The 144,179-nt window shown below is 29.9% G+C and overlaps 1 protein-coding gene across 1 annotated transcript; it reads right to left on the bottom strand.

The window, feature by feature from the left end:
- Positions 1–49,806: 49,806 nt before the first annotated feature.
- LOC129971907 (zinc finger protein Gfi-1-like) lies at positions 49,807–125,162 on the bottom strand. Its single transcript, XM_056085885.1, has 6 exons — positions 124,743–125,162; positions 86,280–86,528; positions 78,064–78,286; positions 74,134–74,315; positions 69,261–69,653; positions 49,807–51,084 (listed from the first exon to the last, which is right to left on the bottom strand). Exons 1-6 carry the CDS (start codon positions 124,885–124,887, stop codon positions 50,894–50,896), a joined length of 1,383 nt encoding a protein of 460 aa, XP_055941860.1. The 5' UTR covers positions 124,888–125,162; the 3' UTR covers positions 49,807–50,893.
- Positions 125,163–144,179: the final 19,017 nt, after the last annotated feature.

Raw genomic sequence — 144,179 nt, 5'->3', positions numbered from 1 at the left:
GAAAATTTCCACAAAAGAGTGCGCATGTGCCAGCAAAGCCATGGAGACCATTTGCCCTATGTGTTATTCCATATGTAACTCTATCCTGTGTACGTTACGATATTCTGTGTACTTACGGTTCAATAAAATATAACTATTTAAAGAAAAAAACTTTTTTTTTTATTTAATTCAATTCTTGCGTTAACACGTTGTTCTCACACTCATTTTTCACTCGTAACACTAATTTTTTACTAACCCTAAACTATCAGCTATCAAATGAATTTTTAATAGGATTGCCAACATTTTATTGCAAGAATGGTGGCAAAATCCAATCATGCGTTAATTCTGGGACACCTTTTAAATTATGCCATGTCCGAGAAAAAATGTTTTTGCTATCTTCCTAGTTTGTTTTGGAAAAAATCTGTTGTCCTTTAGTTTGTGCCTACTTTTAAAATTATGCTTATATATGTATATTATTCGATTACTAAACTATATTATTTACTAATGTTAACAATATATACTGGTATATCTGACGGATACAGCACGACCATATAGGTTAAAAAAACACGTGGTCAACAAAGTGTTAAATAGCGAATCTCGATATTCCGAGTGATTTGGAATGAAGCGTTTATTCATATAATGTTGCAGTAGAATTTTTTTTGTGTATATCGATTTTACTTTTTAAATAAATCCAAGAAAGAATCGATTAAAGACCGAAAGGAACTTTTTTTTATAATGTTAACAAAATTTGAAGATGAACTTTTATTGAAAGTGTGTATTTTTTTTAAATGTATGGATTGCTTTATCTGCGTCACATACAGCTGGAAGCTTCAAACAGGTAGAATTTTCAAAAGAGAATTATTTGGAAGAGGTGCAACATATTTTGTCTCAAATTTTCCTTTCTAGAATATACAGATATTGAAAAAATTTGATACCATGGAATGAAGAGAGAGATGATAGTTAAAAGGGACTCAATAGAAGAAAAAATTGCATTCCCCCAAAATGAAAGTGACATCAAATTTTCCTAAATATCAACTCTTGTTGTTCCTTGAACTACCCATAAAATTTCAGGAACCTGTGAATGTGAGTGTAGTTAAAGATAGATGTACTGAGTTAGCCTAAAAAGAATCTTGCAACTGCAAGAGATTTGCAATTTTGTGTCAACCGCATAATGCTGTAGATAATTTGTTTTTGTTTACAAAGATTTATTTGTTAAAAAAGTTGGGAAAAAGAATCGATGAGAAACCCTAAAGGAAGCATTTGTTACAGATGGCTCTTGTTTATAACGAGTTTACTCGTTAAATAAGTTCAAAAAAGAATCGATGAGAAATCCTAAAGGAAGCATTTGTTACAGATGGTTCTTGTTTATAACGAGTTTACTCGTTAAATAAGTTCGAAAAAGAATCGATGAGAAATCCTAAAGGAAGCATTTGTTACAGATGGTTCTTGTTTATAACGAGTTTACTCGTTAAATAAGTTCGAAAAAGAATCGATGAGAAATCCTAAAGGAAGCATTTGTTACAGATGGTTCTTGTTTATAACGAGTTTACTCGTTAAATAAGTTCAAAAAAGAATCGATGAGAAATACTAAAGGAACCATTTGTTACAGATGGTTCTTGTTTATAACGAGTTTACTCGTTAAATAAGTTCAAAAAAGAATCGATGAGAAATCCTAAAGGAAGCATTTGTTACAGATGGTTCTTGTTTATAACGAGTTTACTCGTTAAATAAGTTCGAAAAAGAATCGATGAGAAATCCTAAAGGAAGCATTTGTTACAGATGGTTCTTGTTTATAACGAGTTTACTCGTTAAATAAGTTCAAAAAAGAATCGATGAGAAATCCTAAAGGAAGCATTTGTTACAGATGGTTCTTGTTTATAACGAGTTTACTCGTTAAATAAGTTCAAAAAAGAATCGATGAGAAATACTAAAGGAAGCATTTGTTGCAGATGGTTCTTGTTTATAACGAGTTTACTCGTTAAATAAGTTCGAAAAAGAATCGATGAGAAATCCTAAAGGAAGCATTTGTTACAGATGGTTCTTGTTTATAACGAGTTTACTCGCTAAATAAGTTCGAAAAAGAATCGATGAGAAATCCTAAAGGAAGCATTTGTTACAGATGGTTCTTGTTTATAACGAGTTTACTCGTTAAATAAGTTCGAAAAAGAATCGATGAGAAATCCTAAAGGAAGCATTTGTTACAGATGGTTCTTGTTTATAACGAGTTTACTCGTTAAATAAGTTCAAAAAAGAATCGATGAGAAATCCTAAAGGAAGTATTTTTTACAGATGGTTCTTGTTTATAACGAGTTTACTCGTTAAATAAGTTCGGAAAAGAATCGAGCTAAGACTCTAAAAGAAGCATTTTGCTGTAGATGAAATATTTTTTTGTCTATAGCGATTTTACTTGTTAAATAAATTTGAGAAAAAGACCTTAAAGGAAGATTATGCTATAATGTTGACAAAATATTGAAGTGAAATATTATTGCAAGTATAATGTTTTTATTTGCATGGATTATTCCCTATGTCACATATAGAGATATGCTTAAAATAATCAGATTTTTCAAAAGAATTACGAATTTGGGGAAAGTCTGACAGATTTGACTTAAATTTTCTTTTCTAGAATATTAATAAAAATGTGATAACCATCGAACGAAGAGGCAATGTTGATATTGTTAAACTTGTCAAAGAAGATTCAATGGCTGAAAAATATGTGCCTAAATTTACATTTCGTTCTGAAGGAATGCGAGCATTATATTAAGATGAATTTCGTAATCCTGAACCATGCTCAGATGGCGAGGACCATACTTGAGTCGGAACCCTCTTCTCCAAGCTTTAGCACATACTAACAAGAAAATCTTTGATCCCCACTTATTAACGCGCACCCGGACCATTTGAGGGTGAGGGCAACTGAGGTCTGAAAATATATGGAAGATGAAATAAATGAAGGTACGTGGCATCTTTTCAGCAAAGAAATTCATTAAAAGAATTGGATATGATGCAATTGTTTTAGTGCTTCTAGTATTTCACTGCCAATTACCGTTGAATTCTCTAATGTACAAAATTATGTTTCAACAATATGTAAGTGCAATCACTCTGCTGTCGATATATATTGTTACGGAAATTAATTCCACTAAACTCGAACGAGTTCGCTTGTAATGGGTGTACTGTGACGCGGTCAGCAGGCCTAAATAACAAATAACGATATTTATTAACACGAAGACACAAATACATAACCGTGACGTATATAAGCAATACACAACAGCACTTACAACAAATAGCAGTCCACAAGTAGTAATTGGTAGTAAGCAGCAACCACAGCATACAATGCGGCGAAACTTAACTCAACAGGAGAAGAGAATCTACGTCGCTATTCACTGAGCTCTCACCAATTGTCTGCTATTCACCACTGACTCCTCGCTTTAGCTGTACCCAACTGCCGACTCAATACTATAAGACAGGCTCCTCAACACATGACTCACTCGATGCTGCTTCAATAGTTGTCTCCAAGAATCGCAGCACAGTTCAGTTCTCAATCCACTAATCGCTTGAGCTACACTTAACGCCTGTACTTCGCTGGATTGATCCATCTACACGTTGCTGACAAACTATACGATTGACTTCGTCTTGGACTTGCTTTTTATAGCTTCCGGATCAAAACACAGAAGGTTTTCGAACATTCAAGCATAACTCGCCTCCTATTGGTCTATTCGCCAAAATTCCTGTTTATTCCGCTATAATCCATTTTGTTATCAAATTTGCCGCCAAGTCGCCAAATGGTTGCCAAACCCTGGGTCATTGATCTGACATTCAATAGAACTGTCCGCAAAACTATATTTCCTTCGATGGAACTAACTGTACTGAGAAGCAACATAACAGATTCATAACAATATTTTGATGAAACCCTTCTAAATAAAAAGAAAAAAAAAACGGGGGGGGGGGGGGGTAAATGTGTTTCGTTTATTTTTACCATTCTTTATTGTACTTTACTCTATTAGGATTAACTTATAACGAGATGTCAATATAACGACAATATTCTTTGCAAATGTTGATTGTCATATTATAACGGAATTTTACTGTATGATAATATAATAAATGCAGAATTGGCATGAGTGAATTTAAAAATGGTTTCTGAATCCGAATTGATAGATATATATAAATCAATTTCGGATTCAGAAACTATTTTTAAATTCACTCATGCCAATTCTGCATTTAGCATTGGCATGAAGATTTAGAAGAGCATTAGCTAAAAAAGATTTACGAGTCCCCATATGAAAAAAAGTGATCACTTTGATTAAATAGCAGCAAAGGGTGTTGAATATTAGAATTTAACTTTAAAGAGAAACAGACTGCTTAATTCAACCCTCCAAAGAAGGAAATGTTGTCCATCCCACGCTACACTAAATGATGCTGAGTATCTTGCAGGGAAAAAAAAAGGAAAGAAAGAAAAGAGATTGGCTGTTGCCATACCCAAAAACAAAACGATAAAAAAAAAAGTACAGACCCTTTTAGAAATTACGAACAGCAAATCAAGAAGAAGGCTTGATGACATAGTTCAGGGAAAATACAAAAGGAATGTCTCTTTTGAAATAATAACAAAAAAAAAAGTTGCTATGGAAAAAAAAGGAAAAACAGGAACGTTCAAAAGAAATGCAAAGCAGTAATAAAAAAAAAATGGCTCCGCTGAAGTTATGAAGAAATGAATAAACAGTTTCATTAGGACGAGCTGTAAGGCAAACGTCATCAAGGGAAATTTCGAGCGGATAATGAAAATAAGAAAGACAAAAACAATCTTCCGCGTTCTAATTAATGCCTCTATGCAAATGGCGTCGTGAATTACCCCCATCATAATCTGCGAACCGACACAACCAAATCAAAGAGTTCCCTTTTTCTCTTGGGGGTTTAGAGCGCCATCTCTCTTCGAGGGTTGCCGCTGAGGCTAGAAAGTCTCGCCAATATGGAGTTTGATTTTTCAGAAATATCGCCAGGTTTTCAATGGCCTTAAAGGGATATCGCCTTGAATGAGATAATATAATAAATATTTTTTTAAAGATTACTTTAATAATTTTTTAATTATGTTCGTAACGGGCATAATCTTGTTTTGATAGGTTTGAATGTGCGTTATATATATATATATATATATATGTGTGTGTGTGTGTGTGTGTGTGTGTGTGTGTTTTGAATATATATATTTATGCGTGTGTGTGTGTGTATGTGTGTGTGTTTTGAATAGCTATATATAATTCAAGAAAATTATTTTAAAAAATGTAAAGTATTTTTTTCTCGTGAAATGAAAAAAAAAAAAAATTAAAATGTGACTAATGGTTACATTATAAATTAAACAGTATACCAATGACACAAATCACATGACAACAATTCTGCAATAAAAAATAAAAGTCAATTTTTACTATTTTTTACGAAGCAAAAAAAAAAAATGTCTTTTGATTGTATTTTTAATGCTAGAACTATTCGTGAAACAGCAGCCCTGCATTTTCCCAAGTTTCCAGTTTTAATCTAATTCTAGTATGATATAATCTATCGATCATTTTTTTTTGTTCAAACTTTTATCAAAAAATATTTTTAAAAAAGATGTTCAAACATTCATTGTTACCTTTGGAAAAGTCATGTGGAATTTAAAAATGGAAATAAAATCATCTAATCCAATGGCGATATGACGCATTAAAGAGTTGATTCTCTTCAAACACAAAATTAAAAATTAAACATAGAATTTTTTTTAATGTTTTGTGTTATTTTGTGTGATGTTTTGTATGTATTTTCTGTGCTATTATTTCTAAAGATAGTAAAAAAAAAAAAAAAAAAAAAAAAATCTAAGCAACCTCGTGGAGAATAAATAATTGTCATTCTAAATATATTTGTTTTTCATTTTTAATGTAATTTATTAACAGCGAGAAACTTTTTAAAAATTAGTCATTTTTTTCTCGAAAAATTTAAGATATTGATATTAAAATTTCTACACCCGACAATTAAATTATGTTATCTTTTTCAATTTTTGCTTGTTTATTTAGGCATTTCCTTCTCATTTAAGACAAGATCGAAATATTTTGATTCATTTTCTTTTAATTCATTGTTTTCCTAATGAATTCAAAGATTTTCTTCACAGATTCGTGGATGATTCACTGAGAAACTTTTACTTCTTCTCTGGATTGACAAAAAACCAAATTATGAATGCAGCGAAAAAATACGTCATGATTAGTTTGACATGTTGGCCAAGTATCCAATTTTGCAGTCTCTCGATAGTATCATATTGATAATGTCAGATTCAATGTGCATGAATTTCAAATGCAATAGAAAATTGTCTCGACTTCGGATCATCATATTACAGTAAGTAACAATAAGACTGTAAGTCATAAATTCAAAATTCATACCATTATAAAATTCTAGGCATATCTTCATTATCGATCATTCTTTTGATTTTATCCGTATTTGATATCATTGAAGTGAAGAAAAATGAACATGCACAATCAAGATTATATTTCACATCGTTTTCGTAACTTTATTTAATACTAACTTCTTTGTTTTCACAACTTTACAAGTGGCTACGGTTTCTCTAACATTAATTGTGTAACAAGCTTTCCAGTGAATAATTTAAACTCTTTGAACATAATTTCCAATATTCACGTAAAGCATTAATTATATGGTGGAAAATATTATAAATGTTTTTATCAAGAAAGATTATATCATATGTATAATTCATTCTTTCTTTATGTGCAGTGCTAATATTATACCATTTAATTTTGTTTTTAAAATCTGCATTAAAGTGGAAGCATTTATTTTCTGTGATGCAGAGAGTAAGTTTGAATATTTTTACAAAAGTCATCTCATGTTATTACCATGGGTGTGCTATTGAGTTTTGTAACTCATGTTTACTTATATCTTTTTCAAATGAAATATTCTTTCGATGCTTATAAAGAATAGACATAATTGTTTACAATTATGTATCGAATACAATATCGAGTACAATATCGAATGCAATATAGAGTACAATGTATCGCATACAAAATTGAGTACAATGTATCGAATACAACATAGAGTACAATGTATCGAATACAAAATCGAGTACAATGTATCAAATACAAAATCGAGTACAATGTATCGAATACAACATAGAGTACAATGTATCGAATACAAAATTGAGTACAGTTTATCGAGTACAATATCGAGTACAATGTATCGAATATAATGTATCGAATACAATATAGAGCACAATGTATCGAGTATAATGCATCGAATACAATATCGAGTACAATGTATCGAATACAATATAGAGCACAATGTATCGAATATAATGTAACGAATACAATATCGAGTACAATGTATCGAATACAATATAGAGTACAATGTATCGAATGCAATATAGAGTACAATGTATCGAGTATAATGTATCGAATATAATGTATCGAATACAATATCGAGTACAATATCGATTACAATATAGAATACAATGCATCGAATGCAATATAGAGTACAATGTATCGAGTATAATGCATCGAATACAATATCGAATATAATGTATCGAATACAATATCGAGTACAATGTATCGAATACAATATAGAGTACAATGTATCGCATACAATATCGAGTACAATGTATCGAATACAATATCGAGTACAATGTATCGAATACAATATAGAGTACAATGTATCGAATACAATATCGAGTACAATGTATCGAATACAATATCGAGTACAATGTATCGAATACAATATCGAGTACAATGTATCGAGTACAATGTATCGAATACAATATCGAGTACAATGTATCGAATACAATATAGAGTACAATGTATCGAATACAATATCGAGTACAATGTATCGAATACAATATCGAGTACAATGTATCGAATACAATATCGAGTACAATGTATCGAATACAATATCAAGTACAAAGTTGTACTCGATAGAAGAGCACAATTTTTCATTGTTTAATTTGAATCACTAGATGACTTCATTTATTTTACATTTTAAAAAATAATTATAGATATAAGAAAAATTTACTGGAAAATTGGATTGAATGTCAGATTTATTGCTGCTATATATGATGCTTGAAATGATTAGTGCATGGGAAAATGCAACAAAAGCCGCCTTCCGCTATTTCCCGAAGATTCGTAACTAGGAGACACCAAAAGATTTGAGAGATTGCAAGGAATCCCAAATATAGGAATTACTGTCTGTGAGTTTAACAAAAATTATTTTGAGTGAAATATAATCATGAAGTTGAGGTATGGTGTGATCAAAGGAAGCTTCTGTAGTTAGAGTTCTTTGCGAAATTATACTATATGGTCAATATCATTGGGGTTGTTGCACTCATGGCAGAGAGAATCAATATATAAATTGAAGGGGTTAAAAGTCCAGGTGTTATTATTATTATGGAGATAAGTCTGGCGGTGACGACATCTTTTTTTTTTTTTTTTTTTTTGCTTCTTGACTAGTGAGTATTGTATATGATCGATGATCTTGGAAACGTTTTGAGAAAATAGAAAAATTAGAGGGAATACATTTTTTCAGTTTTAATTTCTTTGCTGGTTTAATTATATTGAAAATTTTAAAATTACTTAAGCAAGTTAAGATTATTAGATGTTATGCGTACTTCCCTTCAGAAATATTAGCTTAAAGGACACTATTTTCTGACAGAGCACAGATTTAAAAGGTTTCGGTTAATTTTTATCAAAAAAGAAAAACAATCGCTCTAACAGTAATAACTAAATGCGTCCGCCAAAGGAAATATTGTTAATTGGGTATTCAAAGGATATTCCTGCTAGAATTTTAAGGAATAAACATTAAAAAAATTTTTAAAAATTCCTCTTTTAATCATAATATATTCATGCTTTAAATAATATTTTCAAAACTTTAGCTTAAATTATTTGGGAAGAAAATTAACTATAATCAAATAATATTATTACCTTTTAATCAATTGCGCGCTTCATCAATAATAAAACAATTTCGCGTGGATGCAGTTTTCAGTCATCAGTTTTCGAGTTTTAATATGATTTTATAAGTTTGGAACACAATTGTTGAATTATACTCCATTTCTGAAAATGTGAAGAACTGCTATGTTGTTGTGTTGTGACTTATGGCACTTTACAAGCCCGCTGAAATTTATCTGTCAGCGATTTAGGCCGAGTGAGCGTCTCTCTCTCTCTTTTTTTTTTTTTTTTTTTTTTTTTTTGTAGCGCCAACTAGGGTCAAGAGTACGACTTAGCTACTTCATGCTTCACATTCGCTTGCACAAACCCTTTATACAGGAGGGCACATTCACACACCTCACAGATAGAATACTGAAGAAGAACAACCATGTCCGAACAGGGACGCCTAGATCACGAGGAAGACGCGCTACCTCTATTCCAGGACCCTGGCTACCGCATTCATACAAAAATGAATAAACAGACAATAGGCATATCTTAAGAAAAATTTGGTACAACTTTCCCAATTTTGTTAGTAAAATTTTAAGTTTAATTATATCCATTTGGTCTTTTCTTTTTATGCTCTAATGCATGTATGAATGATCACATAGAACATTATTTGACGAATTTAATTCAAAATGCAGTACAAATTTATAGTTTTGGAATGTAGATTAGATATGAAATTTTATTTTTTTAAATCAGAATACTTAACATTTATTGCGCAGATATAATTTTAATTAGTACGTTCATTCGGTGCGATATGATGTAGTTAATTAAAGTCAGGTGATATTATTAAATGATTACTATTAACATCAGTTGAAACCCCCGGGGGACATCTCGAAATGAGGATGAGATGCTTCCGGTATTGTGGATGGATTTCACCACCCTGGTGGATATATAGATTGGTGGGGGATCTGGCACCTCCCATCGATGACGGGACGTACTTCCTTCAGGAAGGGTTGTGCCGTGGCCGGTGGTGGCCCTTAGGACTCAACCACAGTTCCCACCAATGTTGCTGTTCATTCAGTTTTCTTTATCCGTGTGCTTTCGAGCGGGTCGGAGATTCAGTGATACGACTAAACATCAGTTGATCACTACAGGTGGCTAGTTATAAAATTTACTTCTAATAAAATAAGTCTAATCTGGGATATTTATACTACTTTTATATAATCTTATCTAATATACTAATTATATATTATACTACTTTTACTAATACTACTTTACTTACTACTTTAGACTAATCTTATATATTATACTACTTTCCAAGAAATTTTACAATTTAAAAAAGTTGCGAACTGCGATAAAGTTTTAAGAATAATTTTTACAATAAAAGATGTGATTCGAAATTGAAACTAACATAATGTAGATGTTTCTAACAATTTTTAATATTTTAGATTTGAAACAAAATCAGTATTTTATATATTTTTTCTTTAAGGTTTAACTATCTAAGCATCATTAATTAATTAATTAACTAAATTAGTTAATTCCATCACTTAGTAAACATTTACCTTCAACAAGATGAAAAAAAAGCCAAAATTAAAAAAAAAAATTTTAATCAAAGACCAATTTGTCGTCTTAGTTCAAAAATAATGTAAGTCGAAAATAAATTTTTTTGTAGTTTCTTGAATATGAAATTTAGAGAAATGTTATAATCCAAAAAGATTCAAACTTGAGATTTTGTGAATCTTCAGGATTCTGAGCTTTTTTAATTAAAAAAAAACACATTTTTTGGCATTAGGTGATTCTGTTTGTTTGTAAACACAACTCAAAAACGCTTTGAGATGAGCGAATGAAATGTGATATTTTGACTTTAGACCAAATTCGTAATATTTTTTAAATCACATTTTGAACGAAACCCATTAAAAGGAAGTCTGTCGGTTTAGCGGTTTGAGTACAAGTGAATTTAATAATTTTTAAACTCAAATGATAAATAAAATTTTGTATATTAAATTAGCGTCTAAAATGTAGATTCCTACAAAATTTTGAACCAAATCTTATCTGTCTGTCGTTCTGTATTTTCGTATATATGTAAACTCGATAACCTAGACACAACGACTTAAAGGAATGAAATTAGATATGTGATCTTATGACAGCAACTGTAGTTCTGTCTCCAATTTTGGGTTCAATCAGTCAGAAAAAAATGCTTTCAAAATCCATATTAGCACGATATGCATTCAGTAGAAAGGCCATATTAAGGCAAAAAATCTATATTTCGTAACTAATGTTCGACAATACCATGCAAGACATTCATGACTACAATGTTATATTAATGAAAGAGAAGGGAGTAAATCAATCATCTGACTCTCCGACTCACTACGAAGGCACACGGATTTAAACAATAAAACTGAATGACCGGACCGACGCAACAGCAACACTGGCGGGGACTGTGGTTGAGTCCGAAGGACCATCACCGACCACGGTACAACCCTTCCCGAAGGAAGTACGTCCCGTCATCGATGGGAGGAGTCAGATCCTCCACTTATTTGTGTATCCCCCAGGGTGGCGAGATCCAACCACCGTACCGGAAGCATCTCATCCTCATTTCGAGGTGCCCCCTGGGGGTTAAAGGAGGGAGTGAGGGGAAAGTATGCAGAAATTATTTTTAAAAGTTTCCCAAATTTAGGAAAAAATTGGAAAATTAGGAACATTAAAAAAGATAATTTATTAAATTTTGAAATGATATAAAAATTATATTTGTATAATAATATTTTCAAAGCTATAGCGTAAAAACTTCAAAATTCAGTTTAATTTTTAATTGATTAAAATTCTATTTAAAATGTCAAAAAAAATCGCTCCGAAGTGTTTATTCCCCTCCTCCATGTTGTACATGGGTTAAATTTGGCAGGTCAAACGGATTAAAAAAATTTCAACAGTTTTAAAAGACAGCATTTAATTACTGTTGGTGGATATTAAATTGTTTGCTTTTATTCAATTGAAAGTGAAATAAAAATGTCTACAGAAAGCAACTTAACATGAACATTGGCAAAAGTTCGAAAATAATACATGTGGCTAAACTGCAATTAAAAGTTTAATATTTTGATAAAAAAGTATGTTTAAATTAACTTTGAAAAAATGATTAAAAATCAGTAAAATATAAAAATAAAATAAAATTAATGTCACTATAATGGTAACTTTTTGAATTTTTAAATGATGTTAACATAATGTTTGTGCAGTGATTTGTTCAGAAGTTATAGAGGGAAAGTATGTAGCCTCCTTTCACCCCCTTTAGAGGGCCGTAGAATAATTCTATGGATTAAGAAACATGTATAGCAAATGTCGTGTGTATTTCTCAAGTGGCGTAGAATTATATAAAGGTCAAACAAACAAACAAAAAAGGACTTTAGAAGGAAAATTTTAAAAATAAATAAGGTGTCTAGAATTTGATAATAAGAAATTTGGTCAACCAAATGTATAAAATTTGGTCTTATATACTATTCCGAACACAGGAATTCGATCAATACAAAAATAAAAAGTCTGATCTTTGTCAGCAAATACTGTTGGCCAAGTCATTTGTGCGAAAGTGTCACAGAAATCACGATTTCTATTTCCTATTTTGTTTTGATAATGTATATGCATGTGATTTAATAAGCTTATATTATTTACACTTAGAAAAATGAAATTTTTCTAGAGTGATTTCATTTGAAGTAGGGATTTTTAAAACCACGCAAGTCCATATTAGTATTAGAAAAATTTACTCAGTATTTTTACTTTTTGGAACAGTGAATACAAATTATTCTCACAAATGGAGCTCATAGAACTTTCATGTGTTTCAACAAATATCTGCAATCATCTTAAGTTATTTCTTTGGCTCCTTCCCACTAGGATTGTATTTCTTTGACAAAAACAGTGGAAATGGTTCAGTTACTTAATTTGTTAATGCGGAAAAATACTGAAAACTGTATTTAAATTTTGTTATTCCTTTACTTTAATCACGTAACCTAAATCTACCAGATAAGTTATTCAAGAATATTGGGTTCACCTCATATTGGGTTATATATTTAGCATATTCTGCAGAAACACATAATGAATAAACAGATAGGGAGCTGTACGCCACCACTTTCATCGGATCTCACACTCTATGAATTTTGGTTACACATTCATCTGAAAAGCGTCGTTCACAAGAGAAATATTGACAATCTCTCTGCCTTGAAATGTTATGTAATACTACATGATAAATAAACACTGAACAGTGCGCTGCAACAAAGAATGTGGTGTGTTTCATTTTGATAAAGTTATCAAGAATAAAAATCATTTTTTGCGTCAAAAGTCAGATTAATATTTTCACCTAAATTTATTATTAAATGAAAGAGAACGCTTGACGAAGTCAAGTTATGAGCATCTGAAGTCAAGTTATTGAAAATCTCCCAACGATGCTACAATAAAATAATCGCTGAAATCAATATATTGTTGATTCTCATCCTTATATTATCATTATATTATTAATTATATTGCTAATTCTTATCTAATTAATAAGATTAACTGTAACACTTTGCTGTGATTCGGTTGGTGACGAAAGTTAAAAATAAATTTTATTATCATGTGAGAACATGATGTTGTTTTGGTTAGGGAGTTTTGAAACTCGAAATCGTGTAGGCAATGAATAAAGCATAAATGGCCATTTTCTTCATCATCTTTTAATCGCATATATTTTTTTTCCTGCTTTTACCAGTATTGCATTATTATTATTATGTATGCTTCTTTGAAAGCAGATGAGTTTTTAAAAGGTTGACCTGCTTTCACCAGTATTGCTTTATTATTACGTATGCTTCTTTGACAGCAGATGCGTTTTTAAAAGGTTGACGTAGAACTATGACATCATAGCTGTTATTTCATCTCAAAACGGTCGAGCTCCAAAACTTTGTTCCAAAATTTAACTAGATATAAATTTCAGCAAGAAAAACTGAAAATGAAAGTTTAAAAAAATTATCATTTTATAATTTGAGAGAGGGGTAGAGACCGATAGAGAATTCTCGTGATTGTTTCAAATCGGTTTAATCTAGTTAATGACTTAAATTAATTAAGAAAAATAATGACTTAAAAATAAAAATGTCCTCACTTGATAACTTGAAATTTGCGATCGCAGATTTCATTTTAATTTTCCTCCAGTTTTTTTATAATTTTTTTTATAATTTAATATTTTGTTCTTATATAAATCAAAATCTCTCTGCATATTGACCAAATCTTGTAACTTTAGGCAGAATACATTCATTCTCTTACAATCAAAAGCCCAACAGCTTATGCTATTTCATGCCTCCACTTTGTTTATTTGAACATGGGTTCATGAACTCTGGGTTTCTTTCTGAAAAACAAATTCTAGAATAAGTGATTTATGATACAATTTATATTTTTCTCCTCACTTTATTCCAACAAAAATTTGGGTTTATTTCTAGAAAACCCAGAATCCTTTATGAGTTTCTATAGTAAAACGCAAATTTGAACTATTTGAAAAAAAAAACAACAGAAAATAAAGTTGCTTCTAATTTTGTGCATATCAATAATAATTACTTATCAAAACTTATATCCTTTTTTGCTTCATTAGGATATTAAGGCTTTATATTTAGGAGGACCAATACAAATATCACGTTTTTACATGATGGCATATAGCATCTTTAACTTTAGATTTATAAGTAGACGAATAAACCTAGATCTCATAAAACGATTTAAAGGCTGGCTGGCTTTATTTTTACACAAAGGCTTTCAATCCTTCTCTTCTAGAATGGCAAGGAAAATATTCATTTCATAATCTCTTACTTCTTTAATTTGCTTCTTTATTCCTGGAAGGAGCTTTATTTATTTATGGAAATTGCTTCTTTATTCCATAATTAAATGGGAGGAATATAAATTTAAACATAGATAATATTAACTGGATGATTTCTGGAAAGAGCTTTAGTTATTTCTGGAAATTGCTTCTATATTCCATAATTAAATGGAAAAAATATATATTTAAACATAGATACTATTAACTGGATGATTTCTGGAAAGAGCTTTACTTATTTATGGAAATTGCTTCGTTATTCCATAATTAAATGGAAAAAATATAAATTTAAACATAGATAATATTAACCTGATGATTTCTGGAAAGAGCTTTGCTTAATTATGGAAATTGCTTCTATATTCCATAATTAAATGGAAAAAATATAAATTTAAACATAGATAATATTAACTGGATGATTTCTGGAAAGAGCTTTAGTTATTTCTGGAAATTGCTTCTATATTCCATAATTAAATGGAAAAAATATATATTTAAACATAGATACTATTAACTGGATGATTTCTGGAAAGAGCTTTACTTATTTATGGAAATTGCTTCGTTATTCCATAATTAAATGGAAAAAATATAAATTTAAACATAGATAATATTAACCTGATGATTTCTGGAAAGAGCTTTGCTTAATTATGGAAATTGCTTCTATATTCCATAATTAAATGGAAAAAATATAAATTTAAACATAGATACTATTAACTGGATGATTTCTGGAAAGAGCTTTACTTATTCATGGAAAGTGCTTCTTTATTCCATAATTAAATGGAAAAAATATAAATTTAAACATAGATAATATTTGATGATTTCTGGAAAGAGCTTTACTTATTTACCGAAATTGCTTCTTTAATCGATAATTAAATGGAAAGAATATAAATTTAAACATAAATAATATTAACCTGATGATTTTTTTCAAGATAGATGCAGACGATAACAAATATACAATAATAAAAAAAATATTAAAATTAACAAAAAATAATTTTTTGCAAAAAAAATTTAAAAATTCAATTGAGTTTGATTGCTTTGTTCTAGGACATTTCTATTAAACTTCTCCTTCTAGTTCTTAACATTTTCTTCAAAAATCTTCAATATCTAATAACGTTTTATAATGTTTTTTTTTACAATGCTTCATTTTGACCATGATTTTCATTTTGAAAACTGTTCACTACAACCATTGTATTAATAATTTTTTTAATTTAAAAAATAAATAAATAAAATTGTACAACCTTATGACTTTTGTGTTCTTCTGTTTTAATAAAATCGAAGTATTTTGGGTTCAATAACTTCGCCAATACCGAGCGATTCGATGCCAAATATAGAGCACGGCATGCTTTTGAAAGTTTACGCAACGTAAAAGATGTCTTATTGAGGGTATGGAGCATGTCCTCATGCTAATGACGATACCCGCCGAGGGTGAGGGAAAGAGTTACACGCGTTTCGTTCTTTTTCTCGCCTTTTTTTTTGTATCATCAGCTTTAACAAAAAAAAAAAGTTTTTGTAATGATCACTGCTGTTCTTGAAGCTCGACTTGTGGGAGTAATAAATTTATATTCCTCCAAAAACGCAACCCTTCCTCCTTAATAACTTGATTAAAGTTAACCTCCTATCTGATCTGCATATGCGAAAAGAAGGTTTGCGCGCCTTTAAAAAAGGCCCACGGGAACAAAATGGCCGACTTTTGTTCTAGTATTTTTTTTTTTCATCCCCCTCATCTTGCAACTCAGTGTTGCCAACGCAACTTTTTTTAATCTTATTATTTCTTTTCATTATATTTCGCGTCATCATTATTATTATTTTTTTCTTTTGCTTTCTTTGCTCTCTTGGCGAAGAATGAGACAATTTCGAGTCGCGACAAAAGTTTTCTATTCTTTCTTTTCTTTTTTTTCTAGCTTAAAAAAAAAAAAAAAAAAAACGGAAAAAATCTTCTCGAAATGAAGAACAAAAGCAAATCCCGTGATGCTCTGCGTTCAGCTGGAAAATGGTCGAGATATATGTTCGAGAGAGTTGACAATTCTTTGGTCTTTTTGCAAAGGCGCTTTGTGGGGTCCTTGGAGGATACCAGGACAAAGGGGGGGAAGAGTAAAAAACATGGGCCAAGCGTCCTAACGGAAAAACAGTTAAGTTTTTGGCGCATATTAATCACGGTCCTCAGAAAACATTATAGAAGGGAAAAAGGAATTTAATTGCCTCAGAGAGAGGTTAAGGCGCTGGAGGACTGTATCATTTTCTCTTTCAAATGAAACTAGGAAAAAATGGCGCTAATTACCGAGGATCTAAATGAGTGGAATTATAAAACCCGCCATCTTAAATCAATTTTTGCGAGCAAGTAGGAAAAAAGTTTTGCTGTAAAAAAAAGTGCTAAGAGATGGAAAGTGGAAAAAAATTACGAAATTTTTGTCTCAGAGGGGACATTCGAGAAAACTCTTCGATATAATTAAATGAATTTGCATTTTCTACATTGGAAATTAAACGCGAATTTGTGAAAGTATTTTATGGAAGGTTGGAAAAAAAATATCGAAAGAGAGTTTCTTTAAAACGAAATTTAATAAAGAAGGCAAACAAACAAAACCTATGAAAATTCACTTGCAGTATTATTTTTAATTTCTCGAAAGAAATAAAATAAAATGTATTCAGGATTTGTTGAATAATATAAATTTGAAGGGAAAAAAAGATTGGCTGGCATGCCAGGCAATAAAACTTCGCACTTTTGCAATCTTTTCATCTTTAGAAGGTGACCGCTGCTTTTCAAACTAAAAAGAAAGAAAAGAAAATTATACCAACTGGATTGTTTGCATTTAATAAATTTTAAAAAATGTGTTTTAATTCTGTAATAGCATAGAGCTGTTATAAAAAATTAAGGACAATAATACCAAAAATATATTATAGAGCTTTTTTTTTTTAATTTTTCTGGTTACTATTCAAAATTTAAAAGAAAAATTAAACATCATTTTAAGAACATCATAACACAATTTGATTATATATTTTATTCAAGTTTTGAAAAAATGGTAGGCCGGAAGATTGCAAGCTCGAATTCAGAGGGTATTGAACATTCTTTATGACATTAGGTTAGAAGAAAGGTGATTGGAGATAACTGTTTTTAGTATTTAAATAAAAGGGAAGTAATGTGATAGGAAACGAAAAAGTTGAAAATTGTAGGTATTAAAACAACTTATAAAATGATCTGTCAATCGTCATGACAGCTTCATTAGGCCAGATGTAAATTTCAAAAAGAGCAAATTTGGATTTTGCGCTTTTTATACAGAAGAAAATAATTGGAAAAAAATTTTAGATCGATATCTGTATTATTTTTTTGAAAATTCATCATCGTGAAAAAAAATTAGAGTTGTCAAAAAACTAAAATTTGATACTGTTTGAAAAAATACTCCTATTATAAAAAGTTATTCTACGATTTAAAATGGTACCATAATAATAACTTTTTTAAAATTTACTCTTCACCTATTTCTAAATTTAATTATTTTTTGCAACATCTGGCTGCTCTTTTCTTAGGATTTTTTAAATTGCTTACAATTTTTTAATTTAAATTACTCTTAGAATGTGTACCTTATATTAAAGCATAAAAAACTATCATTTAAATTTCCGTTATTTTTCCTTTACCCGATAAAAGAATGCAAATTTAATGTCCTATTGTGGATAACTAATTCCACAATTTAAACCATTAAAATTACTCTTTTATATTTTCCCCATATTTTCATACTTTTTATAACAATTCGATTGATCTATCAACATATTTTCTATGACGATCTCGAGATGTATACTATCAACAATAAGAAGAAAAAATCTGAGAAAAGAAAGAGAGAGAAAAAAAATGAAGTTATTGTTATATCGTAGAGCACGCGCATTTCAAGACTTTTAATTTGTTCTAAAATTATGTAGAGTTTTCGATTCATTTGTTTTAAATAGTGATTAGCTAGAACAAGAGCAGTATACATGTAGAGAGTAAGAAAAATTAAGAAAGCAATTACAAAATGAGTTGCTTTTTCCTCTTTTTTGAAGAATAATGCATTCCCAATACAAATAATCGCTCTGAAATGATGACATATTCTGAAAATACTCCAGAGATATCAGAAATCGGAATTTTTCAGAAAGTTATTATCATATATATATATATATATATATATATATATATATATATATATATATATATATATATATATATATATATATATATATATATATATATATATATATATATATATATATATATATATATATATATATATATATATATGCGTGTGTGTGTGTGTGTGTGTGTGTGTGTGTGTGTGTGTGTGTGTGTGTGTATTGTTATTTTGGTTGAAGCAGAGTGCAGGTTTGAAGACATAGACGAGATGTTGTATTTTTACTTTCGTTTTATTCTCTCTTTAATATCCATCTTTTGAAAGCAAATTATTTACAAGCGGACGCAGTGCAGCACAAAAGCAAAAGTAAGAAAGAAGAAAAGAAGGGACGAACAAATGATCACTAGTCTTATATAAGATGGGATTTCCGGCCACACGTCAATTCAATACACGTGGTGACCTTTGACACTTTTTCAAGGGCATGGAAGGGATCACTTTCTCTTGAGACGTAGTTTGATTGCACAGTAATTTTTTACAAAGGAATTAATTAAACTGAAAGTGGTTCGCTTTTTATGTTTATCTATTTAGTGTATATCCTGACAAAACGTGATTTTACACAATATATATATATATATATATATATATATATATATATATATATATATATATATATATATATATATATATATATATATATATATATATATATATATATATATTTGCTTTTTAAGTTTATCTATATAGGTGTCTTTCCAGGAAAAACGCGATTTTACATAAAAAGAAACATACATATTTTTATAACTAACAATTAGAGCCTTTTTCTATCTGCTGTCATGGTGACAATGTCATATAGCGCCATCTCGGACCCGATTTCACCACGGTAAAACTGAGTGCAAGTTTAAACATATAAGTAACATATAAGTAATCATAGATAAATTGTAAAATGAATATTGTAATATAGCAAATTCTTTCAAATAACATGTCAAACTAAGTGCATTCATGTTCTTTTTTTTATTTAAATATGTAGATAAGATTGAAAAATATTCATATGTAATCAGCATGTGATTCGTATCTAAATATTTCTTACAAAAAGAACCCGATTAAAAAATAAATTGCCGAGCTAAGCTTGGTTTCCCAGATATCTTGAATTAAAGCACAATTTAAATTTGGCCTTATTTCAGGTGCAAAGTAATAATAAAATTCCCCATTTAATGATGATTTAATTGAACACATTTCAGTCGAGTATCATTTTGTTTAAGATACCATCACCACTTCACCAAATCACTACTGATTTATGGATAATCTACAGATTCCAGATGAGAAATCATTCCAAAAGCATGTTAAGAGTGATAGATATAATCTGTAGCCAAGGCTTGACACATAGTCATTCCGGAAAATTAGACAAGATTGCTTTGACCAATAACATAATGATCCTCGGATCGGGAAAGAAATGTCAGTTTCATTAACCTGCCGTTCTCCAGGAGAACCACCGATTATTAATTTACCAACTGATGGTGTCTCTAGCGAATGAAGTGCTGCGGATTGAGGGTGTAATGACGGCAGCCTTTTTTGTTCTATCTTCTGCTCCTGGTCATCACCTGGCAGGGGTGTTCCATCAGAGTGATGCCACAGGGCGTGCACCCTTCGAGCAAGGGATGGTCGTCGGCTGGCGTTTTCGGACCCTCCTTTCCCCCAGGGCTGTTGGGGAACACGCCCAAAATGACTTCCATGATACGCAGTTACTTAGATAACATGTGTAAGGTAATGAAATTGTTGGTACGAGGCATGGATTTTCTGCTCAGAGGAAAGGAGTGGATAGATTTTTGAAGTCAGTGATTATGGGTGGGTGTTGACCGTCTGTGGTTTACTAAAAGAGCTAAAAACTCCATTATCTTTAACTCCGAATATATATATATATATATATATATATATATATATATATATATATATATATATATATATATATATATATATACTTCGTGTATTTTGATATCAATGGCCACTAATGTATGAGTATTTTTTGCTGTCATCGTTTTCTTCCTTTTTAATATTTTTCAGAATGATGTAAAAATGTCATTCACCTTAATATTTGCCTTTGCAATAACAGTATCAAAATGCTGACTTCAATTTATCAGAATCTAAAAAGTTATAGTTAGCTTATGCATTTTATAGAATTAAGAAACGGCTTGGATTTGCCTTTTAGAATATTTAGTGCCCTCGAAATTGAGGCACTTCTTGACAAAAATAAATTTGTTTAAAAGCAGCGTTTGATTTTGGTATAAAATTTAAAGCATATTAAGAGAAATTAGATGCTTTTTGTGATCATTTTTTGGCTCATAAAAATTATTGATAATTATGTAATTAATATGGAAAAAATTTAAAAAAAATTCTTTTGTTACTAGATGCGACTGAAAAACATGAATTCAAGTGAATCAGTTTGCTGCAAATTTAAAAAAGAATGCATTGTGAAATAAAAGAGGAGGTGAAATTCTTACTACAGAATTAAAAATTGCATTGTTTGCGATTGCATGTTTTAGCGGTTGAATTTGAATTCCATTATAACTTATAAAACATTTTTATAAATTGAGTATAAAGTGGGTTTAAAAAGTATTAATAAAATGAAAGAAAAAAATTACTTGGAAATGGAATTATATCACTGAAAAAGAAATCTTTTTGAGTCTTAAGATAGCATAAAAACCATTCTACTAAGATAAATGTTTTGGAATTTCCATTCATAAATAAATTGTTGGTAAGGTGCAATATATATGATTGCCTGTCTGGCAACGGTTAAACCTATTTTTTCACTCGATAAAAGTTTCGGTTTGACGATTATTTCTTGATTTCTTTTATATCTTCTTTCCTGTGAGTGAATAGATTTTTTTGGTGAATCGGCGAACCTATTTCAGAACATTTCTAATAATAATTTGCTGCTCCATTAAATAGTTAAACGAAGCGCTCATTTTCAATACAGTTGTAAAACGTGTCTAATGAAGCAATCTGTAATTCCTATAATGGTTTGTTTTGATTGCTGGGACAATAAATAATAACAGTGATTTCAATGCCAAGTATTGTGTGAAAATAATGTAAAGATGAGGAAAATTTCAAAAGTACTGAAACTTCTATTATTGTTACGCTCATTTTTTTGTGCCAAAGAGTAATATCAAAGCAAATAACATATAATAATAATAATAATCTTCTTAAATAAAAACAACAGATTTATTACTTCATGAATTATCTTCCAGGAAGTGAAACAAGTAATTTAATAAATTTATGAAAATGTAGAACATGTATTTTTTAAAACGGTTGAAAATCAAATTTTTATGCAGTTTCAAGGATTTATTTATAGAATGATTTGTTGAATTGTCATATCTCTTAGGAGATATATAATGATTATTTAGATATCATAGTTAACATTTTATCGTGATTTCATAGATCCATCTATCAATATAATGTTAGAAAGGCGTTCACAGCTAATCGATAGTACATCTATCAATCTATAAAGCAGACCTGTAATAGAATTAAAAATTTGAAATGTCTTCTCTTAGAATATTAGAGATATCACTATGTCACAGTGGTCCTATTCCAGTTAGGAAGAGGCTTTATAAAATGAACTTTTCAATGGGTGGGAAGAGATCTCATATATTTCAAGTTAGTGGCAAAGAAATATGAAATCTGGTGAAATAACTACTCGACAATGGACTGTTTCCTTCCATTTTATAATAATGAGATAAAAGAATTTCCCAGAAGAAAAAAGAATTTTGAAAAAGATAAAAAAAAAATGGCTATAAAATTATTTTATTTGTTTTAGTCTAGATATACAGAGTGGCTATACAACATATTTCCTTGTTTAAAAGCCTCCGCATCTGAATTTAGAGAGCGAAATAAGGTCACAATTCACACATACATTGTGGAACGCATAAGGAGATGAATTCACCAACAGCGCAAAAATCGTTTGTAACTAGAATAACTGATAGGAGAGAATTTATCGAAATCGGTATTAAAAAGGAGTTACAATGAATGCATATAAAATGGATTATACAAAATTTATTTAATTCTGGAGTGACAAAAAAAGTCCGTACCCCAAAATGAAGGATATACAATATGAAACTATCAAAAAATAGTCTTTATTTAATCAACATTATGATCCAAAGCTAAAGTTCAATATTTTCAATGTAGATTCTTTCCCGTTTTGAAAATATTGTGTTAGAACTTTTTCGTACATTTTAAAAAATTTTATTCAATTGTTATTTTATGAAATATATGAAGAGGAAATAAATGTACGAGGATATGAAGAGAACTATCAAATATTTGAACACGAGATTTGAACGAATCCTTCATACTTCGCATCTCCCAAAGTTAAAAATACACATATTTGGATTGTGATTGCTTGTGAATTCAAATACGCTTTGAGCGAGGCCGATGAAAATTGGTACATAAACTTTAGACCAAATTTAGATGTAGTAGTAAATTCCTGTCAAATTTCTAACGTAATTTATACTGAGGAAGTCTATATACCAGTTACCTAAATACAAGTGAGTACATTAATTAAAGAACGTGAAGAATTGGATGGATAAAATTTGGTACATAGATATAGCATCTAAAATGTAGTTTCTTCTCAAATTTGAATAAAATCGGTAGAAAGTCTAATGGTTTGCCGGTCTTTATTTTCTCTTGCATGCAAATGCAATAAATTAAAAACGCAATAATTTCAATAGATGAAATTTAACTTTTGCCTACAGTTATAGTTCTATGTCACATTTTGGTTTCAGTTGGTGGGAAAAAATGTCCAAAATACATAATCAATTTTCTGATACTTGTGCATAAACCTGATGCCAGCGAGGAATCGCCTCTTCCCTTGCAAAATTCTCACCAGAGGTTGCACTTTAGATTCAGTGAAAATGTTGAATTCACGCCGAAGACAGATATTTCGTAGCTATTATTTGCCAATGCCAAGAAATGAATACATGTCAATGATGAAAAAGTCCCGATTTTCTTCACTACACTAAAAAGCATGCAATTCTCATATGTGGGACTCTGAAAATAAAACTCTAAGCACCTGTCGCATTCACGGTTTTGTCCAAGGTCCATAATTTTATGCGGGATGACATCTTTGCTGTAGGTTATAGGATAAAGTTTTGGGAATATCATTGAAACTAGCTTTTATTATCATGTGAGAACATGATGTTGTTTTGGTTAGGGGGTTTTGAAGTTCGAAATCGCGTAGGCAATGAATATTGAAGCTCGCAATCGTGTAAGCAATGAGTAAAGCACAAGTGGCAATTTTCATCATCATTTTTTAATCGCATATATTTTTTTACCTGCTTTTATCAGTATTGCATTATTATTACGTATGCTTCTTTGACAGCAAATGTGTTTTTAAAAGGTCGACGTAGAAATATGACATCATAGCTGTTATTTCATCTCAAAATGGGTCAAGCTCCAAAACTTTGTTTGCCAGTTAGAAAAATTGAAAATAAAAGTTCAAAAAAATTAAAAAATTATCATCATATCTCTCTCTCTCTCTCTCTCTCTCTCTCTCTATATATATATATATATATATATATATATATATATATATATATATATATATATATATATATATATATATATATATATATATATATATATATATATACATATACATAGAGAGAGAGAGAGAACAAGAGACTGATAGAGAAGTAGAAGTCTCGTGATTGTTTCAAACTGGTTAATGATTTTAATTAATTAAGACAAATATTGACTTAAAAAACAATAATGTTCTCACATGATAACTTGAAATTTTCCACCGCAGATTTAATTTTAATTTTTTATTATTTATTTACTTTTTCTTATACGTAGTATATAGAAAGTATAGTAATCGACAAAAATTCAGAGAATTCAGAATTCGGGATATTCTTGAATCTCCACATTTTAGATCTCTCTGAGTTCGAAAAATACATTTTTGGAAAATTTCCGCCACCTATCTGTGCAAAGGTAACTCAAAAACGCTTTAATCTAGACAGTTGAAGTTTGGCATGCAGTCTTTACACAAAATTTTCAGATTTCTATCAAAATTTGAGTAAAATATGTTCAGAGGAAGTTCGTCTGTCCGGTTGTTCGAATACAAATTAACACGATAGATACAAAACGAAGACTGCTAAATAGATGAAATTCGGTACACATATTTTACAGCTTTATTATAGACTCCAACCAAATTTTGAGAGAAATATAACGAGGGGTTGACAGTCTGTCAGTCTGTACTTTCAGAAAGAAGTAAATGCTGTAACTCTAAAACATAGCGACTTAAACATATCAAATATGTTTATATATTTTTCGAATTTAAGGGTTGTTTTATGCCAAATTTTTGAGTCATTCGGGTGAGAAGAACGCGTCTGAAACGCAACATTGATTTTTGGATACTTTTGACCGCTTGTCAGGAATTAATTGCCAAAACACTCGCCAAGGTTCACATGACACGCTCAGTTAAAATGTTAAATCAACGCCAAAGGTTAATATTTCATAACTATTGTATGCCAGGGTCATGCAAAGCGTTGAATGGGATAATATCTTTAATAAATAGTATGCAAGTCAGTTTTGTGAAGACCACTCCCACTGGTTTATTTGATGAATTTATCTTCCCATGCTTTAAACATTTTGCGTATGAAATTTAATTTTCTTCTTTGATTTAGCGTAATTACCAATTCCTAAAAACTGAGAAAGTTTTTTTTTTTTTGGCCATTTTGCATGTTGACAATTTTTGGATATTTTTAATGTATTTATTCGGTAATAATGCAGCAATTGGTTTTGAAATTTTGAATTGTCACCAGATACCCAAGACAAACATTTAATAAATTTGATATATCTTTTCATAACTGCAATATCGCAGGTTTATGTAATCGCTTCAAATTACAAGACTTCTTAAAATATTAATATCTCCCGTATTGAAATTTTTTTACATATCTGATGCTTGATACTTTTTATCCTGTATTAGAAAGTGACAGAAAATCGCCAGAATCTCAAAAGGGAAAGAATTTTAAAGCTTCAATGCAGTTACAGTTAATCACTTTCACTCAAGCTTTTCCGTTGTCTGCTCTCCGTCTGAAACGGACACGCAAGGATTTCGTTCGTTTGAGTCGCTTAATAGTCTGAAGAGTTAATAAGCTTTCGTCTCCTCCGCTAAAGAGAGGATGTTACTTTGATATTCGTGATTTCACTTCACTCTTCTGATACTGTTTACATGCCCCTCTTCAAACACAGACTGCCCGGCCCGCTTAGGGTTGCTGCGCCGTTCAAGGTTAAGCCAACTTGGCGACAATTCAGTTTTTACTTTCTCGTATATGTAGTATTTTATTTCAAATCACCTTGAGTTCAAAAAACATATTTTTGGAAGATGTCCGTATGTCTGTCTGTAATAAATATAATCTAAAAACGCTTTGATCAAGACACACAAATAGGATTTTTGGACGGGTTAATCGTCAAATAACTCAGCAAGGATGACACGACGGATTGAGTAAAAAGCGAAATTCAAAAGTTAATATTTCATAATTATTGTATGCCAAAACCCATGTAGAGTGTTTTCTGGGATATACCTTTATTAGAAAATATGCCAGAAAGTTCTGGAAAGATCACTCAAGCTATTTTTTTAAGCGTATGTGAGTAAAATTAAAGCAAATTTCAGTTTAATTTCAGTACTCTCATTATATTGGGAAGTAAAATATTAAACTTCTAAAATACTTATTAATATCGATTTATTTATAAGACCGGGGTAGTTGAATTTTTCTTTTTATTTTATGCTACATATTTAAATATTCTTATCTTGTATTAAGTTTTTACTCTCTTGTAAATTTTATTCGTTTTTTTATTTTCTTGTACACGCAGTTGATAGATTTACTTAAAAAAATTTATTAAAAACGGCCAGTTGAAATAAATAAAATAATTGGTTAGATTAATACAAATATTTATTTGTTATTATTGGAGAAGAATTATCGAAAAAAATTTGAAAATCAATATCAACAATAATATCTTATCTAATATCATTATTTTAATGGAAATATCTTCTTTCTATAAAGTCCAAAACGCTGGAGTAGCTATTATTGTAATAAAACAATTATGTATTTAATTTATATTTGGACTGTCACTAATCTTACTTTTTTTACTTACTTTTGTTTCAAAATAAAAACTTGGTATGAAGAATTTCAATTGGATCTTACTAAATAGTTTACACAAAATTAAGTAATTTATCTTTTCACTTTTAAAGTTGCGACATTTATTTTTGCCATTTAAAAAAAATTATTGCAATAATTTAAAAAATGCTCAGATAAATTAACTGTTGAAAGTTTCAACTCGATTTTTATATCACATTTTTTAAAAAGATTTTTCAAAAATTGATTTATTTCTTAAGTATATTCCACTTTAATAATTTGTAGGGAAACTGATGTAATTGTAGATTGTTTTTTTCTTGCTAATATACGCATCTTGTATTCAAATGTGAAAAACTGTAGATTTTTCGAAAGATAAAAGTTATATTTACTCCATGGTATATATTTTATTACCCCAGATTTCCTAAAGTAAAAATTATCAATCATTTCAATGGATGAGTAATTTTTCAATATAAAAAATTACGTTATGTTAATTAATAATACATTTTAATTGGTATGTAAATGGAAATGGGAATTATTATAAGAAAACACTTCACAATGAGTATTACCAAATATAAACACATTGGAAAAGACAATAAATTGAAAATAAAATAGAAAAAAAAAATCACCTTGCGAGTTTCTATCTGATATTAGAAATAATAGAAATTTATTTCATGTAAAACAGTTACAGATTCTTTTCCGTTTAATTTTCAAGTACTTAATACATAAAACATATTCGATAACTATTGTTTTGCATTCCAGATTTGTAGACAATTGTTTTCATAACTTACGAAAATAGGAAATCTCTATTAGAGTTTGATTGATTTTTTGAAATATGAGGAAAGTATTACGGTTTCTAAAATATAAATAAAACTAAGATTATAAGATTTATATCAAAAAAATTTTTGCATAACAGAAGCTATTTTTTTTAAAAAGTATTGTTTGATTCTTCTTTTTATCATAATCTTTTTGAAGTAAAAATCAAGAAAAATTCTTATTTCTTAAATCTGCACATTATTTTTAAAAAAAATCATCTGCTATTTTTTTAAAAGTATTGTTTGATTCTTCTTTTTATCATAGTCTTTCTGAAGTAAAAATCAAGAAAAATTCTTATTTCTTAAATCTGCACATTATTTTTTTAAAAAAATCATCTGCTATTTTTTTAAAAGTATTGTTTGATTCTTCTTTTTATCATAGTCTTTCTGAAGTAAAAATCCAGAAAAATTCTTATTTCTTAAATCTGCACATTATTTTTTTAAAAAAAATCATCTGCTATTTTTTTAAAAGTATTGTTTGATTCTTCTTTTTATTATAGTCTTTCTGTAGTAAAAATCAATTAAAATTCTTATTTCTTCAATCTGCATATTATTCAGATTTCTTTTATTGTTATAAAAATTAGTGTTTGAGCATGAATGCAATTACTTTTGTACAAATCTATTTCTGAAAAGCAAAAAAGTATAATTACTTTTCCATATATTGTGTATAATTTGTATGAAAATCTCAAATAAAAATGATGCTATATATATATCCTTATTATAACAGGTTGAAAATGCTATAGAATATTTATAATCTTTCTCTTTCGATTTTGTAGCTGTGGAAATTTATTAAATATATTTCTCCTTTTATGCTGTTTTCCATTTCTAAATAATAATAATAATATCGAACAAAATCTTATTAATTAAAGAACCTTCTGCTTTTTGAATTTATATATTGGGTCGAAAAGTAATTTGGAAGAATTTTCGATATTTATTTATTTAAAAAAGTTCCAAAAGGTTGAAACGCTCTTCATCAACTTTTTTTTATATATATAGCATAGAGAAAGTACAGTAATCGTCAAAAAATTCGAGTTCGAGATTCTACGTCTCAGGCATCTCTGTCTCAAAGCATATTTTTGGAAAATGTCCGCCTGTCTGTCTGTGATAAAGATGAATCAAAAACGCTTTGAATAAGATGGTTGAAATTTGGTATATGGTCATAACATTGCAAGTTTCTATCAAATATTGAGTAAAATCTGCTCAGAGGAAGTCCATCTGTCCGGTTCTTCGAATATAAATTAGCACGATAAATACAAAACGAAGAAAGGTAGATAGATAAAATTCGGTACATATATTTAATATTTATAGTGCAGAAATCTGTCAAATTTTGTGCCAAATTCAACAACATATCAAATGTCTGACGAGCTGTATTTTCTGAAACATGTAAACGCTGTAACTTAAAAACTCAATGACTTAAATACATCAAATTTGGTATGGAATTTTGTGACTATAAGTTCAGTTTTATGTCCAATTTTTGTTTCAATCGGTTAAGAATAACATTTCTAAAGTACAATGTATTCGGATATTATGAACCACATGCAAGGGATTAATCGACAAGGGTGACATGAGAGATTCAGTAAAGATGCTAAATTCATGCCAAAAGTTCATATTTCGTAACTATTGAACGCCAATGCCGTGCAGAACATTTCTGGCGACAACTTTTTTAGAGAGTATGCGAGAAAGCTTTGAGGAAACCAGTCCCTCTGGTTTTTTGAAGAGCCGAAGCAAACCGAAGGTAGATGGTGTTTAGAAGTATTGCTTCTTCTTTACACATAACACAAACAATACTGAGTAGCTTTGAAAGCCGTAACATCAAATACAAACAAAGCAAACGATATCGAAAATGCTAAGATTTGTCTCCTTGAAAATCCATTTTTATCACATGAAAAATTCAAATAAAAAAATAAAAAAAGAAACAAAACTGTAGAGACTTCTTGAGCATTATATTCTCTTTGAAAATAATATAAAATATTTTAACAGATAGTTTTATTCCTTGAGTATTTTTATATTAAAACAGAAACGTTGTGAATTATTATTTTACCTAATATATACCAAAAGTAGCAATGTAAAGTATTTATATTTATTTTTATGTGATTTATGACAATTTCATAGGATTAACAAATGAAAATTGTTCTAATTTCATACGAAAACAAAGACCTCGACATTTTCTTCATGTTAAAACATGGGGAAATAGACTTGACGGTGATAATGTTTCGCTGCTTTGTGTCTATCTATGTTGGAAAAATAGTTTTACAATGTGAAATGTTTTTGGTATTTCTACTCATAAATTATGCTAGATTTCTTACTTTTTAATTATTCACTTAGCTTAAATATTCACTACGTTTAATCACGTAGATAAACAATTTGTGAGCTAATACTAGATATGAGAATTAAAGATGATACTAATGATCAGGATAAGGATAAAGAATTTTCAAAGTAATTTTCAAAGATGAATTTCCAAAACTAAGAGAACGTGAAATATCCAATATTCAGAAACATAAATAATCAAGTTATTTAGAATTTGATGTTTTAGTAAATTATAAATCTGAACGATTTTTAACTGAGCCGCAGAGCTTCAGATATCAAAATTTTAAATTTTTATATTTTTTAATGAACTTTGGCAATAATTTTGAAGGACTCTTCAACTCTTATTCACTAAAATGATTAATAATGGATTTCAAATACTTTTCATTAAAATTAAAACAAACAAAAAGTAATTAATGAATCAAATTTTCAAGTTTTAAGTGATTTAATTTGAAACATTGATTTAAATTTTTTTTGGCGACTGCACAAACAGCATTCTTTTATTTCTTAATATATGTTAATAACTCTTATATTTAAATAAACAACATATTATAAAGTTAACATTTTTCCAAAACACTAATGAAATAAGAACAACATTAATTCGTTGCTAATTGATTTTTATTTTATATTTTTTAGGATGCGTATGTATATAAAAAAAGGAAAATGTGTCAATAAAAATAAAGACGTGATTTTTAAAATAATTCAATGGACTTTTGATTTCAAAACAGTTAATGAAAGTTTTAATTAGTAAATACTCCATTACTAGCCTTTCAAGAACTGGAAGACATGAAATTTTAATTCTCTAAATAATAATAATAACTAATAATAATTCTAATAAATAAAATTCAAAACAGTGATTTGTATGAATTTCGTCAATACCAGCATTTCTAATCAATTTTTCATACAGAAGTAGAACTTTAAAATGCTTTTAAAAACACATTTCTAAAATTTTTTTTGCTTGACTTAGTAAAAAAAAACAACATTTTATTACACTTATAATTTTTATGAATATTACAAAATTTGCCGAGTTTTATTAAATGAAAGTTCTTGTATCTGCAAACTATTTTCAAAACATAACATCACAAACTTCAGAACATTTTTCGATCAATTAAATCTTTGTGAAATATTAAACTGAATATTATTTTCCTGAAACAGAACAATGCTTGATAGCATCCTTCAAGGTAACTGAAATTTTTATTGTAGAATAAATTTAAACTACCAGCATCAGATTTTTACCATTATTTTGAGCACTTTGGCGAATAGTAGCCAATTCTGGCGATACAATTTTCGTGTTTCCCCGCCATTACGACGTACCGTAAGAAAGATACAACAAGGGGGATAAGGGGGGAAAGAACGAAAACTGTTAGGAGTAATTTCATTAAAAGCGGACCCCGGAGTGTCAACACGGGTGACCAAGGGTCACGTCACACCTCACGTGACCCTGGAGCCACGCCCACGCCGGCGCTGACGTCAGTCGCCGTTCCAATCTGTTGCGAGGTTTAGCTGTTTGCCTATCTTGATTAAAAAAGATCTTGTTTGCGGTGGAACAGGTATAACTGATTGAGAGTGGAATACACGTCATTTCTGTTCGGGGCGTAATGCTCCTTCTCGACCCCCCTTTTCAAGGGCGGATTCACTTTTTTTAAGACAGCCGGATTTTGTTCTAATACTTGGTGTGCCCGTCCAAAAGACATCTATCATCTTTTTTATCAAATTTAAAATTTCTATTAAAATGCCTTTTCTACATTGCGGTTGAGTTTGAAAAAAAATTAAGATTAATTTGTTAGAGATATATGAAGAATGTTCATTAAAGTAGCTTATTATAATAAAATACAAAGTAAAGTTTAGTCAGTAAATCCTTAATAACTTAAGATAAATTGTGGAGGCTCAGAAAGTACTACGAATTGTCTTTCTGTCTGTATATATTTAATCAAAAGGGAATTTTCCTTAGTACGTACGAACAAATAACACGAAGGGGGAAAAAAATCAATCCTGCAACTTCTGCTCGAGGAAAAAAAAAGAAAACAATAACTCAAATAGTATTGTTGTCTAGATAGATTCGATCTATTTCTTCTTTTTAAAAAATTACGCCTCTCTATAATATAAAAAAAATTGTGTAAACATTACGTTTTATTCGTTTTGTGATTGGTGGATAGCGAGTCACCTGATCCATGACATTTGTGGTATGTTTTATCACTATTGTTTGAAATATCTGGTGAAAATTATGTTACGTCGTCGTAAATATTAATATTGTACTTGATGGTGAAATAATGAGAAAGAAGGAAAAGTAAATGTTTAATTTACACCAAATTAACAGCAAATGGATTTAAGACCTTATTATATGTTAATTCTACTTTTTGACACACCGTTTGTGGCAACACTAATGAATATCTTTCTGATTTGTTTATTTTTCTCGAATAACGGAAATTTTTTGTCTTTCAGTGTAGCAAAAATCCCTAAACCCCCTCATTGAAACAAACAGTGTAGCAATTGTCTGATATACCTAAGCAATACACGTGCTAACCCTGCATTGCATTATAAATAATAATGTGGCCTCCAGCGATATCAGGTGAAGGAAAAAAGCAAAAAAAGGCTGAAGGAGATTCTGATAATTTGAAAAGAAACGCTGATCGGGAAGCTGTTACGTTTGCGGCAAAACGTGAAAAACTGAATCATTATTTAGATAGTTTCCAGCATTGAGAGAATGGCCAGTGGAGTTTAAAAACTTGCTAAACCGAGCTGACGAACATCGAGTACAGTATGTGACAGTATTGGGGTTGGTGGGTGAAAGTGAGTAGAGGTCGAAACCCTCTAATATAAACATAGATTTAAAAACATTTATATTTTTAATCAAAATATGCCTCAGGAACTTTTATAACAGAGTGCAAAACTGAAATACTTGTTAATACAATTCCAGAATTTAATTTCAGTTTCTCAACTTTGGGTAATAATGCATTTTACACCCGATACTCTTCGTTTCAGTATTCTGAGACGACCACTTTTCGATGGTTTTATCTCACTAAGGAATGACTCACGGAAGGATGGGCGCCATTCCGAGAATTTACTTTATTGTTAAATGTAAACATCTCCTCCTTTCCTCTTTCCTCTCACCCCTATTTTCTGAATTAAACCTATACCGACGCATGCGCAAAAGCGCGGAGGGTTTTAGAATTCATTGCAAACACATCGGACATAAACACGCACACGCACGCACGCACACGCACACACACACACACACAGAGAGAGAGAGAGAGAGAGAGAGAGAGAGATTCCCAATAATTATTAATACGAATCGAAATTTATTTTTCTCCTAAAAATGCAATAATATTCAAGAAACATACATTTGCAGCACCTCCTTATTCATAGCTCTTTTTAGAACATTTCTAAAATTATTGAAAATATTGTTACCATATAGGTGTTGGCACTCATAATTTTTAAATACTTTTTAAGCGTTCTAACCGACTTGTTCTTTGTAAAAATTTTATTTGATTTTATGTTTTCATATTTCGTTCAAAAGCCGGTGATGCGCCTTACATGGTTATTTTTTTTAAAAAAGAATTATAGGAACAAAGCATTTTTTATATTTCATAAATTTAATTAAATACAAAAATTTAAATTTATTCGCCTAAAAAATCTATCCGATTAAAAGAATTAACCTCATCGAGGAATAAAATAATTTGCTTTTGAGTCCAGTAATGATATCAATTAGGTAAACTTATTGATCACAAATAAAATTTTTAAAATAAATTGTTGAAAAAGTTAAATACCTCAAAATCTTTTTCAAAGTGAAACATAGCAATTTCTAGCTAAGTACGACGATCATTTTTAGCACGAGTGAGATTCAAAAGATCCTATTAAGCATTATACATGGTTCATTGCGCAACAGAATACAAGGGAAAACCTTGTCACCCGCATTGAGAAATCGATGCCGAGCTTATTTGCGAAGCAAGGCAAAACTGCAGTGTAAACAAAGTACGCCATCCCAATCGCATTCGAAGGCCACCTAATAGACATTGTGTGACCCCGCTCTCCATTCATTACGTCATCAATGACCGCCATGATCTACGGCAGACCACAGGGTTAATGGCTAGGGGACCTTGGGTCAACACTGACCAACCGCAGGCACGTGCCTCAGTCGCCATTGGGGGAGAGCTTCTGAACCCTTCGGAACAAGTGTTTTGTGATGGAGTGAATGGATTGCAGCAGAAAATTGGAGAGAATGGGGCCTAAGTTCATCACGCCACTCATTAAAGCGTCAAGTTTGGTTAAAATTTCTCAATAAGAATGATTATCTAAATGAGCTGGGCCATAGTAGAGCGTGAAAGTGGATGATTAATATCTAACTCTCGAAAGGGGTTGAGAGGCGAAATGGGGATTCTTGGATAAAAGCATCCTCAGCATTTTCCATTGCCTTTTCTTAGAGAATCAAGCCAGAAATTGGCATGCTTTAGCCAGCAAATTCATATCTTCCCTACCTCATCGATTTCCACATCTTTGCAGTTAGCTCTTTCAGTGACTTCGATGAAAGAATATCATTTAATGTAGCTCTGCGAATATGGTGTTCATTGGCAAAAGAATTTTCTGAAACATTTGACTTTTCAAAAAGTGCAGTTATATCTTTTTTTCCCTCTTAATCCTTTAAAAAGCTCTTTTTTTTTAAGTCATATTATGTTAAAATATGTCTAGGCTTGAAATTAGAATAAGAAAAAGGATTCATTTAGCTTATTAGATAAATTTAATTTGATTCATTAATTAATTTGGTTAATTAATAATTAAGTAACAAATCAAGACACATCATTTTGCCTGAGATAAAGAACTGAAGCATCTAAGTTTTTGACTTACTAAAAAAATTTGTCAGAACTTATGCCAACCTACATAATTTCCTACAAAGATTGATAAATTTGGTGGGAAGCATACTTCAGACGGCCCTAGAAAGAGTTAAAAGGAAAGCGAGGTAAGTTTCCTTTTCTCTGGCATCTAAAGACGTAATCGAAGCTAGAAATTGCAAAAGAAAAAAATCACCCTTAATTGCTATGAACTAAAGTCACACTCATGATCCATCGAGTAAAATGCCTACAACGACAGAGTTACAGCAAGAAGTGTGCTTTGAATAATTAGCAGCGATAACTATGGTACGCGTACATAGAGAAATTCCAAGAACACAAATTCCCAAAATGAGTATACAGAAAAAAAAATGCTTAACAACAATGACCTACAGATGTTTTGTTGAAGTGACAAACATGATCGAAAATTTCGCATAAAGGTTTGATTTTCTTAAATGAAGGAACAGGACTGAAAAGACAACGCGATGGCATACATATTGGAGAAGAAAGATGTTTTAGCCATTTTTGAGGGTGACGAGTTATTCGGAGTAGAATTAAATTTGGTGGCGGTTAAAGGAGGGTAATTTTATATTACTGTGTATGAGACCTTGTTTGACCTCAGGAAAACGACGACTTAAACGGAGTAACGACTCATCTGGGTGATGACTTATTGGGATTTTACTATTGTGAATTAACCCTTAACTGGAGACGTGCGGTCTGTGAGACCGCTAGCGATGGATTTTCTGTCACCCCTTTTCTATTTTTAGGTCAATTGAATGGATTGACCCTGTAGCTTCCTGTTTTGTGACCTTCAATACACGTGCACTTTTTCAACCGATTTCAGCAGATACTTTTTAAAATAATTCAGTTATTTCTTCGAGTGCGGTCTCTAAGACCGCATCTCCCTGTTAGTGTCCCAGTGATAAACAAGGCTTAGCAGATGGCGCTAAAACGTGGGCCCGAAATATCATTCAGTTTACTGATCCTATTATGAAGCAGTGCTCCAGACACTTTGAAATGAAGCAGAAAGTGGTTTTAGTGATAAGAATAATTGTACAGAAGAGTTTTTCGATGAAAGTTCGCATTCAACTGATTTTGATATGTATGTTCAAACATAATTAATTTTTCTAATGATAATGTATTTTGAAAAATTTATAAAATATATTAATATACCAAGAGATATATATACAGAATTTATAGGTTGATTTTTATACTAGTTCTTAACTTATATGTTGAAAATGCCCTAGAAAACCGCGCTATGAAAGTCACACAAGCCGATAAAAAAGAGCCAATTTTACCTATTGTCAATTTTTTAATTTTTCATATAACTGCCAATTTTTACATTATATTGTTTTCTATATACCTTCATAAACTGTAAAAATAAATATGACTTAAAAAGTAAAAAGTAATATGCCTTTTCAAGAATATTATTTATTGTAACATGTCATTTGAGAATAAAATGTATGTTCCAACGCATTTACTTTTTTCAATGATAATATATACTGAAAAATTTCTAAAACATATCTATATATCAAGAAAAATATCTGCAAAATATATTGGCAGTTTTTCATACTAATACATTCATTAAAAAATTTAATTTGAGTGTAAATGAAATGCGGTCTCGTAGACCGCACCTCCCCAGTTAAGTCCTAAAATTTCACCTCCCCAGTTAAGGGTTAAGCACAATACGATTCACTGCTACAGCTGAAAAATAAAATAAATTCATTTATTTTATTAATTAATTAATTATATTTATTTAGTACTTTATTTATTAAGTTATTTTAGTTATTAATAAATTTATTAAGTATTTGTTAATATTATTTTTTTGTTTATTTATTTGCTCCCCTTCCGTAACTAAACTTTCATCCATATTCTTTGTCTTTTAACAAGATGCTTGTTGGATTGCAAAATTCTCTACTTCATAATTTTTTATTATATATTTAAAATTTTTAATACTTCTAAATTAAGGCTTACATTGTATTTAATTAATTGTTAAACTTCATTTAATTTACTTAAAATATTTTTCTATATTCGAAGCATTCAAATTTATTAGTATTATCAAAATAAATATAATTTAAATTGTATTGCCTTTCTAAAATTTATAATGGATATAGTTAATTCTAGAATGAAGCACTTTTATATGCATAATGTATAATGCATAAGATTATTTTTAGATTATCATCAATTTTTATGTAAATTAGTAAGTAAATATGCATATCAAAACATCTTCACGTCTAAAAGAATAATATGATTTGAGTTTAAATAATTTTTTTCGAAATTTCAGAATATACCTTTTTTTATAAACCAGAAGGTTAAGTGAAAACTGAAAAACAACAACAACCTCCCTCTCTTTTATAAATGTAAATGACAACAACCTTTCTATTTTGCCTTATTTAACATTTAACATTTGTTAAATGTTAAATAATGTTAAACATTTCTATTTGCATTATTTTACATCTATTTTCAGAAAATCATAGACATTTTTTCTGCTGAAATTTTGTTCAAAATATAACCAAAGTAATCGGTGTAACATGTTATATAATAAGCACATGTGCATAATTCTATAGGTGCAATAATTTCTTCAGGTGACACGCATTGTTATTTTTGGCATGTGACTGAAGCGATATGACTTCAATAGGCTAGTTTTTCTTTTTAAATGTTTGTCCTGTTTTTCAACATTATTTTACAACAACAGGTTTGCATTGAATGTATCGAATACTACAGGCGCAATAATTTCTTTAGATGACACGCATTGTTATTTTTGGCATGTGACTGAAGCGATATGACTTCATTAAGCTAGTTTTTCTTTTTAAATGTCTCTCCTGTTTTTCAACAACGGGTTTGCATTGGCTGTATCGAATGCTACAGGCGCAATAATTTCTTCAAATGACACGCATTGTTATTTTTGGCATGTGACTGAAGCGATATGACTTCATTAAGCTAATTTTTCTTTTTAAATGTCTCTCCTATTTTTCAACATCATTTTATAGCAATGGGTTTGCATTGGATGTATCGAATACTACAGGTGTAATAATTTCTTCAGATGACACGCATTGTTATTTTTGGCATGTGACTGAAGCGATATGACTTCATTAAGCTACTTTTTCTTTTTAAATGTCTCTTCTATTTTTCAACATCATTTTACAGCAATGGGTTTGCATTGGATGTATCGAATACTACAGGTGTAATAATTTCTTCAGATGACACGCATTGTTATTTTTGGCAGTAGACTTCATTAAGCTATTTTTTCTTTTTAAATGTCTCTCCTATTTTTCAACATCATTTTACAGCAATGGATTTGCATCGGATGTATCGAATACTACAGGTGCAATAATTTCTTCAGATGACACGCATTGTTATTTTTGGCATGTGACTGAAGCGATATGACTTCATTAAGCTACTTTTTCTTTTTAAATGTCTCTTCTATTTTTCAACATCATTTTACAGCAATGGGTTTGCATTGGATGTATCGAATACTACAGGTGTAATAATTTCTTCAGATGACACGCATTGTTATTTTTGGCAGTAGACTTCATTAAGCTATTTTTTCTTTTTAAATGTCTCTCCTATTTTTCAACATCATTTTACAGCAATGGATTTGCATCGGATGTATCGAATACTACAGGTGCAATAATTTCTTCAGATGACACGCATTGTTATTTTTGGCATGTGACTGAAGCGATATGACTTCATTAAGCTACTTTTTCTTTTTAAATGTCTCTTCTATTTTTCAACATCATTTTACAGCAATGGATTTGCATCGGATGTATCGAATACTACAGGTGCAATAATTTCTTCAGATGACACGCATTGTTATTTTTGGCATGTGACTGAAGCGATATGACTTCATTAAGCTATTTTTTCTTTTTAAATGTCTCTCCTATTTTTCAACATCATTTTACAGCAATGGATTTGCATCGGATGTATCGAATACTACAGGTGCAATAATTTCTTCAGATGACACGCATTGTTATTTTTGGCATGTGACTGAAGCGATATGACTTCATTAAGCTATTTTTTCTTTTTAAATGTCTCTCCTATTTTTCAACATCATTTTACAGCAATGGATTTGCATCGGATGTATCGAATACTACAGGTGCAATAATTTCTTCAGATGACACGCATTGTTATTTTTGGCATGTGACTGAAGCGATATGACTTCATTAAGCTACTTTTTCTTTTTAAATGTCTCTCCTATTTTTCAACATCATTTTACAGCAATGGATTTGCATCGGATGTATCGAATACTACAGGTGCAATAATTTCTTCAGATGACACGCATTGTTATTTTTGGCATGTGACTGAAGCGATATGACTTCATTAAGCTACTTTTTCTTTTTAAATGTCTCTTCTATTTTTCAACATCATTTTACAGCAATGGGTTTGCATCGGATGTATCGAATACTACAGGTGCAATAATTTCTTCAGATGACACGCATTTTTATTTTTGGCATGTGACTGAAGCGATATGACTTCATTAAGCTACTTTTTCTTTTTAAATGTCTCTTCTATTTTTCAACATCATTTTACAGCAATGGATTTGCATCGGATGTATCGAATACTACAGGTGCAATAATTTCTTCAGATGACACGCATTGTTATTTTTGGCATGCGACTTCATTAAGCTAGTTTTTCTTTTTAAATGTTTGTCCTGTTTTTCAACATCATTATACAGCAACGGGTTTGCATCGGATATATCGAATTAAGCCAGGTATTAAATCTTCTTAAATGCTGACATTATATCAAACCAATAATTTCTGGATTTTTCTCGTAATATATAGAGAAAGTTTTGTACTCATCGAAAAATTCGAACTCGAGTTTTTTGAAGAATCTATACCTTTTAGACCTCCCTTGTTCGAAAAACACAATATAGGAAAATGTCAGTCCATCGGTCTGTCTGTAACAAAGAAAATTCAAAAACGCTTTGAGCTAGAAAGATTATATCTAGTAAACAGTTTTTACAACAGTTTACAAATGTCTATCAAGTTTTGATCAAAATCTGTTTGGAGGAAGTCCGTGTGTCAGGCTGTTCAAATATAAATTAACATTATAATTACAAAACGAAGAAAGCTAAATAGATAAAATTCAGCACATATTGTAGCCTTGTGTCAACAATATAGATCGCTAGATAGTTATGGTTGGATATAGATTGTTAGATATACGGTTAGATATAGATGATTTGGTTAAATTATGAACCAAATCCAAACCGGTGTTGACTGTCTGACGGTCTGTACTTTCAGAAACATGCAAACGCAATAATTCAAAAATGCAACGAATTATATACATCAAATTTGGTATAAGGTGTTGCGACTATAATTATAGTTTTGTATCAAATTTTTTCCCAATCGGTTAAGAAAAACGTGACTATAACACAAATTCAATCTCTGAATATTGTTAGCGCACGCCGGGGATTAATAACCACATAACTCGCCAAAGAAGACATGATAAATTCAGTAAAAATGCTAAATTCACGCCAAAATTTAATATTTCGTAACTATTGTGTGCCAATGCCATACAAGGTGTTCTCTGGCATGAAAAGTTTATTAGAGAGTATGCGAGAAAGTTTTAGGGGGACCAGTCCCGCTGCCTTTCCTTTTTACAAATCTCTCCTATTTCTTAACAAGTTCACATTGGAAGTTTCAAGTTAAACCTGGTTTCAAATCCTCTTTAATGTTGACATTGTTTGAAACCAATTTTTTTCTATATAGTATTTTTTTCCGAGCAAGAAATATCTATGCCAATAAAACTTCATCTAATGCCCAACAATGTAAATGAGTATGAGTAAGATGTCATCTACAGCAATCAAATGCGTAAACCCAGAGGAGGAAAATTATTCTTCGCCTCATCCATGTGTTTTAATTTCAAAACAGAAACCTACATTTCATTAACTCCAACAAAAATACTCCCGGTGACACCTATCCGGCAAAAATTCGGTTATCTCTTTCGCCAGGGGAATCTTCCGTTTCAAAACGCAGCAATTGCTTCCTCAAAAACGTCATCAGGATCGAAAATCTAATTTCCGTTTCGGGTAGGGTGATGATGATGATGATAATGCACTTATCCATTAACAAGGCACCAATGATTACATTAGGAGAGGAGGCCTCTTTCATCCTTGCATTCCACTGGGACCTGGAATAATAAGCGAAATTTTTATGGGGGCGACATACTTTGCCCGGCTCTGCGAATTCAGTAATTAAACGGTTATCGACGCTTTTCAGATTCAAAAGCAGCAATCGGAATGTGTGGGGGTGGAATGTTTTAGTTGTTCTGTTATGGAGACAGCTCTCCTTAAGAGAAAATAAACTATTTGGGGTTGAGGGCTTAAAACTTGACTAGGGATTGCTACATTTTGAAGAACCGTTGATCGCAATTAGGTTTCCACGGCAAGTGTGGATTGCATTTGAAAAGAGATGATAGTTTTATTATATTTGTTTTGGATTGTGCTTTACCTGCAGTATTCAAGATGCTCAGTGATCCAGAATACTCAACTTTTTTTTTAGCTCCATTGATCCTACAATATAATTCTGTTATTTCTTTTCTATAATTTTTTATTAACGTGTAGAAATAAGGTAGTATTTAAAAATTGTGATCGTTAATATAATGATTTTTTTTATATAATTTAATATCGTTACCATTTACATAGAAGTCATGTGCAATTCTGTTTAAAATTTATTTTGATTTTTATTTATGCCTTTTTCGAATTTATTAGGTATTGAATAAATTTTATTTAAATTATATGGGTTAGAAAAAGTAATTGGAAACTATAACTGCGGTACACACCGGTGAAGATTTAGCGAGGTGAAAAATATGTTTCTTCTTTTAAGAACTCTAAAGAAAGACAATAAACACTTCCCCCCATTTTTTTTCAGTGAAATTTTCTAATATGTGCTTACTTCAGATGTAATCATTTTAAACAAAAATGAAACCAAAATTTTTCCAAATGTCATTTTTTAATAGGTACATTGATAAGTATACATTTTGAATGTGTATAAAGGATTACGAATCAGATTTGATTTTCTTTTTTATATTTTCCCCTGCGAAACAGAATTGGGTACCCAATTACCCTGACAATTTTTATCGGAGGTAATTCGGAACAAGCTTTTAATGCAATAAAACTCCGTATTTTTTATACATTTTGAATTATTTTTATTTGCAAGAAAGTAATATCAAATCTAGAAAAATAGTAATATCCTGTCTCATCAATAATATTTATTATTTTCTGCCAAATTCACAATATATATATTTTAAAGAATCAAACATGTGATCTACGAAAGTCATAATTTTCATTTGTAAAAGTTGATTATTAATAAAGATTGATACCGACTGAGTACCGACTGAGAAAACTGACGTCAAAGAAGGGTGGAAACCAAACAAATCTACCATTATGCTGAAAATTAAATTTAAAATGAGTATTTTGGTTCTTTTCATAAAAATGGAGGCTGTGGAGATGGAAAAAATAACATCTCGAATCATCCATGTTTGGTTTTTCATGAAATATTATATTTTTGTCGATTATGTTGAAGATAGAAGAATGCGTGACCATTATCTGAGAGATTTATGGAGTAGACGGTGATTAGCTGAATATGACAGGTTTGATGAACATCAGCTTGACTGAATCAAGATTTGTTTTGATGATTAAAGATAGTTTATCATTGCCGAAGGTAGAAGTTGCACTACTAGATTCTATTTCTGACTAGAGTTTTTCAGATAGTTTAAATGTGAGAAAATTTAAAATTGAATGTTCTACTTGAAATAGGAGTTTTTTTTCATTGAATTGAACTACATGTCTACATGTCTTAACTCATTTAAAAATAAGTTTTGGAATCATATATTCCAAACTTATGTCTCAGTAGTGTTAAGCTATTTCAGTTTCTATAAATGTTCTTCTCCAATTTTTTCCGACAAAACTGAGGATAGAATGATTATAAATTACTTAATGTTGAAGGAGTTATATTATTAGAACAGTTTTTATGCTTTATTCCATGTAATGTAATATATTTTTACTGAAAAACAATAAATAAGTAGTATTTTCGGATACTCAACTGAGACTGCAATATAAATTCTAAGACAATAAATAGTAATTTCTCATCATTAAAAATGCAGTTCTTTCAAATCAATTCATTATTGTGATCAAAAACGAAAATATATGTTCTATTCGAATTTATTATTTTATTTGTAGAAAAGATGCGAGTAATTATGTTAGTAATCATCGTATGAATTTGTCCCCTTTGGAAATGGTCACTTTTTATTTTCAAGTTATATATTACACAGAAAAATAAGCACAAAATTTTGATTTAGTTACAACTCTAATTAGTTTTTTTCTTTTATAATTACTGAGGTTGGTTTTATTTTAAAGAATGTTTTTTGTATTATTCCTTTATTTTTTTTTGTAAAAATCTACATATAAAAAAATTTATATAAAAAAAGTTACGTGGCACAGAAATCTCTCTTATTACTTATTGATGAATAACAATAACCAAATATAAACAAACCACCATGCGAATTTTAGACAATTGATTGATCATTTGTACAGCCACATTTCATTCAATGCTTTGCTTAGTTAATGAATGGAACTGCAAAAATTGTTAGGAATGCTCGGGGAAAAGCTCGCCTTGTCATCTAAAACTCCATTCAATCAAAGAAAAGAAGATGTCAAAGAACAAGATAACAGAAATAGGCATTAAATAGGAAGCTTAATGGAGCCCGGAAATAGATTTGCTTATGAAAACTGACTTGCTTATGGAAATTGTTCATATCTCCTAAAAAGTATTATCTCATGGAAATAGTCTTTACATAATCTAAAAATTCACAAAAATTACATTTATAATGTCCTCAACTTTATATCAATTACATTTTCGTACAATTTTTTATCTTTAATTTTATTAAGTTATTTTTAATTTAGTTTGACACAAAATCTATTAAGACGTTTTTAATATCATGATGAAATTCAAAATCGTCCATCAAGACATTCAGTTGAGTGCTTTTAGCAATCTTAACTTAGAAGGTAGATTTTTATTTCATTTTTTAGTTCATAGCATATACATGTTTTAATTTGTGCACACAGATTGGTTCAACTGAATTCATGTTTCTCATGTAGTATCAAATAACATGGTGAAATATTTTTAAGAAAGTGAATTTTCATAATAACAGCACAACATGTTAATAATAATAAAAAGCTGCTCACCAAAAGTGGTTAGTATTAATATAATACAGAAATTATTGAAAAAAAAAGTTACTTAACTCTTATTAAAATTATTTCTCTGGGACTTTTCATCAAAGAGTGTCATTGGTACAAATCTGAGTATTTCATTATTTTCATGTACAGGAAAATTTTCACATCAAACAATAAAGCAACTTGCTTAACAATCTGATTTAATGCATGGCTCAACTTGTTCCAATGCTGATTTTTACGTCATAAAAAGAGTATTAATCAAATTACCTTAGTACAGTTTGAGAGATATATTATGATGAGAAACGATTATTTGTTTCAACATGTATAGATGCAATACCATTTAACAAATCATCGCTTCTTGTCTTTTTCATCGATATATCGAATCAGAGTGTTATCGATTCTCGCAGCCGAAAAGCAGCTGGAAAATTTCGGCAGTACCCTTTCCTGTGCCATCACTCCAATCCCGAGGGAACGCTGCCTCCCCACAAACCCAAATGATTTAATACGATCAGGTCTAAAAGCAGGGGCCTAACTGGCCCTGTAACCAGTCAAGGCTAATCACTCGTTAGCCCTTCGCTGACCATCGGATCGAGGTCCCCGAGGGTCCAGCTCCAATCAGGCCCCTCTGCCCTCTTGGGGACCCACGGAAGGTGGCTGAAAGCGAGAATGGAATTTTATTGCTATTTTTGGTGTGGATTCGGCATCAACCCCTTGGTACCGGTACCTGAGGGGATAGTTGGGGATTATCGGTTGGAGGTGGTGGTCAGCTAACGGGATTTGTTCGACGACATGTTTATTGGTTGCTTTCAGTGGTGGAACAAGGATTTCTTAGTAGACATGTTTTAGCACAGATAAGGTTTATAATAGATTCTTGATAAAAGTATATGGATACAGTAATTTCTCTGTATTAGCTGTTTGGAATACTAAGAACTTATTTGCAGCGTAGGTGGGGGAGGGAAAAACTCTGCTTATGAGGGGGAAAAAAACCGACTTATATTCGAAAAATTAATTTGTTATGGTAAATGAAAAGATATTTGAATTAGGAAGCTAAGTAGAGGCTATAAGAATATACAGATAATGATTTTTCCACTACATATTAAATTTTATAAGACAAATGTTTCAGCATGTACCGCGACGCTTTTGATATTCTATAGCAAATAAGGCGAGGACAAAAGTGGCTGAATTATTCTATCAGATGACGGAAATTATGCAAAGAAATTCTGAAGAATTATATTTTAAGAAAATAAACTAATTATTTTTCAGCAATTCTGTAGGATTTGATGGTTTAACACATATAGAATAAATATAGTAATTACATAATTTTTTTTATCTAGAAGCTATAAAAAAAGCATATTTTTTTAATGTTAAAAAATATGTTTAGTAATCATCTTTCTTTCATACTATATAACATCAATAAATCAGTTTTTTTCTTTAGTCTACTGTTAGTAAGCTAAATTTTCACTATTATTTTATATTTAAGTCTTTTTTTTTTCTTTTTTGCTTTAGTAAGAATTCTATTAATTGCAAACATTTAATTTTGTTAGTTTTCAGACGTTATTAAAACTGATTAGCGCACAATATGTAATGCATTATCTAGTGCAAAAATGCAATAAGTAAATGTATTTGACGCAAGTGTGTAATCTGGCATGATCATTAAATTATACACTCACACTTGAATGTACACTATCGATTGAATTAGTATAATTAAGTCTTTTTTTTTCTTTTTTGATTTAGTAAGAATTCTATTAATTGCAAACATTTAATTTTATTAGTTTTCAGACGTTATTAAAACTGATTAGCGCACAATATGCAATGTATTATCTAGTGCAAAAATGCAATAAGTAAATGTATTTGACGCAAGTGTGCAATCTGGCACGATCATTAAATTATACACTCACACTTGAATGTACACTATCGATTGAATTAGTATAATTAAGTCTTTTTTTTTCTTTTTTGATTTAGTAAGAATTCTATTAATTGCAAACATTTAATTTTGTTAGTTTTCAGACGTTATTAAAACTGATTAGCGCACAATATGCAATGTATTATCTAGTGCAAAAATGCAATAAGTAAATGTATTTGACGCAAGTGTGCAATCTGGCACGATCATTAAATTATACACTCACACTAGAATGTACACTATCGATTGAATCAGTATACTCCTATACCCCTACACCTTTCTATGGTCCATATTTTTCCTTTATGATTCTATGAAAACTGATCTGAATCATTTAAACCCCACATAGTCACATATAATAGAAATAATGTTCGCATAGCAATAAAAAAACAATAGCAGCTTATTTAATTGATTTTTGTAAAGATAACATTCTTTCACTCGATAACTGTTCGGAAACAAATTCTTTATTTTAGAAGTGGTTCCAAATTTCACATCTAACCAATCTGCATCAATTGATTAAATGAGATGAATCAAATTAGGTACATAGATTTAGTATCTAAAGTATAGAGCAATATTAAATTTTAAACGAAGCTCCTAAACTTATGACAGTTTCCTGCTCAAGACAAATTAATAATAATGATTAATTGATTAATTATTAAGCTCCAATTATATGATATAAATGTTTATAAATAATTTGGGGGGGGGGGGGAGTTCTGAAATTATCAAGAGATAACAACTGTAATCAGTTCCGATAAAGTATTTAATCACGGACCTCTAAAAATCGATGAACTGGATAGTGGAAAATTTTTCATTTGCTCAGAAAGAGCTAAATAAAACATTATGAACTAGTCCGTTATTTTTGGAGGTATGTGCCATTGCCATATGAAGTGGTTTGAACATCTGAAACATTAAAAATATCTTTTCTGATGGACACATTGTTTTTTCCTTAATTTGTTATTCTTTCATGAAATATTTAGCTTTGCCACAGCATGTAAATGATTCCACACCGTTTGTATCGTTGAGATTATTATTAACACTTCTACAACAATTTAAATTTCTAAAACAAATAAGATTCAATCATATAAAATGAATAAAAAAATATTTTTTTTATATTATTCGTGTTAAATAGAATTTTTATTTTATAATTTTTTATATATTTTTGTGTATAGAACATTTAATAATAAAAGATCAACACAAGCACACAAACCTTTTGACTTAAACAGTTGCGCATTTATCAAGAAAAAATAATATCCCCTTCCTTGTCTTTATTAATTATAAAGGGTGTCTCTTAGTTTATAGACCAAACTTTATGGTTAGGTAAAATACATATAAAGAAGTATTTTTTTTTTGTATAGCAATATGGAGTCGGAAATGAAGAGTGTAAATGGAAAAAATAAACAAAAAGAATGCTCAGGAAATGATAAAGAAATCTCTTTATTTACACAGTATTTTTAGAGCAGACGATTCACAAGTTTAGTGACGTAGCTTTAAAAAAAATGAATATTTTGGGGAAAAAATATTGAACAATATGGTTTATTTAGTTTGCATCATAAAATCGTCTGCAAAACAATTTTATTGAGTTTTAATGGCATTATGCGAACTTCAAACGACTCTTTGCTGTTAAAGAATTTTGCGTGATAGAGAAATTTTTGCTCTCTAAGAAAGCAAACATGCGTAAAATGTACGTGGATGCTAATCGTAACTGAAAGTAATATCATTAAAAAGAATAGGCCAATCACTTTCTAGACTCTATTAGGCCCGAATGTAAGTAAAGAACTCTCATTTCATTTTCTCGATATTTCTTATTTATTTATGCATATACTTTTCATTTTCAACGCAATATTGCTATAAAAATGCTTCTTTATATGTTTTTTATTGACTTTTAAAGCTTGTTCTGTGAATTCAGAGAAAGAATATGATCATAGCTTGAATATACTTACCTGTTACTTAACACTATATAAAAAGAAGGATTTTAAAACTAAGCAAATAATTATGTCTTTCCGAATAACATTTATTTGTATAATTTTAGAATTATTGAAACGTAAAATAAGGAAAATTCCAAAATAAGGTACTAAACAAATTAAAAAATTTTATTATATCATAAGAGTCTTGTAAATTTGCCATTGAAATGATGAAAAGAAAACCAAGCATACGTGATGTCAAAATTTTTATTGCACTCGTTTTTTTTATACTACAGACATATTTACATAAGTCAAAGTGAATAAATTTAAATACAGAATTGCTTTCTTTGATTTTTTAACCATAACTATTCTTTTATACGTCAGAGATTAGTTGAATTTCTGTTTTTAAAGACATAAAAAAATACTACCTTGCAGAATGCTTAATGCACAAATAAATATTTGATCATTAAAAGTTTTTCAATCTAATTTTAGCCAGAAATTGCTCCAAACTAATTTGTCAGTCACAGTAAAAAAGACCAAATAAAGCAAAGATATTAGGTGATAAGTTTAATTTTACGATAAAAATCATTTTTAATGAATATTTAAAAAATTTATTACTATACACAAGAATCATTTCTATTGTTTAATCAAAATTCATGCATTTTGCATGATATGCAAAAAGTTGATAACGATTAATAATTAAAAATGTCAGCTAACTATATTAATTTAACAATTAATGAACAATGTGTAAGAAAATCAGTGAATATTAATTTGGATAGAAAATTTGATTTCAATAAATTGTTATTTTTGCTGCAAATATGGTTATATATTGTTAAAACCAACTAAAAATTTATCAAGAATTATTTTTTTTTAAATTACCAATAAAAACAAAATATAACACTAAATAGTATTTTTGCTTTATATTCTCAGTCTTGCATTTTTCTATGAGTATGTCAACAAATAATGTAGCGAGATTATTTACTACAATAATTCCTGCTTCTTGACCTTATGTAGTTGTTATGAATTATTAAATTTGCTTTGCAGTATTAACAGAAATAAGTGCGGAATAATATCAGGAATTTTAGTAGTAAAATACTGTGGAACTCCAATATATCGAACTATCATAAATAGAAAATCTCTAAAATGTTCGCTTTTCAGTCGTTATAGATTATCAATAGAAGAAGGGTTTCACAATGTTGAGTAAAATTTTTATACACAGAAAAAATTTATACATAAAAATTTTGTATTTCTATTGCAGTCAAAAAGAACTAATCGATTTTGTTCATAAGAAGTTAAATAAAAATATCTGTCTATTATTATTGCAATAGAAATTATTTTGATGAACATAAATCGTTCGCTTATGAAATAAATCGTTTGTTTACAAAGTAAACCATTTGTTTGAAAAATAAATAAAAATCTGTTGGTGATTCATACATTGTTGTTACATTTTGTGATATGGAATCTTTCTCTTAACTTGAAGAGAAATTTTTATCTTTAATACAGTTTAGCTTTAGAGTTTTTAAAGCAAATATCAATCTTAAATGGAAATTTTTTTGATGCGAAAACGAAGTTAAGCTCTATATTGCCAAAAGAAGTAGAAAGATAGGTGTAAAATAAACATTATGAAATTTCAACGAGTGCAATATAACTATTTTGAAAAAATTTTGATATTTGTGCAGTTTTTACATAAACTTATTTGACTTTCATTCTTTTTAATCTTAATAAATTAACTATACATAGTTGCTTTAAAAAGGAAAGAGTGAAAGCTTTGCAGTAAAGTATTTTGGAAAATTGGAATTTTTGTTTATAGAAATTCCTATAAATTTATTTTTTCCAGGAATTTTCAAGTTTGATATATAGAAGTTCAACTACAGTTCTAAAATATATCTAATATTTCAAAGAATGACAAATATTCAAAAAAAAAAAAAAAAAAAAAAAAAGAAAAAAAAGAAGTGATTTTTCATATCACTATGATCAATGTAATTTCAAACAAAAATAACAGGAGGAGCATTTGAATTACATAGAGGACTTCCATATAATAAATTTGCATTATAAATAATTTTCTACATCCTTTTTACATGGATAGTTGACTTAGTCTAAGCATTCTTTTGAAGGAGAGAAAGAGGTAGCGAATAGAGCTACGTAAACCAGAAAAACCACTGCTGTTTTTTTTTTTTTATAAAAAACTGTACAAACATTTATTTACATTTCTTATATATTTGAGACTAGAATTAGGTTTCTATGTTTTTGCCATCAGTTCTTGAACATAAAGTCAAAAGACTTATTTCTGTACAAAATGCAATCTTTCAGCTTTCCAAACTATTTTAGAAATAATCAGATAGTTTAGATTTTTCATGACTAGCTTCGACTAGATAACTATCTTATCGTTTCGAAAATTCTTCACACAAAATTCCTGAAAAAGAAACCTCATATTGACGAAGAATAATTCATCAACAGAAAATGATGCACATTTATTCCTCAGTCAGACAGTATCCAATCAACTTTGAATTACGCAAAACATTGCATTTAATGTTTTACAATTGAATTTTCGAAAATCTTTACCATTCTTGACCACTTACCATTGGTTGCAAATTTTACCATACCGTACCATTGAATTATTTACTTCATCAATGGTATAATTATTTTCACGTTATTAAAGGCGGTAATTTTTTTGAAAATATGTAACTGCTTTAATAGTATTAATTTTCAGTTTCTTTGCCTTTAAAAGTTCAAATTCAGTATTTGACACGAAAACTTCCAAAAGTTGGAAATATTTCCTTGAATACTTGTAGGTTGTTCGAAAGGCTTCTGAAAAAAATCTATTAATTTCCAGAAGTTTAGATTGACTTTTTTCTTCAGTCATCACGCAGTCACCACGTTTGTTACTATAATATTTTTGTTTAAGAAGATGGCCACAGTATTTGAGGATAAATTCAATTATCTTCAGCTGACCTTAATTTCTAAGGAAAGCAATTTCTATTTCAAACATATGTTTTTTTTTCAATGTTTACAAATATTGCATCAGTTGCGGAAGTTACAACTTGCAAACTTCCTGAATTTACCAATTGATAGGGCTTTGAAATAGCGTTATTCACTTTAGAGGCAATCACTCCTATAGGTCAGACTAATGTAGTTGTCGAAGGTCGGAATGCTGGGTTTCTTTATGTCGTCTGAGGTCCACTTTTCTTTGGAAGGCCCTGCCACAGATGTCACAGGCGAAAGGTTTGAATCCCGTGTGTTTCCTGCTATGGGTGATGAGGTTTGAAGATTGGCTGAAAGCCTTGCCACATACTGTGCACTTGTGAGGTTTCTCTCCTAAAAATAACCGATAATGTTGCGAATTAGTTGAAATAAAAATCAAGGCACTCTCTAATGAAAAGGAATTAACATTCAGTAAACAATCATACGAGTTATTTTATGTGTACTTGTGAGGTTTCATTTCTAAAAATAACCAATAATACTGCCATTCAACTGAAATGAAAATAGAGACTTTCACAAATATAAAAAGATTCCTCTCGGGAATCTGGAAGGCAGAGATAGATTCCTTTATATTCTATGTTGGTATCTGGCAACATAAATTATTGATGTTAAAAAACAGTCAAAATTAGGGCTTGAAAATCCCTTTTCAGCCCCTAACTTCTAACATATTGCAGTTATCGAAAAACCTTAAATACAAATGTTGTTCGTCTTAATGAGGCGCTAATTTGGATCATTGGATATATTTTTCTTTCTTCAATACTAAGAAACTTACAACGAAATGAAAATTTCCACCCTCTTTGAACTAGATGGACCAATTACGAACTCATCCGTTCCATTTCCAACAAAGTATTCTACGCCAGCTAAAATCCAAATGAAATTACTCTAGTGATCCTATTCACAAGACGACATGGGCAAAGCGTTATAAGTATATACATATATATAAACTTTTGAAAGAAGAGTGGTTTTGGGTTTTAGGGACCATGATCGGTAAAGGAAATTTTCCCGAAATCTTGTCATGCGAATCATTGCAATAGGTAGTCTTCCTATAGGAAATCTAAAATTAATAAGCGGAAAATAATAACACGAGATATTTTATATTGTACTTCCTAGTTTGAATGAGATTGAATAAAAATAGGACAATATCTTCGCAACACTTGGAAATAATAGGAAATATAAACTTATTAATTCGAAATGAGTCAGTTCATTATGATTTTCAAAGAAAATAACTTTTATCTAATGTTTATGATTTTTAATTGATTTCTTTGGATATTTGACGATAATTCCTTATTAGTATTGTTACGAATAAAATTAAAGAAAATTCTGTTTATTTTTAAAAATAAAGGAGAAAAGAGAACAAAAAAGGAACGCTGACAACGTCGATTTTAGATCAAGATTAAATTTAAAAATAAAATAAATAAATAAACGTGAAGCTTCTAGAAACTTCCGACCAATCTCTGCAAGATGTTGCCAATGAATGTTATTGTTTCTTTATTTCCATTCATTCGACCATCTTTTTAGTTCTGGCTATTAAACCTCTGTCCATTTTATCATCAGCGCATTTAATCATTTTTGAGACAAGAAACTCTAGTATTCATTTCGTAGAAGTTCCATTATTTTTCTCACGATGTGGCAACATACATATGATAATTAACTTGTGACATAATGCCGGGTTTACACTCAACCAGTTATAAGACGGCAAGTAGACAGCGCATGCGTAGAAAGAGACTGATTTATGTTTGCCACAATTTTATAAGATAGATTCAGGCTTTCCATCTCGACTATAAATTACCGTTTTGGCATCCCTGAATTTTTTTTTTTTACTGCGCATCGTATTAAAATGACGATATTTATATATATATAAAAAAAACCATGGTGAAATAAAGAAAAAGGTCAACATACCTAAATTTGAAACACTGTAGAAAGAAAAATGGCAAATAAAATGAAAAAAAATAAATAAAACCATCATCAAAAAAAAAATAAATAGGAAAAAAATGTCAGAATTTATCTATGATAAGTGATCAATTTTTTCACGCCAAAAAAACCTGCCAAATTCTACAAACGCATGCGCAGTAAGTAAAAATACAATGCAGTGGCTTGTAGTTGTCCCGTTGGGACAAATCCGGCATAAAATTCGTTTATTTTTCTGCTTAACTCTTCGTTGAAAAAAATAAGTAAATTTGAGTAAAGATTGCTTCTATGTTGAAATCACTAGTCTAAAGAAACTGCTACCTGGAAGCAGATGACATTATTCTGAAGGGGGGGGGGGATACATCAGCATTTTTTTTTTTCGATATGGTCAGCTAATTTTATATTGAACAATATTAACTTAATTCTAATAATGTTATTTAGTTGATAACTTTAAACAAACACTCGAGAAGGAAATGAATTTTCTCTTATAATATTATTCGTGGATAACAATTAATTATGATTTCATACATAGAATCATAATTAATTTTTATCCACTAATAATACCTTATTTTTATTAAATACGCACATGTTTTAGGATTTTTTCTAATAATTAAAATGTATTAATTTTAAATTTTTTAAATGTTTAATTAGATTAAGTCATGGTAATTTTTAATTTTTTGCATGACTTGTTCTTTTTCAAACTTTTGCGAATATACCTGGATTGGACAGACTTAAGATGAGAAAAATTTGACTTTAAAATTTATTAAAATAGCAAGTTTTTTTTTATCTGAAACAATCGTTGAGATTAATTTTTTTTTAAATTATTGCTTAGTTAATGATAAACCAGATTAGAATCAGAATAAATAATAAATGAAAGTATTTTTTAAAAAATTGGATTCTAACTCCATATCTGAAAATTTTGGACTGATGCATCCAGAAGATCTTTTTTATCATAGCTTATTATTTGACTTCAATAAAAATCCGATTCATTTTTCAATTAAGAAATATTTTGTAAGTATAATTTTTAATATATTGAATTAAAACATTTTGAAGGTAATTTTTTAAGAAGCTACTTAAAAAATGAACTTCTCTTCTAATAAAATAAAGCTTCATTCTGTATTTTATAGCTTTTAGAAGGATTTTAATATTAGCAAAATAAAATTTCATAACTGAGAATTTTCTAAAACTAGAATTTGTATCTCATTTTGTTTTAACATATTGAATCAGTTACGAAATTAAGTCGAACATCGAGAGGCTTTTCGTCTTAATACAGGATATAGGACAAGAAATATGAATCATAGAAACGAAATAAATGCCCCATTGTAATTTTTCTGCAATTATAATAAACGATTTTTTTTTTACATAATCTCTTCTGCTGAGAAATTTGTTCATCAAGAGTATTGGTTGTTTTTAATTAATTCCTTTATACATAGTTTAGTTTTTCATGGTTGTTCTAGTAAAATGATCTTTAATTTATATTTTAGTTTATACTTAACGCTTTTCTTTAAGAAATATTACAGTTTTAGAAGGTTTCGTTGGACTTTTTATTGGTGCATATTCTTTAATATCACAGCAACTTGAAAAATGTAATTATAATTAAAATATTCGTTTGTCAATATAATTTTATCATATTGCAGAGTATCATAATTTTTATCTGTAGTTTTCCTATTACCTCTTTATGGTGAACTTGTATGCGCATATTTTTGTGCAACTAAAAGTATAATGAGCTTATAATCAAAATTAAAAAGTAAGTTATTAAACTTCCATGATATTTTTCTGCGGTTTTCTATCAGTAATTCAATGAAAATTATTTTATGAAATTTAACGGTGTTTCATTCAAAGTATAGCTTTTCGTTACACTCAAAATATAGCGAAAACTTTTTACAAATTTTGAGTTATATTATGAACGCCATTATCTGCTTCGTTTTGTTTCCAGAATAGAAAAGTTTGAGCACACTTCTATCAATTATCATTAAAGTTGTGGAACCACATTTATCTATTAGCTTAAGATGCATTATCTGTACTTTATATTTGAGAGGGAAACCATATATTTTATTTAGTTATCTCAAATTTTATTGCTCAGTATTGAGATGAATTCTAACGCCTTATTTCTTACAAAGAAACTGATACATCTAGAGCTAAATTGTTGATAGAAATGAAACATACCAGAATCGAAACAATTAGGGAGGTCTAGAAAATTAAACAATTTCAATTCAATAGGGCAACCCTCAGTGATCTTCATTACAGAAAAAAAATTATAAAAGTTGAGACATCCAAAAGATCAACGCGCAATGGATAGCAGTATCCAAAACTTTTGTATTCAACCCTAAGCAAGGATCGTTTATGCCTTTACTAAGGGAAGGGAACAAAGTCCATAACGGAGAAAGGAATTTCACATTTGTCTCAAATATTTACACCTATTCCGGAGGAAAGGAGTAAGTACTGCGCGGAACCATAAAAAAGAAAAAGATTCTTTCCAAAAAGAAGGGAAAATACGGGACGTAATGCTTCCTTAAAGTACAAAATATAATTCCCGGGCTGCGCCGTGTGCCGGACAATAAAAGAACGTTTAAGTGCCTTCGGAAAACGCTATCAATAACAGTAACAAACCGTATTCCGGAATCAAAATGGGCCGGAAATTCTCGTGTCCGGTCCATCCCAGGAGTCCCACTACTTGCTCATTGGGGGCACGGGTCCCCAGGGGAGTCTGGGAAAAAGGCGGTGCATCCGGCACTAAATCGTGGAACTGAAATCCGGCCGAGAAGTCCGAGAGCCCACGGAGTTGAGCGCAGCTTCATGAAGAATGAATGGCCAGAGGGAATTTCAAAGTCCGGACCGGTACTTGAAGGAGGTATGGTCCTGCATCACTGTCCGGGTTGCCGGACTCGGGAGAGGGAATGCCAAGGACAAAGGCAGGAAAGCGCCAAGAGCAATGCACAGAGGATGTTCGGGAAAGATACCTTTTGAGTAGATGATTTCACTTTCTTTTTCCAAATTGTTTTAGTAGTTACTAATCAGACATAAATATTTAGAAGGGAATTTCCGAAGTTTCTCAAAGTCTTGTAAAACTCCGAATACCCCTTCCCCTCAAGAATTGTAGGATTTACTTCACTGAGAAGAATAAGAGGTGTTAACTGATGAACAGCATATTAAAAACTAATTATATTATACAATTCTGTAGTTTAAAATAATTTTAAAAAGTACATATTTCAGAAAATGCAGGCCCATAAAATTCTGACTGAAGGAGTTAATCGGAAATTGGCGACTAAGCGATTTGTATTTTAGTAATATTTTCATGTTTATGGATTTAACTGATACGAATAGCCTGGCGAAATCAAAACATATTTTCAAACAGTTTCTGCTCTTATTGTTCAAGTGGTTTTCTTTTGTGATAAATTGATTCGTTGGTAATACTGGCTGTGTTTAATTTCAAATAAATTTCTTATACATAAGATAATGTTCAGAATTTTCTCAACAAAATAATTTCTGTAATGACTTACGAGAGCCATTGTAGCCTTGTTATTTACTTACATTTCTTCAGTACATTATGTATTTGAATCATCCAAATGGTATCAAGTCTAAGACATCATATTGCTATCTCTACTGATAATAAAGATGAATGCGCATACTTCGGAAAATAGGAATGCTGATATCGGGAAATATTTTTTTAAAGATTTTAATAAAAATTATATTTAATAATTAATTAAAAATTATTCGAATTTTTTTTTGGGGGGGGTGGGGTTACGATAACTTCCAAAAATATATAGCACAAATATTAATTCTAATATATATATAATGATATTTTAATTCTAATTTCAATTTAATTCATTTCCAAGATTTTATTTTAATTTAGCCCATAGTAACTTCATTCTAAAAATATTCTCTTATTTCGTGATCCAATTTTATTTTCTCTACTTAATTAATTCAAGAGTAGCTTTGTAAAATTGCTGAATCGGCTAAAAACCTCACATTACATTCCCACGCTCCGCAAGAATGGATAGAAAAATGTCCAGTAAGCACATTCTTTTTAAAAGATCCCTGTGTTTTCTCTTACTTCGTCGACGCGTGTAGCGAAAATCCCTATCGAAATCTCATTATATATTAGCACTATGAAGAAATATTTTCCCTATCAATTTCTCAGGTTATATAAGACCAGGGATAAAATGTCCAAAGACTTTTTCCTCATTCCTTCTCTGTGTCGTTGGGTGCTCTGGTTGCTTGCACATATGCCTGCTTCTCCGAAATGAAATAAAACGACGTCACGAAATAGAAAATCTTTTCACTGTCTTCAAAACTGCACCCTGCATCACATAAAATAATGCTTACATATATATATTATAAAAGATTGTTTTCTGTTAACTACTCTGGGAAATTGCATATAGATTTAGTTAAATTTTTTCTTTGGGAATATCCAAAGTTTCGGTCAATTGCTCAAAATTTATTATTTTCTTAAATGACTTTAGAGACATACTCAGACATCTATCGTCATTAAGATCTATACCACCAAGCAGAGTTTGTCATCTTTTCTTTTGAACAAATACGGTTCTTCCTTGTATTTAGTGTGACTGTACATCACCAGAAACAAGAAAAATAAACATTTCCCTCTTAATTTAATGTATATTAATATTTTTTTGTGAAATGAACGGGACTTTGAACAGCTTTATAAAGTAGAAAAGCGTTTTAAACTTTAAAATGAAAAACAATTTGAAGTTGCCGTATTTGTTTGATTCTATCAGTAAGTCAGTATCCTATTTTGCAAATGCGCTATGAATTTTTAAAGATAGATGTTTCAATTCTGAATAATTTTTAAGAAATCGGAAAATATTTTTCTCGTATATTTGCAATGTATCACATTATTTTAATGTTATGATATTCGGATCTTATTCATATTTAAATCGTAACTTTGCATACTAGAAGTTTCTATACAAAATCAAAACTCACGCGTACATACATCTGTCGGGACACTGAATGAAAAGTAATAAAAGTAAATAAAATGAATGAAATACAGGAAGAAGGATGGATTCTCTTTTTTTTAAAATTATTTCAGTCGGAAAAAAATTATAAATGGTTTGTAAGTCATTGAAGTCCAAATTGCGTAACAGACTATCTTAAAATCCTGCTGATAAATATTGTGAAGCATAAGGAAAGTTATAGTGAAAGTGCCAACACAATTAATAAAACCGTCCATTCATTATTTTAAAAAAATCATGTTTCCTTGTTAATAAAATTATTTTATTTCTGATGAGGCTATTCTATTAAAAGAAAACACTGATATTTTAACCCTATAAGCCCTGATCGTCTGATATCGCCCCGTTCGACAGGGGCCTGACTTATACACTTTGGGGCGGATAAATGAGTTTAAAGAAGAGAGAGATAATGAGTTAAAGAGAGAGAGAGAGAGAGAGAGAAAAACCTTTCACCCCTTAAACTTTTTCATCCGCTCCAAAGCGCCTGAATCAGGCCCTTGTCGAACGGGGCGATATTGGACGGTCAAGGCTCATAGGGTTAAATGGTTTTTATCTATTTCCAATTTGCCATTAGAAATGTTTAAAATAACCTTTTTCATTATTCTACAAGAAATTTAATAATTTCAAAAAAAAATTTTAGTTTTAGATGATTAAAAAAAAAAAACGTTTGGAAAAACCTGTAATATTGTGAGAAACTGGATTCGAAACTCATTTGTTGTAATTGATTTTATCGTGAACTAAAGATTAAATACCAGACGATAAAAGTATTTTGTGATTTATGATACATCGTGTGCAAGCTGTTTTATGTTAAAAATATTACATAATATGTATTTTGTGAAAACAGTTTTTTTTTTTCAATTCGCTTCTCGCACCGAGGGGGTGGGGTATCTCAGACATGAGAATGAGAAGTTTCTTGTATGATTGCGGCGGACCCTATTGAGTTCAGATATGGCGTAGTATCAGCCTATAGATGATGGAACGTCTATCCTACAGGTGGGATTGTACCGTCACCGGTACAACTTTAAATGTTATGCGCTAGAACTCAGGCTTAGTTTTCGCCAATGCTGTCAAACGTATGGTCATTTAGATTTTTCCGTACATCTTATGGCGTATCGGAGTAGCTGTCTATGGTCTACGTTTATGCATTCGCAGCTGATATTAAATACATTTTTGCTTTCTAGCGTTGATTTGCTGTTGACATGTACCCAAAACTTCTATTAACTCAGAATAAATGATATGTAAAAGATATCAAGAAATAGGCCTCAAATAGCAAGATTATTGGAGAGAGATTATAAGCTTAACCATCGCCACTTGGATAATCGGTGTGATTTATGGAAATCGATGATCATAGATTTTAAAACTATCAATCAAAAATGGTTTTTGCATTACCATAAAACTCAAAATATTACCTCTTTAATCATATCAATTTCATTTCTGTGCAATTTTTTCTTTATTTTTATTAATTTTATTAACACTCAATCTGAAGCAGTGTTTTTAATGTCATGACGGAACTCAAACTCATCTGCTAAACCACACAACTGCTGTTTTCACCAGTGTTAAAATTAAGATTTAAAAATTTTGCTTTCTTTTGGGCTTTATTTCCCAAGTAGGATTTTTATTTCCTCTTTTATTTCGTAATATAAGCATTTTTTTATTATTTATATCCACACCAATTTGTTACAGATTGATACAATTAAATCTTCAATTTTATCAAATAACAAGGAGAAAAGTTAAAAAATACTTTTCATATTAATCATTTTTTAGCCAAAAATGTCACTTATTTGGGTGCGAAAACTGGTCACCAATGATTCCTCAAAGTCTTACCTGAAAATTAAATTATTGATAATCAAATGAAACTACATGAAGTAATTTTGTTCTAGTTAGCGCTTTTGAATTCTTGCAAAAATAGGCGACATTTTTTGTAGGATCAAAGAGATTTACTTTGTCTCTCGTGTTCCGTGTGCCATCGAGGTGATCACAAGCAGACAACTCCTTTTCCGATTCCCTCGAATAAGCGATGCGCCGCCAAAATCCTACAACCCTACAACCCCATCCGACGATAGGGTGATGGCAGTGATTGGCCAGTTAATGCCGGTCCACTCTCTCTAGCTCGATTCCGAATCACTTCCCGTTATTGAGGAGGAAAAATGATTTGCTCTTTTCCAATTCGGAGGCGAACTTTCTCTCTGCCTCCCACCCCCCGCACGGCACGGCCGACACTTAACCCTACACGTGGTCTGCAGGTCAAGCGGTCAGGAATGAGCCCTAATGGGGCTAGCCCCGGAATGCGAAGTACGATTTTAAGTAGCATTTTCCGGGCACTCCTTCATAATTGCTTAAGGAGATCCCGCTATGTTTTGCGTTCTGCCAGTGCCAGAGTTACTACTTCCGCAAACGTTAATTGCACTGCTTAAAAGTTGGCAGTACTGGAAATGGTACTCTCCTGTGCTTGGGAGAGGAGATCTGTACCTTAATAGGGTTGTTGGAAGTGTTGAAGTGGTAGAGGTTTACTGTTCCTGATATGCACATTCGATTGTTATAGTTTTCCGGAGAACACCTCGTTTTTTCCAGGAAATTCGTGGGGGTGAAAGTTGAGGCTAATTTAAAGGAGTGGAGTATTGAGTATCTTAGATTACCCTTACAAATATTCTGAGCAAAAAGCCAGTACAAAATTTGTTATAATATATTTCTGTTAAAATATTTTTTGTATTTATTCAGATTGAGTTAAAATACGAAGTTCATTCAGTGTGCTTTAATAAATTTGCCCTAAATTTGTTTAAAAATATTTTTGGATTTATTCAGTTTGTTTTAAGATATGAAGTTCATTTAGGTTATTTGATAACATTAATTCGATTTATTGATTAATTGGATTAATTAAAAATTATTAAAAATTGGAGACGCTTCGTTGTGGTTTGAGATAACAAACGGAAACATATAAGATTGGGTTTCATCGAAAAATTCGTGAGGAAATATGCCAGTTTTCTTTTCGGCGTCCGCTATTTCTTTCTATAATAATAAAAATAATTAAGAGATGGTTAATTTGACAGTTAAAAATTACTTTAAGTGCAAAAGGGTTGATTAATATTTTTTGTTTTGATTGAAGTTATTAAAAGATAACAGCTCTAACCAGAGGTACTGAAATAACCTACAATGGAAATTCAGAAATTAGAATGTCCATAATAATTTACGAATATTGATATTCGTATCTATAGTGCTATCAGTATTCGTGTGGTCTTCCATTTATTTATGAATATTTATAGTCTCAGAAGACGTTGAAGTGTGTGACAAAATAGGTATCTATCACTTACAGTTGTGAATCAGAATGTGATGATTACTCATTTCGTTCAACATACAATAAAATTGCATTTCTAGATTTATTGCATTTAATAATTAGGACATTTCCTCCTTTCCTTTTCATATAACCATCTACCTAAAAACTTTTGACCAATCTCCATGTATTAGAAATATCCGAGTCCGAAATTGAACATTTTTGGTGTTAAAAACTGCTAACTATTTGCAAACTCAACAACTAAAAATGTGGGAAGCTAATAGGATGGAATCTTGTTTGTTGTTATAAAAAAAAGCAGACTGTTTTTAAATTTCAGATTAAATACCTTTAAAAGAAACAAAAATCTTTTGTATATATGAATAAGATAATTAAAAATTGTTACACAAAAGAAAGATAGTAAAAAAAAGTTAAATGCATAACATATTTATAAAATATGGTTTTTATCATCAAAATTATAAATGCGCTTCGAATTAAAAATTATAAATTCGAATTTTAGAAGAAATTTATTGATGAATCGATCGATTGTCTGCCGTACATCTATCTTTATTTTTGATTTGTCCACAATAATTTAAAATCGAAACAAAGTTGATAGAGGATTTTTAGTACATGTAACTTGGAGACCAACATCATAATTCGGGGCAAATCTGTAAAAAGATAGGTTGCATGTATCTTTTTCTGGCTGTGTTTAAGTGAATACGATAATTCAAGAACTTGTAGAATAAAATTTTTTGTGTAATATCAATTATTTTAGATCAGCGTAAAATTTTGGTGGCAACCTTTCAAAAGGAAGACGAATTATTTCAAAATGAGAATGGAATCACTTCGCCATAAAACAACGTAGAACTGAAACAGCTCCATATTGTTGAAAAATTCAAAGAAATCTGGAAAAAAAAACAATCTGAGAAATCTCTGACTTTAACATGATACATTTTAGAGTTTGATATTACCAATACGAACACATGCTCAACTGGGAAGCATGATGTTAATGTCGTTCAAAATGCTCTACAAGGCAGACCATGAGCTACCAAATTTTTCACACAAATTTTAAGTTTTCACTAACATTCGATTTTCAAGTTTTAAATTAGAGTTGAACTTAAACTGAAATATTTTCCCTCAAGTACTTCAGAGCACATAATCAGACAAAAACCATTTGTACAGCTCTTAAATATTTTTTTTATTATCAATCTGCCTTGGTTTTAGTTTTCCTATGAATTTCATATGGTTCTCAATGAAGTCATTAAATTGAAGGAATTATAGCTTTTGGTTTCATCCATAAGAAATTTATAGAATTCGTTATGGATAAAAAGGAAAATTGATAATTTGAATAAATTTTTAGTTTCAGTAGTATGGTGTAAAGGTATAAAAAGATAAATGATGTGTATTATAGCGAAATTTCTAAAATTTTCCTATTGAAAAAAAAAAAAAAAAAAAAAAAAACATTATGCAAGAGAAAAAAAATTTTATCTTAAAAGGAAAAATGTGTGTCATATTTCCATCTTTGAAGTGATTTGATTGAACAATTTAAATCCCACTAATTTTAATAATTTCACAAGTTTTTCTACAAGTGTTTTTGCTATTACAAATTTTATACGGATTTTATCTTATTAGAATACTACTGAAAAAAAAGTTCTGCACATTTTTGAAATAGAAATCTTTATCTTAATCAGTAAGTTTTTTAGTTTGACTTTTTATTAATGATTGGAAGAAATATCAGACCTGCTCTTAAAATAAAGGTTTTGACATATAAACATAAAAATGGTTTCTTGCTTTACCATTTTTTTTTAAATGAGATCAGCTAATCTCTAAACGTTTGATGAGTATTATTTTCCCTGTTGGTCATTAAATCTATTCTTCACACATGTACTTACATAAAATGTTAAAAATGTCGATATATATTATTGTTAATTAAAGACACTGCATCATTTGCATGCAGATTAAATCTTTGATGGGATTAATTCTCTGAAAACTTAATGGTATCAAATTGGCACAAAAATAATTGCAGATTTTTACTAACATACAGTTTATGTCTTTTTGTTTACATTCTCAAACATACAGTTAAGCTTTACTTTAACCTCTACCAATCATTTGGTTTATTTCATTCGACCATAGGCATCTGAGGCTTAAATTTAGTTTTAAGGAAGTTGCATAAAATTATGTTTCAAATTGTCTTGTGATAGTGTTTTTACTTTCTCGTATACGTAGTAGAGAAAAAGATTAGTAATCTTCAAAAAATTTGAACTCGAGATTTTGACGAATCTCCACGTTCTAGACCTCACTGAGTTCGAAAAACACATTTTTGGAAAACGTCCGTCTGTCTGTCTGTTCATGAGAAAGATAACTAAAAAAGATTTTAGCTAGACAAATGAAATTTGGTATACGACTTTACACCAAATTTGTAGATTTCTATCAAATTTCGAGCAAATTCTGCTCAGAGGAAGTCCGGCTGTTCGAATAGAAGCTAACACAGTAACTACAAAATGAAGAAAGCTAAATAGATAAGATTCGGTACAACACTCAAAGTGTAGACACCTGTCAAATTTTGAACCAAATCCAACAAAGGGTTCACTGTCTGCCGGTCTGTAGTTTCAGAAACATGTGAACACGATAATTCAAAAACGCAATGACTTAAATATATCAAATTTGGTATGGGAATTTGTGACTACAAGTGCAATTTAGTGACAAATCAGGTTTCAATCTATTGATAAAAACATGTCTAAAGCACAAATTAGATTTTTGGATACTATTAACCACAAATCAACAAGAAACTCGCCAAAGGTGACACGATAGATTCGGTAAAAAAATACTAAATTCACGCCAAAAGTTAATATTTCGTAAATTTTGGACGTCATTGCCATGCAAGGAGTTTTCTGGGGCAACAGTGTTATTATAAAGTGTGCAAGAAAGTTTTGGGGAGACCACTGAAACCAGTTTAAACATATATTATGTGTACATATACATGTGTACTTATGATATTGATTCACATAACTGACTTGCCAGAGCTAGTTAACAACATTTCTTCTTTCTGATTTTTCACTGAGAAATGGCAAACATTGCAGTCAATTAATTCAAATTGATGATGGTAAAATTATTACCATAACCGATTCAGATCGTCATATTTCAGTACATTAAATTAGAGAATAATTCCATATTTTAATTATCAACAGTCATTTGTTAGAAATTAGAATTTCTAAAATAGTTTGATATTTATATACCCACAATGATAAAAAGAATTTCAAAAGACACAACTGCAGTTTACACCCCAATCGAACCCATAGACTTATAAAACGAATGAAAACGTTGAAAATGATGAAAACTTTGGTTATTTGTCGTAAAAATGATTGAAAAAAAATCCTAAAAAGAATCGTGATGAGCCAGCACAAATGAAACAAACTTCTTTAAAGGAGCAATTTTCATCATTGGTGACCATACATTAATTTGGTGAAATCGCAAAAGTACTGAGTACTTTAAACTGCTTTCAATGCATATTGTTAGAAATTAATGAGGTTGGTTAAATTAAACAAAAAAAAATGCTTTGAATTGGTAGTTCATTTTAAGGGAATTATGATTTTCAATAACAATGAAATAATGTTTGCATCTGTCATGGCTCGTTGAAACCTTTTTGGACTGTAGTTGAGAAATGATATTTAACAGCCCTGATTTTTCGTCATCAAACTGTTATCAATTTACATTTTCGGAAAACTTTTTCAATGGCCAAAGTTACATGATATTGATACAATGACATTACATTTGAATCAGTTATGTGCTGATCAGAGCTGAAAATTTTATTAATGTGATATATGACGAAATTTCAAAAGAATGATGGCAAAATTTTATCTTTCAAAATAGAAATCGTATCATTAATAAAAGCTCATCAATTTTTTCAAGATTAGAGTTTGAATTCGTATTGAAAAATCGCAATTATTTCAACACTAGACTAACAACAGTGTGAAGTCAAGGTTAAAAATTTCTGTGGATACTATATTTGTGTTGGAAAAAAATAAATGTATTATGTGTGTGATAAGAATAAACATTAAAGATAATTACATAAAAGTTTTTTGCATTTATTTATTTCTGTTTATTACTGTTTTTTTTTTTATTTTAGTCGTAGGAAAGTACCAATAAGAATAAATAACGCAATAGTTTTTTTCTTAAGTATATATAAACATAATCTACTGAATGAAACAAAGGAGTAAATTTGTAAAATTTATGTAAAGAAATACATTTTGTACTAGAATATTTTTAAGTTGTCTGTTAATCTCAAATTCTAACATCGATACAAAAAGCGATATATATATATATATATATATATATATATATATATATATATATATATGGAAATGTTTTTGAAAAATAAACTTTGAACTATAAATTAATTTTTTTAACTCACGGTTCTTTAAAGTATGAAAATTAACTTCATTTTTTTATTAGCATAACACAGTCCAGTCCTGTCGCTTCCTCATTGATTTAGAAATCAAATTACGAACGCATAAATAGTCACATTTCATTTAAACTTCCGGGAACCATTTCACATTTTCATCAACTATTTCAGCACTTTTTATTCCCTTTCGCGGAAAGGGTTCGGAAGTGGTTCATTAATTCCAATTATCCGAAAAGTGGCATCGTTTCAGAAATCGCACCGAAAACGTCACATCCCATTAGAAAATCTCTCGCCAAGATCAAAAAGCTTCGCCATCTGCAAAATTAATGCGAGGCTTAAAGCGCAAGACAAAGAAAGAAAGGGTAAAAAACAAAATAAAATGAAACCTGATGTATAAAGTGGACATCTCTCCGTCTAATGGATATGCCCCCTGTCTTTGCTAATAGCTCCTCGATGCCTCTCAGCACTTTATGCTTGCCTAATGTCATTTGCAGAAGCTCAGCCTCAAGTCCTAATTGTTTTTTATCGCTCGCAGAGGCAAAACTCAATACTTTTCAACCTTTTCCTCCAGCAAAACAGATTCACCACCGGCACTGTCTCATCTGGGTTAATGAAAGATTAAATTCTCTGTAATGACCCCTCATTATCCGACAAAACTTCCCGGAGCAGCTCACCTGACTGCCGGATAAAACAAAGCAGAAGAAAAAAAGTGGCAGCAGGAATATCCGGCCCCCTTTGCTTGCCGGACTCATGGGATTTGTCGACAAGTAATACAATTTTGTCGGCCACGCTAAAACGGCCATGTATTAAATTTTACCAGGCATATAATCCAATGCGTGCGTTCATGCTTCGTTAGAAGTCCAGAGGAGGGGGAGGGGCGTGCAAGATGGGGGTGGAGGAGTGTTGGTATCGTTTGATTTTGGGCCTTTCCGTCTGGAGTCGACTGGCTAATATGACCTTGGGGACTTGGCGCGTAGAAGCACTTCAAATAATTGAATTAGGCGCCTTGCAATCTGATGTACAGGGATTGTTCTGAGAATGATGTTCCACCCTGTGGAAAAGGATCTTTTGCGGCACGACGAGCCTTAATCAGAACGGGTTTGCGCCCTCCCCTGGCGGATCGTCTACTAAGATTATGGATTGTGTTGTCGAGATGAAGAGGCTACTGGATCTTCTGTTGGAGGAAGGTTAATGAATATTCAGAACGTTTCGAATCAAGGAAAGGGCGGCGTTTTAATGTGTTGTGATTCCTCGCGCGCTCTGCGAATCGTTTGGTCTCGAGCATACAGATTGTCTAGATTGCATTTTTCGCAGTTGTCACTTTGACCTTTCATTCAAATGAGGTTGGAGGGATGCTTGTTAAAGATACGTGATTCTGGAATTCAGAACAATATTGCCGTCAAAAGCTATAATGTTTGGAGATTGATCAATTTACATAGCTTCGTATGGAATGACTCAATAACGTAATGGAATTTTTCGCATTATGCATAAGTTTTAATTTCCTTTCTACATAATAGCACTTAACTAATACTCATTATAAGTATAACTGAAACTATAATCGCTAAAATGATTTGTATAACACGTGATTTATGATAGTAATTATCGTAGCTATTGAAAATTTACATTTAACAAATGAATTAAAATTAAAAATTTAGATTATGGATCTCTGCCATTTTCAGTAATGTAATGGAATATTTTCATATTATACATAAATTTCAATTTCCCTTCTTCATAACAACACTGAGCTGAAACTGATTATACGTGTACCTGAAAGTACAATGGCTAAAATTATTTGTCTGACACGTTAACTATGATAGCATTTAATTTGGACACCAAAAATTTTACTTTTGCAAATGAATCAAAATTAAAGATCTTAGAGAATTCAGAGATTTCAATTCCATTTCGATTTACTAAATAAATAGGAGGATCAATTATTTTACACTTTTAAGATAAGGGTGCAAAACATATTTTCTATTTAAGTATTTGTATGTCTATCTGCATTTTTAGGCATATAAAAATTTGTACTTTCTTACAGATTCTTATGTTTATTTACTTGTATTCCTATGTACTTATAAATTTGCCTTCAGTTCAGAAAGCTAATTTATCGTATCAATACCAAATAATGCTTTATATTACCAAAACGCCCGACTTTTTCTAAAACACGAGGGCATTGCTTGAAATATTTGCCTAGAAACAAAATGTAATATTGTTTTTGTTGATTTAGAGTCTCCCCCCCCCCGATGTAAGCCTATATAAAAAAAATCTAGATATCTTTTCAAAATCCGTAAAATAAAATTTTGAGCAAGTATCGAAAAAATGCAAGTAAGAACATTGAACAGAAGAGGCAGATGAAAAATCAATTGCAGTTTGAGATTAAAAAAAAAGGCAATAACTTTTAAACAAGATATTAATGTCAGCTTTGCTCTTAAAAATCTAACAAAAATTTTTAAAAAATGAATTGACATATACCCTTTTATTTCTGTATTTTCACGATAAAATTTCATTATTATAGAATTATATGAAATGTAACTATATTTCAGCCAAAAAATCTAACTGATGACTAAAATGTTTTATTCTAAAATCCTGACATTCAATAATAATAATAAAAAATCTTTAATTTGATGATGTAAAGGATGGCACAAAAGTTTTATACACCCCAAAACTTCGCAGAAAGCTAAAGGCTAAAACTTTATAACTTCTTGAAAGGAAACAGTTTATATTCAAAAAAATGTCATGCTGCATAGAAAAAAAAAACATCCGGCGATCTCGATAAACAGGAGATGTGGAATTTTTTAAAAAAAATTATCACTGCATTATATTAGAGAAATAAGATTTAAAAAAATTTCAATAAGATTCCAAATCAAGAATTTTTTCTCTTTGTCACTAAGTGGTAAAGAACGATGCTATTAATTTAAAGCAATATTCCAAATTCTAATTCTAATTTTTTTCCCATTTCATTTATTTATTTAATTTTTTTGCTTTATCTTCTCGTATTCGAAGTGTATCTGCAAAGAGAAAGTACTGAAATCTTGAATTAATTCGAACTTGAGATATTTATGGATCTCTACATATTAGATTTTCCTGAATCTGAAAAATCCATTAATTATGTCTATCTATGAATACAGTAACTCAGAAACATTTTGAATTAAAAAGATAAATATTGATACGTGGCTCTAAATTTGTAAATTTCTATCACATTTTAAACAAAATTTATTCAGAGGAAGTCTGGCTGTCCGAGTACAGGTGAAACGATAACTACGAAACATAAACAGTTAGATCAATAACATTTCTTGCCCATATTTAGCATTTAGAAAGTAGACCGATATCAAATTTTGAACTAAATCAATTGATGGATTGACAATCAATCATTTGGTGCATTCTCATGCATGTAAACTCAAAAAAACAATGACTTGGATAAATGAAATTTAGTTATATGATTTACTCAACTGTGTTAAAAAGTCTCAGGAGACTCTACTGAACGCTAACACACCGTGAGTTGGATTATTTATTTATTTATTTTATTTATTTGCTATCTTGATAAAGTAATTTATCAAGTAGTATTTCGTTGTTGAAGTGGAATATTTTTGTTCGTGTTTGTATTATAAACTGCGATTGCTAAATTTTGCACTTGAATGAACCTGATATGATGATACCGGATGTTAACTCAGAGTTTTTACTTAGAATGTTGTCTTAAAATAGTGGATATCATTATTGTTGTCACTTGCCGTATTAGTAACATGGAATCTTAAAAGATTATGTAGTAGATTTAACTGTATTGACTGTAGATTTAACTGTAGTAGATTGAATTCTATTGACATGTAAACTTAAAAGATCACATATCTTGCCATAACCTTACAAGATTACATATCACTATCGGTGAAAGCAAAATTCTATGATGCGATTCGTTTGCACACATTAGATCTATTGATATACCAATGTATGCAATGAATATTCCGTAAACTCAGCTTACCTGTATGTATGTAGGTATGCTTTTTCATATCTGATTTCTGGTGGAACCTCTTGCCGCAGTACTGACAAGGATATGGCCTGGTGTCCGAGTGTATGAGCAGGTGCGTAGACAGGGTGGAGGACCTCTTGAAGGACTTCCCACACTGCTTGCATTCGAAGGTCCTTTCTGCCGTGTGGATGGCCCGGTGCTGGCTCAGGCTCACTTCGTGTCCGAATGTCTTGTTGCACAACTCACAGGCGAAAGGTCGCTTGCCGCTGTGCGAACGCCTCGAGTGAACTTCCAAGCCATGGGGCGTGCTGAACATCTTGTCGCATTTCACACACGAATATACGTCGCTGGGGTGGTGTCCAGGGGCAGGTTTACCAGAACCAGAGCTCATCAGAAGGCCATTATCTGGAAAGAAAAAAAAGTTAACATCTGAATTTATTATAACTGCTTTTTCAAAAAGTTTTTGTAGACTTTTCTGAATATCAATTGTGATTCATATTTATATATTTGTATTGCTTCTACACTATTTTTTATTGTTTTTCAGTTTATTCTTCTTCACATTAGTAGAAAAACTCTAGTTGAGAAACAATAATTTGGCGCAGAATTTGGCAGACTTCTATTATGAATATGGTGGGAAGTGATAGAGTAAAGACTTGGCAGCCAAGAAGATGAGTACTTTAGAGATATGAATGATTTCACAAACTAATAAGATCCAGAAATAATATACTATAGCTTCTTAAAATTTCTAATGTTCTTGAAGAAACGGTTTTTCGTTTAAGATATTTTATTTTTCACCTCTTGGATGAATATGGATATTCATATTTGTGTAAGCTCACGTTACTTATTGCCCTATAAAGTTCAGATACATATTGAGGCTAGACATGGCAATTGAATAAAAAAAAGGACCCTACTAAATAAGCAATTTCAGTACTTAAAATCAGTAAAAATGAATGGTTGCTTGGAAACACCGAGGTTACTCATACATTTCAATTGCGGCAGGCAGCAGTTATCTCATTAATAAAAAACGATTTCCTTCAAAGTTTAAAAACAAAGTTTTGTTGCTCTTTTCTATATATTTTTCTGGACAAAAACAGAAATTGTTTTCATTGATTTTTTTGTATTCGTACCTTAAACAAATGAGCATTGAATTTCACTTCTATATATATATATTTTATCCTTGAATTTAGAATATCCAAAATTGTTGGAGTAACGAAATAAACTATGCATTCTCACACATAAGCAAACGTACTTTACTCTTTACGTAATGTTATAAATATCTTTAATAATAACGTACGGCTAGTTTAATTTTCCTTGCAGGGTTGTAATAAATATTGTACCTTGTAGGAAGGAGCCACTTCCCTCATATAATCTGAAAAATTTAGAATCATCTTCTTATATGTGCCAAATAGGAATAAATGAAGATTAGGGAAGCCAAAGAAAGTTTAGGAGACTAATTAATAAAATACAAAATTCAGAAAAGGGAATTCACTGTTATCAAAGTGAAATTTAGTCAACACACATAACTGATTTTGTAGATCGAAAAGTACTTAGTAAAATGTTCGATTGCAAAATCGCATATTGGTAATCTTTGTGAAAATTAAAAGCTATAAAATCTTGTGTAAAAATATTTAAAAAGAATTCCTAACGGATGATTGCATCAGATTTGAGTATATTAAGATACTAATTATTTATTTAAAAAAATCGAAATATATTCATTATATCTCTTTCTGCCAAAAAAATGCACATGAAGACAAAAATTCAATATTTAAAAGGTGCGATGAGAACATCGTTTCTTTAAATCTTGTTAAACCTATAAATATTTAATAAGATTAAAATAAAAGAGATCTCTTAAGAGATATCTTAAAATTAAAGAGTAAATAGCGAATAGAAAAAGTTCTGTTGAATACACTCATGAAACTAAAATATAAAAAATGTAAATGAACTAACAACTCAATCTGGTATTCTCTATTTTTATTTCTCACATTTACGTGTTTTTAGAAATAATAAAATGTGAAGCATTCCATTCTGTCCTACTATATCTTTCATAATCAATGCTGAATTTTGCAAATATAATTCTTCGATTTTGGATCTTCTGGCCGTGTATTCTTCTTTTTGTGATTATCATAAAATGGTAAATATTGTGACTATCTATGACCGAGTTCAAGAAACTGCATCTTTTATTTATTATCGTACTTTAACATTTTCTTCCTATGTGTAAAAGAGATTTTTTTTTCCCCTAGCTGGCAACGTTTCGGCCAAAATTAAATTTTCATCGCGTATAAAAAATATCGTTTGGAACTCTGTACAATTCGTTAAAAATATTCTTACTTCAATTTTCATGTTTTACTCATATATTCTGATTATTTATATTAAATATTAAATGCTTTCATTCATTAATATTTAATATAATATTTCATTCTTTTTATTTATGTCTACAGACAACCTGAATGTGTTTACATTATGAATAAATTTAAATTTCTTCTACGTTCGTTCTCTTGCTTATGTTAAAGTAGTTGTGGTTGCAAATTTATAATACAAATGCAATTTAAATATAAATCAGTAGCATGAAGAACTTTTAGAATCACAAATATTATTATGTGTATGATCTTAAATGTAGAATATATAATGAATGACTAATCTTTGAAGAAACATTTCTGAATTCATATATACATGAGAACTAATACTGAATATTTAAATTGACAGTATCCAGTTCAAAATTAATTACGAAAACGAGGATTACAAACTTAATTTAATGTACTCTCTAATAGGTGAATTAAACTATACATCCGGTAACTTCCATTACGAGTTGCTAAAATCTAAGCTAATGCGGTTTATTCTGATTCACATTATGCAAAGCGAGATTTAATTTACATCAGAGAATCTGCTAATGCATTTCAAAGTGCAGCCTCGTTATGGTCTTCTGGGATCAATTTGATTGTCAGATTGTGAATTTGACTCTTTCCTACGTAAATGTAAACTCATTGCTCCCGATTTGATGGGAGGTGAGAAAGGCTGAATAGCACGAAATGTTTCACAATATTGTAAAATATTGGTCAAGAACAAAGGGTAATATTGGAAATACTATAAATTATCTTATTGTTACTTTAGCGTAATTTTTTCAAATTTTGTAAAAACCATGTGTGCTCTCATGAACCTAAAAATTGCATCAGATTTTTGTAAGTATTTATCCTTTTTATAAAAAGGTTTGGTTCAGTAGTTACTAATCATCATCAGTAATCTGACCACAATAATAACAGTATTATAAATTGAATTTATGCAATAGACATAGAACATTCTTCTTATGGATTATCTATTCCTGCAAAGTGTCGAAACTTATCGATAAAAATTGACAAAATCGACTTAGCTTTTGAGGCTTGGTTGTATTAAGTTTTTATTTTTCAATATATGTAGAAAATACTGAATATAGGGGTGCAGATAACCATTCATTGCATACTTAAACAATATAAGATTTCAACTGAAACAAAATTTGGTGAAATTGGTACAGTGATTGGATTGGGGGTACTTTTTGGTGACTCCTTCCCCACAGAAAATGTACAGCGAAGTAGTGTACAATCACTGAATGTGTATTTAAAAGTCATGAGCTTTCAATTAAAATAAAAGTTGATGAAATCTGTGCACAAATTGGGTAGGGATGTTCGGTTGCGTTTTTTTTTCCAGAGATAATGCATACTGAAGTATATATATATATATATATATATTTGACATTTATCTTTTAAATCTTCCGAAGGCGGAGAACAGGCAATCATCGATGATTCGTCTAAGGATGTTAAGTTTTCGTTTGAAATAAGAATTGGCGAAATCGAAATAGTGCTTGAGAATTCTGCCGTTTTTTTCTCATTGAAAATGCATAAGGAAGTAGTGTTTTTGAGATTTGTCCCAAATTTGGTGGGAGATGGAAGGGTCAAGTGACCATTGATAACATGTATAGAGGTCATGAGCTTTCATATAAAATAAAAATCGACGAAATCGGACAAATTGAGTAGAGTAACTGGTTCTTCCTAATTATTTTAAATATATAGATATTAATATATTATAGCTTTAACATTAAAATAATGTTTTAATAAATTGAATTTAAATTTAAAATCTGAGTTTGACAAAAAATCTACAGCATATTCTAAGATTTTCTATAAATTAGGCGATCCATTATTCAAGTCAATGATTTTAGAATTCAACATGTTTTTTGGTTAGTTTGAGAATAAATGATCAAAAATTGGCCCAGTTTATTCATAATTTAACCTTATAAATTCAACGTTGAAATAAATAAAATTATTATAAATATCCATAAATTTTATATTAACATAGTTCAATATTTTGATAGCTTCTTACTGCATGGATAAATTTCCCAAAATTATTATAGTTAAAATTTGCTTTAAAATCACGTACTTAAAATAATTAATATAAGAAAAAAATAGATTTCCTAAAAAAATAACGAGAAAAATCTAAATTGATTCATCTTTTTCTCAGATAAAGTAGCATGTTTTGGGGTTTTTAAACACTGATTTGATTATCCTGGTATATATACAGATTTTTTTTTGGGGGGGGGGCAATATTTCCTTCTGTTGATATAGTATGGAAAACTAAGGCCAGGTGTTGTCGTTCGTTTCAAATTTACGAACAACTGAACTAGCCATTGAACTGATCACTGTTCATGGGCACTGCACTGTGTGTATATTTCGTAACTGATACCAGTCGTGTGGATTCTACTATGCGAATCATTTCATTATATTTCTAAATTATGTTATTCAACTTCAAATAGCTAATTCTATTGTGACTTCAAAAATGCGAATCTATCAAAACCTTTTTTGTTTTATGAAATATTAAAACTATCCTGATTATAATAAAGATGAAAATGAGTCTAGCTTACCTTTAAAATGTGAATGCAGCGGATGATGCGGGTGTTTAAGATCGGAGTAAGTGGATCCAAGTCCCAGCAGAGGAAAGGAGACGCAATGGGCGAGATTCGGGAAAGGTCGGAAGATTTCTGCAGCCGTCGTGTAGTGGGCAGGCAGAACACCATTGTTTGCGCTCACAGTAGGCGATGCGGATCTTAAAGAGAAGAATTAATATTCATCTTTGGACATGAGAATGAATTTATTCCAACTCAGATAACAGGTTGAATATTAAAAGAGCATAATCGATACTTATATATAAAGCTCAATGTGTGTGTGTGTGTGTGTGTGTGTTGGCGCTCTACAGAAAAGACCATTTGACCTACAGCTACCAAATTTGGTACATGTAGACCTTTGAGGTCGGAAATGTGCACCTGGGGTCCTTTTTTTGAATTTTTAATTAGAATTTTAATTATTATTTAAAAACTAACTTTCCCGCCAAAAAAATCTTTTCATTTTCTCCATCGCCAAATGAGTAAGGCTTCAATTTTTTTTTTTCCCAACAGTAATGAGGCTAGGCTTAAGATTTTTCGGCTGATTATTTCAAACGATTCTGTTTATTTTCTTAATAAAATGTCATTCAATTCAAATGTTTGATGCATTTAAAATTAAACATTGTTAATTAATCGATCTTTCAGATTCATTTTGAAGTACTTTTGAATTAAAATAAAACAGTATAAAGGAAATTAAAAATTTCTAATCTGCATAGCGTTACCCCAAATGGCGTAGAAAAACTCACGTATGAGCATTGTGTTCTGATTGTTGACATGACAACCATTATCAATGGATGATTTAAATTATTTTTAGATTAGTTGCATGCTTTTGTAATTAAAGTGTATTTATGTTAGTTATATATTTTTTGTATATGCTTATAGTTTTAAGTACATCGTTTTTCAAGTAGTTTTTTTAACCTGTTTTCAACCGATTATTTTAAACGATTCGTTTTATTTTCTTAGTGTTCGACGCATTTAAAATTAAACATTGTTAATTAATCGATCTGGTCATGATGAATCTGAGAAAATTTTGTTGACAAATTCTTGAAATATTACGTAAATTAAGAAAGGTATTCTTTAGTGCCCATAAAGTTTAAACGCTCAGTGACTGTTTTCAGTAATCATATTACAAAAAAATACTTTGTTTCAGTAGAACTTTTTATTATATTAATTACAGATTAATCCTTTCCACTTTAATTTAAAGTATAAATTCTACGGGAGCTAACAGAAAATTAGAGAGATACATATTACGTTATGACTGAAGGCGTTTATAATATTATGAGTGAATTATATGACTATCCAAATTTGAAGTTTTAAAATATTTTGATGAATAAGCTATTAAAGTAGGAATTGCATAAAATATTTAATTATTAAAATTTTAACGAACATTAAAATTGGCGAACCGGCTGGTCGCTAAAGGCGGCTAGTATTTTATAAGTGTAACAAATATACGTGTAAATAAATCTATACTTTACAGAACAAGTCTATATATGTAAGAAAGATATTCACAAATATATCCGGATGTTTTAAATTCAGATAATCCATTGGGACCTCTTTTATGATCCAATAATGTTAAATTAATTAGCATTCATGCCGATTAAAGTATATAATTAAATATAACGAAAATTCTTATTATTAATTGCTTCAATTTACAATTGGAAAAGCTAATAATAAGAGTTTTCTATTTATGCTTATTTTTATTGAAATTTTATGTATTCAGTACAATTTTATTTCCACATATTATGAAATGAACTGACTTGTGGGAATATGAATAATATATTTATTTATAAATATTCAAAGGTCACCTTCAAAGCCTTTCAAATTTTGATATACTCAACTTATAATTAAATAATGATAATTATTATTAGTATTAGTTGATTATATTGCTTTATTTTTTTAACCGTTTTTGTGGAATAAATTGTCACTACAAATACAAAAGCAACAAAATCAAAATTCCCCATATTTTCATACATGAAGAATAAAATGTATCACCCAGTGATATCTGGTATAAAACGCATTCCATTTCTATGATAAAATTTTTAGAAAAAAAATGGCTTACAGAAATGAATATTTTATTAAAAAAATTACCTTATCATTTTAGAAAGACAGGTAAAAAAAAACTAGGTAAATGTGTTTAGGAATATGCAATATTTTTTGGCGAATATGTGAAATTAAATAAGAGATATTATTTTATTAAATAAATATTTCGATTGATTTTCTTTTTCGTATTCAGTTTTATTAAGAGAAAATGGTCTACGGTGTCGTATTTTATTTAATTATTCTGCAAATAATAACAAAGTATTTATTTAAAAGTAATCAATACTTGTCACTCGCAAAATTAATTGTAAAGATAAAGTTTATGGGTTTATCTATACTTATATAAAGCTCAATGTGTGTGTGTGTGTGTTTTTCCGCTCTACAGGCCAGACAGTTTGATCTACAGCTACCAAATTTGGTACATGTATACCTTGGAAGTCGGGAATGTGCACCTGGGGTCCCGTTTTATGAATTTTTAATTAGAATTTTAATTATTAATTAAAAACTAACTTTCCCGCCAAAAAAATCTTTTCATTTTCCCCACCGCCAAATGTGTAAGGCTTCAGTTTTTTTCCCCCACGCTAATGAGGCCAGGCTTAAAATTTTTCGGCCGATTATTTCAAACGATTCTGTTTATTTTCTTAACGTTTGATGCATTTAAAATTAAACATTGTTAATTAATTGATCTTTCAGATTCATTCTGAAGTACTTTTCAATTAAAATAAAACAGAATAAAGGAAATTAAAAATGTCTAATCCGCATAGCGTTACCCTAACTGGCGTAGAAAAATTCACGCATTTGCGTTACCGTAACTGTCATTGAAAATTCACGCATGCGTATTGTGTTCTGGTTGTTGACATCTATTATCAACGGATTGATAATAGTTGTCAACGATCTTGCTTGATTTAAATTATTTTTAGGTTAGTTCTATGCTTTTGTAATTAATTGTATTTATGATAGTTATATATTTTTTGTATATGCTTATAGTTTTAAGTACATCGTTTTTTAAGTAGTTTTTTTTTAAATCGGTTTTATACTGATTATTTTAAACGAATCTTTTTATTTTCTTAGTGTTTGATGCATTTAAAATGAAACATTGTTAATTAATCGATCTGCTCACGATGATTCTGAGAAAATTTTGCTGACAAATTCTTGAGATATTACATAAATTAAGAAAGATATTCTTTAGTGCCCATAAAATTTAAACGCTCAGTGACTCTGTTTTCAGTAATCATATTATAAAAAACTGCTTTTTTTCAATTTTCAACAATGGATTAAATTTTCACCCTGAAATAGAAAACACTTTCACTGTTTCATCAAAAATTTAAACGGGATTTTCTTCTATTAGTCAAAGCAAAAGGTGTTTTTGTACCTCAAAGCACAGTGGCCCCTTTCGAATAAATTCAGTTTTAAATTGTAATTTTAATAGCGTTATGATTTCCATTAGAAAAGTTCATGTATACAATGTGTAGAACATGAGGAAAAATTATTATTAAACTTTTAAAACTATTACATCTATGACAATTTGACGCTTTCAAGTAGTTTGTTTACAGAATCATGGACGTGAAGTTATATCTAAAGGATTTAATTAAAAATAGAAAACTAATATCCTTGGCGACCATCTGGTCATCAAAGGTAGCTAGTTTTAAATAATACGAATATTTCGTATATTTTTTTCTATATCATTTATAGCAAATGAACCAAAAATAATGAACGACCGACTTCATATGTTATGATATATACAAACGACATCTCTAAATATGCACGGGTAAATTCTCGAAACACATATTCAATTATCCGAAAAAGTCTTTAATCCGGTATCGTCAAAATGCCGGTTAAAAGAGATTCTACTGTAATTTAAAGAATAGATCTCACCTCTGCAACAAGGAGGACGAGGTATGTGGGTGTAAGAGGGAGGCTGTGGAGGCCGGCGGGAAGAAGAGAGGGTGGGTTCTAATATCCCCTGGCCACAGCCCGAGTCCCAGGGATCGGAAGTCCGCCCCGGTCAGGTGAGAGGGCACAGGAAGGCTGAATTCCTTCGGCAGAACACGAGACGATTCGTCTGCTGTCGAGCTTGGGATGTTCTCCACCTTGGCACCTGCAACAGAAAAGTGAAATTGATACACTTTCAGGGACGAACTAAGCACGTTAGGTCCCTTGGTGTTCAAGTCCTTGAAATTTTGACCTTGAAATCACATATATATGTAAATTTGCAATTTTTGGGTTTTCATATGTAACGTTTTAATTTAATTTCGCATCTTTTTATTCATAATAGTTATTTTTATTAACATTAACTTCGTTTTATAGTTGTTTTGTTATTTCATTTTAATTACCTATTTCAGTAATTTAATTAATTTTAGTAGGTAATTAATATACTTTAAAATCAGTGGATGAATTTATGTACGTTAAATTAGTAATTTCATTTATAAACATTTATGTCATATATTACTGAAATAATTTATTATTCAAATATAGAAGAAAGGTTCTTTACTAACAAAATTGTTATGATTTTAATTGTCGAATAAATAAATATTATATTAAATGAGATATTAAGATAGAAATTATAAATAATTTGATTTTAAATATGTAAATAATAATTCTTAATTAATAATTAATAAGCATAATAAAAGCAAGAATTGCAAGATTCAAACCTTCGGGCCAATATAATTGATGCAGGGCAAATCATTAGCCTTTTAAAAATTGGATACACCCATCAAAGAAAGAGAAATTGACACGAAAATGAGTACAGAAATTAATGTTGAGTACTGAACATGGATCCCTACGATGCCCGAAAAATAATAATTTTGCTAGGCATTCTGCATCCCTCTTTCCTTTCGAAGAAACCGGAACAGAATTGAAACCACAATTACGGCTTACAGTATGTAGGGTAGTGAGTATACAATACTCAAATGTTGTCAATGTAAGTTACGCTACTATAGTTTGTGTATTTTCTGTAGACGGTTCAAGGTCACATTTTCTACAGCTTTACTGGTACCAGACAACCAATAACCAGGTAGAAAATGTGATCTTGAACCGCCTACAGAAAATACACAGACTCGTGTTTTGCTACCATTAGTTTACTGGTTAAAATTAGATATGTATATAGATTAGATATGTATTAGATATAGATTAGATATGTATTAGATATAAATTAGATAATAGGGCCTTGGAAAAAAATCCATCGCGATATTTACATAAAAGCTTCGTTCCCCTTTCAACCCGGAGCTCCTGGAGAACAATCTAGTGCTTCTAGCCTTTAATCCATACCTGTACATATAGTGAAAAGAAAAATGCAGCACACTTAAAAATTTCGAGTGAATTACGATTTGATTCATTTTTGGCGATTTCAGGGATAAATAGCGGAGTGCATGAACTCGTTGTTGAAAGGAAGATGCTAACTCTAACATTGATTACAGAGACTCTAACAGCCAGACGGAAGACTTCTTGTGAATAGATTTCGTTCAAAATTTGAGAGAAATCTTCAAATTTGATCGTCATATTCCAGTTTGAGCTATCTAGCTCAAAGTGTTTTTGAGTTACCGCGCTCACATTCTGACATAATGCCAAAATTGTGTTTTTCAGGGAATTCTGAAACGTGGAGATTCGTCAAAATCTCGAGTTCGAATATTTTCACGATTACAATGCTTCCTCTATTCATCTTATACCAGAAAGTAACAATATAAGCGGTGCATTTCTGCTGACCGTTTCTATAAATGCGTATTGTTTTGAAAACATGAATAAACGAAACAAATGGAATTAAATCAGGGCCACATAGTGGCACACACGTTTTTTAATTATCTCATTGTTTGTTTTTCGAATAGATAGAGTAGACATTTTTTTAATAACTAAGACATTTTTTGGAGAAATTTATACAGTAAAATAAAAATTTGACTATATAAATTTTTAATGTATATAGAAATTTATATAGTTTTATATAGTAAACTTATTTACTGAATTTTTTATGCGTACAGTCTATTTTGATTATCATGGTTAAAGTCAGAAGAAAATTCAGTAAATATATTTTCAATTCCATTTCTTAACTTTTACTACGGGAAAAAAAGCTGAGTAATGTTGCGCTGTAATTGCTGATTTTTGCAGTTGCGCCCCCACCCCTCTAGTAATTTTGAATCAAACATTTGAATCACCCCTCTAGTAATTTTGAAATTCTATTAAAAACATTATAATTCTGAATTGTATATTCACCATCATTTGTACTGTTTAAACTAACAATGAAGAATTTTTGCGGAAATCTCTTTTTTTTTTCACGTTGTTAACATTTCTATGTTCCTGAAAAAATAATTTTGGTACTTTTAAATTCAAAACAGGTTATTATCCTCCGTAAAATCCGTTCTCATTAAAGGTTGTTTCGGATGGAAAAATTAAATCTCTAGTCGCAAATTGCTTTAGAGAAATCTTGGATGTACTCCAAGAAGCCAAGTCTTAATTGCCTTCCAGAAAGCTGTTTGTCACGAGCTAAATACTGAAAAGCTACAGTTTATTGCTCTGTCTCCTGGGATAGGCAGAATTTTCATGCAGATATTTATCAAAAATATGGGCTGTATTTTTAAAAATCCGAAGAGAAAAAAAAGGGACATAGCGGAATATATAATAATAAAGCTTTCAATAACTGAAAGCGAATTTTGTTTTTAAAGTGACCTGATTTATATAAAAATTAAAGAAGATTCAAGACAGCAAAACATGATAATGTTTTAACTGTATTTCGTCTTTTTGATTGCAGTAGTCGTGGCATTCTGTGTAATTCACTTAAAGAATGTCAGTCTGAAAATTTCATAATATTAGTTAGGGAAGAGGTGAAAACTTTGCTTTTATTTAAAGAAACCATAATAATGTTAAAACATGCCAAAAATACATGAATGAAAGATTTAATGAAATAAGGGGGGGGGGAAGAGGGTGAATTTACAAAAATAGAAAGAAATGCTACAAACTATGGTCAAAATTAAATTCCAACTATCTAAAATTAAAAAAAACCAGCAAAAAAAAAAAAACATGTCTTCGAATTTTCTTGCATATTTTTCATAAAAATCTTATCTCTCCGCTTGAAACTATGGACCTTGGATTGAAACACGATTGCCTAAACTCTTTTTTAAGTATTTTGGATACCTTGCTTTCCAATTGATAGAAATCAAAATTTGACCCACAGTTATAATTGTTGTCAAGATTGTAATAATAATAATAATATATATACTGCTAATAGAGAGAGAGGCAAAATAATAAACAATCATAAGACAAAATAAAAATATAACAACAAAAATGTAACAAATAAGACTAAAAACGAAAGAAACTGGAGTAAAGAAGAAATAATGATGAAAACTCATGCGAGGGGAATACTCAAAATGCTACAGTTCACGGGACACTGTGGAAATACGTAGTAAATCAATATAAAAAAGAGGAAGTAGAAAGTGAGAATTGCAAAACAACGCATGAATTGTTCATCAATGGTTGAAATGAATGCAGACTGAAAATGGAATTCTGACATTTTCTGCAGACAGTAACGAAAGAGTTATATAAAATGATACTAGCTTCACCCCGAATGCTGAAACATTCTAGTTCTATAGCTTTTGACTGTCGCTTTTCCATCTCTATACTTCGGTTTGTATATATATAACATCGTTTTTGAAGCTATGCAAAGTCTACTTTTAGATAATTCTTAATTGGAAGAAAATAAAATACCTTAGAAACTTTAAATAATTGAAGAAATCATAAAGCGTTAAATTCATTTAGCTATGCAATAATTTCAATAATTGTTTTTAAGATATAAAAATAAATAAATAAATTATTAATACTTTCTTATAGTTATAATAATTTTGACTTAAAAATTAAATTCATTCAATTATATTATTATTTTTATAGTCGATCAAAGACTTATTTATAGAAAAAAGGCTGCTAATTTTCCAAATAATCAAATTACATTTATCAATACAAATATAAAAAATAAATACAAATATCAAATACATTTATAGTAAGCGTTGTCTAAAAAGATAGGACTATATTGTCAATATGAAGTAAAAAGTGGTAAAAAAAAAGTTACATCTTCTTTTTGTTTTAAACGGCTGCCTCAGTTTAAAAAATATATATATTACTTCTCAGTGCATGTGCTGATGATATATTGAAATATGTGATGTTTTCTATTATAGGTATGCCATTTTAAAATAACAAAAACACAAAAAATTAATGTTTCCTTTCTTTTGACGTGGTCAGTTTTAGCTGTATATCAAAGATATACTTAGTTTATTCAATTCCTTTCTTAATAAACTATCACAGAAAGGGAATTGTTGATTATGTTGATAATTATAGTTTAACATTTTACTAAAATCTACTTCTGAACACGTTTATATTTTCAGAACAAAATTTAAATATCCTGTAAGTTCTGCGAAATTGTATCTTCTTTTGCAATTTTTATGAAAATCGAAGATAAGCTTATAAATATGATTAAGTGAGCTTAACCCATTTTCAATAGAAAAATAACTTAAGATAAAGAGCTTACATTTTGAAGGGCATTTATTTTAAACAGGCAATTTATTATAACATTATAATTAATGATTTTGCTGTAATTCATACAACATTGGAAAAAATCATAATTAAAAAATTAATGTACATTTCATACTTTTGAAAAATTTCGAATGGTGTAATTTCAAGAAATTAACAGATGATACAAATAATTCTTCAAACATTTTCTATATTTGACAACATTTTGAGCCATTTTTTTCTGTTTGTTCGATTCTAATTTCTTTCTTAATACATCATCTGGCAAAAATGCTCCCAATAAACTAAGTTCCCCCTCCGTACTTCACCAGCAGTTTTAGGGGGAAAACGATTGCAAACGACGCTTTTCTACAACCCTTACAACCACCATATGCAACCCCTCTCCGAGCTTCGTGTGTCTGTATTTTTGTCCGTGCAGACGATTCAACTTCCATGTGAACATCGTAATCCAATTGCTCGCTCTCACCAGGGGTTATAACTCCTGATCTGTTCTCCCGCGACCATTCAAAAGAGGGGGTACTATACGTCCCCTACCTCCCTGGGGGTCCTTGCCGCACAAACGATACACTGATTCGACGACGGTGACTAAACTCAATAATTGAGTTTAGTAGGCTTTTTCTCTCTCTACCCCTCCCCCCCCTTTACGTCCATGCTTACTACTCTACCGCTTTATTCACCTGTACCTTCCGCTCTCCCATAGAGGATGGTGTCAATAGGTCTACACTTTTAAAGTGGGTGTAAAAAAATCTGTCGGCAGCTTAAAAGGGCTTGAAAATTTGAATGGGGTTTAAAGAGGGATCGTTTTGGTGCTGACATTCAAACGGGGAGTCGAGGGAGATGGATTTCGTCGAGTGATTGAAAGGGGTCTGGAGACTGAGCGATGCGAGTTCGAGGGTGTGAACGATCAAAATGTGTGGAAAAAAATGATTTATTGGTTTTTACCGACATTATTACAGAAATCTTTTAAATTAAAAAGTATGAGTAATCTATGTGTTTGATGGTTTATTTTATAGAAATCAAGCATTTGTTATACAAGCTTTTACAATTGCTTTTCTAGATTCAATTCTGGCCAATTAATTATAATTAGTAGACTTTCAGGTAGTTCATTAGTAGACTACAAGGTTAAAAAATAGCATTTGGATTGGCAGGTATTTTTAGGAATTTCACAACACTGAATTATACTATTCTATTCTATTTATTTATATTATCTAGGTAAATATAAATACAGCAAGGCATCCTATTAAAAATGGTTGGAATGCTAATAATATGATTAATTCAAGCAACAAAATAAATTACATTTTTTCGTATATTTATGATATTTATGTATTCTTTCATTATATGTTCTCCTTTTACTTCCTCGTATATATAGTATAGAGAAAGTATAATAATCGCTGACAAATTCGAACGCGAGATTTTGACGAATCTCTACATTTCAGACCTTCCTGAGTTCGACAAGTGTCTGTTTGGAAAGTGTCTGTCTCCGTCTGTCTACCTGTGACAAAGATAACTCAAAAATGCTTTGAGCTGGACAGTGGAAATTCGATATATTATCTTCATACCAAATTTGCAGATTTCTATCAAATTTTGTGTAAAATCTGAAGTCAGTCTATTTGAATATAAGTTGACAGAATAATTACAAAACGAAGAGAGCTAGATAGATAAAATTCGGTGCATATACTTAACGTCTATAGGGTAGACATCTGACAAATTTTAAGCCAAATCCAACGATGTGATGTCGGTCTGTACTCTCAGAAACATGTAAACGCGATAATTCAAAAATGCCGCGACTAAAATATATCAATTTGTAACTACAAGTACAGTTTTGCATCAATTTTTTTTCTCAATCGGTTAAGAGAAACTTGTCTAAAACACAAATTCGATTTTCGGATACTATTAACACATGCCAGGGAATAAGCGCCAAATAACTCGCCAAGGATGACACGATATATTCAGGAAAAATTCTAAATTCTCGCCAAAAGTTAATATTTCGTAACTATAGTCTATGCATTTTTTTGTAGGCGGTTCAAGGTCACATTTTCTACCGCGTTACTGGTACCAGACAACCAATAACGAGGTAGAAAATGTAACCTTGAACCGCCTACAGAAAATACACAGACTATATCACATGCCAGTTTCATTTAAGGTGTTCTCTGGCATGATAAGTTTATTAGAGACTATGCGAGAAAGTTTTAAAGAGACCACTCGAGTTGGTTATCTTTGTAATTTCATTATTCTAATATTTATAAGGTGAATATTAAACTATTTAGTTGTGCATTTACTTCTAATTTCATTAACACAAGACATACTATTGTCAAGCCCATTCATCCAAAAAGAAGAAATAAGGATTAAAAAGGTGTTTCGTATGATTTTGAGGATTTAAAATTTAGATTTCTGATTCAATACCAGTGATGATTAATTCTCAAAGAAATTCTTATTTATGAAAAAGCGAAAAAGCGCTTTTTTTCAAGAATATTTCTAGAAATTGCAGCAATATTCTCAACGTACGTGCATTTGAGTAGAACCTACACAATAGTGCCTGTTTTTTCAGTTAACAGATTTCTATAAAATCGTAATTTAAAAAAATAAAACTGATTGATCCAATAAATTCAGTAAGTTTCGGAATCAATATCTATTCACATATTTCATCACATATATTGGGAAATGCACATTTTCTTACTGTGCACATATATATATATATATAAGCACATTATATGTTGAGATATATGCATACATTCATGAATTCATGTTTATTGCTTGGCTCTTTAAAAAAATTATAAATAAATGCTTTCAAATTTAATGGATACAAGATTTCTCATTTGTTTTAAGACGCATTTAATATTTCTAATCTGGGTTATTTTATGTATGTTGAAATATTTTTTTAATTAGGCTTTTAAATTTTTTTATGAAAAACATAATTTTAAAAATTCTCTGAAGGTATTTAATATTTTTTTATCATTTTTGAAAAGTTGGATAAATGCTAATTATAAAGATTGTAGGTTTTTCTTATCATTATGTATATATATATATATATATATTGGAAATGCAGAAATATCCACTTGCAGTGCATTTAAACATGCCCGTTTCCATCCTTTTTGTTGGCTTTAACAACAAAAAAAATAAAAATAAAGTTAATTTAAAGAAAGAGCCTCTCTTTTATTAGATTTTATTAAAAAGTTCCAAAACATTAAAATTTTTTTTAAAAACATCTTTTTGTTAGATTTTATATAAAAAATGTTCCAAAACTTTAAAAGTTAGTTAAAAAAAGACATCTACATTAATTCTTAAAAGATTTACTCAATTTTATTTGGAAATAATAGAAAACAAATAACTATTTTTTTTTAGTATTGTGCTTCTTATCGGATGTCCCAAACATCATTATATAATCCTCAAAAAATATGATATTAGAGAAGAAATCTTTACAAATATTCAATAAAACCTTTTTCAAATTCCATTTTTTTCCTGACACATTAAAAAATTTCAATACCCTTTACTTATCAGCTGGTTCATTGATTCATCAGCGTGTGCATAGCCTTTATCTAAATTATTGATTCGGTAAACCGGTGGTTTCCGAAGGTTTAGCTCCTTACCTGTTCCATTATGAGTTGAGTTGAGGTGGTTGTCGGTGGAAGCGAGCAGGTGCGGAGTGAAAAAAGGGAAGAGCGGGAAACTGGACTCGAAAGTGGCCACGGACTTGAAGGCGGGCAGACCGTACCACAGGCCCGGGTAACACGTCCTCAGGGGTTCTCCCCTTTCCTCCTCGGCACCCCGGGCAGACGGGGATGAAGATGAGGAACTTACCAGGTTCGGAAATGTAGGGGGTGGACTCTCCACTCCACCTGGAAAATAAGAAACATATTTTTTTCATATATCAAGAAGGAAGATGAGCAAAAAAATATAAATATTTGTGATTTGTTTCGAATTTTTAAAAATAATATTACATATAGCAAAGAATTTTTCTAGTGGGTTCTAAATTTAGTTTCTTAGTATGAGTTTTGATTTTTGCCATAGGAGTTCTATTTTGAGTTAAACCATTCACGCTATGTGGTTCTGTTTTGAAGAATAGCATTGCTTGATTGTTTGAGACCGCTGTTATTACCATGACATGAATTTAATTCTATGAAGAATGAATTGTTGCTTAAATGGCGAACAGATATTCTAAAAAATTTAATTTGCTCATCATTAGATGATATATTGTTACTAATTCTTGGTATCTTAGAGAACTTCAGAGATACTTCAAGGGCTGACAACATATAAACAGTACTATGAAGTTAAAAATATCTGTTACACTTCTCTTCTAATCTTTTTGGGAGATAAACTTGTTTCGATCTTAACTCCCGTTTCAGATTTTTCTGAATCCGAAAAACACATTAGTATATTTATATTTCTGAAAACACGTAATTCAAAAATCGCTTTAAGGTAGACGGAGGAAATTTAGTATATGAGTAGTACCAAATTTATAGATTTTTTTATCAAATTTTGACAGAAATGCAATACTATAACCGCATCTTGGCTACTCCGCCCAACCATTCAGGCATACTGATTTAATCTGAATGACCGGACCGCCACGACAACATTGGCGAGAACTAAAATTGAGTACTAAGGACCATCACCGGCCTCGGTTCAACCTTTCCTATGGGAATCAAGTCCAGTCTTTGTAGAAAGCAGTCAATCCCCGCCATTTCTATACCCACTTGAGTGGTGGGAGCCAGTCATCGTATTGGAAGCTCCTCATCCTGGCATCTGATGTGCCCCCCGATGGGATTCGTGCAATACCACAAATACAATTTGTTTGTTTGCAAACGAATGTTGTTTGTTTCGTTTTTTCGTTCTGAGTGCAAATGAACAAGATAGCTACAAAACGCAAAAAAGCTAAATGCATAAAAATTAGTACACAGTTTTGAGTATAAAGTGACAATTTTTATCAAACTTTGTACCAAATCCATTTATGAGTCAGTCGTTTGTGATATGTACATTTGTACCCATGAAAATGCCATAACTGAAAGTTGCAATAACTTAAATTAATAAAATTTGGTATGTGATCTTGTGACTACAATTAGAGTTCCGTTTCAATTTTTTTTCGATCTATTCGAGATTAAAAACGCTCAAAATGAATACTCAATTTTGTTCACTATGCTACAAAGCACCAAAAACTCATGCATGGGATTGAAAATTAAAAAAAAAAAAAAAAAAAAAAAGCAGTAGTCTTGGCTTTTACGGATATACTTCAAATTCCGGATTCTTTATGCGGAGGAAGGGACAGATTTTTACATTTGTTAGGGAGCATGCGCAACACTTTCATGGAACCCCCTGCCAGTTTGAATTATGTCTCTCTGTGAATAGGACAATTCAAAAAGAGAGAAAAAATGTTTTTATGTAAATTTGGTATGTAGCCTTCACATTAGTATTGTAGATACATATCAACTTCTGAAAAGCCGGGAAAATTATCTATTTGTCTTTCTGCATTTGCTTAAACATGATAGATCTGAGCACAAAGGATTAGGTAAATAATATATATATATATATAGATCTGATTTTTATTTGTAGCATTTTTTTATCCTCAGATTTGTAACTATACAGCGAATTTTAGACCAGTCTTGTCAAATGATTTCTTCACTGTCTGGTCATTTGTATTCTGAACGCTATATATCTCCAGAAACGCTACTAATTACAACAGTTTTCATAAGTGAGTTTTGATATGTGATACTAATCTCCGGGGGGCACCTCGAAATGAGGACGAGATGCTTCCGGTATGGTCGTTGGTTCTCGCCACCCTGGAGGGTACACAAAAGGTGGGGGATCTAGTTTCTTCCATCATTGATGGGACATACTTCCTTCGGGAAGGATTGTACCGTTGCCGATGATGGCCCTTAGGACTCAACTACAGTTCCCGCCAGTGTTGCTGTTGCGGCAGTTCGGTCATTCGGTATTTTTATCCGTGTGCCTTCGGGCGGGTTGAAGATCAGAAGTATGACTTTATATGTGATACTGATAGCAAATCTTCATATGAAAATCCTGGATTCTACCGTTATACTAAAAGAGTGATAAAATACCTTCTCTGTAAGACGAGACTAAAGACAAAATTGGCCACACTGTATGAATATACGAGTAACTAGAAGAAAGATCCTTCTTATTGATTTTTGTGTCTTATTAATTTAATAAATACTATATAAGAAAATATGAAAGGTAACAAGTAAAGTGATAGTATAACAATAAATATTATCCCCAAAGCGGAATAATTTACATACGAATCTATGCACACGATTCATCTCTGAGATATTTCCCATTTTAGTGTGACGTTTTTCAATTATACCTCACAATTTTATTAACATTATGTATCTGCTAATAATAAGATGAATGTGTCTGAGTGTGTATACTGGTGCTCTACAGGCTAGGTGGTATGACTTAGAGCTAATAAGTTTGGAAAAAATATATTTTAGCAAATGGGAATGGGTACTTCAGTGTGATTTAAAAAAAAAATTAAATTAGAATTTTAATTATTTAAAAACGAAGCGAAATTTTAATTTTAATGATCACTATAACTTCCGAAAGTATTACAGCACGAAAATAATTTTTATTCCATTTTAAAAGTTAAAAAAAAACCTTGGCATTTTGTTAAAAATTTCTTTTACTCAATTTTCAAAAGTAAATTACAATGCTGCACTTGAATTCAGACTGTTTATATTGCTTCATCAAATATTTAATCACATGATTCTCTTCCATTTTTGAAAACGGAGTCTGTTTAATATTTGTGTAGTTTACAAGACAACAAAAACAACATGAAGTATTAAATAAAATGAAGTTACAATACAAAGAAATTAAGAAGATAGATGAACCCGCTTTTACGTTTTTAGCAGCGCTATGATGTAATTCGATCGATATCCATTAACAAAGTTCATGTATACATTGAACTGTACATATGCCAGACAATTAAAATAACACGCTTCAATGTCCGGCAATTTGACAGAACCATTACGTGAAGTTATAACTAAACGAATAAACTGAAATTAAATATAGCTAATATGCCCGGCAAGCCAGTTAGTCACCTGAAGCGACTAGTTTATAATAAGTGTACAAATTTGATTGAATTCAGTCCATTAGGAACAGTTGTGTTGCATATATGCATAACCACAATGATCTTTATTTACAGGGTGGTTATAATTAAAGTTACCCTGTTTAGACCTGCGTAGTGTCCGCTCTAGTGGAAAGATGTCGAAGAAACTGGATATTTAGGTTGTATGGATCATGGAAAAAGAAATCTGCAATGAAAAAAAAATTAGTTCAAATTTCGGTCGATAGATGGCGGTTTTCATATACGATAAAGACCGTTATGCAAATTTAGAGTAATTTAAAAAGCCAGTACTCAGTGCCGCAAAATCATTCTTCGTCATGTCGTTAGAGAAGAAAGGAAGAGCTTAACTGATAAAATTGTTTTATGAGAGCAGCATAATTCGTGAGCTGCACTGCGAGAATATCGGCGCTTGAAAGACTTACGAAAAGGGCCTATGTGCAGGCAGGCTTTGAAAAAGATGATTATTAAATTTGAAGAGACTGGAGAGTTGGGTGCGGTACAAGGAAGATAACGGAAATGAAACTGCGGAAGATATCACTCTTGCCGCGTCGAAAGAGCGTCTGATTCGTAATATTCTTCATCAAGTCCTCAAGCGGTGACACGTGATTTGTCCCTCCCTTGGTCTACAGCACGAAAAGTTCTTCGACTCATTGTAAAGTGGTATCCATACACATTCATCATGTGCAAGCGCTGAATCCTGCAGACCCGGAGAAACGAAATCAATTTGCTAGATCTTTTTAGCCAGAATAGCCGTTGACAATTCATTGTCTTGGAAAATTTTGTGGTCGGACGAGGCTTATTTTACCCTAGGCGGAGCAGTTAGTACTCAGAACTGTCGCATATGGGGTACTGCAAGTCCTAATGATGTGCATGAACAGTCTCTACATCCTGATTACATTACTATATGGTGTGGTTTTATTGCTGATTTCATTCGTGGTCACTTTTTTTTTTGAGGAGAACAAACACTCCTCATGGCCCTCAAAGGTGTTCCGTTACGGGTGCCCGTTACCGCGACCTTCATCAGCAGCAAGTCATTCTTGCGTTACAAGAACGAGAATGTTTAGGGACTATTGTCTTCATGCAAGATGGTGCACCATCTCACATTGCTCGACCAGTGACGGCATTGCTTCGTGCCTATTTTGAGTATCAACGGGTAATTTCAAGAAGTTTTATAACTGCCTGACCTCAGTGTTTTCCGGACTTGAATCCCTTTGATTTCTGGTTGTGGGGATTCCTGAAAGTTCGTGTCTATGGAGGAAGCATACGGACTCTGCATGAATTGAAAGCACGTATAACACGTCATGTTGCTGCAATTGATTGAGAAACCCTTCGTGCCACTGTTGAACACGCCATAACATGCTTTGAATAAGGGCTTGACATAAATGGAATGCACATTGAACGTATATTGTAATTAAATAAAGTTTTTAAGTTCCAAATTGTGTTTTTTGTTTTTCGTGCGCCGCCTTCTCACCTAGCGGTTAAAATTGGAACTATTTTTTTTTTTTTCAGATTTCTGTTCCCCATGATTCATACAACCTAAGTATCAAGTTTTTTCGACATCCTTCTACTAGAGCGGACACTACGCAGGTCTAAACAGGATGACTTTAAGTATAACTACCCTGTATATTTACTTTCAAAAATTCCATAATGAATTGAAATATCTATATAAAAAACCGTCATTTTGTATGCAAAAATATTTTGTCTAAAATCTTAATTTTAGTTGTGCTTATGCTATACAAAGTTAATGATAATTTTGCTTTTTTTTAAAATATATTTAAAATAAAATAATATTACATGAATATTTCTGCATATCGATAATAGAACACTTTATTTCATAAGAATGAATATGAAATAAGTTATTTATTAATGATTTAATTTCTGTTATATTACTTTATCGTACACGTAGTATAGTGAAAGTACAGTAATCGTGAAAATATTCCAATTCGAGATTTTGATGAATCTCCCCGTTTTAGACCTCCCTGAATTCGAAAAACACATTTTTGAAAAATGCCTACCTGTCTGTCCGTCTGGGAAAAAGATAACTCAAAAGCGCTTTGAGGTAACCAGATGAAATTTGGTATACAGAATTTACAACAAATTTTGAGATATCTGGCAAATTTTGAGTAAACTGTTCAGGGGAAGTCCGTCTGTCCGGTTGCTCAGATACAAGCAATCACGATAACTACAAAACGAAGAAACTAGATGGATAAGATTCAGAACACAAATTTAACAACCATAGAGCAGACGCCTACCAAATTTTGAGCTAAATCTAACTACAGGGTGACTGTCTATCAGTCTGTACTTTCATAAATAAGTAACCATGATCATTCAAAAACGCAATGACTTACATATATTGAATTTGGTATGAGATTTTGTAACTACAAGTATAGTTTTATTCCAATCGGTTGGGAAAACACGTCTAAAACACAAATTCGTTTTTTAAATACTATTAATTGCATGCCAGTGATTTATCGCCAAATAACTCGCCAAGGATGACAAGATAGATTCAGTAAAAATGCTAAATTCACGCCAAAAATATTTCGTAACTATTGTGCGCCAATGTCATGCAAGGCGTTCTCTAGCATGACAAATTTATTACAGAGATAGAAGAAAGCTTTGGGGTGAGCATTCCCTCTAGTTTATTGCTTGAATTCTCAAGTATGTTACACTTATAATGCATTTTTTTTTATCATCAAATACTGTGAAGTATGTTTTAATATACTGTATTTGATAAAAATATATATTTCATCAATAATTATTGAATATCTAAATATAAATACTAAAATTGCTGGTATACTGGTATACTTAAATAATAAAATCATAAATAAAAAAATTCAGATATAAATAATAAAATTACTGGTTATAAATTAAAATTTCAACCGAAAATTAGGTTAAATAACAGAAATGTAAGGAAATACTGTTAGATAGGTATACCCAAGAATAACTATTCATTTTTCCTCCCCAAACATTCCCAGGCCTAAACTGCAGTTATCCATTATCGTCTTCTAAAGCTGCGCGGCTGAAAATCAGATCCTCTGTATCCCTCACCCAACACCAATATCTCAACCCCAACAAAGGAAGAGATAAAAACGTTTGCCTTCTAGAGAACATCTCCCTCTCACATTTGCAAATGTAGCTCCTTGTTTATCCACCAGGTGGTGAGGGAAGAAAAAGTAGCAGTACCTGTCACGGAATGATTAATTTGCACCCGGCTAGCTACAACAAACAAGGAGGGAGTGGAGTGGAGCTGTCATATTTTATCTGGGAAAAATTCTGAATCCGCGCTATAAAACTGGCATATGTTTTGTAATATTTTTGAAGTATTACATGCATCAGAAATTTCACGATGCGTATTTTTAAAAGTGATTTGATTAAAAATTCAATCGATTAAATTTCGTTTTGGATTTTGTGGTTTAAAATCATGTTTGTAGATTTCTTTTAAATGATTTGAAAATGCAATTTTTGATATCACAAAAATTGATTATTTGAGCATTCAGTTTATAACTTACATATGACTTTGGTACTGTATGATGAAAATCGACATGTAAGTTTAGGCTCTGTAGGATATGTAATATATAAAAATAAATATTTGTTTGTTCATATTTTATACCGTACCGTTCATCTGATTGCGATGAAACTTTGTCAATTTATTGTTTACGAAAGGTTATAGGCATAGTCCAATTATTATATCTAAAGAAGGAAAAAATAGAATAAACATTATTTATATTTTATTTCTTCTTTATATATCACTTAATTTCAATGAATGTATTCATTGTCGGCAAGAAAGTTAATATCGTTTCTAATTGAACAAGAGCGCTGTTTCAAATTTCAAACGATTAATTATATCTTTTGTTTCAAAATTAATTCTTCTACTGCAGCAACGCGCCAGGTACCAGTTAGTTTTTAATAAAAATATATATCATCAAGCTCAGGATGTCATGGAACATCGTTTACATATTTTACAGGTACGGCGGTCTTAGATAAACAAATAATTTTTGCAATAGAACATTAATTCGTAAAAGCAAAGAACAATCGCTACTGTGATCTCTTTGTTAATAAATTAAATAAGAGAAAAGAATAAAAGATATAAAATGTGTAGTTAAGATTAAATAGTATACAAATTCACACTAACACGATAACACAAATGAATGAATAACAACTTGTAAGTAATACGTATGATAGTAAAAACCTGTAAGTAAGTCACAATATCAAAACAAATCTTTGGAGTAATTAAATTTGAGGGTCCATAAAACTTGCCGTTCGAAGTGATACACACTTTCTATTTCCAATCAAGTTATTCCGCTATTATTAAACTTGTATTCTATTAAACCTACATATTTTAATGCATCCGTACCGTTTATTCAATTAACTGACAGTTTTATTTAATTCACTGAAATGGTCACTCGTTACGTTTGTAATCCTCGTTCAGATACAAAAACTGCATGTTTCTTGCAATCCTTGTTCAATTGTAAAAATGACTTGTTTCTTGCAATCCTTGTTCTATTACAAAAATTACTTGAAATCGTTGTTCTATTGCAAAAGTCACATGTTCCTCTCTATCTTTTTTTGCAAAAATGGCTTCTTAGACTGACATAGCCTTAAAGTTTGTAAACAATCTTTACGATCACATTTTACAACAATAATATCTCACCGGGTTGATATCTCAGATATAAAGATGAGAAGTTTCCATTATGATGACCCGCTGTCGCTTCCTGATGAGTATAATAAAGATGTATGCTCGAGTTACACTCACTTCGGTGACGAATCATACCTTTGTATTAGAAGTGGATGCTTGAGACATTCCGAAATAGGGGATATAAAGCTTTCACTACAGTGTGCGTTTAATTTTAGTGGCGAAGCAATGATTACCCTGGACGATAAGGCAATATGGAAAGACGTACTCTATGGTTAAACCACAAATAATTATAGGATATAATTATGATAATCAATATTGTACATGAAACTGATATATTCTACTTACTTTCCTCATAGTTTTGAAAACAAATTTCCAACCAGCACATCATTTAATTAGTTGAATTTTCATTACGTCTGACATTGTAAAAATTTGAAAAGTTAAATAAATGAGATCACAAATTGACGGTGATGTCATTCAAGAAAAAAACTCTAGTTTAATTTTGGAAATTTTTACGGAATTGCCACGTAAATTGATCAAATTAAATGTATATTTTGACAAAATGAAATATATATCAAAATTTTAAAATGGTCCGTGCTACATCCCTTTTATTTTCCCTATATATATATATTATATCCCTATTATAAAAGTATGAAAATATCTTTATTAAAATGCGTTGAAGAGTAATCAATGTAAGAGAAAAATGAATTGGAACTAAATAATATCAATATTTTTCCGGTGTACGGAAAAAATCAATATTTCTCATATATAACAAGCCAATCCCTAAGATGTGAGTTTTACGAAATATCTATACATATGAAAAGGAATGAGAGTGTCTATGTTTATGTGCCGATCTGTATAAGATCATTCATTATACAGAGAGATACGAATTCGGCAAAGATATACTTTAGAAGGTGAGAATGTGCATTTAAAGGTGGAGTTTTTTTGAAACTCTTATTAATATAAATCATGCTGTTTCTTTAATAAGAATCGTAATCGCAACTTCAGGGAATGTGGGTTTATCCGTTATGACTCCAGAAAACACGAAAATTATTTTTATATTGTTCATAAAATTCAAAATAGTATCTTTGCAATGATAATTTAAATGACATGTAAATTTTTCTAAAAATATTAATTTTTTTCGCATAATTTTAACTATAGATTCCAATGTTTCAATGAAATTCAAACCTGTTTTAATTGTTTTATCAAATACTTAATCGCGAGATTTTCTTCCATTGTTGAAGTCAAAGGAAGAAAAATACTAAATATTTAATAAATAGGCTGTTTACATGAAAAATTAGAAAATAAAGTTATATTATCTTAAAACATAATGTGTATTTTGAAATAAACGATCCAGACACTTAATTGCTTAGTAGCATTTTGATGCTATGAATATGTTACTTAATCAGACAAGCGTTTTCTATTTCGAGGTAATCATATTTATAAAGTAATACATAAGAGATTTAATTTAAATCAAATACAACCAATATTCTGTGAGAAACAATAGATCACCAAAGGTTGGTTATTGCGTTTACAGGATTCTGAAAGTAGAGAATGACTGACAGTCAACCCGTTGGTGGTTTTATTTCAAAATACGTGTCTACAAAATACATGTTAAATCCGCGTATTTAATTTTATCTATCTAGCTCTCTTCTTTTTGTAATTATCGTGCGATCGTATATTCGAACAGTCGGATAGACAGACTTCTTGTGAACAGATTTTACTCAATATTTGACAGAAATATGCAAATTTGGTGTAAAGACCATATACCAAATTTTAATCAACTAGCTCAAAGCAGTTTTGAATTTTGTTTGTCACAGACAAAATGACATTTTCCAAAAATGTTCTTTTCAAACTTCGGGAGATTTACAGCTTAGAAATTCATAAAAAATCTCGAGTTCGAATTTTTTGAAGATTACTATACTATATACTTTGAAGATACTATAACTATTCTCCTATACTATATATACGAGAAAGTATAAGCTGGTATTTTTAAATTAAATTTCAAAAAGAAAAAAAAATGAATTGTACTTCAGATTTTTCATATTTGTACTGCTTACACTTTGAAAAAAAGAAGGAATCAAAGCTACATAAAACATGGGGAGCAGAGATATAAAATCTATGTCGTAATCTCACTCGCATGTTCTTTAGCCTAGAGGTATAACTTTCTGCTTTCGAATTCAGGGAGATAAAATTAGATTTTCGAACTCAATTTTTGTTTCTTGACCAACCTCTGTTTCACTGTGATATGGTAGCGAATAAATCCACGTGCTGTTGTGTTTTTACAGAATTTATGTCTGTGCGTTGCTAGTTCTACGGGGTAGTTGAAAGTAAGCGGGAAAAAAATCGCTACAAAATTGAATTTCTGATGGGTTTTGTTTTTATTTGGAACTTTCTGCGAAGTCCAATCCGAAGGATATTTTGTTTTTTACTGAGTGGCAATGTTACCTTGAAAGATTTTTTAAAAAATATTCTATGAGAATTGAAAATTTCTTGAAATAATTTTTTTAATTTTTAGTAAAAGAAATACATCTAAGAAATAAGGAAATTTATTTGTATTAAAAGAATTTTCAGTTTTTGATTAACAATATATATAATCGGGAAAATGTCTAAAGATGCATTGAAAACAGAAAATGTTGAAGTGTTGCATATTAAGAAAAACAATTTTATGATAACTTTTTTGCAAACATAAATTTTTGAATTAGCCTCCTTTGGTGACCAACTGTTTCACCTGGCATATTAATTGTTTTCACTTAAAACTAATATGCACAACTTATTGTCCATAATTTTGTGAATAAACTATTTTTAAAAACTAATTGTGGAGACATCATAGCCCTGTTATTTTAATATCCTTATATCTGTTCTATATAAGGATATTAAATTATCGTTTATAGGTTTAATCGTTTAAGGATATAAATAATCGTTATAAAATAGGTTTATAATCTATATAAACCTTCCTAATAGTATCAAGTTCCAAGATATCGTAGTGCCATTATCCTAATAATACATCTTTTGACTTTTGATTTATCATAAACTCACTTTCTAACTCTTCATGCCAACATTAGATATTAAACAGAACTCTTTTCACTTACTTTTAATCAAAAGAAAACCAAACGACTAAATATTTAAAATAACATTGAAAAGGGTTTGAATTTCAGTTGAACGTTGAAATATATTATTATTTAAAATATGCATACAGTATTTCTAGAAGTTAATAAAATAAAAATAAATTACAAAGCAAACAATATAGTACAATTGGAATTTTTTTTTAGTTTTTAGATTTTGTGAAAATTAGGTTTGCACATAAATATTTTTCGCAGTTATCGTGGGAAAACGTCAAAATTTGTATTCGTTTTTAATTGAAACTGAAAAAAACAAAACAAAAAAAAACCGGTAGAATATTTTAAAACGTTAAAAAAAAAGACTGGAATTTCTGTTCATTTCAAATTAAGAGAATATTTAATTATTTTTTGTGCTTTGAAAAGTTGATTCTATTCTTTCTCATGTCTTGTGTAATAAGCATGCAATATTTGGTTGAACTGATCTAATTATTTAGAAGGAAATGTGAAGCAGAAATATATACACAGACAATGATCTTTATTTATATTAAGAACTAGCTGATACCCAGCGTGTTGCTGCCACAGAAGAAATAAGTTTGGAAATATCGTTTGAAATTTAAAATAGCTGCCGTGTTTAATTAGGAACGATAGAAAGAATGATATTTATTTTCTTGTCGGCAATGAATACATTCATTGAAATTGAATGGTATATAAAGGAGAAGTACAAATAATATTTATTCTATTATTTTATCTTATTATTCAAGTGCCTTAGGGTAAACAATATTTTTCGTTTTCCCGTCTTCAGTAAATTCAAATAAATTTCTCACAAAATCAAATAAGAATGGGGAATTGCAGTCGTTTGATATCAAAAGGCATGTTAGTGGGAATAATGAGAATGCGTGGAATAAGCACATCTTATCCAATCGACTTTCCCTTAAGAATAGTTGCTACGCTTCTTGCCGCATATTGGTCTTTTGATTCTTATGTACGTGATCAGGTAGCATATAAACGTTGTCTTTCGATTTTAGCCGCATGTTGATCTTGAGATTCTGAAGCACGAGAATTTGCAATTTGTAAACAATCTGCTTTATTGCTCGCTGTTGGCTGGTTTCTACGTGCTGCTCCGGTATATCTATTAAGAGACGAACGTTTGGGGCATATTTTTGGTCGAAGCAATCAACACGATATACGCTTGTATAACCAAAATATTGTTTGTCAATTCACTGAATAAATAGAAAAATTACTGTTTGCACAAGAAAATTTATTTTATATATAAATTGTCTTGATCGACATTGATAATAATAATTATGTATGTGTGAGAAAAACTCTGAATAGTATGTGCGGTTTGCCGCAGAGAAAATATTGTGCACTATGAACGACAACATCCTGTATTGATGACTATTCATTAACAAGAAGGAAAAGAAAATTAGAACTCGCTCTAAATATTTTCGCTTTTATTTCTCTCACATTGATTGACTTCAATCCTAATAATTCTATTTTGTTTGATATTTGTTCTATTAACTCCAAATGCATATGCCGTTTGGCGTTTACTGTTTGCCTTTAGCCAATTGTCAATTTTAAACTATAATTTTCACGAAAGTGCAAGCAATAAGTCGGTAATGTTTAATCGGAATTGGTTGAACGGTATGACAGCGCATAAGGTACGAACAAATAAAAATTCATTTTTATATATTAGATATGATAATTGTACTACGCCCATACTCTTCTCGCAGATGCAAGCAATAAGATGCCCAAGTTTCAACGGTGCTGCAGCGCATAAAGTACGAACAACAAAAATTCCTTTTTATGTATTAGATATGATAACTGTACTACGCCTATACCCTTCTCGCAGATGCAAGCAATAAGATGCCCAAAATGACCAAGTTTCAACGGTGCTGCAGCGCATAAAGTACGAACAACAAAAATTCCTTTTTATGTATTAGATATGATAACTGTACTATGCCTATACCCTTCTCGCAGATGCAAGCACTAACATGCCCAGGATGACCAAGTTTCAACGGTGCTGCAGTGCATAAAGTACGAGCAACAAAAATTCCTTTTTATGTATTAGATATGATAACTGTACTACTCCTATACCCTTCTCGCAGATGCAAGCAATAAGATGCCCAAAATGACCAAGTTTCAACGGTGCTGCAGCGCATAAAGTACGAACAACAAAAATTCCTTTTTATGTATTAGATATGATAACTGTACTACGCCTATACCCTTCTCGCAGATGCAAGCAATAAGATGCCCAAAATGACCAAGTTTCAACGGTGCTGCAGCGCATAAAGTACGAACAACAAAAATTCCTTTTTATGTATTAGATATGATAACTGTACTACGCCTATACCCTTCTCGCAGATGCAAGCAATAAGATGCCCAAAATGACCAAGTTTCAACGGTGCTGCAGCGCATAAAGTACGAACAACAAAAATTCCTTTTTATGTATTAGATATGATAACTGTACTACGCCTATACCCTTCTCGCAGATGCAAGCAATAAGATGCCCAAAATGACCAAGTTTCAACGGTGCTGCAGCGCATAAAGTACGAACAACAAAAATTCCTTTTTATGTATTAGATATGATAACTGTACTACGCCTATACCCTTCTCGCAGATGCAAGCAATAAGATGCCCAAAATGACCAAGTTTCAACGGTGCTGCAGCGCATAAAGTACGAACAACAAAAATTCCTTTTTATGTATTAGATATGATAACTGTACTACTCCTATACCCTTCTCGCAGATGCAAGCAATAAGATGCCCAAAATGACCAAGTTTCAACGGTGCTGCAGCGCATAAAGTACGAACAACAAAAATTCCTTTTTATGTATTAGATATGATAACTGTACTACGCCTATACCCTTTTCGCAGATGCAAGCAATAAGATGCCCAAAATGACCAAGTTTCAACGGTGCTGCAGCGCATAAAGTACGAACAACAAAAATTCCTTTTTATGTATTAGATATGATAACTGTACTACGCCTATACCCTTCTCGCAGATGCAAGCAATAAGATGCCCAAAATGACCAAGTTTCAACGGTGCTGCAGCGCATAAAGTACGAACAACAAAAATTCCTTTTTATGTATTAGATATGATAACTGTACTACGCCTATACCCTTCTCGCAGATGCAAGCAATAAGATGCCCAAAATGACCAAGTTTCAACGGTGCTGCAGCGCATAAAGTACGAACAACAAAAATTCCTTTTTATGTATTAGATATGATAACTGTACTACGCCTATACCCTTCTCGCAGATGCAAGCAATAAGATGCCCAAAATGACCAAGTTTCAACGGTGCTGCAGCGCATAAAGTACGAACAACAAAAATTCCTTTTTATGTATTAGATATGATAACTGTACTACGCCTATACCCTTCTCGCAGATGCAAGCAATAAGATGCCCAAAATGACCAAGTTTCAACGGTGCTGCAGCGCATAAAGTACGAACAACAAAAATTCCTTTTTATGTATTAGATATGATAACTGTACTACGCCTATACCCTTCTCGCAGATGCAAGCAATAAGATGCCCAAAATGACCAAGTTTCAACGGTGCTGCAGCGCATAAAGTACGAACAACAAAAATTCCTTTTTATGTATTAGATATGATAACTGTACTACGCCTATACCCTTCTCGCAGATGCAAGCAATAAGATGCCCAAAATGACCAAGTTTCAACGGTGCTGCAGCGCATAAAGTACGAACAACAAAAATTCCTTTTTATGTATTAGATATGATAACTGTACTACGCCTATACCCTTCTCGCAGATGCAAGCAATAAGATGCCCAAAATGACCAAGTTTCAACGGTGCTGCAGCGCATAAAGTACGAACAACAAAAATTCCTTTTTATGTATTAGATATGATAACTGTACTACTCCTATACCCTTCTCGCAGATGCAAGCAATAAGATGCCCAAAATGACCAAGTTTCAACGGTGCTGCAGCGCATAAAGTACGAACAACAAAAATTCCTTTTTATGTATTAGATATGATAACTGTACTACGCCTATACCCTTCTCGCAGATGCAAGCAATAAGATGCCCAAAATGACCAAGTTTCAACGGTGCTGCAGCGCATAAAGTACGAACAACAAAAATTCCTTTTTATGTATTAGATATGATAACTGTACTACGCCTATACCCTTCTCGCAGATGCAAGCAATAAGATGCGCAAAATGACCAAGTTTCAACGGTGCTGCAGCGCATAAAGTACGAACAACAAAAATTCCTTTTTATGTATTAGATATGATAACTGTACTACGCCTATACCCTTCTCGCAGATGCAAGCAATAAGATGCCCAAAATGACCAAGTTTCAACGGTGCTGCAGCGCATAAAGTACGAACAACAAAAATTCCTTTTTATGTATTAGATATGATAACTGTACTACGCCTATACCCTTCTCGCAGATGCAAGCAATAAGATGCCCAAAATGACCAAGTTTCAACGGTGCTGCAGCGCATAAAGTACGAACAACAAAAATTCCTTTTTATGTATTAGATATGATAACTGTACTACGCCTATACCCTTCTCGCAGATGCAAGCAATAAGATGCCCAAAATGACCAAGTTTCAACGGTGCTGCAGCGCATAAAGTACGAACAACAAAAATTCCTTTTTATGTATTAGATATGATAACTGTACTACGCCTATACCCTTCTCGCAGATGCAAGCAATAAGATGCCCAAAATGACCAAGTTTCAACGGTGCTGCAGCGCATAAAGTACGAACAACAAAAATTCCTTTTTATGTATTAGATATGATAACTGTACTACGCCTATACCCTTCTCGCAGATGCAAGCAATAAGATGCCCAAAATGACCAAGTTTCAACGGTGCTGCAGCGCATAAAGTACGAACAACAAAAATTCCTTTTTATGTATTAGATATGATAACTGTACTACGCCTATACCCTTCTCGCAGATGCAAGCAATAAGATGCCCAAAATGACCAAGTTTCAACGGTGCTGCAGCGCATAAAGTACGAACAACAAAAATTCCTTTTTATGTATTAGATATGATAACTGTACTACGCCTATACCCTTCTCGCAGATGCAAGCAATAAGATGCCCAAAATGACCAAGTTTCAACGGTGCTGCAGCGCATAAAGTACGAACAACAAAAATTCCTTTTTATGTATTAGATATGATAACTGTACTACGCCTATACCCTTCTCGCAGATTCAAGCAATAAGATGCCCAAAATGACCAAGTTTCAACGGTGCTGCAGCGCATAAAGTACGAACAACAAAAATTCCTTTTTATGTATTAGATATGATAACTGTACTACGCCTATACCCTTCTCGCAGATGCAAGCAATAAGATGCCCAAAATGACCAAGTTTCAACGGTGCTGCAGCGCATAAAGTACGAACAACAAAAATTCCTTTTTATGTATTAGATATGATAACTGTACTACTCCTATACCCTTCTCGCAGATGCAAGCAATAAGATGCCCAAAATGACCAAGTTTCAACGGTGCTGCAGCGCATAAAGTACGAACAACAAAAATTCCTTTTTATGTATTAGATATGATAACTGTACTACTCCTATACCCTTCTCGCAGATGCAAGCAATAAGATGCCCAAAATGACCAAGTTTCAACGGTGCTGCAGCGCATAAAGTACGAACAACAAAAATTCCTTTTTATGTATTAGATATGATAACTGTACTACGCCTATACCCTTCTCGCAGATGCAAGCAATAAGATGCCCAAAATGACCAAGTTTCAACGGTGCTGCAGCGCATAAAGTACGAACAACAAAAATTCCTTTTTATGTATTAGATATGATAACTGTACTACGCCTATACCCTTCTCGCAGATGCAAGCAATAAGATGCCCAAAATGACCAAGTTTCAACGGTGCTGCAGCGCATAAAGTACGAACAACAAAAATTCCTTTTTATGTATTAGATATGATAACTGTACTACGCCTATACCCTTCTCGCAGATGCAAGCAATAAGATGCCCAAAATGACCAAGTTTCAACGGTGCTGCAGCGCATAAAGTACGAACAACAAAAATTCCTTTTTATGTATTAGATATGATAACTGTACTACTCCTATACCCTTCTCGCAGATGCAAGCAATAAGATGCCCAAAATGACCAAGTTTCAACGGTGCTGCAGCGCATAAAGTACGAACAACAAAAATTCCTTTTTATGTATTAGATATGATAACTGTACTACGCCTATACCCTTCTCAGTGCAAGAGATTTCGTCTCGACTCTTCTTTTTTTCCTTATGTTTCACGAAAGCAATTTTTAAAACTTTGAAATTGAGTCAAATTAGTTTCCAAGAGAATGTTTCTAGATTTACAGCGCGCTTTCCCCATGGTGCAGTCATATTACAATCTACTTCAGGAATTTTACAAGTTTTTGAAGCAGGCTGCATGTTTACCAAATTTGAACAGAATTGGATTTTCAATATATAAAAACTCACGAGTAAGATTTCATTTAATTACGCATCTAGATAGAATTAGAAATTCTTGAACAACTCTTTCTGTAATTAGAACTTCTGAAACCAAAAATTAATTAGTTAATTAATTAAAAAAATCGTAGAAATATTTGGAACATATTGTAATAATTCTGGAGATAATAGCATAGCTTAAAAGTGGATAATCAATTATCGCAACTTAACACAAAACAGTTAACACAAAATAGAAAGAGAGGTCTAGACTAAGACAAATAGAGCTATTGTTTCTTAAATGACAATTTTTCTGCTGAATGACAAAACTTACAACAGAGCAGAGTTTCACAAACTGCTTCGCGCCTTGTAATGAAGTTTAAAAAGGCATCTCAGCGAAAAGGAAACGTTATAAAGCAATCAATTTTTCACTCTCAAGTACAGAATGGATGCCAAGATAAATATAATGAAACTGAGAGTATAAATGCGGCTTGTTAAAAACGAAATTCCTTGATTCATGATACAGCGTAAGGAAAAAAGCATTAAACGAAATCCCTATCTCTGCAAATAATAAAGAGGGTTCTGTGTGTTTGGTTCAATGGAACCAGACTTTTTGACTTAGATTTACTAAATTTAGTTCAAATAAACTTTGGAGACCAGTAATGTGTACTTGAGACTGATTTTTTTGAAATTTGAATTTTAAATTATTAAAAATGAAGTAAGAATTTTGAATTTTTTTATCGTAACTGCTGAAAATATTATTGTACTAAAATTATTTTTACACTGTTTTAAGGTTAAACAAATTAATATTTAATATGTCATTTTTTTGAATTTTGGGAATTTTTAAATATTTTTTCATAATTTTTAAAAGTAAATTTCATTTTAGCAATGAAGTTAAAACCATTTTTATGATTTCAGTGAATATTTGATCCGATAATATTTATTTACTGCTGACAGTTAAAGAGAGATTCTGTTATTATTTTTGCAGTTTTCTTTATGAATCAGAAAAGGAATCCTAACACAGTGAAAGACAATGTAGATAATAGATATTCTGGATGATAGATAACCCGGAGAATTACATTTTGAATGGCATTGTAATGTCATGGGATTTGACTCCATTAGAAAGGTCCATTTACACTATAGAATGTATGTGAGTTATTAAAATAACGTGACTTTAATGTCTACTGTAATTTGATGCTTAGATTTTATTTTTTGAGGAACTCAGAACTCCAAGGTATTCAAAAAAAGTGTTTTAAAGGAAATTATTAAAACCAATATTCGGTTAGAAAGAGCAGGCCAAAATTGTCGATTAACTGTATATAAAGAAAGTAATAAAGTTTATAACACTTGATTTATAAATATAATCAGTTTTTATAAAACCAGTTTTTAAAAATGCTCTTTTATTAGTAAATTGAGAAGTAGAATTATTTTAATTTTAATTGGCTTCTACTTTTTAATCTTTAAATTATAATTCATTATAATAAATGCTATAGAATTTTGAAATCAATTTTTTCAAATTTGTTTATAGATGACGCCACTTGTTCAAAATCAAATTTTAATTAAATAAATCTATTAGCTGATAATTAAGTTCTGAAAGCATTAAAGTAGCGCAAATAATGTGTTATCGTCAAAAATACACAAATGTACGGCATTTAAAGCTCTAACATATAGGGAAGTTATTGAAAAATAGAGCACAAACTTTCATTGTAATAATCTGAAATAAATCAAGTTAAATATAATTGCAAATAGAATAAATGATATGTAATTTTAAATTATTGCAATACATTTCTTTAAAAAGTTTAGAAACGTAATTTATTTATTTCACATTTTGTAATTCTTTGTCTCATATAATATCTATGCTTAAATTCTTCTAAAAATAGCAAAAGGAAATATATTAAAATTAATCAAAATTATATAAAAATGTATGCATAATAGTCATAAATTTATAGCATAATAATCATTTAAAACATATTAATATAATTAGAATGAATTATTCTAAAAAATTATTAACGTTATCTGTGGAAAAATCCAAAATGTTTTACATCGTTATAATCAGAACTATGTACGGCTTTCAAGTTCAAAACGGGAAAAACAATAAAAAAAATTCTAGTGTCATATTTTAAAAAATAAATAATTTGTTATCTTGGAAAAATTAACTGATCTGGATTATAAGTTAGGATTATATGCCCTAAGAAAAATATTACAATTGCATTTTTAATGATACACAATACTAAAAAATTTACAAAAAAAATATCCTTTACTGATTTGCAAGAAAAATTCCATTTTTTCATAATAGATATGATTTTACAAAGGAAAACAATTCAATTGGATCATGCATTGGCTTGTCAAAAAATGATGTCAACGAAATTATATTTCATTTCATATGGATTAATTCGACTTTGAAAAAAAACAGGACATTAAAGTGTGTTCTTACATCAGTGGATATAAACAATCATAAATGTGTCTTTCACTTTGTGATAGAAGGCGCTGCAACAAAAGTGAGTAATGAAAACGTTGCAGAGTATTAAGGAAGAAGGCCTAAAAAGTTGTATAAAAATCGTTTAGACAGGTGTGTTTGCGGGACACTCCCTGTCAGGTGACAGTTTATATCATAGAACGAGAGGATTATAAATCACTACAGATTATGTTTCCAAAACCACTCTTTTATTTCGATAAGGCTGTGATAAGAACATGCTTTACAAGTAGCCGAGCGCAGAAGCTTTTGTTTTCCCCGATATGCTTTTAAAAATATTTCTTCTATCAAATATACGAGCCAAGCTGATAAGATTAAAAATCGTAACCAGTGATAATTCAGCAGTAATAATAAGGAGAAACTACAGGGTATATTATAAGTGTAGCAATACAAATATGAATATATATGATTCTTACAAAATTGAGTGAATTTAGTTTCAAAACCAACAGTTATTCATGTACTGTGATGTAAAATTTGATATTAAGCTTAAAACTTTCAATAATCTTTTTTTGGAATAAATTGAAACTACCCTTGTTCAACCAGATACTATAATGCAACTTACAGCTCTGTAACCATAGTGAACTCATGAATAAAGTATAGATGGTTGAGAAAAAAATTGACTAAAATTCACAATAAATATTTACACTACATACAAACAAGAAATTGAACATTTTAAAATAGTTTCTGATTTCCTTGTTTAAATCAGAGGGAGTGATTTCCCTGAAAAAGTCTTATATGGTATCGGCATATCATAGTTATGAAATTCTAACTTTTGGCATTTTCACTGAATATATCAATGTCACCCTTGATGAGGTTTCTAGCATGCGGTTAATAGTATACCAAAATTGAATTAGTATTTTAGACATGTATTTCCCAACCGATTAAAACAAAAAATTTGGCACACAACTGCATTTGTAGTCAGAAATTCCCGTACCAAATTTCATATATTTATTTCATTGAGATTTTGAGTTTACATGTTACTGAAAGTACAGATAGTCAGATGGTCAATTCCTTTTGAATTTGGCTCAAAACTTGATAGTTATATATTCTATAGATGTTAAATCTGCATACCGAATTTTATCTATATAGCTTTCTTTGTTTTGCAACTATCGAGTTACCATATATTTGAACAGCCGAACAGACAGGGGTAAGGGTTCTGTTCAAGGGTTTCTGTTAGGGGTTCTGTTCAAAGTTTGATAGAAATCTGAAAATTTGGTGTAAAGACCGTGTACCGAATTTCAACAGTCTATCTCAAAACCTTTTTGTGTTATCCTTGTCATAGATGGATATTTTCCAAAATTGTGTTTTTTGACGATTGCTTTACTTTCTCTGTACTAAGTACGCGAGAAAGTAAAAACCAAACACATGAACTTATCTATTGTTTAAACAAAGCTGAAACACAAAAAAACAAAGCTGACTATTGTGAAAAACAAAGCTGACTATTTAACCCTTTCTAGAGCCGTGGGAAGTGTGCTTCCCACCAAATTTATCAATCTTTGTATGAAATTATGTAGGTTGGCATAAGTTCTGACAATTTTTTTTTAGTAAGTCAGAAACTTAGATGCTTTAGTTCTTTATCTCAGACAAAGTGATGTGTCTTGATTTGTTACTTAATAATTAACTAATCAAATTAATTAATGAATCAAATTAAATTTATCTAATAAGATAAATGAATCCCTTTTCTTATTCTCATTTCAAGCGTAAAAATATTTTGACATAATATGACTAGAAAAAAATGGCCCTTTAAAGGGTTAAACCAGAAGGATTAGTCTTTCTAATAGCTTTTCACATACTCTTCAATAAAAGTTTCATGTCCGTTTCCCATATAAATTTTGGACTTTAGACAAGCTCATAAAAGCTTGGAGTTTTCAGAATTATATTTCCAAAAACTCGCGTATGAGAGTTTTGGTTTTCATAGTGTAAATCGAAACTGAATGTGCATTTTTGACGCCTTTTTTCTCCTTCACTATAGCTAAAATTTGTCACAGTAAAAATTGTCGCATTTTAGTAAAAAGATCACATGCTTGATTTTATTATTAAGTCACTTCATTTATATTCAAGCGATCTACAAACTGTCAATCCAGAAACAAAATTAAGTTCAAAATTTTTCACATACTAAAACTGAATAGAAAATGTAATTTTTACAGATCTTTCGGCTTTTTTAGTTCTCATTCTCATTTGCATTCTGACAGTCAGATGGGCTGACTTCGCATGATTGCATTTCGCTTAAAATTTGATAAAAATTGTTTCGTATGTGTGTGTAAAGACCACATACGAAATTTAATCCATCTAGATCAAAGCATTTTTGAACTATCATGTTCACAGATAGATTCACATCACTCTAAAAAACGTATTTTCGATCTCAGGAAGGTCTAAACGTGGAGGTTTGTCAAAATCGCGTGTTCTAATTTTTTATCGATTACAGTACTTCCTCTTTGACCGTATGTCGGTCAGCTCTTTCGAATGTGATAAAGTACTCCTTCTCTAGAAACATAAGTATTTACAATTTAGAGAAATGTTCGAACTTGCATAAATTTCTATGTTGCATACAATGCCATTGCCTGTAACTCAAAGCGTACACTCTGTGTTCGGTTGAAAAAGTTGCTGCAGTACATTAGGTTATAAATTATAATAACCTACAAAGGTGATTAAATAAACGCCTTAGTGGACATTTTCAAAATATTCTAAAACCCAGTATCATTTTAAATTTACAGATTGATGGAGTTTGTGAAAAATTAGACACAAATCGAAAGTTGTTTTTATGTGAAGTGCACATTCAAAATCTAAACTTTTCAAATGTTTTAAACGTGAACTTCAGTTCAATTTTAAATGTTTGATGTGAAAATCGCATTTAAAATATCATCTATTGAACTAGTTAACAGGAGTTAGTACGATGGCAGAGACACAAACGTTCATCTGCAGATGAATTTGGCTTAATATTCGAAAAAGAATCACAGTTTTGACATCAACACCTTATACTAAATATACATAATATCTAGATCGGTAAGCTTTTGAGTTATCGCGTAAGCATACATACGAGCATACAGGTTCATAGATTTGATTTCTGGCAATATTTTTAGTACACGAAATATAAAAAAAATATATTATAATCGTCAAAAAATAAATGAAACGCGATTTTGACGAATCATCAAGTTTCAAACTTCATTGTGTCTGATAAACATATTTTTGACATTAAATTTATTCGTCTGTGAACTAAAAAAAAGCTCCTGGCTAGAAGAATGTAATATGGTACATGGACTTATGACCAAATTTGTAGATTTATATCAATTTTTGAACGAAATCCATTCAGAGAAAATTCGTTTCTCCAGTTGTTAGAACACAAGTGAACAATCCGATATTATAAAACGTAAACAGCTAGATGGATAAAATTTGGCACATAGGTTTACCCTCTAAAACGTAGATTCTTATCAAATTTTAAGCCAAATTTGCGAAACGGTTGCAGTTAGTCCTTCGGTACTTTCGTATGCATGCAAACACATTGACTAACATGAATGAAATGTTGTTTTATTTATGATTACAATTGCCGTTTCGTGTCACATTTTGTTGTCTTTCATTCGGTTTGAGATCGTCAAAAATACATATTCTCCTGATAAATTCAGTAAAATGCTAAATTCATGCCGGAGATCTATATTCCGAAACTATCGTTCACATATGTTACGTAAGGTATTCGCTGCCTTACCTAAGGTCCAAAATTTTATGCTTGGAAAGAGGAATAAATTTTGTATTGGACGATTCATTATAATATGCGAGAAAGTTTCGGGGAGATGTATCCCACTATTTTTTTAAGTGCCACCAAAATCAAAGAAAATGACGATGCTTAGTAGAAAGTAAATTATAAGTTCTCACCGTATATTAGTAGACAGAAAGGAAAAATAATCAGCATTTTTATGATTAAAAAACAATATATTGCCGCATTGAAAAAAGACAGTCGAATCTCCATGACCGAATGGTCATGGCACTAGTCTCATAATCAAAAGACAGTGGGTTCGAATCCCGCTAGAGACAATGCGATTCATAATATATGTAAATATTTATTTCCTTGATTTTATGTTTTCCTTTATTTCATGTTCCAGAAGATACTGGACGTTTCTTTAGTTTACCAGACAAGTGTTCTGGACTTTTCTTACTGTCTCCAGAAAAGTATTCTGGAACTTTCCCTGCTAGTATAAAAGCAGAAGATCTGTCAATGATTGTGTTCTCAGTTCAGAGTTGAGTTAATAAATTGGTTTAGCTCTTCTATCTATCATAATCAGCATATTTATGATTAAAAAACAATATATAAATGGAATGAACAAAGATATTGATTGAAAAAAGATTTAATTTCTAGTGGCAAATTTTCAATCGAATGCGACCCAAAACTTTCCAATATAATATAGAAAAACGAATAAACCCTGCCAGTAGGCGAAATTGTTATCTCGCAGCTTATCGATAAGTTCTTCTTTTAGTTTAAACAAAATGTATTAAATGAAGCGGAAACAATGCGCAGAAAACGAATGATAAGCGGTATCCGGGTAGAGATCGGCCGAGAGAAGCATTTTACAACAAATCAAACATCCTGAAAACATTGACTTCAAGTCGTATAATGACGAATTTATGTTAGCTAATCTTACTTGTCGCATTGGCTGATAAATTTCGACATCACATTGTAAGAGGGGGAGGGGGGATATAGTAGCAACATGGCCAAAAGATTTGAAGCGGCAATTTTCAAGTTTTGAGGAATCTTTTTTGGAAAAGCTTCAGGTTATCAAATAAAAGAAATTGAAAATTCCTTTCATTTTCTTTTATTAAAGGACTATAGGATACTATGTATTAGAATTAGTTTTCCCTTTTCATCAATCTATTTTCATTGCTATATTCAGCACATTTTATTTTACTCAATTTTACTAAAAATATTTAAAAGAAATGCAACATGGCCCAAAGATTTAAAGCTGCATTTTTTAAATTTTTAAATTTTTTTTTGGGAGTTAGCTTTAGAAAGAAATTAAAAACACCCATTCATTTTCTTTTATTTAAACAATATATTAGGATTAGTTTCTTCTTTTTATTAATTTACTTTCAATGCTATAGTATTTTTCGTTATATTTTATATAACTAAATGTTATTAAAAATATTTAAAAGATATGTTTACTTATGTTGCGAAAAAAACCAATTACTTATTTCCGCCCCCCCCTCTATTTTTCCTATTTTTATTTGATGATATTTGTTTGCTGAATTCTATCTACAAGGGTAACTGCTACATCTATATTCATTAAATTAGGCTAGTATTTTCTTTTTATTGGTAATAGTGTCCAAGCCTTTAATTCGTTTGGTTATAATTAAAAATGAATCGAAATTCCAACGTTTTACTTCTGTAACTTCGAATTATATTATTACACAAAAATCATTTTTACCACTTTACAATTCATAACATTAATTTTTTTAATTATATTTATTTTATTTTTGTATTATTTTTAATTTATGTTATAAGAAACATACAAAGACGAAGTATTGTAAACGACAAAAATTTCTATTTCTAGATTTTAATGAATCTTTAATTTTTAACTCCTTGAGACCAAATAATAATTTTAGAACTATGCCTGCCTGTCTGTTTTTCTGTCATTACAATAATTCAAAAACATTTTGACCTAGATGGATAAAATTGGATATATGATATTCATAATAATTTTGTAGATTTCTTTCAAATTTTGAATGATGCCAATTCGTAGGAGTTCACCCAAAGGTCAAATAAAGGTTGAAAATTACCAACAAATTACATGAATTACCACTTTCTCATAATGTGAGAATATCTTCTTGGAGCCAATGTCCTTAGTTTTCCTTAAGAAGTATTGTGCCTTTAACTTGGTAAAAGAAGCATCGTGATGGTCAGAGGTAGAGTTTTACATTTAAGCTTTCAAAATTAATTTTTGGTTAGAAATAGAAAAACCAGAGTTTGAACAAAATAAGAGTTTTAGTCTATTTATTGTATACAAACATTAATTCCTTTTTAAAATTATTTCAAAGAGTGTTATGAGACTAAATGTAATTTTTGTAACGCTGCAGTGCTGAAATCAAATAAATATTGCCACAATAAAATAAAACAATAAATATTGCCACAATTTTCCTTGGAAACAGTAATAAGCTAATTTAAGCAACTGATGGAGGATTTTTGCATTAAACACACAAACTTCTAAATTCTCTCTTGGATCTTTATCAAAAATGGGAGCAGTCAAAGATAACTCTTTTCGAACCAACATTTGATACCTTTAGTTTGCCTTTATTATGTTTTTGATAGTCTCAATTCTAATTATGAAGATTACAAGTTATTATAATTGCAGTTTTTGATATTTCGGTAGTTTGAAAATACTATTAATTGATACAACTGTTTATGGTTTAATCTGAGCAACTTTTATAATGAGAAAGAATCATTTAACCTTAAACTACTTTAATAAAAACCATTTAAGTAAAACGTAGCTAAACAAGCTTCTTCTATGAAACTATATTAAGATATTATGCAGTTTACTTTAAAATAACTTGAAGGGTTTTTTTTGGCTTTTGATATTTTATCTACCTCTACTAACAATAAAGAACGAAAATGTATATGCGTGTATCTATGTGTGTGCTGACGCTCTGCAGGTCAAGATGTTTGACCTAGAGTTATCAAAATTGGTTACATATTTACTTTGTAGAAAAAAAATGTACAGCAGCAATATTTCTATAAAATTTTAATTAATTAAAATTCGCGAGAAATTTTAAAATTTTTCCCGCAAAAATTTGCAGAAATATTATCGCATAAAAATTAATTTTATCCCATTTAATTTTAATTGTAACCAATAAAATAAAACGTTTTCTCCGAGTCAATTGATTCTTTCAATTTAAAGAAAGAAATAACAATTTTGAATCTCTACGAATAGTAAAGATGAATGTGTGTGTGTGTGTGTGTGTGTGTGTGTGTGTGTGTGTGTGTGTGTGTGTGTGTGTGTGTGTGTGTGTGTGTGTGTGTGTGTGTGTGTGTGTGTGTGTGTGTGTGTGTGTGTGTGTGTGTGTGTGTGTGTGTGTGTGTGTGTGTGTGTGTGTGTAAGTGCTCATTTGGCGTTCGACAGGCTAGACAGTTGGACTATAAGTATCAGATTTGTTGAGGGTGAGCATTAGAAGATAAAAATGTTCTCCTCCGAGCGATTTTTTTTAATTTATTAAAAAATTAATTTTAATTTATTAAAAAATTACTAAATTTTGTTATTTTTCCTTGATAACTAACAAAAATATTATAGCACAAAAATGAATTTTACACCATTTCAAAATTTTAAAAGACTGTCTTTTTAATGATATCAATTTAATGAATCATATAAATCTATTTTAAATTTTGCCAATTATTTTAAAAATATTTTTTAAACTTAATTTTCAACAAAAGATCACATTACTGCCCTGAAATTCAAACCGTTTTCATTGCTCCATTAAATATTTAATTGCTCGATTTTCTGTCACTGTTGGAAGCTAAAAGAAGAAAGAAGCTGTTTTATATCTAGGTAATTTAGAAGCTAGATAAAAAAAAGTGAGATTACAATATCGCTAAATATAGAAAATGATCTCCTTTAGAAAAGTTCATTTAATTAAACATAAATAAGAAGTTAATTAAATATAAATAAGAAATTAAAAAAACACGGAGTTAGACAATTTTATGGAATCACGGACATAAAATTATAGCCAAATGATTTATGTTAAATCAGATATAACTAATATTCCCAGTGGTTGCTTGATGCAGGTAGCAATAAATAAATATGAAACATTTAACAATTTCTCTTTAAAATACTCTCTTAAATCCCATATATAACGCTACAACGTAAAATGTTTTCTTAATTATTAGAATGTTGCATTGAGGTTTAATTCAGATTTATAATATTTAATTAATTTAAATTAATTATTGCGTTTACAATAAAGGTTCAATTAAAGTGTTAATCAGAATTTCCCTATAATGTACTCATTGGCTATTTATTGAGAAAATTATTTCTTCTAAGACAAATATTAAAAAAATATATTTGACTGTTATAACACAGAGCATTCTTTTCTATAAATTATATAAAATTATTTACAAGAAATCGAACCAATGCAAAATACCCTGTGTTTTTAAAAAAATAAATATGGAAACTTTACTCTGGTTTTTTTTATTAATTAATTTGTAAAGGGAAAAGATAAAATGAATCGAATAACTGAAGCAAAGCCCAATTATGCACGATTACTTTTAAAAAAAAAGATTTTATAAAGTTTCTTTTTTAAAAATAAAAATTAGGTGGTACTTCCGTGAAAAAGAAATACAGAATATCTAAAGTATTTTTCTGAATAACGCTATAGCTACTGTATGAAAATTTATTATTTATGTTCTTAAACGAAATCTGCAGTTTGAGCAATTCTTCATTTCGGCTCTTCAAAGTAAGCTAATAGTTTGAAATATGACATGAAAGTAGTTTTTGAAATTTGCATTTTTTAACTATTTTCAAAAATTATATTTTCTTTTCCTGGACATATCAGATGGGCCCAATGCCATATGTAAGTATTGGCAATAATCTACATCAAGATTTGATATAGTATTAATCTATATCTATATCTATACTTATAATAAAGCTCAATGTGTGTGTGTGTGTGTGTGTTGGCGCTCTACAGGCCAGACCATTCAACCTACAGCTACCAAATTTGGCACGTGTATACCTTGGAGGCCGAGAATGTGCACCTGGGGGTTATTTTTTCGAATTTTTAATTAGAATTTTATTTATTTAAAAATTAAGCGAAATTTTGGCGTGATTCTGCTATTACTGCCGAAAATATTACCGCACAAAAAAGATTTTTACATGAAGTTAAAGATCAAAAATTTATCTTTTAAATGATACCAATGTTGTAACCTTAAAATTAAATTTCTATTTTTAATGAATTTTTAAATAAATATTTGAACTATATTTTTCAACAATTTTTTTCGTACAAAATAAAAATAAAATTTAAGCTGCACGAGCACGTTTCGCATTCATGGAGAAAAATTAGCTTTTTTCAAAGTGTTGCCATCACATTGATTAAAGCTCCAATTAAAAATAAATAAATCTTTTTCGAAATGAAATATGCAAAAATATAATTTTCGGCACGTGTCTGTAGGAAATGAAACAAATATGAAATATTATTTTTTCTAAAAAATAAATTCAAGAAAAATTATTTTATGATCTTTTACACTTTATATATTATTAATCCAGTAAATCAGTTTTTTTAAGGCGAGTTTTGTTTAATATGAACAGGATATTCATTCAAATCAGTGCCACACAGCTAATTTGTAAACCTTTAGTAAGACACAGATCTGCTAAAATTGTCTAAATGGAAAATGATTATATTTTATGTAACTTGATTCAATAAATGGTCTAATAAATAACGAATTTTTGATTTTACATAAAGCTTCATCTGTAGAAATCACGTATAACAAAAAGTTCTTGAAACACTAATATTTTAAATAAAAAGAGTTAATTTCCAATCAACTAAATCAATCACTTAAACTGACTGATTTATGAAAATTTGAATATCACTATTCAATAAAAAAAGGATAATTTTAGATTTTCCATCGATCGTTTCAAAAAAAAAATACGCCAATCAGCGCGCAGGTTTCTCAAGATTAATTGGCCTAAGATTATGAAAATGTTGAGTTTTTCTAAATATTTAACATTCAAAACTTCATAAATAAGTTTTAGTTGATCGTGGAAAATAGAAACATTCATTCATTTATTTAAAATTTGGTGTGTCCAGAATATTTCTCAGAATGATACCTTACTGCATTAAATTTAGACATCATAATTTTTGAAATATATTTATAGGCCGGAACAAAATATTATTATTGATTTCACTTCAATCCTTTTGAAAACAAAACTAAAAACTGAATTTTATGCTGAATCTGAGAAATTTTTGTTGAATTATTGCTTGAGATATTACATAAATTATGAAAAATATTTTGTAGTTCACATAAGACTTAAATACCGAGCGATTCTGTTTGCAATACTCATATTCAATAATAATAATAATAAATAAATAACAATAAAGATGATAAATAAAATAAGACGCTTGGTTTTATTAAAAAATATCTTTATATTAATTGCAATTTCATCATTTCCACTTTAAATTAAAGTTGAAGTTTTACCGGAAATGACAACAAATTAGCAAAATATATATAGTAAATTGAACGAAACGATCTAAACAACAGTATAAGTTTGGTATGACTATCAAAATTTGAAGATTAAAAATGTTTTCTTTGATGTTTCTTTTGTCCATCAGTATTTAATCCTAATTGTTTAAAATTTTAGTTCTTATTCTAGTTTCATTCTTAATTTCATTTTTTTTGAAATCTTAATTTTGTATTAAATAAATAAAAAAAGCGAAATAAACTCTAAATAATTTTTTACGTTCATCTTTTAATCATTCGTTTAAATTATTACTCGAAAAGTAAAACTTTTACATATAATGAAGTTAATTCAATTTAAATTCGATTTCAAAATAATTTTTAATGTTGTTCCTCAATATATAATCTCAATGATTTAAAATTTTAGTTCTTGTTTTGATTTCCTTCTTCTTAAATTTCTAACTTCTTTTTTTAATTTTATTCTTCAAATTTCACAATTCCTTTTTTGAAATCATAATCTTTTTTTTCCTGTTTTATTAAATTAATCAAAAAAGCGAAATGAATACTAAATCATTTTCACATCCATTTGTAGAAAAGTGTGAGATTTGATCTGAATAGATTGCAAGAGAATTAGCACTTGCTCTGCGTACCAGGGGAGGTTGGTCTAATGCAGAGGTTCCCAAACTTTTTTTTCTCGTGGACCACTTTCAAAGTTTTAATATTTTCGGTAGACCCCCTGCTGCTACATTTCTACTGTATTCCCAAAACTCCTAAAAAATACCACCCTAAATTGGGGGTGTTAAGAAGGAAAAAAAAAAGTAGCACATTTTCTTGTGTCCTATTTATTAAAATAATACTTGTGATTATACAAAATTATAAACATTTATTATTACAAACAATCAACCATTGACAAAAAATCAACAATGAACACTTAAATGTGAATCAAAAACAAAAAATAGTTATACTTTTAATGAGACGGATGTACTTGATGAATTGACAGCAAATTATCAATATTTAGCTTCAGTTTTGTAAGAAGTAATCTCAAATCTCCCCATTCTGTGATGTTCAATCTGCTCCTTTTTTTTTGTTAACAGGTTGGTAACGGCACTAAAACTTCTTTCGACAAAATATGACGAGGGAAACGCTATAAAAAATTTGGTGGTGGTGTACACTTGTACTATTATCTATTGTTCTATTCAATTCTGTGTTTGAACTGAGTCTCGAATATTTTTGAGTACCTACCTAGTGAATGGTGCTACCTGCCTACGTTGATAGGTAAATCCAAGCCAAAATTTTTGTTCTTTATTATGAAAACCAGAAAATGTTTCGTAGACCCCTACGTACAACCCTACGTACGTTCGTAGACCCCTACGTTTTCTTTTCACGTCTACGTGGACCCCCGTGTGGTCTTCTATGGACCCCTGGGGGTCCACCTGGACCACTTTGGGAACCTATGGTCTAATGCTTCACACCGGATCACTTATTCAATACATATATGTACTTTTTGACACATGACAATTTTAAACCCATTGCGTAAGCTAAATTAGTGTGTAAAATAAGATAAAAACATCCATATTACATATGATTATTATCAAAATAGCTTGATCATTTCTGGAACTTTTTGAATCCTCGAAAATTTTAATTCTTCTCTGTTTCGATGATTTAAAAAGAATGATGCCGGCGTCCTGGCATAGGGGTAGAGCGTTATCCCCGTGATTTAGGCTTCCTGGGTTCAAGTCACGGTTCGAGCATGGTTGTTCTTCGTATGTTCTATCTGTGAGATGTGTGAAAGTACCCCTCTGTAAAAAAGGGATGTGCAAGCGAATGAGTGATGCGTGAGTGGCTAAGACGTACACTTGGCCCCAGTTGACGTACCAAAAACAAGAGACGCGCCCTCGGCTTAAAATTCCTGACTTTATCAACGGGCTTGTCCCGGGGAAGTGCCATTAAAAACAACAACAAAACGAATGATCCAATCTATAAACGCAGTATTTGTTATTCTGCGAACATCCATTATTATATTTTAGATTTGCCAATTATAAAAATATTAGTTATATAAAAATATCAAAAACTACATGATTTTCCATCGATCATAATTGTAATACGTTAAAAAATATTAATTAATAAACAACATAACATAAAAATTGTGATATAATCGACAAATGAGGTAAATATAAATGAGGTAGAAATAATTTAAAACCATTTGAATCTGAATTGTAATTAGAAAGCAGTATATATTTCTATCCATGTAACATTTTTAGCATATCATTTGTATTGACTTGTCTACAACTCTTTTGCTACTGGCTACAATCAAAACCTCTCTAATGCGAAGTTCTTAATTTATTTAGTTTGTATTCTAAATAATGAACTTCGATAATACAGCTGCATAAATGTTTTACCGATAAATTATTTACATTTTTTTCCTGAGTAATTGTTAGTCCATGAAAATTGTTAGTAATGCCCACGTAATTGTTAGCACCTCCATGAAAAATTATCAGCAAAAAAATGCCTTGTATCACTAAATTTCTTCGTCAGGAATCAATTATTTTTCTTATGTCAACTGTATTTGCTATGCATTTCTTGCCCTGTTATTGTGAAACCGTAATTTCATTATTATACTTGACATGCTTTTTAACTTTCTTCAGAACAACCTGTGTACATACCATTCATATTGTAGAGATATTCAACTCTTTTTCTATTCGTGTTTGCTTTGAATGTATATAATGCATTTGCAAATAAGTAAGAAGTTAAAACGGAAATGTTAAATGGAGAAAAACTTTTAGCCTGGTGGAATATTCTTTTCGTTTAAGGGGATTTTCTCGTATAACACAGTATACTCAAAAGGGTGAGGTGTCCAATATTTGATTTTAAATGGAACCGATTTTCCAAAAATTAGTTTTTCTTACCTTTCTTGCGGCACTGTTTTTCTTTTTTAGCTACAGAAAAATGAATAAGTTTCTTTTTGAGCAAAGTATGTTTATAATACAGGAAATATTAAGATATTGTAAAATTGGCACTAACTTTTTTCCTATAAAATACTCTTTTATTAATGAAAAACATAGATTATTTTTGAGAAAATAATTAATTTTCTTCAAAACAAGTTTTTCGTAGAAAATTATTTTGAAAATATATAAAAAAAATTAATTTCAAACATTTAAAAAAAATCTCTCGTAGATATGATTTTATCATCAAGGAAAAATTATATTTGTTAAAACCTGTGATACAATAATTAATAAAGGCAATTTAATTTTTTGATTATTAAAGTATAAGGACACATTTCAAGACATTTCGTTCCTAAAAAATGCGAAATTTAAATGAATCATGGGCTTAGTATTAAAAATGAAAAATAAAACTATCGAAACAATTAATAACAATTTTAATTAATCAAAAATTTATCAAATTTGTCTTAACTACATAAAATTCGACACTTAACTCGGCATTTTTATCAGAATTTCTCTCAATAGTTTTAGGCTTTTCATTCTGTATAAGATTATGATCCTTATTTTTACCATTACTAGTTTTTATAAATCAATTACATTTATTTTAATAATTAAAAAGATCCTAAATATTTCAGATCTTTTATCAATTTCAGGAAAAATTGCATAAAATTATAATGCACAAAGAAAGAAAAAAAGATTTTTGTTTCAAAAACATTCAAACTTGAGTTTAATTGAATTTGAAACTTTATTTTAATTTAAAATTTCATTAAATATTCACATGAATTTCTAAAAAGTATAAATATTTTGTATAAAATATAAAAGAAAATATATTCCTTCAGATTGAATGCGATTTCAAAAGATGCCATAAACGATTTTCTTAATTAAAAAGTTCTTATTTAAGCATTTAAATTTTTTTCCTTTTAATAAACATAATTAGTAAATATACATTTTTGAAAAGTTGAAATCCATCTTTGCATTCCATCAAATGGTAATATCTTCATATTTGAACAGATAAAAACCGAATCCTGTATTTAAAGTGAAATTAGAATTTATTTTATAAATCATTAGTTATAATTGTCATTACAAGAAAAGAATTATTTTATCAATTGACATATGCATAAATAGTTAAGTGAATTTGGTAAATAAACTTAATAAAATAATTTCCTTCTTTGAAAATTTTCTAATCGCTTAGTCTGTTTATTTAAAAAAAATGTTTATAGTGTATAAAATTAAGAAGTTTTTGATGTATTCAAAGTTTTGGAGCTCGACCGATTTTGAGATGAAATAACAGCTATGATGTAATAGTTCTGCGTCGACCTTTAAAAAAACGCATCTGCTGTCAAAGAAGCATACGTAATAATGAAGCAATACTGGTAAAAGCAGGTCAATCTTTTAAAAACGCATCTGCTTTCAAAGAAGCATACGTAATAATAATTCAATACTGGTAAAAGCAGGTAAAAAAATATATGCGATTAAAAGATGATGATGAAAATTGCCGTTTATGCTTTATTCATTGCCTACGCGATTTCGAGATTCAAAGTCCCCCTAACCAAAACAACATCATGTTCTCACATGATAATAAAAATTTATAAAGGAAATAAAAAAAGGGCATGAATAAATAAAAATTTAATTTTTAGAAAGCTCTCAATTTGAACTAGGCCGGAAATAGACCAATATTGGCCTTGAGTAAAGAAGAAATTTTTATAAATAAATACTTCTTTCAGATGTTTATTTATAATTCTCCCATCTTCTTATAAATAAATATTTCTTCGAAGTATTTATTTATAAATCTATGAAAAAAATTAAAGGCGATTCGAGTTTTTAATCCGAAAACTCTTATTATAATGATTTTTTAGTTTTTGATTAATATATCTTAATATTATTTTTAAAATTTTACTTTTCATTATAGCAATGATAACGTATAAAAATATATTTAAAGTAATTATAATTATAATTCATAATTTATTAGTTGTAATCTATCTGTATTGGGAAATAAAATTATATTTACAAAGGTTAAAAAAGTTCTTTCATCATTGAAAGAATAAGAGATCAACAGTCATAATAAATACTGGTACAAATTTTTCCAAAATAATTAATGATTTCTTTAAAGATTCGACTTAAGAATTTGCGAAATCAATTTACTTTATAACAGGAAGAAATATTTAAAAGCCTAATTGTATTGGAATTGTTATTGGAATACTTGTATTGGAATTGTTATTTTATAAGTATTGTATATCCTTACAATACTAGTAAAAATACTCGTTTACTACAGTATTAACATTTTGCTTTACGAATTAAATTACTGATCAGTTTTTTTTTTAGAAGATATGTTTCATAACTGTTAAATCCCATTAAAATCATTTTTAATTTTTTTTTCTTTTAATGTAATTTAAAACACAAAAGCATATAAACTCATCTAACTGAATGGAAAAAATATTCAATATCCTAAAGTATTCAAATATTCTTTCCATTGTTCTTCCCATTCCCCCCCCCCCAAAAAAAAATCATTCTCCCTTCGAATTTCTGAAAGATTGCTTACTTAATTTATTAAGACATAAATTAAATTATCAGCTAAAATATATGAATAATATACTATACATTGTTAGCAGTGTTTAGCATTAATTTTCTTAAATCACTTACCATGACTGGTTATAATTATTTTTTTATTTTGTCAAAAATGATTATTAAACTATGGAAAGAAGATTCAAGGTATGGTTTTTAATGTGCACTGCTTGTTTCACATGTAAAAAAATAGTTAACTAGTTAAATCGAAATTCTAATTCCAAATTTTTATATAAAATAAGAATTTTATTGCAAACATTTAACAGCCGTAAATAGTAGAATCAATTTGACTATAAACCGTGAAAAAAAATACTTCATTGAAGTCAATACTTCCAGTTTAAAGGAAGAAAAAACATTTTTTTTATCTCTAATAATAATAAAGATGAATGTCTGTGTTTGTATACGTAGGTGCACATTTGGTGCTCAATAGGTCAGACAGTTTTTCTACAGGTACCAGATTTGGCTTATATTTACATTGGAAGGTAGAAATATTCACTTCGGAGCGATTTTAGAAAAATCCATTTTTATTTATTAAAAATTAAGCTAAATTTTGCCCCTTTTTTCGTAATAACTACCAAAAATATTATTGCACAAAGAAAAATTTTACGCCTCTTCAAAATTAAAAAAAAATTATGAAAAACAATTTAATAATCTTGCAAATTTTTCCGGAAATTTAGCAATTTTTTAATCTTTTTTTTTTGTTTAATTTCTAAAATTAGATTGCATTGTTGCCCTGAAATCCAAACTGTTTTCATTATTTTATCGAATATTTAACCGCATGATTTTCTACCATTGGTGAAAGCTTAAAGAAGAAGGAGTCTTTTTAATACCTGTGTAGCTTACAAAAACGAATAAAAAAGTGAAGTTGCAAAAGTACGAAGATAAATGAACTGCACAGTTACGTTTTAAATAGTACTATGAAGTCACGGGAGTGATATCCATTAGAAAGGTTATTGTTCATAATAAAGAGAACACATGTAAGACAATTAAAATAGTAAGTCTTTAATGCCTGACAATATGGTGGAATCATTGACATAAAAATGACTATAATGACTTAGCTGGAATTAAATATGTCTAATTTTCTGGCTTACCAGTTAGTCGTCAAGATGAGTTGTATTTAATAAGAATTATATTCGTTTAGAAAATATTTTAAATTATTTAAAACAATAATTAAAATAAAAAAAAATATTTAAAATGACTACCTGAAAAACCGAAATGAATAAATTGCACTTTCGACCAATCATTTTTAGTCGAAATGTCTAGTTAGTATAATATGTCAAATATGCAATGCAGCTGGAAAGACATACCATAAAGTTAATTTTTCTAAAAAGTTTTATTTTTTGTTTGTTTCATTTGATTTTAATTACTTTTTTCCATCTAAAATTTAAAAAAAAAAAGTGCGAAAAAGCTTCAAAGATGGGTATTACTTTGAGTATTTTAAATCACTTGAGTATCAAATTTTCTGTACTATCTTATTAAATTATAGATCCTGCTTTTGTGAATGTAAGGTTATTTCATGCCGCTAAGGACCTATAGAATACTTGAAATGGTAATGTATTCTATATCATTTTTGCATCTAATTATAACATCTCTGAATGTTTTTGCTTCTGCTAAAATGTACAAAAGCGTAATAATTACAGAATATTTGAAATAATAATCCATTCTATATCATCTATAAAATTATAGCATCTCTGAATGATTTTATTTCCGCTTAAATGTACAAAAGCGCAATAATTACAGAATATTTGAAATGATGACGCATTCTGTATCATCTATAAAATTATAGCCTCTCTGAATGATTTTATTTTCGCTTATCAAAAGCGCAATAATTACAGAATATTTGAAATGATGACGCATTCTATATCATCTATAAAATTATAGCATCTCTGAATGATTTTATTTCCGCTTAAATGTACAAAAGCGCAATAATTAAAGAATATTTGAAATGATGACGCATTCTATATCATCTATAAAATTATAGCATCTCTGAATGATTTTATTTCCGCTTAAATGTACAAAAGCGCAATAATTACAGAATATTTGAAATGATGACGCATTCTGTATCATCTATAAAATTATAGCCTCTCTGAATGATTTTATTTCCGCTTAAATGTACAAAAGCGCAATAATTACAGAATATTTGAAATGATGACGCATTCTGTATCATCTATAAAATTATAGCCTCTCTGAATGATTTTATTTCCGCTTAAATGTACAAAAGCGCAATAATTACAGAATATTTGAAATGATGACGCAGTCTATATCATCTATAAAATTATAGCATCTCTGAATGATTTTATTTCCGCTTAAATGTACAAAAGCGCAATAATTACAGAATATTTGAAATGATGACGCATTCTGTATCATCTATAAAATTATAGCCTCTCTGAATGATTTTATTTCCGCTTAAATGTACAAAAGCGCAATAATTACAGAATATTTGAAATGATGACGCATTCTATATCATCTATAAAATTATAGCCTCTCTGAATGATTTTATTTCCGCTTAAAAGTACAAAAGCGCAATAATTAAAGGCAGATTAGGCTCACAAATGAATACATTAAGTGGTTAATCCCACCAATCTTTTCTGAATACCATATCATCAGAATAAAGTAAAAATATTTTTGATTTATGCTATCTTCTCTATAAATGCTAAAAAAAATCTTTACGTTGTATTCAAAACGTAATATAGTGCACGAAACATAGTCATCTATTTCATGCGCCATAAACAGGTTTTTAAACGTAAAAATTGTGGTAGCAATGAATTGCACTTACCCTTGTCCACTCTTTTCGGGGTGACCACCCTGAATGCACTCCCCATCTCCCTGCTGAAAGTCAGACCACGTGGAGGCGAAGACAGACGGCACTCCCCTTCCAGCTGACCCCGCACTTTGTCCGGTGAGGGGGAAGGTCTAGTCATACGGACAGTTTTTCGGAATTTCTATTTCCTTCCTAGTTTTGTTTTAAGTTCGAAATCGTGTCAGAGCATTTATCGCTATGTCTCATGCTTGTTGGTCCTTGCTTACTTTGCAGTTATAAAAGAAAGTTCAACAGCTCGACGCAATGATTTCCTTTGATAATAAGAAAGTTCAAATGCATGTCATTTTTTCCCGAAACAGTTGGCATAAAGAAATGGGAAACTGTTCATTCTTATGTTGATATTCAAAAGAGTTAATAGTACTTGTTCCATGTAATGCCATTTTCTTGCAAGAATAATTTGAAAATTATTTCTTCTTCTTAAATTTTCTTTTAAAATGATCTTTAATCTTATTTAGTATATTTTATTCCTGGAAGAATGTTCCTCTTACGTTAATTTTGCATCACTTATTATATCAACAATTTTTTAAATGAAAACTTGAGAAACTAAATAGTTCAAATGTCATTATTAAAATAACTTTCCCATTGCAGTTTTAATATTCTTAAGTTCTTTTTATAATTTCTTGAGTTTGGTATTCGTTAATGGGTTGATAATTATTTCTTATTTTTGCCAAACTCTTGCATTATTTCAGAAGGAAAAAAATTGCAGTTTTTTTTTTTTCCACATATCTTTTACTCGATAACACAATTTTCTGTCATCTTTCAAAAACCTAATCTTAAAATATCACATGCTGTAAGCAGTTTTCTCAATATGATAAATTGTTTTCCACCGTTCACTGAAAGATGAACTTTATAATGCAGTTTATTTTTTTACTCATATATTAAAAACTTGAAATTTAATTTTTAATATCATTAATTATATATTTATGCTTCCATAGTTGGGATATTTACTTTCCAAGAAACGCTTACTTCAATGTTCTTTTAAATTACTATGCTTAGAATCAAATTGGATCGAACGAAGTCAGCTGCATTTGCTCAGTCGTCTGCAATAATGTTCGTTGAAAATCGTCTGCAAAAGCAGAATTCGTTAAATTCAGTGAATCAAGATATCGTTTTCCTTTTCATGCTGTTACGGAAACATCATCAAAAAGCAACCAAACGATTTTAAACTGGATTCGTTCGGCGAGGGACTGTTGCTTGCACCTTTTATCGTCTGCCGGCGAGAATTGGAGGCACGTCGGCTTGCGGGCGCTACCTCGTGCGGTTGTCGGCCGTCACCATTCGGCGTTGGGTCGGGGTTTGGTGCGCTACGGCCATGTGCATGCGCACCGTGGGGGCACAAGATGGGCGGGGCTTGGGATCTGTTTGATGCTTTTGATTAGCGTCGGCGCAAAATAAAGGAAGCGCTGGAGGGGGGCAGGGAGGGTATTTTAGCGCGCTTGGCATTTCATTTGCGGTGTCAATCATCTCCTGGGTTTTACGACAGTTTTTGATGTGACAGAAAAGACGTCGGCGTGGTTTTGCGCCTTTTGGGTTTAGATAGAGAGATTTTGAGAACGGATTTAGCCAGAAAGCTGTGAAAGCTAAATGTTTCGCGGGGACTTGAATAGAAAACAAATATACCTTGCTAATTCTCTAGCTTTCTCCCTTTTCAATCATATTTCAAGGCAGTTGTGTAGCCTAAAAATTATTTATATATATAAAAAATATCCAGTTTGCTCTCGTGATTTCAGTTATATATATAAAGTCTTAAATTTTTTAAATTTTGAAAAGTTTTTTAATTAAATTTCTCTTTCCCATTTGGACCCTGAAAAATTAAAATGTTTTTTTAGGGTCTAAATATTTGTTCGGTTAGAGTTTCCTCATATTTCTCACTTTCAAAGTAATGCAGAGTAATAAATACAAGAAAAAAAATCTGTATTACATTCTATAAGCCAATTCTAGTCGTCACATTAAATCGTGATGAATTCTCAAGAGTAAAAAAAGAAATATTGAATAAGAAACTCATTCTATAAATACATTTTTTCTTAGTTGTTAGTCTTTAAATAGAAAATTATTTATTTTTTACAAAAGCAATATAAAAAGAATTTTCATCTTATATTTTGCAAGATAATCAAAATCTCAGAAAACAAAAGTGAAAAAATATTTAAAAAAATAATAATGGAAAAATGTGTAAAGGGGTGTTGTAGCTCAGCTGCCCATTGAATTATTAACCGGCACAGAAATAAAAAGTAAATTGAGAATGAATTAGATAAAATACAAAAGATTATTTTATAAATTAAATACTCGAAAAGAAATAATTCTAAACAGCAGAAATATTGCAAAAATGTTGCAATACGTTTCTATAAATTTAATGTAATAAATTTTTGTGAAATATCTACTAATAATAAAGATGAATATATGCATCTATCTGGAGGGGGGCGGAGGGATTTGATGTAATTTTTGGAAATATTATCACATAATAATGAGTTTTACATCATTTCAAAATTTAAGAAATTGTCTTTTTTAATGACACTAATTTAATAATCATGCAAATTTTCCAAAAATTTTGTCAATTTTTAAAAAATATTTTTTTTGACATCATTATTTTTATTTATGACTTTATAATGCCGTCAATTCTTATAGTGCTCTAGTACATGTGCGAGTAATCTATTTCATGTTGCATGTTATCGCTTGTTAATTTGTTCATTTGCGTTAATTCAATTATACTCCCGGATTTCTCATGTAAACTGCATCAATAATCTTTATTTATAATAAAATTGAATGTGTGCGTGTGTTAACGCTCTACCGGCCAATCCATTTGACCTAGAGTTAACAAAACTAGAACAAATATACTTTGTCGGATGGAAATCTGCACTTCGATGAGATTTTTTGAAAATTTTAAATATTTTAATTAATTAAAAGCTGAACAAAATTTTGAACTTTTTCCATCATAACTTCCGAAAATATTATTAAACAAAAGTGAATTTTATGCTGTTTTAAAAATCAAAGAATTTTCATTTTATGATATCAGTTTGGTAATCATACAAGGTATATTGCTGATTTTTGGCAATTTTTATTTATTTTATTTTTTTATTTTTTGCTTAATTTTCTATGTCAGATTATATTCCTGCCCTGGAAAACAAACTGTTTTCAGTGTTTCATTAAGTATTTTATAGGAGGGATTTTTTTTTTCGTTATTGAAATCTAAAAGAAGAAGAAGAAGGAAATTCTGTGTAGTTTACATGGCTTATATAAAAGTAATTTTACATGACTTACTTAGAAGATAAAATGAACTGGATATTTACGTTTTTAATAGCTCAATGATGTCATGAAATTGGTCATTAGAAAGGAACATGTACAAAATACCCTGAACATATGCAAGACAATTTAAATAACACAGCTTTAATGTCAAACAATTTGGCGGATACATGGGCATGAAGTTATATGTCAACGACTCATCTGAAATCAAATATAACGAATATTCTAGGCGAACCAACTGGTCGTCTGAAGTGACTAGTACATAAGTGTACAAAATTTAATTGAAATCGGTCCAATTAGGAAGAGACGCGATGCATATGTACATAACTGTAAAAATTTTTTTTATTTACATTAACTTCTGAAAATCTATAATAAATGGGTAAAAAACTATAAAAACAATCCAATAAATCATTTTGATTGCAAAAATTATTTTGTCCAAAATGCAAATTTTAGTTATTCTTATGCAATACAAAGCTAACTATTATGTTGTTTTTTTTAATCACATATTTAAAATAAACTAATTTAACAAAAATATTAGTTAATTGATGATTGGCGATTTAATTTCATTAAGAGCGAAGAAAAAAATAAAATGATTTAATAATGATCTAATTTGTGATATATTTATAACATGAATTTCCAAGTATTTTACGCTTATAGCCCATTTTGTAATATTAAATAATGTGAAGTATATTTTAATATATATTATTTGATAAAAATACAATTAGTAATAAAAACCGAGTTAAAAGGAAAAATAGAATCAAAATTAAACCAAATAAAATAAGAATCCAGCCTGAAGACTTTCTCAAGGGTCACCCTCAGGCAGGGATTCAAAATAAGGGATTTTTTCTGTGAGGAATTGGACTTTTGTCCAACAGTCCCTCATGACTCCAAAACCCCCTGAAATTAAAGCCAAAGAGATACACAATTTTTTCATAATTGGTTATGAGAGTTATTATATAGTTTATTTTATGTTATTGTATTTTTGCTTATTGGTGGTCATATTCTTTTAATTTATTGTTTTGTTTCTTTTCTGTAAAAATGGTGTATTTCTTAGGCCTTAATTTCAGTAAATTTTCGGATCGCGAGGGGTCAATACTGTTGGACTAAAGTCAGATCCCTCACAGCAAAAATCCCTTACTTTGAATAACTGCCTGAGGGTGACCCTTGAGAAAGTCTTAGGTCGGATTCTTATTTTATTTTTTTAAATTTTGATTCTATTTTTCCTTTTAACTTCGTTTTTTTTTAACCGATTGTCTAGATTCATCTGCGTTTTAATAGTAGCTGCATTTGAGCTCTCTAAATATAATGACGCTTTTTCTGTTTTTTACTTTTTTAGTTTTTAGTTTCGATTCCGAAATAATTTAGTTTCGTTTCCGAAATAATTTGGTTTCGTTTCCGAAATTATTTCAATTTTAGGTTGTTTCAATAATAGGTTTTAATTTCATAATGCTGATATTTTTTGGTTACTTATTTGATAAAAGATATTTTTCAATAGAAATTTCTGAATATTCAGATATAAATAGTAAAATTTTTTACGTTGAGGCTTCTCGAATACGATAACTTTATTCATTCATATGATTCAAAAATTAATTAAAAATATCCGATTTATTTTTAATTTTAAAGGGTAAATATTCTTCATTTAAAGTTCAAAATAATTTGTGCCCATCCAATCATCTGTGAAGAAAATAACTTAATATATCTATTAGAGGATTAAAAATTTCTCATACTGCAGTGTTATTTTTCCCATTCTTAAAAATAGTTCCTTACTATACAAACCAAAGATGAAATTCTTTATTCAGGGAAAAGAATATTATGTAAAAATTGTAGGCAGAACTGATCTTTTTCATTAATCCAAAAAATGAAATAGTGTGTTTTCATTCTTTGAAAGTAATGAATTTTATGTAATAAATTGTTGAAAAAAATAAATTTTATATAATAAATTCTTTGAAAGTATTGAATTTTATGTAACATTCTTTTATCATTCTCCAAAGAATGAAAAAAAAAAATAAAAACTTTGAGAAAAAAAATTACACACAAAAGAAGTGTAAATTAGAATAGAGATGTAAGTATAATGGACAGTAATGAAATCCTAAAAATAAGCTTTAGAGTGTACAATAGAACTGTCCATCATCCGTTGATATGTTGAACTCCAGCAAAAGTCTATAATTCATTTCCACTTTTATGCAAATAATTGAAATTGGCTGTGAAATTTATTAAATAGCCAGTGTTTTTTATTGAGTTAATTCATTAAATAATAATAAGTAAAAAATTATTGAAATTCAATTTTTCTTCGTTACTGTAATACCACGGGCTGTTTTAGTTACAAATGAGCATTTTATAAACTTTTTTTTTCTCATTTTTTTTCTCGAGTTTATTTGCTATTAATTTTTTATATTTTCTTATTCCTTAAATGTTTATGAAACAATAAAGGACATGAGTTAAGGACAAATGGATGAACACTCTCATAATCAAATATCTTTCAATACAGTAGAATACATTTTGCAGTAAAATAAACTCTACTCAAGATTTCCCTAGATTTTATTTGCTATTAATTTTTTGTGTTTTCTTATTCCTTAAATGTTTATGAAACAATAAAGGACATTAGTTAAGGACAAATGGATGAACACTCTCATAATCAAATATCTTTCAATACAGTAGAATACATTTTGCAATAAAATAAATTCTACTCAAGATTTCCCTCGAGTTTATTTGCTATTAATTTTTTGTGTTTTCTTATTCCTTAAATGTTTATGAAACAATAAAGGACATTAGTTAAGGACAAATGGATGAACACTCTCATAATCAAATATCTTTCAATACAGTAGAATACAATTTGCAATAAAATAAATTCTACTCAAGATTTCCCTCGAGTTTATTTGCTATTAATTTTTTGTGTTTTCTTATTCCTTAAATGTTTATGAAACAATAAAGGACATTAGTTAAGGACAAATGGATGAACACTCTCATAATCAAATATCTTTCAATACAGTAGAATACATTTTGCAATAAAATAAATTCTACTCAAGATTTCCCTCGAGTTTATTTGCTATTAATTTTTTGTGTTTTCTTATTCCTTAAATGTTTATGAAACAATAAAGGACATTAGTTAAGGACAAATGGATGAACACTCTCATAATCAAATATCTTTCAATACAGTAGAATACATTTTGCAGTAAAATAAATTCTACTCAAGATTTCCCTCGAGTTTATTTGCTATTAATTTTTTGTGTTTTCTTATTCCTTAAATGTTTATGAAACAATAAAGGACATGAGTTAAGGACAAATGGATGAACACTCTCATAATCAAATATCTTTCAATACAGTAGAATACATTTTGCAGTAAAATAAATTCTACTCAAGATTTCCCTCGAGTTTATTTGCTATTAATTTTTTGTGTTTTCTTATTCCTTAAATGTTTATGAAACAATAAAGGACATGAGTTAAGGACAAATGGATGAACACTCTCATAATCAAATATCTTTCAATACAGTAGAATACATTTTGCAATAAAATAAATTCTACTCAAGATTTCCCTCGAGTTTATTTGCTATTAATTTTTTGTGTTTTCTTATTCCTTAAATGTTTATGAAACAATAAAGGACATTAGTTAAGGACAAATGGATGAACACTCTCATAATCAAATATCTTTCAGTACAGTAGAATACATTTTGCAGTAAAATAAATTCTACTCAAGATTTCCCTCGATTTTATTTGCTATTAATTTTTTGTGTTTTCTTATTCCTTAAATGTTTATGAAACAATAAAGGACATGAGTTAAGGACAAATGGATGAACACTCTCATAATCAAATATCTTTCAATACAGTAGAATACATTTTGCAGTAAAATAAATTCTACTCAAGATTTCCCTCGAGTTTATTTGCTATTAATTTTTTATGTTTTCTTATTCCTTAAATGTTTATGAAACAATAAAGGACATTAGTTAAGGACAAATGGATGAACACTCTCATAATCAAATATCTTTCAATACAGTAGAATACATTTTGCAGTAAAATAAATTCTACTCAAGATTTCCCTCGAGTTTATTTGCTATTAATTTTTTATGTTTTCTTATTCCTTAAATGTTTATGAAACAATAAAGGACATTAGTTAAGGACAAATGGATGAACACTCTCATAATCAAATATCTTTCAATACAGTAGAATACATTTTGCAGTAAAATAAATTCTACTCAAGATTTCCCTCGAGTTTATTTGCTATTAATTTTTTGTGTTTTCTTATTCCTTAAATGTTTATGAAACAATAAAGGACATTAGTTAAGGACAAATGGATGAACACTCTCATAATCAAATATCTTTCAATACAGTAAAATACATTTTGCAGTAAAATAAATTCTACTCAAGAATTATATGGAAGAATGTTGTCAAATTTGTATTATCATCTAGAAAGGACATTAGTTATCATTTTATCTCAATCACTAGCTCTGAAATCATTTTGCGATGACCCTTATAATCGAGAAAATTACAATTTAATACATTGTTTTGGACCTTTATTATTATATCTCTCTATTACTAAGCTATATGAACTCTTAGAATGCTTTCAAAATAGGATTTTTTTTTTTTTTTTTTGGCCTGCAAATTCGGAAAAATAAAAATGAAAATTTAAATGTATTTCTGACGATTTTTTTTTTATGAAGCTGATTTTTTTCCGAGAAATAATACAGATAACAATCTGAAATTTTTATCAGAATTTTTTTCAAAAATTAAATTACAAAAATTTCAATCAAATTAAAATAAAATTTCAACATTTTATTTTTAAGAATTTACTGATACAATATTATAGATAACTTAACATTCGACGAACCATTGTACAAATCTTTTTAACATATATAAGTTTTCTCTTTAAAACTGACATTTTTTTTTTTATTGAAGTGCAAAAAAAAAAAAAAAAAAAACGATGTTACAATTTTTATAATCTTTAAAAAGATTATCCAATCCGATATTTGAGAACAAACATATTAATCTATTTTAACGGCCATTCCATCAATTTAAATTAGTAAAACCATTGTTATGTTCTTTTAAAAATATTATGGTACTTTTCAAAACCATTCGACTATACTATAATAACTCTTACACTATTTTAAACTAAATAATAAATTACGTTAGAAAAAAAACTGTTTATCCTCAGAGGAAAAACTTGTTTGGCTATAATTACTAGTAATTTCATTAAAGAATTTTTTTAATAAAAATTATAATTTTTTTATAAGTGAACAAACTATGAAAAAAGAAATCTGACAAATTGCATTAAAATTTATTGTTGTGATGTCAATTTTTGAACAAAAAAAAAATGCTTTAATTATGCTTAAGAAAATTAGAGATTCAATCCTGTTTCTTTAGTTGTACCGATAGCAATTGTTATATGCCATTTTTCTGTTAATGTATTTCTTTAAAAAAGTATATTAGGCTATTTTAAATATAAATAAACCTTCCAAACTCAACAACTTGTTTTTCTTTAAAGTTCTTTCGCTATAATTGTTCATTTAAAGATGTTTAAAGCAGTCTATTACCTTGTCTAATATGCAAGGTATTCCGTCAAAACTCACAATGTTGTTAGTGGACATCGAATGAAATAACGTAATAGAGCAAATATGTAAAAGTAAAATCCTAAGAAAAGTAAATAGAAAAATTAAAAACATGAGCAGATCCCGATTTTATTAAAGGGCGTGAAATAGCTCAATAATAGCTACAAAAAGCTATTTTCATAATATATTTGTTGTACAAAACGTAGTGCAATGTTAAAATAAAATAATTGTCGATGAATTTCATACAGATATTTCTCAATGACGTCGCTACATAATTTACATGAAAAAAGATTTACAATTTTTCGAAGCTAACCCTGGTGATATTAATTGGAGCCCTAAATAAATAAATCGGGCTAACAAATACGTTCAGTGAAGAATTGACATGTATTTTCCCTTTCTTTCGAAATACAAATAGCTATTACTAAACATGGCTTGTGACACCATGTTTCTATTCTATTTATTTTTCTTGATATCTATTTATTTTTCTTGATATAACTTTTTTGTTTCCATAGCAACCAGGCAATTAAAATATAATTTCTATCCTACAGAGGAGTTTAGAAAATCGCAGTATTCTCCTTTACCGTATCAAAATAATTAGGAAAATTTGAATCTCCAGCTTTATTATAGTGTGATAAAGTTATGTTGAAAAGTATTAGCAATTTTGTTATGTTCGATTTTGCAATAAAATAGAATCCTTCATTTCTAAATAAAATTTACATATTCATAAAAATATAACAAATAGATACAAAATAACGGATACTCGCATGAAATTTTATACAGAAGTGCACAAGCAAATCTTGAAAAATGAATATATTTGAATTATAAATATACTGTTTTTTTTAATTATAAATATTACCAAGAACGCCCAGTAGATAGCATAATTAGAACACTGAAAATTTCAGTAGCAATTTAATTGGGATTTATTGAATCATTTACTGCATAGCATGTCTTGAAAATATTATTAAAAAAATGGGTGAAAAAAAAACTGCATGAAGATACATTATTAACATTATAAACTTATTTATTGATATTTAAAGTGGTGTTTAAAATGAATTTGTTCAATAATATGTTCGAACGTTATCGAGAAAAACTGCAAGTACTTCCGTAATTTTTAGAAATTAAAAATGTAATTAAAATTTTAGAAACCCTTTTATAGTAAACTTATAATCTAAGAAGTAACTTCATGATAAATTTTATAGCTATATGCTCCGCAATTTACCTATAGAGCATTTTGAGTGGTTTTTGCAACATACTATCAACAAAAAATATACAATTCTTAAAGGTTAAAATTTCAGCATGCTGTTTAAGATAAGTATAGAAAAACTAATGCACTAATATAATATTCAATGCGGTAATTTATAAGATTTTTCTAAAATTCATCCCTTGTTTTAATTTTTATTTTTTAAACCAACAGTAAAAAAGGAACATCACTTTTTATTTTAATCTTTTTTTTATTCTTTACAGATATTTAAAATATCTATATCATAATAAATTACAAATTCGTTTTAAAAACACATTGTCTGTGATTACATAGCCTTGCGGTGCTATGAAAAAGGACGTAGAAAAATTCAAATTTAAAAATATGCAGCTCAAGCTGTGAAGATATTTTTTTCTCTGCCCTCCTTCCCACTTAATTTAACCCATTCAAGACGATAATATGTAGTGTAATTAATTTCCCATGCCAAAATCAGTAACATATTGAAATTTTTTTTCAGATCAATCTTAGAGTTCTAGAGTATCTGTAAAACGGTTTTCGTAGCATTGGCATGTTCTATGCAGACAATCTATCAGATTGCGCAGCTACCTCCAAGCAGTGGGTGAGACAATTGACAAAATTTGAGGATTCTCTGAAAAATAGATAAATCTTCAGATGTCCGGATTGGTTAATAATTTTCATACAAGAATACCATACGCCGATTTTTCTTAAGAGAGTAGATGCTGAAAAAAAATTAAAATATGAAATTTTATTTTTATTGTTTTATCACTAAAATATAGTTTTATTTTCAACTAAAATAGCATTATGAAATATATTATTCAATAAAATGAATGTTTGACGAACCTAGAGAAAAAAGTGTAATTCAATGATTTTTCTTAAAAGGTATTTTAATTAGATTTAAATATTTTTGAAATGTTCCAGGTGCCTTAATTTTTGTGGAAATTAAATTTAAATGGAATGTCTTAATTTCCGTGAAATTTAAATGAAATTAATAATAAAGATTTCGGTTAAACATTGAAAGAATGCAGGGGGTGCATTTTATGTTTCGACTTATTTTAGATAGTTAAAGGTCAATTTTAGTTTTTTATAAAAACTAAAATTCTTATTAAAACTCAGAAAGCGTGGATAAAAATATACTTTTCCTGAAATCGAATTTTCGGATAAATAGAAATTTTACTGCGATTTTGTCAGCTTCTAATAAAAGATGTTCATTTGTATATGCACTTTGCATTTTGGTACATTTCACCTTCCAGTTTTGGTGACGTACATTCAAATTGTAAAATTAAGTAGAAAAAATGAAAATATTTTGTTACAGTTTAATGGCATTTAGGGATTCAAATGAAAAATGGTACTTAAGCGAATAATGTATTTCGGGATTATTTAATTTATAATTGTAAACTGAAAAATTAAAATAATTCGCCTATTAAAAATATTTTAAATAAATCTTTAACATAATTTTCTAATTGTTTCTAGTTATTTGATTTATAATTTATTATTTTTGCATATTTTACTTCTGGACTTAAATGTTAAAGTAGAAATTGAGTTAATTTTTAAAATAAGGAAAAATTAGGTAAATCAATAAAATTGTAAAATCGGGTAAGTTAAAAGACACAACTATTTTGTTACAGTTTAATAGCATTTAGAGATTTAAATAAATAATGGTTAGCGAATAAAGTATCTTATTCCATTCATAAAATTAAAAATTAAAACAGTTCACAGATTAAAAACTGATTTAAAGATATCTTTAACACAATTTTTTAAGGAATGCGGATTCATAATTTATCATTTTTGTTTATTTTACTCCTGAACTTGATTGTTAATGTAGAAATGAAGTTAATTTATAAAAACTTCTAGGCAAACAACAGTAATAAATATAATGGAAAACCTGTATACAATGTGAAAAAATAAAATACTTTTTTCATTGACAGTTTATTTATTTTCTTTTCCTTTTTTTATTTTGTTATTTATAATCTTTCCAGAAAATGTTTTGGAAGTTATTATCCAAAGGTATCGGATTCCATTCATAAAATTAAAAAAAATAAATTATCTCGTCGAAAATACTCTTTTGTTTATATTGCTGTTTTCTCTCTTATTCCTCCGGATTTTTTTTAAAACGTAGTTTCACTTTTTGTTAAAAAATATAAAATAAAATGTGACTAATAAAAATAATATAAAAAAGTGACTAATATTTCCAATCAAATGAATGTATATATTAACTAAAAATATGTAAATGGGATGTAAAAAATTAATGAAAAAATGTAAATGGAAAGTAAAAAAAAAAAAGCATTATGAGAAAATGCGATGTTTATTTGGATACAACTGATAATGAATTAAATTAATTATGTAATTAAAGCTTTAATTAAAAAAGCATTTTTTTTTAAATTTTAGCTATGACGGAAAGGTAAACAGATATAATGATTAAAATTGTATGCTGCATGGCGAGATATACAAATTCAAAAATTTTTATCAAATATGGATTTTTTTTGTGTGTTTGTGTTGGTAACTTCATAACACAATGAAAAAATACAGTTTCAGATATGATTCAAGTCCAGATAAATCAATATCTTAAATTCTGAGGTTCAATTTATCATAAATAAATATTACAAATTACCAGTAATATAATATTAAGTACTATTAAATCATAAAAAAAGGATTCATAAATCAAACTATAATACAATAGCTTCGTATATAGGTAACTAATGCGCCATTAAATATGCCATTTGAATTCGAACTACGTTTTTCTTCGCGATAAACAATTCATTTAAAATACTGATTTTAATTTTTAATCACCACTTGACCAGCCATAATTTAGTCCAGTAAACAATCTTTTATTGTCTAATTATTAATTAATTTAATTTGTGGTATGCAATAATTAATTAAAATAGTAACTAATTCATCTGAATTGAATTTAATTAAATATTATTATAACACTAAAATTAATTAAATTTATTTCAAATATTATTTATCGAATTTTGATGTTGATGGAATTTTGATTTGTAGAGATTTTAAACTAAACCTGAAAAAAAAAATGGTATACAAGTCAAGGAAAATTGTACCCTTTTGATGAAAATGAATCAAATTTGATACAGAAGTACAATTTTAGTATTAAGACATCATATGTAGTATCAGATTGTTATCTTTTAAATTAGCTATCTTACATATACGCGGACAGATAGACAGACATAGTTCCAAAATTATATTTCAGAATCAAAGACAACCAAAACGCTGAAATCTTTGTAATATAATCTTTTTATGATCACAGTACTTTTTGTAGTATGTCTTGTATATGAGAAAATAAAATTCTTTAAGGTGATTTTAATTTCCTTTTTCTTATCATTTCTTAAAATTCAGCAACTTTTTTTTTTTCAAAAAAAATTTTGCTTGACAATCAGTTTTTTTTCTTTCTTTTGCCGTTCAAAATATATTTTAGCATCTATTGTTGGAAATCATCAACCCGATGCCGTGTCACTCCTAGTGTTACAGATAGCCAACCGGAAGTGACTTAATGACATGGGAGTTAACTGTTGCCCGCGAGACGTGAGGGATGATTCAGAAAAGTAGTTCGGATCTCGCTTTCATTTCCTGAAGGATGCCAGATCCTCTCCGAGAGCTGTGGGATACCTCGTTTATTTCAGTAATTATCGATAGAGCGCGTGTCAGTAGGTGCAATGTGCCGTGACTTTTACCTTGTTGAATTGCAATCGTCCGGAGTTTTTGGTGCGATGTTAGGGTTAGTATTCACAGGAAATCAGTTTTCACTCTCACGCACGAAACAAACTGAAATATCCTTTCGGATTTCTCTTATGTTAATACAGCGTTGCAGGTTTGTATTTCATAGCATAGTGCATTCGAATTTTGGATGTTTGCTTTCTGAATATAAATCAAAATTTCCACATATGTTTATTTTGATGACAAAATAACATATCAAGTTTAATTTATTAAAATCATTGCATTTTTTAATTACTGCGTCAATATAAGGTTGCCTTTGTCTAGCCCAATAGTCAATTTCTAAACCATCAGATATAGACATAAAGTTCCAATTGGAAAAATTCTTCATGTTATGGAAAAAATTATATTTTGTATAATTTGAGTGAAATGATGTATTTTTGAAAAAATTACGATTTTTAACTTTGTATAAGATCCTCCGGTCATATGAGTCAATAATTAGTAAAAAATTGTCGATATTCTAAAGCATACGTAAAAAAACTCCCATAATGTTATGACTAAAATTGGCTGGGTTACAGTTATGTAGCTTAAATAGGTGTCATGTACAATTTATTTTAAAGAAGAGTTTGAAAAAAATTACAGAAGGGTGCTTAATTTAATATTTGAAGACTTGATTCGGTAATCCATTTTATTTGGAAAATTTACATTTAATGGATATATAAGGGCGATAAAGTTTACACAAAATATTCTATTTGATATCGTCGCCACGCATTTGAACATTTATCCAGTAACTAAAATAATATTGTAAAATGTGAGTGAAATAATATTTTTTAATTTATTAAAATAATTGAAAAAGATGCGTGAAAAAATATTGTTACCTTTAGGGAGCTTATTTTTTTAAATTTTAACGTAATACAAAAATTAGTTTTCTGCCTTAATATATTCGAACTTTAGGAATTAATTAAAATATTGATCAATTTTGTGAATAAATACGAAGACTTTTTCTCAATGTGCTATAAAGTCTTTTCAATGATAACCTGTATCCATAATAAATTTGGTAACCCAGATTCATGAAGATAGTTTTGGACTACATTTTCCATCAAGCATGTCACATGGCGCAATTTATGGATATGTCAACCTATAAACATCCTCATGTTAATTTTTCTGCATATAATTTGCATTAAGTAAGTTGATATAAGATACTCAATATGTCCATAATAATAATAGTAAATATTTAAATGGTAATTAGAGATGCATGTAGCTATAATTATGTTGTAGCATAAAATTGTAAAACCTTCAGTCAAAATCAATTTTCCATGGTATCTACCATTTGATTTGAAACATCTTTCCTTTTTTTAGTTTAACTTAATTATTAAGAATTATCACAATTTTCTAATTTTATTCACTCATCAAAATCAATTGTCTTATCGATTGCCTGGTTCTTAATGCACGTAAAATAATTTGAAAAGTTTGCAGAAAGGCGCGATTACGTTAGCATCAAAATAATTTAAATGCAGCAGAATGACCATATAAAGAATATGGAAACATACTTTTGAAAAAATTTTTCAAGGGGAATCTGATGCTAATATTGATTCTTTGAAAACAAACAAAACTATGGACATAAACGGAAGATTATGAAGAAAAACCTAGACATGTTCCTCTTTGTAGAAGTGACACCATAAAATCAACAACTCACGTTGTTGAGGTTCTCAAGTTTTTATTATTCCAATTGAGGAAAAACAGAAAATCCATAAAACGAGTTTCAAACACTTACGAAAGCAAAACTTCTCAGACAAAGAATCCTATCCTATAAATTTTAAATGAAAAAATGGAAATTATTTAAAAATCCAGAAACTATCAGAACACTTTAAACAAATATTAGGAGTAATATTTTTAATTTATTGTGTAATTTAATCCAGTTTTTTTTAATAATAAATGTTGCGTTCTACATTTATTTTCTTTTGTTGTTATTATGGGAGAAACTAAATTCACCAACTGCTACAACAATCATGGGAGAAATAAAATTCTCCAACTGCTAGAATTATTATGGGACAATTAAATTCATCAACTGCTACAATTATCATGGGCAAATTAAATTCACCAACTGCTATAACTATCATGGGACAATTAAATTCACCAAGTGCTACAATTATCCTGGAACAAATTAAATTCATAAACTGCTACAATTATTATGAGACTAGTTAAATTCACCAACTGCTACAATTATCCTGGGACAAATTAAATTCACCAACTGCTACAATCATTATGGGACAAATTAATTTCACCAATTGTTACAATTATCATGGACAAGTTAAATTCACCAACTGTTAAAATTATCCTGGGACAAATTAAATTCACCAACTGCTACAATTATAATTAGAAAGAGGGAATATTAACTACTAATTCCAGCTTTCCTATTTTTTTGAAGTATGCTGTTCCTGATTATGAAACTTGCAATTAGAAGGTTAATGTAATTGTGAAATATAATGGTAAACTAAATTTATGATTGTAATTCTTAAAGTCCATATTAGACATCTGCTGTTCAATCCATTTTCCAGGCATTCAATAAATATTATTTCTCTCTCAGTTGTTATATCTCACCAACAAAAAAGACATTTATTTGTTACATATTCGTATTTTATCATAAAAACAGAAAACACCGGCAGTTTCCTGCACAAAACTCCGTTCCAACGCTCTTCACCTAAGCTAAAGCCCCCTCAAGATCAACATACATTCCACATTTTGGAAAGACATTAGATTGTATAAGGCATTTCCTGTTCTACGCAAATTACCATCACACTGGTCATAACTCGAAGGCATGGGTCCGCATATCTAACAATACCCCATGCCCGAAATTCAAAGCACCCCTGCACTGTGTCCTAGCGCATAAAAAATGCAAATTCCCCACTTTTTCTCTGCGCATAATAAAGCCATGAAGACTTGAAGAAAATGTACCCTTTAGTAGGAAGTCGTTGGCATAAAAACCGTGCCTTGTATCCCTAATAGAGCGCCACTTCTGTCATAATACGGCTTATTTCATTCCCTGGCCTTATGATCTTCCATAAGAGGCCACCCCTCAATAGAGGAACAATTGGGTTTCGATATCTGCCCAAAATAATGAAAAATCCCTACGGGAAATCCCATAGGGAAATCCAAATTCATAGCGGAGCTGCTCGCCTTGATCATGAATAATGTATTCACTGCTCTCTCAGCAGCTGGGATCGCTTGGCGGTCTTTCAAACGACCGATTTGGCGACAACTATCCATTGGCGGCATTTGAATACGTGGGATATATGGGCACTGTTTTATATTCTTTTGATGTTGAGGATCAAAATAAGCAGGGAGATATTCTTATAAAAAAAGTATGGGTTTTCTTACAAAAAAAAAAAAAAAAAAAAGATGCACGGGAAAACAATAAGCGTTTTTTCTTTCGAACTAATATTTGTCAAAGAAAAGTAATCGATTATTCTTTAACACAGTAAATAATTTTCTTCTAATATTTATACTTATTTTTTCTTACATCAAGAATTCAAATTTAAATTATTCAAACAAAATTAAATGTATTGATAAATACTGTAATAATCGTGAAAAGTCCTGCAGTATAAGCGGATTTATTTATAGAAAAACAATATGTAAATATGAAAAAAAATTATATTTATATGAAATAATTCAGTGTTAGTGCAAAGTCATTTATTGAGATGTTTCAACTTTGGCATCATTCAGACGTTTTCAAACTTATTTAGATAAAAGATAATGAGTAAAGTATCTTAGTTATTTCAAAACACTTCCTGTTTTTTGAGTATTTTATGACATACCATGTAATGCGATGGGTATCATCGAGAAGTATCAAACGTAACCCCCCCCCCATAAACATGACTGCGTTTTCATATTTTTGAAAAGAAAACTCTGCTGAAGAAGAGCTTTTAGTATCTATATGGACTCTCAGTTCTAGCCAATTACTGAAGTTCAGTCTTAGGGAATGAAATTACAATAAATAGATTTTATAAATGCGTAAGGAAAACTAAAGTATTGCATGACTCATTAAGTTAAAATTAGCATGGCTTTTGCATTGAATTTAAGTAGTATTTTATTTTAACTATGATAACGTCTCGTTAAAAGCAAAATGAGTGGACCTATACAAGTTCACGCGTCTTACCTAAATTATCATCATTTTGCTTTCATTTCATCATCATTTTTATATCATCATCATCATTTGACTTAAATTATGAGATTCATCCCAAAATAGCCAACAGGACTATTTTGGGATGCACTTTATAATTTAGGTCAAATGACATGGAAGACGCTTCAGCTGGTAACTATTCTTCAAACATCCATGCCTTACCAACAGGAGGACATGTGGTCCTCCCCGTCGGTTTTGCCAAGACCCACATAAAAGCTGGATCTTTAGTGAAACCGGGTTTAGAATTTAGCGACTTCTGAAGCCTAGGCGATCCTCCGTGGTCCTTTAGGAATGGTTTCATCTTTAAATTGAAGTAAGAGTGGTTTTATTTTTGAATTAAAAGAGGAATGCTTGTAATATATATATATATATATATATATATATATATATATATATATATATATAACCAATCTAAAGTAAGAAAAAGTTTGAAAACGAAACTAAAATGAAAACGAAACAAAACAGTTTCGAAATCGCAACTAAAATTTATTACCTATTTTAACTAAAACCAAAAAAGAACTTCATAGTATTTAGAGAGCGCAATTGCAGCTACTTCTAAAACACAGATGAATTGATACAAAAGTATTAGAATCAAGTTAATAGGAAAAACAAAAATCAAATAAAAATTAAACCAAAAAATTTATTAAAAAAATATAAAAAAAGAATCCGGCCTGAAGACTTTTTCAAGGGTCACCCTCAGGCAGGGATTCAAAGAAAGGGATTTTTTCTGTGAGGACATACAGACATTGTCTAATAATGATTCCTCGTGACCCGAAAATCCCCTGAAATTATGCTCAAGATTCTTTTTTTATATTTTTTTAATAATTTTTTTTAGTTTAATTTTTATTTGATTTTTGTTTTTCCTATTAACTTGATTCTAATACTTTTGTATATATATATATATATATATATATATATATATATATATATATATATATATATATATATATATATATATATATATATAGAAAGTATCTTATCAGATATATATGAAACTATTTTTCGAATTTTCAATATTTATAGGAAATGAGAGATTTTTCACTTTCCATTTGAATTGTATTCTTTTAAGTGTCTTTTGAAAGAAAATAACCTACACCTCAATCAGAATTATATTTCAAATGACATTAAGATGATTCAACATGTTTTGACCACGAGAAACTGTCACTTTTTTAATTATGACTTATTGACACATAGACATAGGCATAGGAATAGGAATTTGGAACATAAAAATTTTGAGACTGGAAAGTTCTCAACATTTGATTACTTGATTACATTATAAAAAGTGAGATTTGCTTGATAACAATATTAATGGTGGATGTTGTTTTTAATTCCACCTAATCTTGCATGAAATCGACTGAATTAATTAATCAAGTACTTATATTAAAATTTCTTCTGTTATATAAATCTAGAAATTAATGTATGCCCCAACTGATGAATCTTTTCCGAAATCGTGTCTTACATGAGTTAAGAATTACGGAGATGTAGTGGCTTTAAATAAAGAAGCATGAAAAAAATTTAAATATCGATTAATTAAATATCGATTTATATCGATT

The sequence above is a fragment of the Argiope bruennichi genome, chromosome 6 (assembly GCF_947563725.1).
Source record: "Argiope bruennichi chromosome 6, qqArgBrue1.1, whole genome shotgun sequence".
Taxonomy (NCBI): domain Eukaryota; kingdom Metazoa; phylum Arthropoda; class Arachnida; order Araneae; family Araneidae; genus Argiope; species Argiope bruennichi.
This window is presented reverse-complemented; position numbering and strand designations above follow the sequence as displayed.

Excerpts from the sequence above, each read along its gene's own strand:
- LOC129971907 (XM_056085885.1), bottom strand. The coding sequence starts at position 124,887 with ATGACTAGACCTTCCCCCTCACCGGACAAAGTGCGGGGTCAGCTGGAA. Across the intron at positions 69,654-74,133 it reads GCTGCATTCACATTTTAAAG|ATAATGGCCTTCTGATGAGC; the intron begins GTAAGCTAGACT and ends TTTTCTTTCCAG. Across the intron at positions 51,085-69,260 it reads GCATACCTACATACATACAG|GAGAGAAACCTCACAAGTGC; the intron begins GTAAGCTGAGTT and ends GGTTATTTTTAG.